The 110808-nt window shown below is 43.1% G+C and overlaps 3 protein-coding genes across 4 annotated transcripts in view; 1 reads left to right on the forward strand and 2 right to left on the reverse strand.

The window, feature by feature from the left end:
• Positions 1–1525, forward strand: part of LOC121875522 — a gene marked incomplete at its 5' end in the record, with an annotated part of 3526 nt that extends 2001 nt beyond the window's left edge. The window contains 1 exon segment of the mRNA XM_042380088.1: positions 10–1525. Coding sequence (XP_042236022.1) covers positions 10–81 — 72 coding nt within the window. The 3' untranslated portion in view covers positions 82–1525.
• Positions 1526–13714: 12189 nt separating this feature from the next.
• LOC121875526 (paramyosin, long form-like) lies at positions 13715–99935 on the reverse strand. 2 transcript variants are annotated; one of them, XM_042380095.1, is made up of 17 exons: positions 99663–99935; positions 59106–59162; positions 56611–56697; positions 53981–54147; positions 52602–52800; positions 51421–51546; positions 50893–51089; positions 48776–48908; positions 47311–47527; positions 46484–46611; positions 45853–45965; positions 22143–22338; positions 21724–21852; positions 19890–20054; positions 19541–19747; positions 17998–18198; positions 13715–16076 (listed from the first exon to the last, which is right to left on the reverse strand). In XM_042380095.1, exons 1-17 carry the CDS (start codon positions 99786–99788, stop codon positions 15879–15881), a joined length of 2646 nt encoding a protein of 881 aa, XP_042236029.1. In that variant the 5' UTR covers positions 99789–99935; the 3' UTR covers positions 13715–15878. The 2 variants fall into 2 exon arrangements, with proteins under 2 accessions (XP_042236029.1, XP_042236028.1); XM_042380094.1 differs by lacking the exon at positions 99663–99935 and adding an exon at positions 84315–84654.
• Positions 29306–31912, reverse strand: LOC121875527. Its single transcript, XM_042380096.1, has one exon. It carries the CDS (start codon positions 31683–31685, stop codon positions 30042–30044), a length of 1644 nt encoding a protein of 547 aa, XP_042236030.1. The 5' UTR covers positions 31686–31912; the 3' UTR covers positions 29306–30041.
• Positions 99936–110808: the final 10873 nt, after the last annotated feature.

A 110808-nucleotide genomic window follows, 5' to 3' on the forward strand; every position in this document is an offset into this window, starting at 1 on the left:
TATTTTCAGGAAAAAATGTTCCAAGATACACAAGCTGTCCTGCGCCAAGAACAACCCCAAAATTTCCCCTTGCTAGCATGAAGACTTGTTGAGCATATTGCCCTTCTTAAGAGGCTCAGCCTGTATCTTGGAGATAAGGGCCAGCCTATAGCTGGATCAGTGGCAGGCTTCAACTAGATTACTGCTAACTTACAACTAGATTAGTGTCAGGCTATAACTAGATTAGCGCCAGGCTACAACTGGATCAGTGCCGCGCTATAGCTAGATTAGTGCCAGGCTAAAACTGGATCAGTGTCAGGTTACAACTGGATCAGCGCCAGGTTTCAACTGGATCAGCGCCAGTCTACAACTGGATCAGTGCCAGGGAACAACTGGAGCAGTGCCAGGGTACAACTGGATCAGTGCCAGGGTACAACTGGATCAGTGCCAGGGTACAACTGGAGCAGTGCCAGGGTACAACTGGATCAGTGCCAGGCTACAACTGGATCAGCGCCAGGCTACAACTATATAATTACCAGTTAACATAATACTAGAGACTCCCCCAAGGCGTCGATATGTGGTGAACACTAGGCTCACCTCATTCTCTGGTGAAAGGAATGTTATGGAGGAGAAAGAGAACATATTCTATATGGCGATTTCCATTCTTGAATTGTATCACATTCTTCTTTGCACACACACACACACACACAGTTCACATTAAATATTAATACTGTACAGTAATTTAAATAAACTTATACAGTGTGTACTGTATATACAGTATATCAAACATTTCAGGAAAAATTGCCAAATAGTGATTTCTTAGAAATATATACGTACAGTATATACAGTATGTATTTCTTATGTATGCATGGGAACAATCATGTAAATAATCATAATATAAATTACTGTATAAATGAATAGAATCCATAATAATTATAGTAATATGTCCTAAGCTAAGCTAAGCGAAGCTAATCTAAGCTATTTTGAGGAGAGATGTGTATTGTCCAGATAACAAACTTTCATTTAAGAAACACTCACCTTGATAATATTTTGTCAATTTTTGGGGAAACAACTTTAAAGTTTTCGCTGTTTAGCAAATTAGTCCATTGCTCCGTCAGGTTTAATCAACCCATTAATACTAAAACGCAAGATATGTTCTTTTTGTGATGTAAATTTCAAGAAATTGAAAGCAAAATATCAAATTCTTTTTTTGTTATTACTGTATTAGAAGAAGTAGCAGTATTACAATAGTAATGTTAATAGTAGTAGTAATAATAATAGTAATACCTGCAGTAGTAGTAGTAGTAGTAGTAGTACAGTTCCTGTAGTAATAGCAGTAATAGTAGTACCTGTAGTAATAGCAGTAATAGTAGTACCTGTAGTAGTTTTTTTGTCATTACAATATCTTGGTAGCAATCTTTAAAACTCGAGAAGCAATCGTTCATAATCTTGGTACAGATCATGGGCAGAAACAGATCAAGTTTGTTCCATGGAAGTTTTCTTCTATAAGAGAGTGAAAAAAGTATACCTTGTTAAATGTATCTAAGAAAAGATATTATTATTATTATTATTATTATTATTATTATTATTATTATTATTATTATTATTATTATTATTATTATTATTATTATTATTATTATTATTATTACTGTATCATGTTTAATATTAATGTAGTTTTTCAAGTAACAGATAAGTGAAATCCATTCTATGTAAGATTTTGTTAGTTTACATTATATGAATCACCAGAAGAATCGCCACCCCAGCTAATTTCACCTGAAAATTAACCACCCTAATGCTATTTGGGGGATGTGGTTAGGTTAGGTTAGCATTAGGGTGGTTAATCTTAAGGTGAAATAAGCTGGGGTGAAGATTCTCCAGATGATCCATTTATTTTATCAGAAGAGCAGTATAAGTTGTCTCATTAGAGTTGTCAAAATCCGCTGTGTCACATTGTGTTGCACTAAATCATGAAGATACTTTTTGGAATGAGAACCATGGGAGAACACAAAGACACTATAAGTGATATCCCCGTTAGCCGGAACAATTGGTGCAGAACTCTAACGGGAATGAGACAACTCTCTCAAACCCATAAAAAATTACCCATCCCTGGAATTATTCTGGGTAAAGTTTCTTGGAATTTTCCGGAAATTGCACATTATTTCATCCTCAGAATTTGCTCCTATACCCGAGGGGAAATTTATTTTGGAGAGTTTCCTGAATTTTTTCAGAAATTTTCAGAATCACACATTATTCCCCCCGCCCCCCCGAATTTGTTCCCAGACCCGAGAAAAAAATTGGAGAGGGTTTTCAGATTTTTTCTAGGAATATTCCAAAAAATGCACCTGATTTTCAACCTCGGAAAATCGTTCCCAAACCCGGAATTTGGAGAAATTTTCCGGAAAAAATTCCAAGCAAATTTCAGTTCTGGCTATTGGAAAGTTCCAGCTAAGATATTACTGTATTAATAAGTTTAGGTCAATGTACTGTACACTGTTAATTCACAATACAGTATCTACATCTGAAATACGTTACTCATTCACTACACTATTTTAGGCCTCTAAAACGTAATTTACATACTGTACGAGTATACAGTCGTCAGTTTAAGGCCTTTTTGTACCTTTATAAAACATATCACTAAACTTCTACAGAAAATGAGCGATGTTATGAGATGCTGTACCACACGTTACACTAAAATGTGGTCATGTGGACGATCAGATTATCTTGATATTGTTTCACATAGTAAAACAATGTGAGGCAACTTGATAATGAACAATATAACAAGTTTTAATTAATAAGATTTCATTTTGGAAACTAAAGAGTATTGACCTAACCGAACTTAACCCATCCTAACCTAACCTAACCATATGTTGGTCAGTCAGGACCAACGACTAAAAAAAAAAGTTAACATTTCTTAATTATTAATGTCAATGTTGTTGTGTTATGTTTAGAAGCTTCAACTGCTAGGCTGACTCGCACTACTGAATATAAATGTTTAACATAATAGAGAGTAAAGTTTATCTCTCACGTCCAGATCTACTTGTAAATATATCGTATGTATAGGCTTAAGGGTAATGTACAGTCTCGGAAGAAGTCCTCCGTCACATCCACGAACACTGAGACTCGGTCATGAACCTGTGAATCTGAGACGTGACACATTTTTGGGTCTTACATTCACAGGTTCCTGAGTCTCAGTGTTCATGGATGAGCAGGAGGACTGACAAGACATTTTTCCGTGACTGTACATTGTTTCGGTTGCGTTTATTATCGCATTAGGTATAATTGGATACATGATCCCAGTTATTTCTTTGAAACTCCAGAGCTTCATGTGAACGAGTCACGAGGTTGGTAGGTGGGTTAGGGACCTGAAAGACACATGGAGGGGTGGGTTAGGGACCTGAAAGACACATGGAGGGGTGGGTTAGGGGCCTGAAAGACACATGGAGGGGTGGGTTAGGGACCTGAAAGACACATGGAGGGGTGGGTTAGGGGCCTGAAAAACCTATGAAGGGGGTGGAGTTGGGGACCCCTGAAAGACACATGGTGGGGGTTGGTTAGGGGACCTGAAAGACACGCCAGAGGGGTGGAGTTGAGGACCTGAAAAGACACATGGAGGGGGTGGAGTTAGGGGCCTGAAAGACACATGAAGGGGGTGGGTTAGGGACCTGAAAAGACACATGAAGGGGGTGGGTTAGGGACCTGAAAGACACATAATTGTTGGGGTTGGTTAGGGACTACAAGAAGAAGACACATGGAGGGGTGGTTTGGGGACCTGAAAGACACATGGAGGTGGTGGATTAGGGACCTGAAAGACACATGAAGGGGTGGGTTAGGGACCTGAAAAGACACATGGTGGGATTGGTTAGGGACCTGAAAGACACACACATGAGAGGGGGTGCAGGTTAGGGACCTGAAAGACACATGGTGGGGTTGGTTAGGGACCTGAAAGACACATGGAGGGGGGGGTGGATTAGGGACCTGAAAGACACATGAAGGGGTGGGTTAGGGACCTGAAAGACGCACATGGAGGGGGTGGGTTGGGACCTGAAAGACACATGGAGGGGTGGATTAGGGACCTGAAAGGCACATCAGCAAGGGTGGGTTAGGGACCTGAAAGACACATGGAGGGGTGGGTTAGGGACCTGAAAGACACATGTAGGGGTGGGTTTGGGACCTGAAAGACACATGAAGGGGTGGGTTAGGGGCCTGAAAGACACATGAAGGGGTGGGTTAGGGACCTGAAAGACACATGGAGGGGTTGAGGATGTTGTATGGAGTGGGCGAGGGAAGATAGTTAGTCATATGAGGTGGGAAGACAGGTTGGTGAGGAACTACTGAAATCACACAGAGCAGGAACTATATTTTAATGTGCATCTCCTCCTATTCTTCCTCCTCCTCTTCCTCCATTTGTTCCTCCTCCTCTTCTTCCTCCTCCTCTTCCTCTTCTTCCTCCTTCTCCCTTTCTTCTTCCCCCCTCCTCCCCGTCGTCATCTGCCTCCTCCTTGCTCGTCCTCTTCTTTCTCCATCCCGTTTTCAGGTGTCACTTGAAGCTCAAGGAGGATATTGTGTGGTTAGTCTGTTAGTCCGCCACAGGTCTCCGCTAGTTGCTTCACCAGGTCATATTCTCTGGCACTTTTTAAAGATTTGGACCCTGTAATTTGGATCTAATGGTGACCAAATTTTTGAGGAAAGAATAATTTTTCTCTTTTAATTTTTTCCATCATAATTTGTTCACGGCAAGACGTAGGGGGAGGTTAACTAGTGAACGGCCCACATCTTGTCTTTAACTCTTTAGTGGCCAGATGGTTGTCTAGGCTAAATGAAATACCTAAGGGCTATACTGTTCTCTAAAGGGTTAATAAGATGGAGATGCAAATGTACTATTAACTGATAGTGATGCAAGTATTACTATTAACTGATAGTGATGCAAGTATTACTATTTACTGATAGTGATGCAAGTATTACTATTAACTGATAGTGATGCAAGTATTACTATTAACTGATAGTGATGCTGAATGTTTTCTGTAACTGATGAGTGATGCAGAGTATTACTTATAGACTGATAGTGGTACCGTGTTACTGTTAACTGATGATGCCGTGTGTATTAACTTCAGTAGTGATGCAAGTATTGCTATTAGCGGTAGTAGAGAAGTATTACTTATTAACTGATAGTGATGCAAGTATTACTATTAACTGATAGTGATGCAAGTATTACTATTAACTGATAGTGATGCAAGTATTACTATTAACTGATAGTGATGCAAGTATTATTATTAACTGATAGTGATGCTAGTATTACTATTAACTGATAGTGATGCAAGTATTACTATTAACTGATAGTGATGCAAGTATTACTATTAACTGATAGTGATGCAAGTATTACTATTAACTGATAGTGATGCAAGTATTACTATTAACTGATAGTGATGGAAGTATTACTATTAACTGATAGTGATGTAAGTATTACTATAAACTGATAGTGATGTAAGTATTACTACTAACTAATAGTGATGTAAGTATAACTATTAACTGATAGTGATGCAGGTTTTATTAATTAAAGGTCTTATACTAATATGTTTATGATATAAGATTCATTAATTAGATACCTGACTTTTGTGTAAACTCGCTTTATTTTAATCGAGAACAAGTCAAAGGTTTGATCAGTTGAGCTCTGCAGTTTGTGAAGTGTACAAAAAATTCTAGTCTTTAACCTATAAGGAATATTATGTCTGTCGCGTGGAGAGAATAGATGTTGTCTAAGTGTCTTAAAATATTATTGTATAGTAATGTATACCATAATGAATAATATTGGTTGAATAGAATAGGTAGTACTGTACTTTAACAGGAAATATTTTCAATAATAATCTGGTACACTAAGTTTGGTCGTAAAGCCAATTAATTTGTCAAACTACTGTACATAGTTATCCTTCATAAAGCAATCCACAGTTTCCTAATGAAAATTTACACAAATTTACTCCAAAAGCTTAAATTGTAGAGTTATGAAAATTATCTACAGTATACGATTGTTGCTTTTGATATTTTGTTTAAATTTCCAAAATATCTTAGACTTTTAATTTCTTCCTTCTTTATTATTCTTTATTCCCTATTCCTTAATTTCCTTCCTTATCTCTTCTTTCCTTTTCTTCTCCTCCTCTTTATTTTTATTTTCCTCTTCATCTTTCATTTTCTCCTCCTCCTCCTCTTCTCCCTTCATTTTTCTTGTTCCTTTACTCTTCCTCCTCTTATACATGCATGACAGCCCGCGCTTCGCTGTGACATCTTTAGTGAGAGGCAATACGCTGGACTTACCCAAACTTCCAGTGATACATGCTCAAAGGGCTTGTGTTCAAAGTTTAATTCCCAACACTGATCAATACACCTTCATAATATTAATTAGTCTCAGTAAGTATGAAATTAAAATACTGTAGCTCTCACTCAGGTACGAGAGAGTTTGAATAGATAGGTAATTTTGTGGTCAGTGACATACTCTTGTTATCCTACCTCGGCAAAGTCCAACACCATACAACACACTCCAACGTTAAATCATTTTACATTGGCTTTCAGGTTTGACAAATAACTCACAGAACTGACAAAAACAGATTCTGGAAACTTTAACTAGGAATTAAGCTAATTTTAATCCCCCCGCCCTCACGACAACCATAGTGACGATAGTGATAGTGGTGATGACGTCTGCTGTAACACTGGCAATCGTGGTGACGTGTAAATGTCACCAGTTTGTTATATTAGGGATGAATGACGTAAGTGTCACCAGTTTGTTATATAAGGATGAATGACGTAAGTGTCACCAGTTTGTTATATAAGGATGAATGACGTAAGTGTCACCAGTTTGTTATATAAGGATGAATGACGTAGTGTCACCAGTTTGGTATATAAGGATGAATGACGTAAGTGTCACCAGTTTGTTATATAAGGATGAATGACGTAAGTGTCGCAGTTTGTTGCCTGGGATGAATGACGTAAATGTCACCAGTTTGTTATATATGATGAATTACATAAGGATGAATGACGTAAGTGTCACCAGTTTGTTATATAAGGAATGACGAAGTGTCACCAGTTGTTATATATGATAACGTAAATGTCACCAGTTTGTTATATAAGGATGAATGACGTAAGTGTCACCAGTTTGTTATATAAGGATGAATGACGTAAGTGTCACCAGTTTGTTATATAAGGATGAATGACGTAAGTGTCACCAGTTTGTTATATAAGGATGGATGTCGATTATATCCCAGAACCTCGACCGTTAAGCCACTCTCACAGTACATAGAGCAGCGAGGTATTCCTTTCGATTTTTTCTTGATTTTGAATAACTCTAGGATTTCTATATAACAATGTCGAGAAATTAATATTCTTTGCAGAAATTCAAAATATTAATTAGGTTACAAAAAATAGTACCTTCTATGATTCTATAAATATATAGTAACTAATCTAGTTGCTTTAGTTGTGATAGTGTACAGAGTTTTACAATAGTGATCCAGTTAACACCCGACTGGTAGAATGATGTATCAGGTCTTACAATGGTGCCCCAGTTAACACGTGACTGACAGTAACAGCTGACACTCCCAGCCAATTAATTATTAACTGTGTAACTAAACAAGTGTAACAAGGTCAACCTCGAGTCTTATGAAAAACTATAAATGATGTGATAACATTGTTTGTATGTGTACAATACAATTGGCTTAACACACCTTTCTTACTGTACCTAAATCCAACACGGATTAAACCTGTAAAATTTTACCAATATTAAAATCATATTAAAATTTTTGGTATTTCATTATAATATATTTTCACGTTTTTCTTAAGTGTTTTAAAAACTATGAAAATACCCTTTACTGGTGTCACTAGAGCAAGAATGGTCTATCACACTCTATGACGAAATAAAAAACGGAAGAAAAATCGGAGCAAGTAAATCGGCAAACCGTAATTGTTCCCTGTTAGACGTACCGGCATCTTACTGTTGGAGGTCCCAGCATCTTACTGTTGGAGGTCCCAGCATCTTACTGTTGGAGGTCCCAGCATCTTACTGTTGGAGGTCCCAGCATCTTACTGTTGCGGTCCCAGCATCTTACTGTTGGAGGTTCCAGCATCTTACTGTTGCGGTCCCAGCATCTTACTGTTGAGGTCCCAGCATCTTGCTGTTGAGGTCCCAGCATCTTACTGTTGGAGGTCCCAGCATCTTACTGTTGGAGGTCCCAGCATCTTACTGTTGAGGTCCCAGGCATCTTACTGTTGGAGGTCCCAGCATCTTACTGTTGGAGGTCCCAGCATCTTACTGTTGGAGGTCCCAGCATCTTACTGTTGAGGTCTCAGCATCTTACTGTTGGAGGTCCCAGCATCTTACTGTTGGAGGTCCCAGCATCTTACTGTTGGAGGTCCCAGCATCTTACTGTTGGAGGTCCCAGCATCTTACTGTTGGAGGTCCCAGCATCTTACTGTTGGAGGTCCCAGCATCTTACTGTTGGAGGTCCCAGCATCTTACTGTTGGAGGTCCCAGCATCTACTGTTGGAGGTCCCAGCATCTTACTGTTGGAGGTCCCAGCATCTTACTGTTGGAGGTCCCAGCATCTTACTGTTGGAGGTCCCAGCATCTTACTGTTGGAGGTCCCAGCATCTTACTGTTGGAGGTCCCAGCATCTTACTGTTGGAGGTTACTGTTGGGGTCCCAGCATTTTACTGTTGGAGGTCCCAGCATCTTACTGTTGGAGGTCCCAGCATCTTACTGTTGGAGGTCCCAGCATCTTACTGTTGGAGGTCCCAGCATCTTACTGTTGAGGTCCCAGCATCTTACTGTTGGAGGTCCCAGCATCTTACTGTTGGAGGTCCCAGCATCTTACTGTTGGAGGTCCCAGCATCTACTGTTGAGGTCCCAGCATCTTACTGTTGGAGGTCCCAGCATCTTACTGTTGGAGGTCCCAGCATTATGTTGGAGGTCCCGATCTCTGTTGAGTACCGGCATCTTACTGTTGGAGGTCCCAGCATCTACTGTTGGGTTGTGGGTGTTTGTGGGTGTTGTGTGTTTGTGGGTCCCAGCATCTTACTGTTGAGGTCCGATCTTGTTGGAGGTCCCAGCATCTTACTGTTGAGGTCCCAGCATCTACTGTTAGACGTACCGGCATCTTACTGTTGGAGGTCCCAGCATCTTACTGTTGGAGGTCCCAGCATCTTACTGTTGGAGGTCCCAGCATCTTACTGTTGGAGGTCCCAGCATCTTACTGTTGCGGTCCCAGCATCTTACTGTTGGAGGTTCCAGCATCTTACTGTTGCGGTCCCAGCATCTTACTGTTGAGGTCCCAGCATCTTGCTGTTGAGGTCCCAGCATCTTACTGTTGGAGGTCCCAGCATCTTACTGTTGGAGGTCCCAGCATCTTACTGTTGGAGGTCCCAGCATCTTACTGTTGGAGGTCCCAGCATCTTACTGTTGGAGGTCCCAGCATCTTACTGTTGGAGGTCCCAGCATCTTACTGTTGGAGGTCCCAGCATCTTACTGTTGGAGTCCCAGCATCTTACTGTTGGAGGTCCCAGCATCTTACTGTTGGAGGTCCCAGCATCTTACTGTTGGAGGTCCCAGCATCTTACTGTTGGAGGTCCCAGCATCTTACTGTTGGAGGTCCCAGCATCTTACTGTTGGTGTTGGAGGTCCCAGCATCTTACTGTTGGAGGTCCCAGCATCTTACTGCTGGAGGTCCCAGCACTTACTGTTGGAGGTCCCAGCATCTTACTGTTGGAGGTCCCAGCCCAGCATCTTACTGTTGGAGGTCCCAGCATCTACTGTTGGAGGTCCCAGCATCTTACTGTTGGAGGTCCCAGCATCTTACTGCTGGAGGTCCCAGCATCTTACTGTTGGAGGTCCCAGCATCTTACTGTTGGAGGTCCCAGCATCTTACTGTTGGAGGTCCCAGCATCTTACTGTTGAGGTCCAGCATCTTACTGTTGGAGGTCCCAGCATCTTACTGTTGGAGGTCCCAGCATCTTACTGTTGGAGGTCCCAGCATCTTACTGTTGGAGGTCCCAGCATCTTACTGTTGGAGGTCCCAGCATCTTAGGTCCCAGCATCTTACTGTTGGAGGTCCCAGCATCTTACTGTTGGAGGTCCCAGCATCTTACTGTTGAGGTCTCAGCATCTTACTGTTGGAGGTCCCAGCATCTTACTGTTGGAGGTCCCAGCATCTTACTGTTGGAGGTCCCAGCATCTTACTGTTGGAGGTCCCAGCATCTTACTGTTGGAGCGTCATTGTTCTTGGGGTAAAGTCACAATTGGTGTATCACTTTCTGTGTTGGATCCAGTGAGTCTAATTCTTTGAATGTTGCTACAGAAATATAAAGCTTTCGGGGTTCCCAAGTTAAGGTTCCTCATGACAACGTGGAAATGATTACTCCTATATTAGACAATCATAACACAGACTTGTAAACACACGCTACATTGCTAATAAGGTTTTTTGTTTTTTTACTTATTAATTCTTGTGGACGACTGATGAAGCTGTTTGACATTTTCAGAAGTAGTATCACAAAAAACAAACTTTAACTCGCAAAAACGGTAGTTCTAAAAGGGTGCAACAAACGAGACAAAAAAAATGGAAATGGTAAAAGGTAGACCAGTGTGCATGCGTGTGTGTGAAGGTACATAACAAACCCAATATTCAATAAGTCGACGCTGCATATTTTATTATTTTCTTGGCCAAGTCACGAATATCAATACTCGGGTCATGGGCGAGATATTGTACTAATGCCCCCACCACACTCATCCACCACACTCATCCACCACACTCTTCACTCTCACCCACCACACTCACCGACACTCATCCACCATTTTCACCCACCACTCTCACCCACCACACTCACCTATCACAACCACCACATTCACCCATTACACCTGCAAGACCCTATCATAACATCACTATAACTCTACCTGTGGTGTTGTAGGTTGGCTGGATAGCATGTTGTTGACTTTGAGATAAATGATCGTAACTCATTCTTGCAAAGGTCGTTTAATCCGAGGTGTGATTCAGGACTTGTTGGCTGGGTGTAGCGTACGGTAGTTATGGTGTGTATGGTAGTTATGATGTGCATGGTAGTTGCAGTATAGTGTGCATGGTGTGGACTGAGGGTCCTTGGAGGCAAGTGTCGTATCTACTTAGCCATCGCACCATTTTTCAGTTGTTAATGGTACTTAAAGTAACTTAGAGCTCTGTAGTACTTAAGTTCGTGGTATTAAGAGAGTTTATATGGTGGATAATGTGTGGTAGGGAGAGTTGAGAGAGCCAGCAGCAGATGGATGGCAGGAACCAGAGTGTGGACACCCAAGGCAAGATTCCCAATATTGGTGATTGACTGACCAACTTCCAGGGTCGGATGCTGGGGCTGTCCTCCTATGTGCTGCCATAAAGACTTAATATTATATTTGTTTTGTAGTTCTCCCTACTAGAATATGCTGACAGGCATTATGTAAAATTATGCCTAAACCAGTACATGGCATGATTATATCGTGAACTTACAAGACCCTGAGGTATTTAGAGAATTTCTTTGTGAAAGAGAAGATTTGGAAACCTGAGGCTGAATACGTGACGTGAACTTGTTAGATCACTGAGCTGTACAAACGAACAGTCAATGTGAGTAGAGTAGGAGAGGTGTAGCGAGGAAGACACTCGGGCGACACCTACCTGCCTCTCGCTGCTCTATACTTCTACACTTACTGGTAGTTCTTGGCTGCCTGTTCGTTATGAATCACGGAGATCTTAAAATGTGTTAATTAACCTTGACAAATAATACATACACTACCTGTGAAAGACGTAAGGAAATAGCAACAACATTTCAACGTTCGAACCAAAATGCTCAAAATTTGTTTTTTTTTTGTGTGTCAGAATGAAAAGTATATATAATAACATTTTGTCTTATTGGGTGAATTATTTGGTATTGCTATTGAGGAATGACTTACTCATATACAGTATATGCTTGAGACTTATTGAAAGTGCGCATTTCGTAGTACTTCGGCGATGAAGTATTGTGCTGTGCTAGTGTATAGTTTTGTGTAGTAACTGACAATGTATGATGTTATAGACTCGTTACAGGGAAGGAAACCGCCTTCTCAAAATCCCCCCAAGGCACCGGAGAAACCTAAGCCACCTAAACGATGTTGTCACAGGTTCATAAACGGGTTGCGAGCACTGTTCTTACGCCTTCGGGCTGCTGTGCTGGTCTTACTGGCAACCTTTGGTCTGCCCTTATTTTATATGTCTCTATACATGCTGCTGGGTCCTGGTCTAGCCACGCTGGCCGCCCGCTTTCACACAGCCTTCTGTATCGTCGCTGACAGTAACTTTCTCGAGGGAAAAAATAATTGCACGTGGAGCTCGTGTCGACAAGGCTGCACCGCCCATGAGATCTACGTCTGCTGGCACGTCCTTATACTTCTTCTTAACTCAACTCAACAGCAAATTTTCTTTAACCAATCATTTGAAGGAAATTTTATTGACAACTCAGAAGAAACTATTTCTTCCATACATTATCATGAACGAATTCAGAAATTTACAGAGGTAGCAAATGAGGTTGTGATTAGTGAGCAAACAGTGAATGATTCTATTGTTGACACGTCTATTGTAACTGAAGTAATTAAAGACAAACTAACAAGCAGAGAGAACTTTATTAACGAGATGCTGCTGATGAATGAATTAGTTCCTGGAGACTTGAAGACGCGCGAGTCAGCGTTAGTAAAGCTCCAGACTAACGTGGAGGGTTGTGGCTATAGGTCGTGTGAGGCGTGGTGGAGGCAATACGGTCGTGTGGGCACCACCTTCACCTGTTACCTCAGTGCTGACGGCCGCCTTGCTGTTTCCGACGTTGACTATACGTTTGTAACAGCACAGGTGGTGCTGGGAGTGCTGCCCCTGGTTCTCTCCATCGCCGCCTGCATCATCATGTACGTACTATACTGTCGCAAAGGATCTAAGGACCACACTTTCCGAATAACTCCTAACCCTGAATTGCTTAGGGCAAAATGGGAAGAAGCCAAAGTACAAATTCTCCTTCAAAGGGCAAAGGAACAAGAGAAAGCTCCGCCTACATTCGGTGCCTCGTTAGTGAAGAAAGTCGCCTCTATGAGATCGTCAGCACCGACTGAACTCGCCGCCGGGAGACAACAAGGTTGGAGTGAAGAAGATGTAACAAGTTCTCTGGCTAAAGAAGAGAAGAGAAGGATGGAACTGGCTGGCCGGTGGCGACGCATGGCTGTCCTGGCTGCCCATCACCCCTCTGTCTCGCCTGCCCGAAGATTTACTGAGGTCACCCTTAATAGCAAACAGGAGGCATTATAAGTCGTGTAGACATAAACACAAAACGTTGAATTACTTTTTATCATATTAACCCAACATTGGGAGAAGTTACTGCTAGCAAAGATTCCTAATTCCTAACAAAAACTTACCACAGAAAATAAAATATTTATCTAAAGACTTAATAGACCATTAATATATTTAACGCCCAACTGTCTGCCTCTAAAGAGCACGTACATAAACTATCAATTTTTGTTCTTACGTTTTTAAATTACATTTAATAAAGTGATATTTCCAGTGATGTGATTTTATATTGTTTTTCTTAGTCAAACTTTTGCAAAGCTTTAGGTTTTATGAGTATCTGAAAAAATTACATTGTTACATTCTCTTACGGATCAGTTCTGGATTACGTAGGGATTTCATTTTGATGTTAATGGAGCAATAAAACTATTAGGAAGACCAAGCTCTTTTATTGACTTTCTAATAATGGCGTTGATCCCGCAGGATCAACAATAGCGTTACAATACACAACAATACCACGAACCACCACATGCACAACTTATGTTCTGTGTACCCCAGGAAGAGTGTTACGTTCATTACAAGAGAAAGTCTTAAGAGCTGTCGGGAATACAGACACGTTGAAACACGTTATCTCCGTCTACTACAAGCTACACAGTGGTACCTACAGTTTATAGTAGTCTTCCAGATATGGGATTTTTAGGAATAAAAAATATTAAAATTGCAAGTCACCCTCCCATTATTTTATATTTAAGTATCACGATGTCATCTTTATACATGATATATTAGTGACTGTTAGCGTTGTACTGTAGGCCTACAGCTGAAAGATCGACTAGCGGAGGGTGAACAATGTAAACAGGGTAAGATGAGACGTCAGTCAGAACATAGGAAGAGAAAGGTATGAAGGGTGAAATTTATAATCTGATTTCATTTATAAATTCTGAGCACGAATCTTCAGGCAATGTTTGAATTCAACTTAAGAGTAATACATCGATAACACACGAATATTTTTTCCACATCACAGAGTCTCGGACCAAACGCTCATAAATAGCGTGAGAATCCTTTAAATCCAAACAAGAGATATAAGAGAAGTTTAGCTAGCTTTATCATGTGAGAACTTGGACTCTCTAATGCAGTATAGTGCAGCAGAGTCGTACACAAAGGAAAACATATTGTTTGTTCTATAACTGAAGTATGTTAATAATTATCTCACGAGTGGTGTTAGTAGGAGCATGAGAAGTTGAAGCAGTCACCCTTACAATGTGTGTGTGTGTGTTCAAGCTGCCCAAAGCCTCACTTCATTACTCGTCAAGTTGAATCTTTTAACAACACATCGATACACTGTACCCAATATTAGTCCGTTCTCCTGTAGGCTAAGATACCACGTTTTATTGTATAGTCAACTACTAAAGTTCGTTCACCTCTCTTCCTGAACCACGCAACCCGAGATTCAGGTTCGGGATCCCGAAGTAGTATACTGATACATTATTTTGACCATAAATGCTTCGGATTCATGAGTCTGAATCTCGGGTTTCGTGGTTCAGAAGGAGAGGCGATCGAACTTTAGAAGTTGACTGCACAGTAAGCTGACAGTAAGATTCAGTAGAGAGTGAGCGAGGGAGTGTCTGAACTTGTGGTATACCGCCGGGTGTTGTGGTTAGGGACTGTGGGCAAGACAGTGTATATCCCAGCCACACTACTCATCCGACACTGATAAACTTAACCCCGAAACCTAACACCAGTAATTCTTGAAATTCTTAGTATGGAATATAGATCAACTTGTTTATATTCACAACTAATTACATTTTACACACATGTTAAACTAGGGGGTGAGTCACTCCAACCTCCTGACAGTGGGCCAGAGGCGGGAGTGTGACCTTGGTCATAGTTCAGTGTCCGAGGCATCCCTGCCGTTTGCTACACTAGATCCAGAGTAATGTTCTCCTCGCAGTGTCTCACTTGCAAGGTAAGATACACAATACTTTATGTGGTTGTTTGTCGTTTGTTCCTTTCCCTTAACTACCGATTTGTTATTATCCTGACTCTAATGTAGCAAGTAATTCTGCATACCATATAAAAATCTCAACTGTTTTAAATGATTCCCATGTAGAATTTCATGGTATATAACAGTCAGTATGGGCGTGAACCTCCCCGACGAGACGCCCAAGTCATATAGGAGATCTATCATAAGTCAGAATAAACGCCCTAAACACAACATGTGGTCAGGCAGGACACACCTTCGCTGCACCCGACCTACTGCAGTGGACAGGCTTCCTAAGCAATAGTACTCACACTCTCTGGCGTATGACAAATCGTTTATTGTGTCCATTTTTTTTACAATCTAATCAGCACATTGTGATAGTAGGAAGAATTACAAACATTTTTCTGTTACAATATAATTGGGCGGATGTTCTAAAAATGATTCGTCTTACATTTGTTACGAGTTAGTATTAATTTTAACATATATAGATTCTTAGAATAACAATCTCTATGAATAGAGAGATTGAATATGTCTATCACGTTTAAGAAAATAGACAAGATAATATGTTATTATTGAAGTGGGTGTTTCGGGTGACTGAGTGAGGCGGGGGGAAGGGGCCTCTACTGCTGGGAGACAGTCTCCTTGACAATGACGGTCTCGCCACTGGGCAACTGCGTGGTTTGGCAGGTGACGAAGGTGCGGTGCTTAGCGCGGATCATGCTCAGGCTGCTCTCAGCTGTCTCTGCGCGCTCCTCAGCAGCCTCCAACTCTCGCTGGAACCTGCGCACGCGGGTCAGGTTGGTCGATGACACGGACTCCTGAAAAACGGCGATAATACAATACAGGTAAACATCCTATAACGGCAGATGTAAACATCCCTGTATAGAGAATTGTGTTTGTTTGTGCTACAGCTCTACAAGGAGTTGCGTCTGTGGTTGTGCTACAGCTCTACAAGGAGTTGTGTCTGTGGTTGTGCTACAGCTCTACAAGGAGTTGTGCTACAGCTCTACAAGGAGTTGCGTCTGTAGTTGTGCTACAGCTCTACAAGGAGTTGTGCTACAGCTCTACAAGGGGTTGTGTCTGTGGTTGTGTTACAGCTCTACAAGGAGTTGTGTCTGTGGTTGTGCTACAGCTCTACAAGGAGTTGTGTCTGTGGTTGTGCTACAGCTCTACAAGGAGTTGTGTCTGTGGTTGTGTTACAGCTCTACAAGGAGTTGTGTCTGTGGTTGTGTTACAGCTCTACAAGGAGTTGTGTCTGTTGTGCTGCTCTGTTGGTTGTGCTCTACAAGGAGTTGTGTCTGTAGTTGTGCTACAGCTCTACAAGGAGTTGCGTCTGTAGTTGTGCTACAGCTCTACAAGGAGTTGCGTCTGTGGTTGTGTACAGCTACAGCTCTACAGGAGTGTCTGTCTGTGGTTGTGCTACAGCTCTACAAGGAGTTGTGTCTGTAGTTGTGCTACAGCTCTACAAGGAGTTGTGTCTGTGGTGTGTGCTACAGCTCTACAAGGAGTTGCGTCTGTAGTTGTGCTACAGCTCTACAAGGAGTTGTGTCTGTGGTGTGTACAGCTCTACAAGGACTGTAGTTGTGCTCTACAAGGAGTTGCGTCTGTGGTTGTGCTACAGCTCTACAAGGAGTTGTGTCTGTGGTTGTGCTACAGCTCTACAAGGAGTTGTGTCTGTAGTTGTGCTACAGCTCTACAAGGAGTTGTGTCTGTGGTTGTGCTACAGCTCTACAAGGAGTTGCGTCTGTAGTTGTGCTACAGCTCTACAAGGAGTTGTGTCTGTAGTTGTGCTACAGCTCTACAAGGAGTTGCGTCTGTAGTTGTGCTACAGCTCTACAAGGAGTTGTGTCTGTGGTTGTGTTACAGCTCTACAAGGAGTTGTGTCTGTGGTTGTGCTACAGCTCTACAAGGAGTTGTGTCTGTAGTTGTGTTACAGCTCCACAAGGAGTTGTGTCTGTAGTTGTGTTACAGCTCTACAAGGAGTTGTGTCTGTGGTTGTGTTACAGCTCTACAAGGAGTTGTGTCTGTGGTTGTGCTACAGCTCTACAAGGAGTTGCGTCTGTAGTTGTGCTACAGCTCTACAAGGAGTTGTGTCTGTGGTTGTGTTACAGCTCTACAAGGAGTTGTGTCTGTGGTTGTGTTACAGTTCTACAAGGAGTTGTGTCTGTGGTTGTGTTACAGCTCTACAAGGAGTTGTGTCTGTGGTTGTGTTACAGTTCTACAAGGAGTTGTGTCTGTGGTTGTGTTACAGCTCTACAAGGAGTTGTGTCTGTGGTTGTGTTACAGCTCTACAAGGAGTTGTGTCTGTGGTTGTGTTACAGCTCTACAAGGAGTTGTGTCTGTGGTTGTGTTACAGCTCAACAAGGAGTTGTGTCTGTGGTTGTGTTACAGTTCTACAAGGAGTTGCGTATGTAGTTGTGCTACAGCTCTACAAGGAGTTGTGTCTGTGGTTGATAGACACTTGGAGAAAGATGTTTTAGAGACTGTGATACAGAGTTGCAGCATTAGGATATTTCAGAGGCTGTAATACACATGCAGCAATAGCATGTTTTGAAGGTTACGTTACAGCCAATCCAAAAAGACGCGTTCTGTATTGATTGGGTTGGGTTGGTCTTCCGATTAAGGATGTTTGAGGGAATTGTCCAGTACAGACGTTCAGGAGAATGTTTAGTGTGTGCTAACAAGTTAAAGTTTTAAATAAAGGTAAACAGTATTATTTTTCCAAACTGTGATACAAACCTGTTCATTGAGCTGGCGCTTGTAAACATTGATCTTCTCGTAAGTCTTGTCGAGTGTCTCCTGCAGTATCTGAATGTTCTTGTGGTCCTCTTCGCACTGCAGAACCAGCTCCTTCACATTACGCTCCTTCTTCCTCAGGCACTTGATGGTCTCCACGTGGCGGCGCTGCTCCTCATCCAGGGCCAGCTCCAAGTCGTGAACCTGATCAAAGATATGATTTAGTGTTGATTGATTATGTTAATGTAGAGTCGCTCAAAAACTCTGTCTTTACTGGGGTGGTCGATGAATTTCTGTAGGGTTGTCAGAATCCTTCCTTCCGTTGTCACATTGTCTCACACAAAATCGTAAAGATACTTTTTGGAGCGAGTTACCAGAGATTGTGTGTGCTTCCCTGAATGATAACTTCGTGTGAGAGTTTCCCTGAAATTGATTATGGTACTTACATCCCTGGCGACGCAACAGCTTAGGTCGTATGTTGGAGAGTGTCATATGAGGGCTTCTGTGAGTCAAGTACTATCTGGGAGTTTTGTGCTAACAGCACTACACAACATACACTGCGTCAACGCTATACAGCATACTCTGACTGTGTCAACGCTACATAACATACACTGCGTCAACGCTACACAACATACTCTGACTGTTTCAACGCTACATAAAATACTCTGCGTCAACGCATCATACTCTGACTGTGTCAACGCTACATAACATACTCTGCGTCAATGCTACACAACATACTCTGACTGTGTCAACGCTACATAACATACTCTGCGTCAACGCTACACAACATACTCTGACTGTCAACGCTACATAACATACTCTGCGTCAACGCATCATACTCTCTCAACGCTACATAACATACTCTGTGTGCTACATAACATACTCTGCGTCAACGCTACACATCATACTCTGACTGTGTCAACGCTACAACACATACACTGCGTCAACGCTACACAACATACTCTGACTGCATCAACGCTATGCAACATACTTTGAATGCATCAACGCTACATAACATACTCTGACTGCATCAACGCTATGCAACATACTTTGACTGCATCAACGCTACACAACATACAATGACTGCATCAACGCTACACAACATACTCTGCGTCAATGCTACACAACATACTCTGACTGCATCAACGCTACATAACATACTCAGACCGCGTCAACGCTACATAACATACACTGACTGCATCAACGCTACACAACATACAATGACTGCATCAACGCTACACAACATACACTGCGTCAACGCTACACTAGATACTCTGCGCCAACGCTACGCAACATACTCTGACCGCGTTAACGCTAAACAACATACTCTGTCTGCGTCAGCGCTACATAACATACTCTGCGTCAAGGCTACACAACATACCCTGATCTCGTCAAGGCTACACAGCATACCCTGACCTCGTCAAGGCTGCACAACATACCCTGACCTCAAGGCTGCACAACATACCCTGATCTCGTCAAGGCTACACAGCATACCCTGACCTCAAGGCTGCACAACATACCCTGACCTCAAGGCTGCACAACATACCCTGCCCTCCAGCTTGGACACCATCCTCTTGGTGCTGGCGAGGGAGTTGGCCTCGACGTTCTCAATGCGGATGGTGAGATTCTTGACCTCGACCTCGAGAGACTTCTTGATGGACTCGATCTTGACGTAACGCTCAGACTCCTCGTGCAGTAGTTCGATGGTTCGCTTCAGCTCAATGGTGGTCTTGCTCAGCCTCTCTTCGCTCAGCTGTGGACACAACCACACGTTTAGACAGTTGCTGACACAACCAAATATAAACCAACATACTCTAAGGTTTCTGGCAACATAACAATGCTATTTATTTGTTATATACATTATATATAATGAAACTAAGTCAGTTTATACTCACCCTAAATTCCTTGCTGACTTCATCGTAGTCCCCAGCGATGACACACAGTTCCTGCTCGAGCTTAGCCTTGGCGTTGCTGATGTTCACGTTGATGGTGGTCAAGTCCTTGAGGCGTGCGGACGCTTCCTCGTATTGCATCTCTACAGAGCGGCGACCTCGGATAGCCTGCAGGAAGTAACATTACAGTGAACTACACAACAGAGACCTGCAGGGTGTTGCCGCTCTATGAACTAGCATCATTAAGAAGAAATTGACTGATGCATCATTTGTGTAATGAGTCAAACCTTTGCTATTATTGTCAAGAGATGCCACTACATCACAAAAAGCTTAATAGAAACTAGTTATGATGACTGCCTTACAGTAAACATAGAAAGTGTCATTTCAAAAGCTATGAAAATAGTACTCGGCCTAAAAACTGAAATGGTCCCGACGAGCGGTGTGAGTACATGTGTCGCTTGTTGGAACTCACTAAATTGGTGTGGTGAGTGCAAAGAGCGTTTATGATGCACTAAGTTATGTATTCCTGCTTCTATATTATATATAGATTGAGAGTAATGTTTGCATAACCTGTACAATAAAGATCACTTCATTTATGACGACAGGTGTGATGAAAGTAATACTGTGGTTAATGACAGGTGTAGTCAAAGTAATACTGTGGTTAATGACAGGTGTACTGAAAGTAATACTGTGGTTTATGACAGGTGTAGTCAAAGTAATACTGTGGTTAATGACAGGTGTAGTCAAAGTAATACTGTGGTTAATGACAGGTGTAGTGAAAGTAATACTGTGGTTAATGACAGGTGTAGTGAAAGTAACACTGTGGTTAATGACAGGTGTAGTTAAAGTAATACTTTGGTTAATGACAGGTGTAGTCAAAGTAATACTGTGGTTAATGACAGGTGTAGTCAAAGTAATACTGTGGTTAATGACAGGTGTAGTTAAAGTAATACATAGGTGTAGTCCTGTACAAGTAAAGATGACACTTCTGTGGTTAATGACAGGTGTAGTCAAAGTAATACTGTGGTTAATGACAGGTGTAGTCAAGTAATACTGTGGTTAATGACAAAGTAATACTGTGGTTAATGACAGGTGTATGTAATACAGGTGTAGTCAAAGTAATACTGTGGTTAATGACAGGTGTACTGAAAGTAATACTGTGGTTAATGACAGGTGTAGTCAAAGTAATACTGTGGTTAATGACAGGTGTAGTCAAAGTAATACTGTGGTTAATGACAGGTGTAGTCAAAGTAATACTGTGGTTAATGACAGGTGTAGTAAAGTAATACTGTGGTTAATGACAGGTGTAGTCAAAGTAATACTGTGGTTAATGACATGTAGTCAAAGTAATACTGTGGTTAATGACAGTGAAAGTAAACTGTGGTTAATGACTGTGGTTAATGACAGGTGTAGTCAAAGTAATACTGTGGTTAATGACAGGTGTAGTCAAAGTAATACTGTGGTTAATGACAGGTGTAGTCAAAGTAATACTGTGGTTAATGACAGGTGTAGTCAAAGTAATACTGTGGTTAATGACAGGTGTAGTTAAAGTAATACTTTGGTTAATGACAGGTGTAGTCAAAGTAATACTGTGGTTAATGACAGGTGTAGTCAAAGTAATACTGTGGTTAATGACAGGTGTAGTCAAAGTAATACTGTGGTTAATGACAGGTGTAGTCAAAGTAATACTGTGGTTAATGACAGGTGTATTCAAAGTAGTACTGTGATTAATGTCAGGTGTGGTGAAGTATACAATGATTCACGACAGGTGTGATGAAAATAATACTGTAATTAACAACAGGTGTGGTTAGTGAAGCTAAAGATAATAAGAACTTACACCGTCGAGGTTGGCGCGGGCCTCCTCGTACTCTGCTGTAAGGCTCTGGAGGCGACGCTGGGCCACACCGTACTGGTCCAGGGTCTGCTGAAGTTGACGCTGCAGCTCGTCGTAGTGGGCTTGTAGTTCCTGCCAGGGAAGAAACCGCTTGTGTTAGTTACTTCCTTCTTCGCCCCTCTCTCTCATATTGCTATATGTACATACATTGTCAAAATCTCCTTTTGTCGCCATCTCTTTATCCACCTAACCTAACCATGTTTTCTTATGGGAATTACACCTTGCTGAAGGTGTATCCACGTTGTCTGACATCATAAGTTGACAGAGGAATGTTGAAGCTATGGACTGACAGAAAAAGGGAAATTGGGAAACCAGGTGATATAAGCCCTTGCTATTCTAAACGCCTCACTTATAAAATTTACCTGAAGGGAGATGCCCTGCCTCTTGACCGTCTTCTGGAGGTCAATGTTGGACTTGTTGGCTGTGTCGAGGGTCATCTCAAGCTCGGTAATAGTCACCTGCATCTTCTTCTTGATCTTGGTCACCTCGGACTTGAGGCGAGTCTCAGCCTCTACAACGCGGGCATTCAGGTTGTCTACCTCTATCGCCATCTGCTTACTGCGGGTGGAAGAGGAGGTCGGTTAGTATCCAACATCAGAAGGAAAGTAAAGTAACTTACTGTGTATGATACAAATATAGGGCGTCGGGACCTCGTAAGTGTTGGTCTGGGGAATGTCTTTGGAAGTTTCCTAAACCAAGTGAATTAAGTTAAAACAAACGAGACCAGACGATAATGACAACGAGAATATAACCTAACACAATCATTGGTGATCAAAGTAAAAGAAATAACAGTGGAACATAGATAAAGCAAAATATAATATCACATATAATCTGCAAATCTTATCCTTTTCCCAAAATACTTACGCGACACACGTCATCAATGTCTCGTGTTTCCGTCCCATAACCTAATCTGTCTTGCATCTGATCCAACAAGAACTTAATATATTATTCTTTACTAACGCCAACTCCCAAATATGCTGGCACTGTAAGACTCTGCAGCCGTTGGCATTCACTATAATAAATCAGAACAAAACTCTCTGCATTTATTTCCATTTCTCTTATTTTCTCTTAAAGTGTGTTCAACAACCGTCTAAGACCAATGGTGAAAAGAAGAAAAATCTCCCCCCAAAAAGACGTGACACAAGTTAGGGTATTTATGTCACAAATGAATGGCTGTGGACAACACCGGGACGTCCTCTTGCCAAGATCCTTATTGTTGATAAAGTCACTTGTGAAACACCTTTAAAACGATGCCAAAACCTATTTCCAGATTATTTAAATTATTTTTAATTCTTGTGAATTGTCGCTACAGTGTGTGTACTTGTATGTGATGGGTAAAATATGTAGTCGCTACATCCCTACACCTAATAATAATAATAATAATAATAATAATAATAATAATAATAATAATAATAATTAACGGTTTATTGAAAAAGTGCTGCAGCCCGAAGGCTGAAAATATACATTAGACAAAAGTTTTCATTACTGATAGGAGAAGGAACATGAATTGAACAAACAAATTATTATAGTTTACAGCTGATGGTCTGGGCTGGTCTGTGTGAGTGTGTGTGTGTGTAATAATAATAATAATAATAATTAACGGTTTATTGAAAGGTCTTGGCAGCCAGAAGGCTGAAAATATACAGTTACATATTTGGGGAATGGGTTACGAATTATGTGTGTGTGTGTGTGTGTGTGTGTGTGTGTGTGTGTGTGAAACTAGCATAGATCGGTAAAATAGTATAAATGTAAACATTAATAAGAAAGAAAGGGAGGGAGAGCAGGTTGTTCAGCAATGTGTAGTAATGGGAGGGTAAGAACAAGCTATGTTTAGAGAGTGCTTGTCACACTTGCCCTCGTGCCGTGCCGGCCAGGCTACTACCTCGCCATATCTTGGTGGACACAAATAGTCGTTGGGGCCACACCTCAATCACTGATATATTAGTATCCGCTAATGGAAGCAAACAACGCTTGACTCACGCCCAGATATATCATACCAGATAGGAACAAAGGAAGAGATGGAGTTTCGTAATTAATGGAACACGTGGTTGTTTTCACACTTAGAACATCCGCAGTAAGCGATGAGTTCTCATATGATGCTGTTGTTTGTGGGATGGTCGCTCTTCAGGCGCCGCCCACCCAACGAGCGACTACTGTACTGTACTGTAAAATCGACATTTGTTCTGCTGTGTAGTTAGAATTCTGACATCGTTTCTTTTCCAATTTAAAATCAAGTTTTCGTCTAAACGTGTGATTATTGTCACCTCGAGATCAAATATGTGGACCTTTTCGAACATGTTTTCTTGTTATATGAATCTCTGTATTAAAAGGTATCAATTTTATGAGAATCAATTTTCATCAAATGCCGTAAGAGACGACAACTATGACAGAGAATACATGAACGTAGTTAATTTTAAGATCACGTCGCATACGTTAAATTGTAGTAGACTTTGTGGCAGCCTCCTGATGCCTATGACTCCAACATACTCATCACCTCCCAAAGCTGGTGAGCTGTGGCAACTCGCACCTACTACCCGACGTTCCAGTATTCATAAGATCACGAATCTGTTCAAGTTAAAAAATAGTTGACAAATACTACTGTACTTATTTAAGCATCTGACGTCATTATCCCCACATCATTAACATAACACTGACATATGACGTTATTATCCCCCATACTGTTATCATAACACTGATATGTCGTCATTATCTCTATACCATTAACATAATACTGGTATATGACGCCACTAGCGCCCGTACCACCAATATAGCATCATTAACATATCAAGTCACTGTCGTCCATAACGTTAAGGTTGTCGTAAAGATTAATCACTAAAGCTCACATGGTCATCAAAGAATATTTCAGTCTAACGTAAGTACAGATATCGATCACAGAGACGAGTTTGATGTTTGTGTAAGCCACACCCCTCAACCTGGCGCCAAGACTTCACCTTCTCCCCCTTACATACATATATACATACATATATACATACATACATACAAACATACTGTATAGTAATAGAAATATATTCGTTAGTATGTCTTCTTGATCATGTTACACACACAGGTCAACACTCCCGTGAGTTTTGTTATTTATTTAGTTTATTAACAATACGAACTGTGCTCATACAGGCTGATCGGAAAGTCCCTGTGCACCTGTTATACCTACACTGTTATATACCTTGTTATACCTACACTGTTATATACCTTGTTATACCTACACTGTTATATACCTTGTTATACCTACACTGTTATATACCTTGTTATACTTACTGTAAATATTGGGAATAACATCCACTTCCAACATTTACTGTCAGTAGAACAAGGTAAATAACTATACTGCATTTGTTAATTATGACGGGTGTACGGACTCTTTGAACACCCTGTAGGTCAGTTGATACGTTCTTCCATTTACAGCATTATTTTTTGTCATCATTTCCCTAATAAAGAAATTATGATTTAGCGACCTTGTGGAAGTTAGAGACGGTGGTAAACGGACAGATGAGCCTCGGTTGTTTAGTTTAGCTTGTAAGGTGTGGCTGAGGAAACATGGAGGTTGACTTGTGTTATATCTGCACACGACGCTGTAGTGACGGGTGCTGGTCGCTTGTGAAGCGGCAAGGTCGCTTCTGTTGGATATTCCCTCATGGCACTGTGCCAAACGCTTTAATGGCACTTTACTGGTACTCCCTGGCACTACCACAAAAACGTGGCCTCCCACGTCTCAGAAATAACAGAGATGGTGTCGTGGCTGTAATATGTAACCCGAACATTTGTATTCTACTGAAGGCAGATGTATATAGGTGGTGGGGGGGGATTGGTTAACGAAAGAAATACGTTTTGGTCAGAAGAAATTAGGTCTTGAATGCTGAGTTTAGGTGAGTGTTGTAGACGAAGCTGATGGGCGGAAGGTTTGATATTGTTTGAGAATTGTTCTGACATGATGCTGAAGCTGAGAAGCCCTTATAGGAAAGTATACAGGTTTGTTTTTTTGTTTTTACAGGCAAGTGCTAGGTTTTGTTACTTGTATATTGAGTATGAGTAAGTTAGGTGTGTGTGTGTGTGTGTGTGTGTGTGTGTAAATCATGTGAGAATCAGAGGTGGGTATCCTAGGTAGGTGACAACGCAGTATAAGAACCACCACTATGGATGTCTTGAATGAGTATCCTGTACACCACGGTTAAGTGCCAAGAGAAGGTGCCACGGGTGGGTGAAACAGGTTTGGTTTGGTATAAGAAGGAGGAAGGTGAGAGGGAGTCATGTACACTGTGGCCCAGTCTGGTGTCTCTGGCCAGGCTTGTACCACACACACACACACACACACACTAGATCCAAAATAGAACTGTACCGGACACTTCCTCGCCCCCACACTGGCCAAACGCCATCTTGTCGTCTTCTAATAAAATAATATTAAGCATTTTACTTTTGTCTTCCATTGTCACTACAACTTAACAGTGAGTAAATTATATAGTTTATGATACCATGATAATACATCGCGTACATCTTATGAATATTTGATACATAATAAAAATGTTGTAGTTTATTCTTGTACCGGTGCTAGTTGCGGTCGCCCTCAACCCCTTTCTCCCCCTCCCGTTGGTTGCGCTAGTGGCGGTGTCTTTTTTGGTAGAAAGGAGGGGTGAAAGAAGATTAGAGGTGGGGGAAGGAAGTTATAGTTCGGAAATTGAAGAAATTTAGGAGGAGGTAAGAGAGGGAGGGCTGGAGGGCTGACCGCCTAGCTAAGCTAATAGTGTGTTAGGGTTGTATCATGGGTTAATTATTGTCTGTTGGTACAGGCACTAAACATCCTACCCTGTCCCATATATGGGTGTGTTGAGGGCCTTATTTCATATTCCGCCGACCCTACTGGCGGATGCTGGTCTAGGGAGGTTGTCTATTGCCTGGTTGTGCTAGTGACGGTGCTAGTAGTCCAGGCTCTCCCTCCGGTTGGATCGAATAAGTCTCACCTTCTTGGTTTACACAACACCATCACTGGTCTGGCCACTTTGTCAACCTTCACACACGACTACACCACTTATTGTTAACCCTGACCTTCCTGACTCTCCTTCACTGTTTACATTGTGCCAGGTGTTCCAAAGTGAACTAGCGACACAACACTGTACTTCAACGAGGTAATTTATTCATAAGTGTATTACTAATCGTAATGTACCGTGAGCAAGTCTTGTAGTTAATCTCTCGTATATTTCTTAAGGATATTTGCCGTATATTTTTAGAGCTCTTCTTCGTATTTTCAAAGAGTTATAAATACACATCAGGAAAAGAGAGAAAGATGTCGTGACTATCTGCTGAGTAGACCTTGAGGAGTGTTAACAGTTTAATATTTATGATGTGGATATGACGTTCACCTTTGTTTTGGTGATTTTGGGTTATAACCGTTCATCCTCGTGGACAGTAATTTACAGTTGTGGACGAAAAGAACTCGGTAGGCAGGGAGGGAGGTAGGGATGGGTAGGGTTGTAGGTGGAAAATAGGCAACGTCACATTGGGGTAGCGGTTAAAGGTGTCCTCAAACATTAAAAAAAAAACGTTTACGGGGTTTTTGTGTTTGTTTTAGTGTAATGAGTTAATTATAGTACATTGTTAGTGTAAGCTTCGCCTGCCTCATAATTAATTTGTGATGGGAAAAGAAAATCGCTTCCAAGTCTCCACCTAACTCTCCCTCAATAACCACAATATATATCTTGAACCTGATTTAGAACGAATGTTAACATGAAGTCGCCCATGAATTACATAAAATATAGACCAGTTAAGAACAGTGTTTTGGGATATTAGAAAACCCCGATAGTTTACCAGAGTCAACAGGGCAGTTAACCTCACCCTATAGAAACCTGCCCCAAGGTACAATCCGGGAGAAGTGTGTCCAGGGCAGATCTCTGTTCACCTGCCCTCTTGTTGGTCCTGTTTATCGTTCTTTTCTCTATAATGTATTTCGAGTAGTATATAATTTGATACGTAATAGGTAAATATTTATATTATAATTTGTTTTCTCTTTTTTTTTCTTCTTTACCTTGATCTTGAGATAATCGGTGGTTTGGTTAGGTTAGGTTATGATGTTTCCAGTCAGATGTTTGGGACTGTGTTTTATAATAACATTTTCTGAGAAGTAGAGACAATTAATTAGATGGAAATAAGAAACTGTGTACAAATAAGGATATGATTGACAGAGGAAGTGTTTGGGCCCCGAGTTGATGTCCACTTGTGTGTGAAGGGTACAGTGAGGTGAAGCGGGAGTAGTAAAGGGTAAAATGTGAAGGGTACAGTGAGGTGAAGTGGGAGTAGTAAAGGGTAAGATGTGAAGGGTACAGTGAGGTGAAGTGGGAGTAGTAAAGGGTAAGATGTGAAGGGTACAGTGAGGTGAAGTGGGAGTAGTAAAGGGTAAGATGTGAAGGGTACAGTGAGGTGAAGTGGGAGTAGTAAAGGGTAAGATGTGAAGGGTACAGTGAGATGAAGTGGGAGTAGTAAAGGGTAAGATGTGAAGGGTACAGTGAGGTGAAGTGGGAGTAGTAAAGGGTAAGATGTGAAGGGTACAGTGAGGTGAAGCGGGAGTCGTAAAGGGTAAGAGACCTGTGACTCACTTTCACTACAGGGAACCAACTTCTGTCCTCCACTGCATAAGAACAGGTATAGAGGCATAAAGGGTGTTGTGTAGTCATATAGAGTCTCTGTGGTGTCGTATAGAGGCATATAGAGTATTGGCGTTTGGGTTAACAAGCAAATGTGATGTAGCTCAGTAAATATTTCTATTGTGATTAACATTGTATTTATTTGTAGTGTGAGATATTTTGGGTGTATTTGTGTTTGAGTTTTTCGGGGTGTATTTGCGTTTGTTTTTGTGATTTTTCTTAGTGTATTTGTTTGTTTGATGGGTATTTTTATGGGGGTGTATTTGTGTTTGTCCGAGTGATTCATCCTCTCTACTTGACGTCACATTGCATCATTGCTGGGTCGGTGTTACCCGGTACAAAATACCTTGAATTCATAGGATTGACAATTTGCAGACTTTCAAAATATCGAAATTCCTTTGTCTTCTTTTTTTGTTTCTTCATTTTTGAAATTTGAGTTTGAGTGCGTAGATTGAGCCCAGGCTTCACCATCCTTGTTCATCTTCTGCGGAATAGCACTTACCCACATATTGTCTTACTCAGAAAAGAATATTAGAGATTATTGATATAAATCCACTTCATATATATACACAGCATTAGCTGGAGTCATCAACAACACAATAAGTTCACTAATAATAATCTTTTGTCTCGTATACTAGCATTGTATATAATGTTCTGATTATTTATATTTCATAAATGAATGTGTGGTGAGAAGAAAAATGTGATAGAGACAGAGAGATATATAATACTAAAGAGGAAATAACTTAACAGAGAGAAGATAAATGGTTGAGCTATAGACCAAGCGAGAGTGAGTGTAGCCCCACCTTTAGCCCGGGCGGGGCGGACACTTGAGGCTATCTTTACACACACCGTCACACAGGTTGTCTGAGTCATACACGGAATTCTGTTTTTTATGAATATTTATTTATATATCATTATAATTATTTTGATATCAATGTGAAACAGAAGAATACACAAGCAAATGCTAAAACATATGATATGCTGCATTGTATATAGTTGTTTGGTTTTTTTTGGAGATGGGGGGGTGATACTTAGAGTAAAAGGCAGTCCACACAAACATTATATGTCTACGATAATGCTGTTGGACCACAAGGATAATATTCTTAAACAATAGTGTCGTAAGAAGTATGATTAAATAATTCGAAAACTTCGTCGATTACTCGTATGAAGATAACACGGAGTTCGTTGTGGCTACACTGAGAGCGAGGGGGCACTTGAGTTCGTTCTGTCAACACTATACGATGTGTCCTTAAAGGGAGATCACATGGTCGTCTTCACTTCACACAATCCTCTTTACATATCACTGCTTGTTGTCAATTATTTCTCAGTTCACTTCATCTTTGGTCATATCATCGTTCACAGACTTCCGTATTGGGTTAAAAAAAAAATGGAAATCAAACTCATCCGGAGGGCATCTAGTTTAAGCTTTGGAGAAACGTGTGTTGAACAAACCCTGGAAGTTTTATGAGCTGCTCTGTAAGACCAACATTACATCTGAGGGGGGTCTTTCTCCTTCTCTTGATTCAATAAGGGCAAAGTAAGTGTTGTCAGGTTGTAATGAGGAGCAGGACGCCGTGGAGGAGTTCCTGACGTAGGCACTGTTGGTGGCGTGGACATCTAGTACCCGAGGAGAGCGTTTCTGGCGCGGGCACGGATAATGGCACATCTAACTCGGTTGCTGAGAGATGGATGCTGTTCGATAGGCTTCCTGGCCCTTAATTCACAGTAATCCTTGTGCGCGTTGGTGTTGATGCTGGATCGGGGCGCCTCCACCTCTGTGTCGATGTCGTAGCGACGTTGACAATTACCCCTGGTTGCCAGAGACTTAGCCATGAAGTCGATGTTCAATTCCGTACGGGAGGGAGGCACTAACAGCTCACAGTCGGCAGTGTCGGGACGAGGCTTAAACACGTTAACAAAACGAGCTCGGCTGTTGATCCTTCGTTGCTCACTAGTGCGAGTACCCAGTTCTCCTGCCTTGTTGAGGACGCGAGCATGAACGTCGGAGATGACTTCCTCGCGCATGAGTGACTCTCTGGGCCTTGTGGTCACTCTTTCACGACTTGGAAAGAGTATAGCTTGTTTGGGCCTTCTGCAACTTCTAAATTCTTCAATTTCATCTTCCTCGATCTCCCGAGCAATGGAGCGAGCACGAGACTGACTCCTGCGAGCAGCAATTTGTGCCTTCAACATGTCGAGTTCAACGTCGCGATCAGGGTTGTACAAGTGCTCCGCCGTCTGCTGCAGCTCCCTCATGCCGTCTACACGGTGACTGAGCCCAAGCACTTCATTGTCGAGACTGCGCAAGCTAGAGCGCAGTGTGTTCCTGGCACTGTCCATTTCTGTGAGATCATTTACACATTCCATCATATTTTTTATTTCCTCTTGACGGCGTATCCTATTTCGAAGAGTCAATTCATGTTCAGCGGGTTCGATTTCCCTAGGGTCCATGGGGGAGGAAGAGAAGGTATCAGCACGTTTGTTGATGCGCTTCATTTGTTCATATATATGATCAATAGTATCCTCGAATTTGTTGTCCAACATCTTCATCTTCTCCTGACGACTGGCCATCACCTGCTCGTGCTCCGTCCTGCTCTGGGCGAGTGTTCTCACTACACTGGCAAACTCGGAAGATAAATCGTCGAGGTAGCGCGGTTTTGGCGTGAGTTCCCTGTAGTCCACGACCTTGACGGGCGTTGGCGAGCGGTAGTTTGTGTCCTCAAACTCGGATGCCTTTTTGTGTAATTTACGATAGTCAACCACATACGATTTCTTGACTAGCTGAACCCACTTCCTTGTCATAGACCAATTGGTGTGTGTTCGTCTCAATACGTTGCTCACGCCTACTGCATCGTTTTGTCTGATCTGTGTGCGGATCTTTTCTCCCTTGTCGATGTATTTATCTATATCATTATTTTGATACCATTTGAACGGCTTATCAGAAGCATATTTTCTCATACATCTCTCCTCCATCAATGGCAGGTGGATGTCGTCCTTGTTCACTGGCAGTCCGTCATCCTTTGCGTCAAGGTAATCTATCATAGGCTGGTAACTATGTATTCCAAAACCAAAATTGTTGGCGTAAACAAACGTGGGAGGTTTTTTCCAAAATGATCCCGGTCGCCTCTTGCTTGCCTTGCGTTCTTTCTGCTCCAACTGGAATAGTTTCTCTGGTAAGGAATCAGACACACCCCCACCTTCTGCTGGTGTTACCTCAATAGCGGGCGGCTCTTCCGCGTTGTCTACCGCGTTGTCTTCCATCTTCCGTTGTTTTCGGTTAGTCGCAAAATTTGGGATACACTTTTATCCAATCAGGACCCGCGCGGGGTGAGCTTCCCTTCCTGTATTCTCAGCAGTGTTGGCTGCCTCGGGTGGGGTAAGTGGAGACCCGAGTTATTAGCTATCAGCACCGCCCACCGCCGCCCTCTGGACAGTGGTGTGTCCTGTTAGCTTATGATCCCAGGCACCGTGGACACTGGCAGTGGGTGGAGGAGCTTTGGCAGGGTGGAGGTGGTATCAGGCCTTCCCCACCTGAAGCATGTCAGGCGCCAGACCCCGGTGGGGGTAGTAATGCTACCCTCAACCAATCACAGCCATCTTCTCTCCCGCACGTATTGTGGGGTGGGAATAACCGGGAGCCTCCAACACCCTCCCAGTGTTCAGCGAAAATGTGGCTTCTTCAAGTATTGATTTCATTATCTCATGCTTTCCAATTAAAGCTCTCAGGTAGGTCTGCGACACTGCTTTACATGTGTGGCGGCAGTGAGTGATTTTTTAAGGTGAGGAATGAATTAAGATATAATGCGGCATATCCTCCCCCAACCCCTTCCCCACTTCACTGGTCAAGTTACATCACCTCTTCCCACCCAAGGCTCTCCTGCACCTGCTACAAGACTCAGCTCGGCCGGACGACGAACCTAATAAATAATTGAGCTGTTGATGAAACCGCGACCATCAACGATCACCAAATGTCCCTGAATTGTAGCAGTTTGTATATTATTATTATTTATTATTATTATTATTATTATTATTATTATTATTATTATTATTATTATTATTATTATTATTATTACTATTATTATTATTATTGCTGTTATTATAAGTGTTATTTTTATTGGGGACTTTTTAGATCCACCAAGGAATAGTAAAGCTAAATATAATTTTGACCAGACGAGGTTACTAACGAATCTGTCAGAAGGTAATAACAGCTATAGCCTTGTGAAGGCGATGATCTGGTTATGGTGTTGATAGTTTTGTTGTGTACAATATAATGCTGTAGTCACCGTCACACAATGCTGTAGCCACCGTAACATAGTGTGATAAATGTTATGGTGTGGTATAGTTGATCAGTTCCGTGACCCTACACTTACATCAGGTCACAGATGGAGTATTACATAAGGTCACAGATGGAGTATTACATCAGGTCACAGATGGAGTATTACATCAGGTCACAGATGGAGTATTACATAAGGTCACAGATGGAGTATTACATCAGGTCACAGATGGAGTATTACATCGGGTTACAGATGGAATATTACATCAGGTCACAGATGGAGTATTACATCAGGTCACAGATGGAGTATTACATCAGGTCACAGATGGAGTATTACATCAGGTCACAGATGGAGTATTACATCAGGTCACAGATGGAATATTACATCAGGTCACAGATGGAGTATTACATCAGGTCACAGATGGAGTATTACATCAGGTCACAGATGGAGTATTACATCTATACGTTCCCCAAATCTCACATAAGAACAATAAAAATAAACTTGCACAATTACTTAAACATAGAATAGCCATTGGGAGCGAGTATACAAGTTACTTTACAAATACTAAGTGTACAGTCACTTAACCATGGACGTAAAATATTGTCCTAAACACACATACTCGCTACCACACAGTTGATCCTTCATTTTCCGCCACTACGAGAGGTCAGTCACCCTTTGTGGACTATATTTTGTTTTTGTATCAGGTTCTTAAATAAGGTTTATGACGTTGTTATTACAGTATATACTCTTGAATCCAGGTTACAGCTTCTCTCTCTCTCTCTCTCTCTCTCTCTCTCTCTCTCTCTCTCTCTCTCTGTCGTATGGTACTTAACATACTTTTTTTTTAATATTCATAGACGTTGTATAGCAAAGTATTGTTTTGTTGAGCAGAAGTGTAGACTTTTGTACTATATACCCTTCTTCCTCTCCCAGTCCTCCACACCTCTTTCTCCTACCCCTTCCTCCTACCCCACCACCCTTCCTCCTCCCCCTTCCTTCTACCCCCACCACCCTTCCTCCTCCCCCTTCCTTCTACCCCCACCACCCTTCCTCCTCCCCCTTCCTTCTACCCCCCACCACCCTTCCTCTTCCCCTTCCTTCTACTCCCCCCACCACCCCTTCCTCCTCCTCCTTCTCACTCCCCCCCACCACCCTTCCTCCTTCCCTTCTACCCCACTACCCTCATCCTCCCCTTCCTTCTACCCCACCACCTTCCTCCTCCCCCTTCCTTCTACCCCCACCACCTTCCTCCTCCCCTTCCTTCTACTCCCCCACCACCCTTCCCTTCCTTCTACCCCCACCAATTCTTCCTCCTCCCCCTTCCTCTCACTCCCCACCACCCTTCCTCCCTCCCTTCCAGCTCCCCCCACCACCCTTCCTCCTCCCCCCTTCCTTTCTGCACTCCCCCACCAATTCTTCCTCCTCCCCCTCTTCTACCCCCACCAATTTCTTCCTCCTCTTCTACTCCCTCACCAATCTCTTCCTCCTCCCCTTCCTTCTACCCCCACCACCCTTCCTCCTCCTTCCTCTACCCCACCACCCTTCCTCCTTTTCCCTTCCTTCTACTCCCCCACCACCTCTTCCTCCCTCCTTCTACTCCCCTCACCACCCCTTCCTCCTCCCTTCCTTCTACCCTGCACCACCCTTCCTCCTCCCCCCTTCCTTTCTACCCCCACCACCCTTCCTCCTTCCCCTTCCTTTCACCCCCACCACCCTTCCTCCCTCCCCCTTCCTTCTAACACCCCCCACCAATTCTTCCTCCTCCCCTTCCTCCTTCTTCTAATTCCCCACCAATCTCTTCCTCTCCTCCCCCCTTCTTCTACCCACCATCACTGCTCTCCACACACCAAACACCACCTCCCACCCCCCTAGCCATGCGAGGTAGCTACTGCTGTAACTTTACACTAGTGAACCTGCCAAGGTGACCCCCCACCAACCCCCCCATGGCTATCTAGTTAACACCAGAACACACGCCCTTCCCCCTCCTCTCTCTGTGTTATCATAGGTTCTTTTATTTATAGCGATACATACATACATACATACATACATACATACATACATACATACATACATACATACATACATACATACGGTGTGCCGACATATGCTCACAAGACAAATCACAATTTACAAAAAGCAGTAAACAAATTATGTGGTAAAATTGTTACTATATGTTTTATAATCTTTATTGGCAAATTATAGTGTATAAAAATGTCACAATATATTAAAATCATAACTACTCCAGCAGGATGCAGTGCTGTATTGCTGTTAGGTTAGGTTAGGTTTGTCTACTGTTTTTTTTTTATAAATTGATTTGCAAAAAAAAAAAAGTTGTGAGCATTTGTGTTCTTTTCCATTAATATTGTATTTGTCTTTTGAGCAAATGTCATGGAACCACATACATACATACATATATATCGTGTACGTATTGTGACAACTGTGGTAGTGGTTGTGGTAAAAGTTTGGTATTGTGAGATTCCCCATGACGTCAGCTCTACCTTCAGAACAAGACCTTTGTTCTCAACCAATCTTGACAAAGTCGAATCTTGCTCCAACTATCCCTGAAGTCTTCCTCATATCTCGCTCTTTTTACCTGGGTCATGTCTATTTTCTCTCTCTCTCCCTCTCTCTCTCTCTCTGTTATTCTTTCTTGGTTCTCTGTGGTTCATACCTCACCCCCCTCCCCCCTCACCTCGACAACAGTATCTTGTGCCAAGTGTTTGAGAACCGCCCCCGCTCCACCACCACGCTCTTCCCCACAATTACCAGTGATAGAAAATAATCGACTAGTAAACAAAACAGTTAATGTCAAGATAATAATTGACTGTATATAAATGTATCGTATAATAGACTGACACACTGAGGGCCTCACACGTCGCTGCTCGCCACACTACCTTCATCACCTTCTTCACTACAAATGTAACTTTGAGTTTTGAATCACGATGCTCTATGTCACGTCTTGTGGAAAGCAATGATCATTACAGTTATTTTATGTTAAAAGAAAAAAAACGATCGACTGTGGTGGCAGCTTCAGCATGCTAGTATTTGCCGGCCTGGAGCTAATACACTCACTCACGCCTAATGTACAAAATAAAGAGGAATTTGGCAATGGTTGTTATCCTCAGCTAGTTCCGGCAAGTAGTTATGCCTTGGTGGATTATCCTGAGGCCTTGCAATGTGTGGTATGGCTGCCAAGTGCTTAAGGTCGTGTCATCAAAAAACATTAAAGAATAGCATAACTGTATGTGATATACATACGTTTAGCCTCACACACACACACACACACTTACACACACACACACACACACACACACACACACACACACACACGCCAAGTAAAGAAAGATAGACGAACATATACACCAAGAAGCTCATCTAATGTAATAAAGAACAAAACATGGCTGAGTCTGAAACGATCCTCAACTATAAACAACACCGGAAGCTTCAGAGGATTACACACCCCTCGGGTTAACGACCTTACCTGCCTCACCCAGTAGGCTCTGAGTACCTTGCTAGTAACCCAGGTCACCAGTGTGTAAAAATAATAATAATAATAATAATAATAATAATAATAATTAACGGTTTATTGAAAGAGCATGGCAGCTGGAAGGCTGAAAATATACAGTGTGTGTATGTGACTTTAATATTAAACCGAATAATAAACAATTCTTCACTACGATAATTCCAATACTCGCCATCTTGTACCCAATATTTGTTCCCTCAACCACACAAGTTAATGAGAGTTTATGGTTAAAACGGATTTAATTTTATGACCAGGAGGCAATACAACTTATCCCGCGGGGCTGCCTGAGCCGAGGTAGTGTGTGTGTGTTTATATTTGGAAGGTAAATGACGTCTTAAATGAAACAAAAATTTCCCTGTGTATGAAATATGTTTCTTAGGGCATAAAATCGTAAAGATAGTTTTTGGAGGTACACCTGTGATACTGAAAATTAGTAATGAGTTTTTTACGTTTTTTTTTTAAGATCTAAGTTAGATTTGGAGTAGTTTACTCTCTGTGTCTGGTGTGATCAAGGATTTTTTTTACCCCGAGGAAGACAGAGACCCAGCCCGGTCCGGTGAGGCTCCTTGGAGGAGTGGTGAGCCAACTTCCTCGTGGATTACCCACATAAGTTTCACTTTGTCCTCGGCTTCAGTAGATGATTACAATGGTTCTTATAATCTATTTAATGTATCTAATGTGAGTCAGTAATTTACTTCTATTCACTATTATTGTAACTTATTCGGTGCTAATACAGCGTGTGGTCTACAAGATATTTTTGTTAGGTTAGGTTATACTAAAGATATCTTTGTAGACCGCACGCTATAGTACACCAGCTATTTCATTTATCTTTCATATACGAGTATATAATGCAATATTATACGATGACAGCTTGCTGGTGTATACTTAGTATTGTTGCGAGTGCCGCGCACGCGTGTGTGTGTGTGTGTGTGTGTAGGTATAATCGCGAGAGTCCATACCAACCCAAATACCACGGTCGGTTGGTGTATCATTCCTGACGGTCTCAGAAAGTCAGTCGTTTTCAGAGAATATCGCCTTGTTGTGGTCCGCAGCTGTGTCCATTAACCACCAAACTCTGTAATTATTTTGGTAAGAGTTCACTTTTCTCTAAGATATATCCAGGTTTAAGATCTTCGTATATTATCTTACCACTTCTGTCTTATTCATTTGGGTGTACGGATAATATTCTTGTTTTTTTTTAAAGCCTTTCAAAGATCTAGGACGTTAGCGGTCTTCTTTTATTTTTGAATGAGAAATAAAAAATTTCTTTTTTTTTCTTGTATACACAAAGTGAAAGGCGACACCAAGGGAGAGACCCAGTTCCCGGGGCTACAATGGCAGCCAAGAAAGCATATAAACCGGGAAGACAAATTTGTTAGAAGGAATAGCATTTTACCTGTCCATAACACCGACACTGTTGCTTGCTTCTCGTAATCGCTGTCCATTGTCTGCACCTCGTTTCTCCCTACAACTGACCAACGAAGATCAGATAATAAGTGTTTAGATGCTTAACTCTTGATACATTTCGCGTAACAAAACACTTTACAAGATAACACAAGGAAGGTATACTTGAGACTCGCTTGTCAGGAATCAGTCAGCCGAGTGAGTCTTACAGTGTAGTGAAGGAGTCCTATAGCGAAGGAGTCTCATAGCGAAGGAGTCTCATAGCGAAGGAGTCTCATAGCGAAGGAGTCTCATAGCGAAGGAGTCTTATAGCGAAGGCGTGAATGACTGTGAACGTTAGGAAATAGTATACTGACACCAATATGTTATCCTTGGTTGATTCTTATTGGTGTAATTATTAACACAGCAGCAGACAGCAGGTCGTACAGCATTAACACAGCACAGACAGCAGGACGTACAGCATTAACACAGCAGCAGACAGCAGGTCGTACAGCATTAACACAGCACAGACAGCAGGACGTACAGCATTAACACAGCACAGACAGCAGGACGTACAGCATTAACACAGCACAGACAGCAGGACGTACAGCATTAACACAGCACAGACAGCAGGGACGTACAGCATTAACGCAGCACAGACAGCAGGACGTACAGCACACACAGCAGCAGCAGCAGACAGCAGCACAGACAGCAGGTCGTGCACACAGCACAGACAGCAACAGCATTAACACAGCAGCAGACAGCAGGACGTACAGCATTAACACAGCACAGGTCGCAGCACATAGCACAGACAGCAGGACGTACAGCACACACAACAGACGTACAGCAGGACGTACAGCATTAACACAGCACAGACAGCAGGACGTAACACAGCAGGACGTACAGCATTACACAGCACAGACAACTAGGACGTACAGCATTAACACAGCACAGACACAGCAGGACGTACAGCATTAACACAGCACAGACAGCAGGACGTACAGCATTAAACACACAGTACAGGACGAGCATAACACAGCACAGACAGCAGGACGTACAGCATTAACACAGCACAGACAGCAGGACGTACAGCATTAACACAGCACAGACAGCAGGACGTACAGCATTAACACAGCACAGACAGCAGGACGCCAGCATTAACACAGCACAGACGGGAGCACATTGCAGACACACAGCAGGACAACAGCAGGACGTACAGCACACACAGCACAGACAACTAGTCGTACAGCATTAACACAGCACAGACAGCAGGACGTACAGCATTAACACAGCACAGACAGCAGGACGTACAGCATTAACATAGCACAGACAGCAGGACATACAGCATTAACACAGCACAGACAGCAGGGCATACAGCATTAACACAGCACAGACAGCAAGTCGTACAGCATTAACACAGCACAGACAGCAGGACGTACAGCAAATCTACAGCATTAACACAGCACAGACAGCAGGTCGTACAGCATTAACACAGTACAGACAGCAGGACGTACAGCATTAACACAGCACAGACAGCAGGACGTACAGCATTAACACAGCACAGTTAACTTCTCTACAACCTTGTAAAAAATATAAATAATGTTTGGTTGTGGTGTGTTAAGTTTGGTTTATGAAGACTAGCTTTACTTCATAGTTTTTTCGTCTCCATTATCAAATACCTGGATCTAGGAACTGACATATGACCAGACGTCCTCCACTGGCAACTTGTCAACTTGTCATTCAGGTCAACCCATCATATAGTTTGTCAGTGACGTCATATAACTTGGCCAATCTGAGGTATTCTTGGTAATGACGTCATCGTGAATAATTAGAAATACCTCTCCTGACTGATTAACGCCATTCAGTAGTGAGAGACTAATGCAGAGACCCTTCGTGGGTGTGTGTGAGAGGTGGGAGACAAAGTCAAGGGATAGAATTACACAAAAGAGAGTGACGTCAGCTGTTTTACTTCGAAGATAAACGAGTTTGGTGAAAATCCTGGAGGTATGTGGTGTAGGTCACGTCACTTATACAGTTGGGTGGTGTAGGTCACGTCACTTATACAGTTGGGTGGTGTAGGTCACGTCACTTATACAGTTGGGTGGTGTAGGTCACGTCACTTATACAGTTGGGTGGTGTAGGTCACATCACTTATACAGTTGGTGGTGTGGAGGTCACGTCACTTATACAGTTGGGTGTAGGTCACGTCACTTATACAGTTGGGTGATGGGTCATCCGCTTATATACAGTTGGGTGGTGTGGGTCACGTCGCATATACGGTTGGGTGATGTGGGTCGTCACTTATACGGTTGGTGGTGTGGGTCACGTCATAAACGGTTGGGTGGTGTAAGGTCACGTCCTTATACAGTTGGGTGGTGTAGGTCATACATTTTATACAGTTGGGTGATGTAGGTCCGTCACTTATACAGTTAGGGTGGTGTAGGTCACGTCATTTTATACAGTTGGTGGTGTAGGTCGTCATTTATACCGGTTGAATTGGTGTAGGTCACGTCACTTATACCGGTTGGGTGGTGGGTCGTCATTTATACGAAGTTGAATTGGTGTAGGTCACGTCATTTATACAGTTGGGTGGTGTGAGTCGTCACTTATACAGTTGGGTGGTGTGGGGTCACGTCATTTATACAGTTGGGTGGTGTAGGTCACGTCCTTATACAGTTGGGTGGTGTGGGTCACGTCATTTATACAGTTATATGGTGTGGAGTCACGTCATTTTATACAGTTGGGTGGTGTAGGTCACGTCGCCGCCACAGTTGGGTGGTGTAGGTCACGTCACTTATACAGTTGGGTGGTGTAGGTCACGTCACTTATACAGTTGGGTGGTGTAGGTCACGTCACTTATACAGTTGGGTGGTGTAGGTCACGTCACTTATACAGTTGGGTGGTGTAGGTCACGTCACTTATACAGTTGGGTGGTGTAGGTTATGTCACTTATACAGTCATTTATACAGTTTGTTCTTAATTGCTGTGAGTTAATTTCTCATGGATAATAATAATAATAATAATAATAATAATAATTCCCGTCATAGAAGAACAATGTAAATAAGTTATATAATTTGTCGTGATAATTTCAATGGTTAGTGTGAGTCAGTGTTCCGGGTTACTGGTCAGCGTTAATTGAATCTTCTCCTACATAAAATAATATCCTGCAGTGTGAGAGGTAAACAGTGTGAGAGGTAAACAGTGTGAGAGGTAAACAGTGTGAGAGGTAAACAGTGTGAGAGGTAAACAGTGTGAGAGGTATCGGCTCTGTGGTATGATGTGCAACAGGTCAGATATAGACTAAACGTCCAAGACATAGTTGGCGTGAGTCCTGCTGGCTACCTCACACACCCATCCTCCCACTGTACTCTCTACATCTTGTACTCTCTACAGTCTGCCTTGTACTCTCTACAGTCTACCTTGTACTCTCTACACACTGTATTCCCCACTGTCTACCTTGTACTCTCTAATCTACATCTTGTACTCTCTATTTTATACCTTGTACTCTCTACTTTACATCTTGTACTCTATACTCTACATCTTGTACTCTCTACTCTACATCTTGTACTCTCTACTCTACATCTTGTACTCTCAACTTTACATCTTGTACTCTCTACTCTACTTTATATCTTGTACTCTCTACTTTACATCTTATACTCTCTACTCTACATCTTGTACTCTCAACTTTACATCTTGTACTCTATACTCTACATCTTGTACTCTCTACTCTACATCTTGTACTCTCTACTCTACATCTTGTACTCTCTACTTTACATCTTGTACTCTCTACTTTACATCTTGTACTCTCTACTCTACATCTTGTACTCTCAACTTTACATCTTGTACTCTCTACTTTACATCTTGTACTCTCTACTTTACATCTTGTACTCTCTACTTTACATCTTGTACTCTCTACTTTACATCTTGTATTCTCAACTTTACATCTTGTACTCTATACTCTACATCTTGTACTCTCTACTTTACATCTTGTACTCTCTACTTTACATCTTGTACTCTCTACTTTACATCTTGTATTCTCAACTTTACATCTTGTACTCTCTACTTTACATCTTGTACTCTCTACTTTACATCTTGTATTCTCAACTTTACATCTTGTACTCTCTACTCTACATCTTGTACTCTCTACTTTACATCTTGTACTCTCTACTTTACATCTTGTACTCTCAACTTTACATCTTGTACTCTCTACTCTACATCTTGTACTCTCTACTTTACATCTTGTACTCTCTACTTTACATCTTGTACTCTCTACTTTACATCTTGTACTCTCAACTTTACATCTTGTACTCTCTACTCTACATCTTGTACTCTCTACTTTACATCTTGTACTCTCAACTTTACATCTTGTACTCTCTACTTTACATCTTGTACTCTCTACTCTACATCTTGTACTCTCTACTCTACATCTTGTACTCTCAACTTTACATCTTGTACTCTCAGCTTTACATCTTGTACTCTCTAACTTTACATCTTCCTTGCTCTCTCTACATCTTGTACTCACAACTTTACATCATGCTCTCAACTTTACATCTGTACTCTCAACTTTACATCTTGTACTCTCTACTCTACATCTTGTACTCTCTACTCTACATCTTGTACTCTCTACTCTACATCTTGTACTCTCAACTTTACATCTTGTACTCTCTACTTTACATCTTGTACTCTCTACTCTACATCTTGTACTCTCTACTCTACATCTTGTACTCTCTACTCTACATCTTGTACTCTCAACTTTACATCTTGTACTCTCTACTTTACATCTTGTACTCTCAACTTTACATCTTGTACTCTCTACTTTACATCTTGTACTCTATACTCTACATCTTGTACTCTATACTCTACATCTTGTACTCTATACTCTGCATCTTGTACTCTATACTCTACATCTTGTACTCTGTACTCTGCACCTTGTACTCTATACTCTACATTTTGTACTCTATACTCTACATCTTGTACTCTATACTCTACATCTTGTACTCTATACTCTACATCTTGTACTCTATACTCTACATCTTGTACTCTATACTCTACATCTTGTACTCTATACTCTACATCTTGTACTCTATACTCCATCTTGTACTCTATACTCTACATCTTGTGCTCTGCCTCCATCATACTCATACTCTACATATACTCTATACTCTCTCTTGTACTCTATACTCTACATCTTGTACTCTATACTCTACATGTACTCTATACTCACATCTTGTACTCTATACTCTACATCTTGTACTCTACATCTTGTACTCCTTTCCTACACCTTATACTCTCTCTCTCTCCCATCTTGTACTCTATACTCTGCATCTTGTACTCTATACTCTGTCTTGCTCTATCTCCATCTTGTACTCTATGCTCCATCTTGTACTCCTTATACTCTACATCTTGTACTCTATACTCTACATCTTGTACTCTATACTCTACATCTTGTACTCTATACTCTACATCTTGTACTCTGTACTCTGCACCTTGTACTCTGTACTCTGCACCTTGTACTCTATACTCTCCATCTTGTACTCTATACTCTACATCTTGTACTCTATACTCTACATCTTGTACTCTATACTCTACATCTTGTACTCTATACTCTACATCTTGTACTCTGTACTCTACACCTTGTACTCTATACTCTACATCTTGTACTCTATACTCTACATCTTGTACTCAATACTCTACATCTTGTACTCTATACTCTACATCTTGTACTCTGTACTCTACACCTTGTACTCTGTACTCTACACCTTGTACTCTATACTCTACATCTTGTACTCTATACTCTACATCTTGTACTCTATACTCTACATCTTGTACTCTATACTCTACATCTTGTACTCTATACTCTACATCTTGTACTCTATACTCTACATCTTGTACTCTATACTCTACATCTTGTACTCTATACTCTACATCTTGTACTCTATACTCTACACCTTGTACTCTATACTCTACATCTTGTACTCTATACTCTACATCTTGTACTCTATACTCTACATCTTGTACTCTGTACTCTGCACCTTGTACTCTATACTCTCCATCTTGTACTCTATACTCTACATCTTGTACTCTATACTCTACATCTTGTACTCTATACTCTACATCTTGTACTCTATACTCTACATCTTGTACTCTATACTCTACATCTTGTACTCTGTACTCTACACCTTGTACTCTATACTCTACATCTTGTACTCTATACTCTACATCTTGTACTCTATACTCTACATCTTGTACTCTATACTCTACATCTTGTACTCTATACTCTACATCTTGTACTCTATACTCTACATCTTGTACTCTATACTCTACATCTTGTACTCTGTACTCTGCACCTTGTACTCTATACTCTACATCTTGTACTCTATACTCTACATCTTGTACTCTATACTCTACATCTTGTACTCTATACTCTACATCTTGTACTCTGTACTCTACACCTTGTACTCTATACTCTACATCTTGTACTCTATACTCTACATCTTGTACTCTATACTCTACATCTTGTACTCTATACTCTACATCTTGTACTCTATACTCTACATCTTGTACTCTATACTCTACATCTTGTACTCTATACTCTACATCTTGTACTCTATACTCTACATCTTGTACTCTGTACTCTACACCTTGTACTCTATACTTGTATGTGTAGTGTTTGAGGTTTAAAGATGAGGCAGTAACATTATAAACATTAACGTGTGTGTGTGTGAGTGTGTGTGTGAGTGTGTGTGTGTGCACAGCCATAATCCTCTCCATCTTTGGCTAACCATTAAGTAATATAAACTAGCTAAGTAAACACTATGGCGGGCCACAACAGAAGACCGGCAGTACAGTTGTTTAAGGAGATAAATTAACTGTGTCTTAATCTGACCAGTAGTTGTCACACCAATAGCTCCCTCCTTGCATTATAACCTAACCTAACCTATCCTGCCTTATTATAACCTAACCTAACCATCTCATAACCCAACCCAACCCAACCCAATCTCACCCAACCCAACCTCACCCAACCCAACCTCACATAACCCAACCTCACATAACCCAACCTCACATAACCCAACCTCACATAACCCAACCCAACCTCAACCCAACCCAACCTCACCTCCTCGGGTCACAAAAAGTTCAACTCATATTTATATAATTGTTTTAATGTTAGATTAATATATTTTTCATATAAATTATTTTTATTGTATTTTATGGGTTTGTTTAGTATAACTTTCACATTTTCATTTCAATAAGTACCAGGTAATACAGGTACCAGGTAATACAGGTACCTGGTAATACAGGTACCAGGTAATACAGGTACCAGGTAATACAGGTACCAGGTAATACAGGTACCAGGTAATACAGGTACCAGGTAATACAGGTACCAGGTAATGCAGGTACCAGGTAATGCAGGTACCAGGTAATACAGGTACCAGGTAATGCAGGTACCAGGTAATACAGGTACCAAGTAATACAGGTACCAAGTAATACAGGTACCAGGTAATACAGGTACCAAGTAATACAGGTACCAAGTAATACAGGTACCAGGTAATACAGGTACCAGGTAATACAGGTACCAGGTAATACAGGTACCAGGTAATACAGGTACCAGGTAATACAGGTACCAAGTAATACAGGTACCAAGTAATACAGGTACCAGGTAATACAGGTACCAAGTAATACAGGTACCAGGTAATACAGGTACCAGGTAATACAGATACCAGGTAATACAGGTACCAGGTAATACAGATACCAGGTAATACAGGTACCAAGTAATACAGGTACCAAGTAATACAGGTACCAGGTAATACAGGTACCAGGTAATACAGGTACCAGGTAATACAGGTACCAAGTAATACAGGTACCAGGTAATACAGGTACCAGGTAATACAGGTACCAGGTAATACAGGTACCAGGTAATACAGATACCAGGTAATACAGGTACCAGGTAATACAGGTACCAAGTAATACAGGTACCAGGTAATACAGGTACCAGGTAATACAGGTACCAGGTAATACAGGTACCAGGTAATACAGGTACCAGGTAATACAAGGACCTCGTAGTACAGTCACCAGGTAATACAGGTACCAGGTAATACAGGTACCAGGTAATACAGGTACCAGGTAATACAGGTACCAGGTAATACAGGTACCAGGTAATACAGGTACCAGGTAATACAGGTACCAGGTAATACAGGTACCAGGTAATCTCGTCACAAGTAACAACAGGTAGAGTAAGAGCAGTACTCACCGGACCGACTCGAGCTCCTCTTCGCGGATGTGTAGTCTCTTCTCAATCTCAACCCTGTAGCTCTGGTACTCGTTGCTAATCTTGATGAAGCGATGTTCTTCCTCCTTACGAGCCTGTGGGGGCAAGGGTCACCAATTAGTGTACTGGAGCATGACCCAGGTGAGGTTAGAATCAGATATGGTATGGACCAGGTGAGGTGTGGACCAGGTGAAGTATGGACAGGTGAAGTATGGACAGGTGAGGTAAGGACCAGGTGAAGGTCTATACGGAGGTAGTAATTCGTTTTTAATAATAATTTTAATTAGTGTGTTTGATGACCATAGGAAAGTAATGTTCATGACGCATTATAACTTGTTTTTGGTTTATAGTACTAGTTTTGGAAAATGTGATCATCCTCGATATACGAAGAACCTATTTACGAAATGGTTCCTTCTTGAATTAAACCCATTCGTACATGACGTATGACGTTTTCAAAGACATTATTATACGAGATTTATGAAGGACCTGTTTGTTTTTTGTTTTTTAGGAATGGAACCTTTTCGTTAGTCATTTGATGCTTTATTGATCCCCAAAAGGTTTATTTTGTCGTACTTTAGTCATATTATAAATTGGTGCAACATTAAGTACTTACAGAGTCAGATTCATGCAAGGCGTTGGCCAGTTCGTTCCTCTCGGCCTCCAAGCGACGGATCTCCAGTTCGAGGTCGTGCTTGATGCGGCCCAGGTCACCCACGGAAGCCTTGAGGTCACCATTCTCGGCTGGCGGAGGAATACAGTGTAATGACAAATTTGTTATCATGACACAGATACAGTGAAAGTTATATTTAACGGGATATATGGTGAGTAAATTCCGTTATATCGAGGGCCCATTAGATGTGAAGTCGTCATCTAACGGAATATATGGAGAGAGCAGTCCGTTATATTGAGGTTTCACTATAAAGTATATGAAATAGTTGCTGAAATAACCTTTGTAAGTAAAACAGTAAGCAATTAATAATCATTACTGGAAATAGATGTTATACAGGCTACAAACATTCAGACAGAGTTATACTGGGGGCAGGTGGGAGGGTGAGTAGTGTGGATAGATGTTTTCCAATGTAAAATTTAAAGAGCAAGTAGTGTCTACATGGCTGGTATACGTGATCGATAGACACGAAGGGCAATTATTAATAGTTCAAGGAGGACTGGTATACACTCGCATATAACACTAAGTCTGCTTAACGAAGGAAAAAAAAACTATTGTAGAGAAGAGAAAAAAATTTTGGAAGATGATTCATAAAGGTGTGACACGAGTCGAAAAGAATTTATATGTAGATTATGGTTTTGTACCTGTGAAACTGATGAGAATTTTACATCATTGTCTGTGGGCCTGAAGTTCAGTATAAGTCACCACGATAACTCGAGAGTCAACTTGTATAAGACTACAAATACTGAATTAAGAGAAAATGTTTATCTTACTGCTGATCTTCTTGTAGTCGATGGAGATCTTCTCGAAGACATCCTTGACGTGCTCCAGTTCGTTGGTCACCTTGTTGTACTCAGCCACACGCACCTTGAGGTCCTTGCTTGTCTGTTCGTACAGCATGTTGAGTTCCTCGTACTTCACCAACAGTGTCTTGTACTCACGGTCAACAGTCTCAAGTCGGGTCTTGCATTCACGGTGGTTTGCATTAGCCTGGTGACACAAACACACACTCAGTACAACACAATTCACACAACAATTTTCTTAAGTGTTACATTACAGTGGATGCTCTTACAAAATCTTACTTAAGTGTGAACGAAGGACTCTGTCGCACGAGCAGTTCTTGTCGCGCAAGAAAAAAAAACGCTCGTGTGTAAGAGGTCAAGTATCCATTAACATACAATCCAAATGAAACTTGTATATTACCGAATTCCTTTAGAGATTTAATAATTAACAAATGAATTATATACTCGGTGACCTCACTTTCAGAAATTCGCGCTATTCATAGGACATCGTCAATTGAAGCTCCTGATAAATTCTCTACAACTATATCTTAGAATTATGAATACAAAACCATTTAACGATTACAGGAATTATAAGTTATATATCTAATATATTCTATATATATGTGACATTATCTCATACGAAATATTATTGAAACTGTATTTTCCATATTTTCTCTAATTTTTTACTCGGTTTTATTTTTTTTCAAACTGTATAACAGGAAACTATACATTGTGATGAGGTTTTATAATTATTCGAATACTGAAAAACTTTTTATCATTTACATATTTTTGTCTAGAATCTTGTAACACATCTATCTTGCCTGACATTTACCTGTTTCATAATCACTATCACATCTGTTGATCCCAAACCCCTACCTATCATCCCCTAGTGGTCCCACCCCTACCTATCATCCCCTAGTGGTCCCACCCCTCCCTACCATCCCCTGGTCCCAAACCTCTACCTATCATCCCCTGGTCCCAAACCCCTACCTATCATCCCCTGGTGGTCCCAAACTCCTACCTATCATCCCCAAGTGGTCCCACCCCTACCCATCATCCCCTGGTGGTACCAGACCCTTACCTATCATCCCCTAGTGGTCCCAAACCCCTATCTATCATCCCCTGGTGGTCCATAACTCCTCCCTTCCATACCCTGGTCTCCAATCCGCTCATAACCTTCCTCCCCTGGTCTCCAGTCCTCTCCATAGCCTCCCTATGTCTCCACACCCCTCCCTCTCTTCCCCTCCAGTCTCCAATATAGTCTGTAGACCTCTCCTGTCTCCAGTTTCTCCTCCTTGATTTCCTCTCCCTGGCCTGTATGTTTTAGGTCTCCATCCTCCCTTTTTGATATTCTGTCCCTGATCTCCACTCTTTTGGAGTCTAGTCTCCTTTATCTGGTCTCCACTTCTTTGTTTCACCCCTCCTTAATCTCCATTCTGGTCTCCACTACACTTACCTTCTCCAAGTCGAGAATCATGATCTCAATCTCCTGTGAGAGCCGGCTCTTCTGCTTCTCGAGGGCGGAGACCTTCTGGCTGAGGCTGCTGCAGTGTTCCTCCAACTCGACGATCCTCACGTGCATCTTCTTCCTGTAATACAACAACGGCGGCGTTACCGGTCACGTGTAGACACTGTAGAGCACTGCGCCTGTTTTATGGGCCACAATGGGTGATAACGGGAAGTGTATGGGGCACAGTGGGTGATAACGGGAAGTGTATGGGGCACATTGGGTGATAACGGGAAGTGTATGGGGCACAGTGGGTGATAACGGGAAGTGTATGGGGCACAGTGGGTGATAACGGGAAGTGTATGGGGCACAGTGGGTGATAACGGGAGGCGTATGGGGCACCGTGGGTGATAACGGAAGATATGTAATACACAGCAGGTGTTAACGGCAGATATACGTGACACAGAGGGCGTGAAAGGAGTTGTAAAGGTGTACACTGAGAGTCAACCTTCGTTATAAAGAACACATCGGTGATTAATGGACTAGTGTCAATGAATAATAGAACACTTATGTCGTAACAATGTGCAAACAATGACCTGTAGAATGAATTCATTGCGTTGGATGAGCAAAGGAGTTATTATGATATAAAAAGTTAATGTCAAGGTTGTTATGTGGGGTGTATAGCCAATCCAAAAAGTATCGAGACCCCGGGGACCGATGTTATAGAAATCAAGCGATAACCTCAGAGGCGTTCATGTATCAGTTGGGTTGGGGTGTGTTAGTCTTCGTCTGATGTTTCATATTCTTTTGTACGTCTGGGGTCACTATACTTTTTGAACTGGCTGTAAAACGGGGATGTTACGTGGGGTGTACAAAATGGTTGCTGGGAAAATAAGGTTCAACAGGAAATTGTACGAATGCCCCAGAGACACGAGAGAGGTGTTCAAGGGATACGTAACTAGTTGGCCCAAATAGTAACTAACTATGGTAATTACTTTTTTAGGAAATAATCTGGGTATCTTAAGTTTGGTTTGGTCGTAAATAATGGCATTTTCTAAGAAAACCTCGTCAAATTCTCGAAAATTATATCTAGTATTGATTCACGTCTATCACAATAACTGGACGTGAACTACCACAGCTCGTCTTTGTAACTGGTTAATTCCTTGAAAATAATCACGCAGCACTTAACGCACGGTGGCGTGTAGAACTGCACAAACAGTGGAACTAGACACCTGTCACCATCATCCCCTGTTACGAGGACATTATTAGTTAAATAAGAGATAATTGCCATGAGTAAGCTCAAGTAAATAGCTCTCAAACGACACCGGCGCTCTTAACTGATTGTTGTTTACATTGATTTACCCGATATATAGTTAGGTGTTCGGTGCTACTTTACTGTACCTACTCTTTTCGTGGTTTTGTTTGTCATCGTCATCAACAGTTTACGAATATTTTATGTAAACAATAAATATCTTCGTATTTACTAGTAATATTAACTCCATGTGTACGGGGTCGCCACTGAGCTGAATGAAATCGTCTGGTGTTAGTCAAATAGAACATTAAAAGTGGCGTCCCTGTCCCCGTATTGAAGGGGTTAGTGGCGTCCCCGTAGTGAAGGGGTTAGTGGAGTCCCCGTATTGAAGGGGTTAGTGGCGTCCCCGTAGTGAAGGGGTTAGTGGCGTCCCCGTATTGAAGGGGTTAGTGGCGTCCCCGTAGTGAAGGGGTTAGTGGAGTCCCCGTAGTGAAGGGGTTAGTGGAGTCCCCGTAGTGAAGGGGTTAGTGGAGTCCCCGTAGTGAAGGGGTTAGTGGAGTCCCCGTAGTGAAGGGGTTAGTGGAGTCCCCCGTAGTGAAGGGGTTAGTGGAGTCCCCGTAGTGAAGGGGTTAGTGGAGTCCCCGTAAGTGGGTTAGTGGAGTCCCCGGAAGGGGTTAGTGGGTCCCCGTAGTGAAGGGGTTAGTGGCGTCCCCGTAGTGAAGGGGTTAGTGGAGTCCCCGTAGTGAAGGGGTTATTGGAGTCCCCGTAGTGAAGGGGTTAGTGGCGTCTCCGTAGTGAAGGGGTTAGTGGCGTCCCCGTAGTGAAGGAGTTAAACTAGTAGTTCCCTATGGTGATGGAGGCCTCCTTCACTTACTTGATCTCTTCAACTTCTTCCAGGTGAATGCGACACTCCATTTCGTATTTGCTCTTGTACTGTAGGGTAAGAGCTGACTCACTGCTCAACTTGCGTTCGATGTCAATGCGCAGCTCACACTCCTCTTCGTAGGACCTCTTGAGGGCATTGAGCTCGTTGTTGAGGGAGTGGATCTCGCTCTCCAGTTTACGGCGGCGCTGTGAAAACCATGCATATTAGCACACGAAAATGACAGACAAGTATAGGATACATGACTGTGCTGGGTCTTTGTATTGTAGCATAACTAATATTCACTCCACTTCCTAACTAATCCCAGTAATCTTACGTTCTTGTTTTATGTGATTTTTTCTTCCTATTCTTCTTCCTCCTTATCCCTTAACTCGTTTTTCTTTCCCCTCATCATTTTCCCAACCCTTGCATTCTTCCTCTTCTACTTTATTCTCTTATTCCTTCTCTGTCTCCATCACTCTCCTAATTGGCCTCCTCCTCCTCTCCCCTTATCTCCTACAATACTCCGCTACAACTCACCGCTTCCTCAACATCGAACCTCCTCCTGTACTCCTCGAGGGAGTTGCCGCTGGACTTGAGGGAGTAGTTCACTTCTTCAATCTTCACCTTCAGCTCCTGCACAGACTTGGTCAGTTCCACATTCTCCTGCAGAGGTCAAGTTCGTGTTAGACGCTGTTATAATAAGTTACAGCACAGTAGTGTTGGCATGGTGGGTGTTACTGTCACACCGTCTTATACACAAGGTGTGGGTGTTATACACAGGGGGGTGTTATACACAAGGTGTAGGAGTTATACACAAGGTGTGGGAGTTATACACAAGGTGTGGGAGTTATACACAAGGTGTGGGAGTTAAACACAAGGTGTGGGTGTTACACACAAGGTGTGGGTGTTACACACAATGTGTGAGTGTTATGCACAAGGCGAGGGTGTTACACACAAGATGTGGATGTTATACACAAGGTGTGGGAGTTATACACAAGGTGTGGGAGTTATACACAAGGTGTGGGAGTTAAACACAAGGTGTGGGTGTTACACACAAGGTGTGAGTGTTACACACAAGGTGTGAGTGTTACACACAATGTGTGAGTGTTATGCACAAGGCGAGGGTGTTACACACAAGATGTGGATGTTATACACAAGGTGTGGGTGTTATACACACAAGGTGTGGGTGTTATACACACAAGGTGTGGTTGTTATACACAAGTCGTGGGTTTTATGTCTACAAATGTTATGTATGACAAACATAAGACTTACACAGTTTTAAATTATAAAGTTTATTGCCAGATCAGAACAACAAATATGTAGTTGCCCGAACATCAATCATCAGTGACTCACAACAACACTACTGCCTGTCCTCATCATTCTCACCCATACATGAGGTGTACTGTACCCTCCTCCTCGCCACCTACCTTGCTCCACTACTCATCTTTGACGTGATATTTACCCACTCTCACGTACTGCTCAGCCTTCAACCATCAGTAGCCACACACAGAACTCACCTGCTGCACATCTCTCTTGTGTACACCAACCAAACCCTGAGAGTGTTAACTGCTTACTTACTTCTGCTTCCCACCACCAACTATTGTAGAGTTCATTGGCTACACACACACACACACACACACACACGCACGCACGCACACACACACACACACGCACGCACGCACACACACACACACACACACACACACACGCACACGCACCACACTGAGGCGCTGCTTGGAGGAAGTAATGTCGACGATGGTGCGGTTCAGTTCCTCAATCCTAATGTTCATTTCCTGGATGGTGATGTTGAGACTCTTGATGCTCTTGTGGTAACTGGCCGACTCTAGCGTCACTTTCTCCAGCTGTTCCGTCAGTTCGTAGGATTCCTGTTGGAACTTAGCCTTCTCCTTGTCCACCCTGTGAGACAACAACAAACCTTATTGACTCTACCTGCCTTTACCTGTCTCCTTCAACCATTAATCACTATCATCCCCAGACCAATCAAGCTCATTTGGAGGCTGGGTATTATTGACTATTAGTTATACATATAATTATAATAAGTACATTCATGATGCTTCAATATACTTTCACAGTCTTATTTAATGTTTACAAAACATTATTACTTTACTCTTCTGAATCTACTGATATACGAACTAGTCACCTGGCCTTCAAGTAGGAGCTAGTTATCTGGCCCTCAAGTGGAGCTAGCCACCTGGCAGCTAGACCTAGCCTCAAGTAGGAGATAGTTACCTGGCCTAAGCAGAAGTACCTGGCCTTCAAGTAGGAGCTAGTTATCTGGCCCTCAAGCAGGAGAGAGTTACCTGGCCCTCAAGTAGGAGATAGTTACCTGGCCCTCAAGTAGGAGCTAGCCACCTGGCAGGAGCTAGCCACCTAGCCCTCAAGTAGGAGATAGTTACCTGGCCCTCAAGTAGGAGATAGTTACCTGGCCCCTCAAGTAGGAGATAGTTACCTGGCCCCTCAAGTAAGAGATAGTTACCCGTCTTCAAGTAGGAGATAGTTACCTGGCCCTCAAGCAAGAGAGAGTTGGCCTGGCCCTCAAGTAGAGGATAGTTACCTGGCCTCAAGCTTTCCAGAGAGAGAGAGATAGTTAGCTGGCTCCCTCAAGTAGGAGATAGTTACCCGGCCCTCAAGTCGTAGATAGTTGAAGGTTCCTCAAGTAGGAGATAGTTACCTGGCCCTCAAGTAAGAGAGATAGTTACTCTGCCCTCAAGTAGGAGATAGTTACCTGGCCCTCAAGTAGGAGATAGTTACCTGGCCCTCAAGTAGGAGCTAGTCACCTGGCCCTCAAGTAAGAGCTAGTCACCTACTGTTGTCTTGAACCTATTGGGGTGGCAGCTAGTCACCTAAACCTGGTAAAGGCAGAGCTTCTCACTTGGTCTTAAGATTGGCCAATGAAACCTCGTCAAATCTTAGGGCCAGTGTATCCCAATTCAGGATCTTGGCCCTGGACCTGATGAGATAGATGTGTTACTCTGTTGGTTTAAATTTTGCGAGGCTCCAGGTGACCTTTTCATTCTGGGTATAATGAGGAATAAAGACTGACGTGTTTTGGATTGAATGAGTCACAAATACTCACTTGTATTTGGACTTTGTAAGAATGTCGATCTGGTCCTGGAAGTCCACGACGGCCTCCTGGTGTTTCTTCTTGAGCATGTGATGGGTCTGCTCGCTCTCCAGATGCACATCCTCCAACAGCTTACGCAACTTGGCCAGCTCCGCGTCCCGCTTCTTGTTGATCTCAACCTGTCGGCAACATTTCTTTAATTCAACTGAACTGCCTGAGAGGAGGGGGGGGGGGGTAGACTGATTGATTGTGGTAATAACATCCCTGGCGGCGCAACAGCTTAGGTCATATGCCACAGGCGAGGGGGAGGGAGAGGGCTAGATAAGTTTATATCTCTTTCTCTCGACTTTTCTCTCCAGTTTCAGTCGTTATGACAAGGTATACTGAGGGAGACGAAGGCCACCGGTTCCAAATGAGAGGTAACTATAGTCTTGTTGTTGATTCCCCTTACAAATATCCCATAGCAAAAACACTAAAGAAACACAACAGGGAATAATTTAATTTAGTTGTGCTTATTTCTGATGTTCCAATACAAAATATTTGTTTGACTTCAGTTTATTCGCACAAAAATAAATCCCAGCTTATCCAATACAACTTTTATATCCGAAGAAGTTATCTGTGTCTCATAAAAACTTGTTGTTCTCACGTCAACACAGGAGGAGTTACATGGTCATTACGTTGTCAAGGGAGAGAGAGAAGGCTTTCACTCCTTCCCTCCGTCCAGACGCAGACCACTAGTGTATAGGGCAACTCACCATTGATAACAAGATATGAACTAGGAAATAGATTAGATGTGAAACCTCCATCTAACGAGCTATATAGAGATGAAAGTTCTTTATATCAAGGATCCATTAGATGTGGAAACCCCCATCAAAAATACTATATACAGATTGAATTGAATTGAATTGTAACAGTTTATTTAGCCAGAAAAACACAGATACAGAGTGGATAATAATAACAATATTAACATGGCTGAGCCAGTTGACAACCTGAGCTCTCTTATAGGCACCTGATATATACTATACATTTATCTCAAGGAAGTATTATGTAACATTTAGTATCATCTGGAATAGTACAATAGCATGGTGGTAATAAGTACATCTCATAATGTTACCATGGTTATCACTTCAATATTTATTAATTTATATTTTATTTTATTTTTTTTTTTTTTACATAAATTACAGTGGAATTGAAAAACATAAGTAGAATGGGGGAGCAGTGCAACGGTTTTGATGGTACAATAAAAACAGGTACTGTAAATATAGTAGGTGTTACAAGAAATATTAATACTTAGGCAGATATTTTTTAAGAGTTGATTTAAAGGAAGGGAGCGTAGTCTTTGCTCGAATGGGTGGGGGTAAGTTGTTCCACACCTTCACACCGTGATATTTTATGGAGGTCTGGAACTGAGAGGAGCGCATAGGGGGCGGTCTTAGTAGCTCTGGGTGCCTCAAGTTGTATCTCTTATTATTCCGGAACCGGAAATAATTATTGTCAAGCAAGTGATTGATAGATTTGTAAACAAAGAGGGCACAGCAGTAGGTGTTAATATCTTCGAATTTTAAAATTTTCAATATAGCAAATTTCTAGTTTGTGTGATCTGTTTTTTTCACGTAGGTCATTGTCCATACAACTCTCTTTTATGCAGTAACCAGAGATTGTGTTTTTGAAGAGCCAGAGGCACTCCATAGTGTGTGACAGTGTATCAGGTGTTGGTAGACAAGATCATGATAGATTTCTTTCATTGCTGTGAGAGTGAGTGACTGACTGTCGAGTGTGATACATGATACCACACTGTTTATTGACTTTACTGTGAATGGCTTGTATGTGGTTTCTCCAGTTAAGTTTCTCATCAACAATAACTCCGAGGAATTTAGTATTTTGTTCGCGTTTGAGGACTGTACTACCAAGGTACAGGGGGTCCAAATCTGGGGGTAAGTTTTTCCTTCTGTGAAAGATCGTGTAGTGGGTTTTCTCAAGGTTTAAGGTCAGTTTATTACGTATTACCCAACTCCTGACTTTAGTTAATTCAGTGTTCATAGTTCTCATCAAGGAATGAAGGTCTGAGTTGCTGGCATAGAGATTACTATCAACTGCAAATAAGTTGTATTTTATGAGTGAGCTGGCTTGGACTATGTCGTTTATGTACAACAAAAACAGTACTGGACCGAGAATGGAACCTTGGGGGACTCCATACAAGATTGGCAAGGAATCAGATTGGTGATTATTATAGCAGACATACTGCATCCTGTTGGACAGATATGGTGAGTGCTGTAACAATTACCTTTAAAAAAACTAGTAATCTATATAGGAAGGTCAGTAGTAAGTAAGGTGTTAAGAAAATAGGTCAGTAGTGAGTTAAGGTGTTAAGAAAGTAGGTCAGTAGTGAGTTAAGGTGTTAAGAAAGTAGGTCAGTAGTGAGTTAAGGTGTTAAGAAAGTAGGTCAGTAGTGAGCAAGGTGTTAAGAAAATAGGTCAGTAGTGAGTTAAGGTGTTAAGAAAGTAGGTCAGCAGTAAGAAAAGTATTAGGAAAGTATGTCAACAGTGAATATAATTTGTTGTAGCGAACTTCAGACACAATTCATAAATAAAATAATCCTCATTCATGTAATCTGCCTCAATAAAGACACACTGAGTTCTTACCTGACCATCGGCGCCAGCTTCTACCTCTTCGATACGTTCAGAGAGTTGAATCACCTGAACACTGAGGTCAGCCTTCTCTCGTTCAACCTGTCGAGACGAAGAAGAATATAATAACTTGTATGTAAAATCAAACTAAACGACTGAAAGCTTAATCCTGAAATTATACTTTGATATCCGTAAATTATCCTACCACACCCTGTATCGTCACACCTTATACTGCCACACCCTGTATCGCCGCACCTTATACTGCCACACCCTGTATCACCACACCTTATCCTGCCACACCCTGTATCACCACACCTTATCCTGCCACACCCTGTATCGTCACACCTTATCCTGCCACACCCTGTATCACCACACCTTATCCTGCCACACCCTGTATCATCACACCTTATCCTTCCACACCCTGTAACACCACATCTTATCCTGCCACACCCTGTATCATCACACCTTATCCTTCCACACCCTGTATCACCACACTTTATCCTGCCACACCCTGTATCACCACACCTTATACTGCCACACCCTGTAACACCACACCTTATCCTGCCACACCCTATATCACCACACCTTATCCTGCCACACCCTGTATCACCACACCTTATCCTGCCACACCCTGTAACACTTGTGGTCTTTCTTAGCGTAAATTAATACTTCAAAACATTTCTCTAAATTTTCTGATTTGTTTCTTATCAACTGTACGACTTATTGGTGTCAGTACCAGCTGTAAGGCTTATTGGTGTCAGTACCAGCTGTAAGGCTTATTGGTGTCAGTACCAGCTGTTTATTATTGACGTTAGTGCCAGCTATGATTCCTTCAGAGGCCAGTGCCAGCTGTATCATACCAGCTATGAGGCCTATAATGGCTAGTGCTAACTGGTCCTTACCAGCTGTGAGGCTTGGTGCCAGCTGGCGACACCGGGTGCGCCCATAGCTCAAGATGGCTCCTCCGTCCTCAATCACGTCCACAGCTTTAACTTTGTGTCACCACCTCCATACACCATCTTACACCACCTGCCACCACCTTATACCATCTGCCACCACCACCTTACACTACCTGTCAACACCACCTGTCACCACCTGTCACCACCTACCACCACCACCTGTCACCACCTACCACCCACCACCTGTCACCACCTATCACCACCACCTGTCACCACCACACCCTGTACCACCACCTGTCACCACCTACCACCACTACCTGTCACCACCTCACCACCCACCTGTCACCACCTACCCTGCTCATCCACCACCACCACCTGTCACCTGTCACCACCCACCACCACCCACCTGTCACCACCTACCACCACCACCTGTCACCACCTGTCACCACCTACCACCTGTCACCACCTACCACCACCTGTCACCACCCACCACCACCACCACCACTTTACTTTACACCATCAACAACACATCACATTATGGTACATCAAACTCACTCGGTAGATTAACTTAACACTGTTTGTAAGGTTCACTATACCTGTATCATATTATGTTGTCTTGTTCCCTATTATCATACTAAATATATGGTGTGTGTGTGTGTGTGTGTGTGTGTGTGTGTGTGTGTGTGTGTGTGTGTGTGTGTGTGTGTGTGTGTGTGTGTGTGTGTGTGTGTGTGTGTGTGTGTGTGTGTGTGTGTGTGTGTGTGTGTGTGTGTGTGTGTGTGTGTGTGTGTGTGTGTGTGTGTGTGTGTGTGTGTGTTAGTAAAGACATCACAATGGACACAGGTATATGCACCAACAACAGCACATGAGACATACTTAAGACTCTTGGCTAACAACGGGGTCGTTTATGGAGCTGCAACGAGGTGTAGGAATGTGCTGGTGAGTGAGCGAGTTGTCTGGTGAGTGAGAGTTGTCTTGAGAGAGTTGTCTGGTGAGTGAGCGAGTTGTCGAGTTGTCTGGTGAGTGAGAGAGTTGTCTGGTGAGTGAGTGAGCGAGTTGTCTGGTGAGTGAGTCCGAGAGAGTTGTCTGTGAGTGAGAGAGAGTTGTCTGGTGAGTGAGGAGTTGTCTGTGAGTGAGCGAGTTGTCTGGTGAGTGAGAGAGTTGTCTGGTGAGTGAGCGAGTTGTCTGTGAGGAGCGAGTTGTCTGGTGAGTGAGCGAGTTGTCTGGTGAGTGAGCGAGTTGTCTGGTGAGTGAGCGAGTTGTCTGGTGAGTGAGAGAGTTGTCTGGTGAGTGAGCGAGTTGTCTGGTGAGTGAGAGTTGTCTGGTGAGGACAGCGACACATACCTTCACTGGGTGTTATTGAAAGAACGACCGTTGGCCTGAAGATTAGGCCGTCAAGATCTGCTCACATGATGATTGAACACCCTAACTTATCCTATCCTGCCCTGAGTACTAACAACAGTGACAGGTGGTTGAGTACTAACAACAGTGACAGGTGGTTGAGTACTAACAACAGTGACAGGTGGTTGAGTACTAACAACAGTGACAGGTGGTTGAGTACTAGCAACAGTGACAGGTGGCTGAGTACTAACAAACACTCGAAGTACTCACCCTCTGCCTGAGCTCCCTCTCGTACTCGATGTCTTCCATAAGCAGACGGATCTTGTCCTGCAAGTAGAGACTCCAAGGTTAGTCGTGACCCACAACACCAGGTAATAATAATAATTGTTATTATTATTATTTTTTTATTATTATAACAGTAATAATAATAATAATAATAATAATAATAATAATAATAATAATAATAATAATAATAATAATAATAACAATAATGTAACACTATTAATAATAATAATAATAATAATAATGTAATAATAGTAATAGTAACAATTGCAATAGTAAAAATAATATATATAATAATAAATTTTAATTACTCTAGTTATAATTATTATTCACGCTTCAACGCTTCTCCCGTTTACTCATATTCTGACCTTAGGGTCGTCGTTCGCGTCCAGGGCACACAGAGTTACCCAGCTGTGAATAGGTGCCTAATTTTGTAGTTGGGAAAGTGTAGGCAGTCGATTGCAGTGCTGGCCACGCTGCTTCATAGAGCACACAAAAAAGATGTATTCTATAGCGAGATGTATCCTTACTGGCCAATGCAGGTTTACGGGGCCTTTTTACTTATATACAAACCTGTTATTGTCAGTTCCAACCCTGTCTCAATTCTGCATGATTAACGAAAATTAATATAGTACTAATAATGATAACAAAATATGATAATGAATATAAGGAAATAGACAATGGAAGACCTGTGAGAGAAGACAGAGAAGCGTTGTATAATGGAAGATGGAGAGACCGGGCATAAAGAAGATAATGTATATATTAATGTTATCTCTGTCTCTACAATATATAACATAACACAATTAACCACATTATGATCCTCAGTTAACCTTAACCAACTATTTAATCAACGTTGAAAGAATGTGTCAATGAGTCACAGAGAAAGCACTTGCGGGCTCAAGCAACGGCCTCTTGCCAAGCTCCCCCCACCTGCCTCCTACCCTCCCACCCCCTCTCCTGGCTCATAACTCCACATTTAGCCCACCCCCAAACTACCACCATATCTAGTTCACCTTCACGTCTCTTCCATATCACATTTACTACTACATTTTAACCCCTCCATTTATCTTGTCTATTCCACCCCCGCCCCTTCTAGTTTACCATTCCACTTAGTGTACCGTCCCACATAGTGTACCGTCCCACCAAGTGTACCTAATATACGGTACAGACACACACTACTGTACTCCCATAACTAGGTCGCGCCTTTGTCTAGTACTGCTCCACCATTATCACTTTTAGTTCACACCATCACACCCAGTAGAGTTGTACACCATCACACCCAGTAGAGTTGTACACCATCACACCCAGTAGAGTTATACGCCATCACACCCAGTAGAGTTGTACACCATCACACCCAGTAGAGTTATACACCATCACACCCAGTAGAGTTGTACACCATCACACCCAGTAGAGTTGTACCTCATCACAACTAATCTTATAAAGATATAACCATGCAGCAGGAATGCGAAGTGTCACAACTTATTTTGGACTATTTACAAGCTGGGTTTTCCAATACAGAAATGATAAGACTTGTATATTTAGCTGTGAGATAAGGATGTGGTGTATATCTTCCACTTAAAGAGTTGTTACATGTATGTGGTTGGAAAATATTAGAATGATGAGGACTGTGATGATGAACTTCGACTATGTGGAACTTGTGTGGAGTAACGAGGATGGTATGATAGTAAATGGTCAGGTGTTGCGACTGGGTTTGAAAGGAGAGGGAATGATGGACTGGATTTGATTGTCACAATGACCATAGAATTGCTGGTAAAAATCTGGAAATAAACACATGCATAGTATATTCTCTGATATGGAAGGGGGGGGGAGGGGGTAATCAGGAAGAGAAGGAGTGAATAGTTTCAGAATGTGGCTTTGTGGTGCTTGATCCTGTCCGTGAGAATATTAGTAATTCGTATGAGAATTGACTTGGTTGTTGTAATGGTAAGAAGTAATTTAGAAGTAAAATGTGGAATAACTCGAGAAAAAAATTTCCCTGCAGTGTTAGACCTGTGGTGACTCCAGGAGAGCTTATTAGTTATATTAAGACGGAATATTAACAGAGATGATGGGAATGATAAGAATGTTATTCTTATTAAATCCATTGTTTAAAATTATCTTTGTTTGTAATAGAGAGTTAGTGTTTGTGTCGTGGGGGTTGAACGTGCCTGTCCACTGAGCTATGGAGTGTTGGTCTACTTTCATCGGGGTTATGATGTATCTGGGTGATCAGCTGGGAAACTTTACAGTGCTACTTTTTATCAATAATGGAACTTTTGCTGTTGGAGGCAATGGAAAGGAAATTAACAACGTGGAGTATGGAATAGTTGGAACAAGAACTGAACCTTGAAGAACTCCAGTACCGATGGAAAAAAAATTGAGAGATTTACCGGTCACAACTGTTCAACTCTGATGGTTTGAGAAGAATGAGATGCTTCACTGAATAATAAAGAATCCGTGAGACCCGGATATACAAATTTGGCAAAGGGAGTGAGATGAAAGATCTTGTTAGAAGCTTTTGATACGCCACAAGGTTAACGAGATGAGATTTGCCAAAGCTGTCATGAGCACAGTCAAGCTTATGAGTTAGGAAGGTTGGCAGATGGGTAGTGGTGAGAAAACATACGACATAAGGGTCGGGGAGAAATTGGTATTTTGTATAATTTTGAGTATTGATTTATCTATAAGTGATGACTGAATTGGGTGAAGACTGACGTGGGTGATGACTAATGGGTGATTAATTGGTGATGACTGAGTTGGGTGATGACTGACGTGGGTGATGACTGACGTGGGTGATGACTAATGGGTGATGACTGATTGGGGGTGACTGAGTTGTGTGAAGACTGACGTGGATGACTAATGGGTGATGACTGAGTTGGGTGGTGACTGATGTGGGTGATCAGACTAAGTTGGGTGATGACTGATTGGTGACGACTGAGTAAGGTGAAGACTGACGTGGGTGATGACTGCTGGTTGATGACTAATGGGTGATGACTGATAGGTGATCACTGACGTGGGTGATGACTGAGTTGGGTGAAGACTGACGTGGGTGATGACTGAGTTGGGTGAAAACTAACGTGGGTGATGCCTAATGGGTGATGACTGACGTGGTTGATGACTGATGGGTGATGACTGATTGGTGATGACTGAGTTGGGTGAAGGCTGATGTGGATGATGACTGGTGGGTGATAACTAATGGGTGATGGGTGATGACTGATTGGTGATGACTGAGTTGGGTGAAGTCTGACGTGGATGATGACTGGTGGGTGATAACTAATGGGTGATGGGTGATGACTGATTGGTGATGACTGAGTTGGGTGAAGACTGATGTGGTTGATGACTAATGGGTGATGACTGATGGATGATGACTAATTAGTGATGACTGAGTTGGATGAAGACTGATGTGGATGATGACTGGTGGGTGATAACTAATGGGTGATGGGTGATGACTGATTGGTGATGACTGAGTTGGGTGAAGACTGATGTGGGTGATGACTGAGTTGGGTGATGACTGACGTTGGTGATGACAGACACATACACACACACACACACACATACGGAGAAATAATTCATATCCTGAACTGTTTACATGACATTTTACTGTTTATATGACATTTCTGTTGTTTACATGACACTTTTACTGTTTACATGACTTCTGTTGTTTACATGACACTTCTACTGTTTAAATGAGGGAACACAACAGTGGTTCACCCTCCCCTATGTGTAGTTCACGATACAGTAATTGAGGTTCAGCCTCAACTACTGACAGCCCAATATGGGCGCTGCGGTTACAGTACACAGAAGATTAAGCTCTCGGCACACAAGGATGCACTGTGGTTGGTACTGCACTTGACCACACACTTTCCCCCCAAAAGTAAAATTTGGTACCGGTACTCCTCCTCAGCTGGGTGGAGTGAGGCTGCCCCGGGTTCGAAGCAGACTACCCAGTATTCCATTAAAACTGCTTCATCTCGACTCTCAAATTTTTTAATTCGTCCCACTTGACATTTTGTTCAGTTCCAGAGTAATTTCCCATCACATTTATGCAGTTGTGGAATGCGTCTGTGTCTGTCTGTGCATATAGGAGAGTAAACATACCCTGAACAAGACTATTAAGAGCAACGGAGGGGAGGATCTTACACAGGCCACCGGCTTCCTGCCCCCAACTTGGTCATCACAAGTTGCGGTGGTGTTAGGTAAACAAGGCAGATATATATAATCTTTATATATATCCTAACATAGGTTTTTTAACCTCCTTGACTATATTGTGTTCGTAAAGGAAATCTACCACGAGGGATCTGATTTACCATTATGAGTACAGGAAAGACAACTCCCGGAATGGCAATACCGAACCCTTGCGTTTATTTTAGGTCAAGAACGTGTTGGCTGCCTGCCCTGCTCTGCCCGGCCCTCCCCATCTGCCCACGCATACACAAACGCGCGTGCGCACACACACACACACACACACACACACACACACACACACACACATAAAACTGTGATTTAGGTTTGAGAGAGAGAGAAAGAGGGAGATTCCATCTAGTCTACATTAATATTAACAGCAACTTCCTTAGCCAAAAGTAAAGTTGTTTTTTATAGTCGTGGCAGCGTAAAATCATGTCATCCACAAAGACAACTCCAACAGAAAAGGAGATCCTTTAATACATATTTATTAACACTATCTGATTGGCATCTAAACGTGTTAAAAACATGTGTGATGTCTAGCCAGAGGTGCAAGACGACAGAAATAAACACATCACTGTATCTATAAAACAAATGCAGCTCCCTGACTCTCCTTAGAACAGAGCGTCAAATCCATCTGACCAATGTGATTAAGGCTGATAAATTATATTGTATATTTACTGGAAGCACAGAACAATACTGACATAATATGATGCATAATGAGGACTACTGAACGAGTTTTAGAACGGTGTACTGTTACTCTGCACACGACGAATTCCTGATTATTATATCCTGACACAGTCGGACACATGTGATGGTGGTTGTGTGAGTGTATGATTGTGTGAATATCCAGACTAATCATCAGCGCCAACATAGTCATTCGTCTCCCCATTTAGCTTCCCTGAACCTCGCCGTGTCTTGTTACACATTCTTATGAAGACAAACTAAGCATCACATCTAAATTTATGTATAATGATTATATTGACACATAAGCACCAGTGGATGATACAACAGCAGGATTGCCATGATGAGACTGGGTGTGATCACGAGTGTGTGAGGTTGAGGTGTGGGCGGTGTAGTCAAAGAGGAAGGGAAGCAGTATGTGGTTGGTGCGGGAGGAGACGACATTGAGGAGGCCGGCGCCACCTTCCACTCATTAGGACACGCTCCAAGAATAATAGTGAAGCTCTTTCCTGGAGTTATCCGGGTGACTGGTAGATGCACGGGGGCGGTAGAGTAACCAGTGAGCGGGATTCCCTCAAAAAGTACATTATCGTTTGCTTATAGTCCTCTAGTATATAATATTACAAGCCCCGTGACAATGACGAATTGTTTAAGTTAACCTTCTGCGTTCAACAGTTAGGTTTGGTTATATCATGAAAGAAGTGGGGAAAGTATATGGTTAATAAAGTGTTACTGAATGAGAGGTTGGTTCCCAGGCTCCGTGTATTCCCCAAGTGTCCTACACCAGGGCGGCATCTCTTCCCTTCCATTCATTCCTGTCGTACACCAAGGTGTGAAAACACGTTCGTGTGAAATGAGCCTTATACCCTTGCCCAGCCTTGAGTCCTTTTAGCCGAGTCACTGTTATCATTCTATCTCAGTATAAAGACCAAATACCTAACAGGGATGCAGTACGTGTTTCTTGCTACAGCGATCATTTGTGTTGTCTTCTGTAATTACCGTAGATATTTGTGTAAACATCCGGACTATATTTGGGTTTTATATCGTAGACGAGAAGAAAAAAGTTTTAACACAAAATCTCCAAAGACGTTTTAGATGCAAATTTCCTCTTTTATTTTTCATTCAATAAAAGAATTTAGATGTTGGTGTCATAACAGGAAGTAATTTCGAGTTTCTCATAAAATATAGCCAAAGTTAAGGAAATATTAGGGGAGATAGTCTACTGCGTCTCTTAGCAAAGGAACCCACAGTGAGACCTCCATTTAATGGACGTCTCCACATAATCCATGAGCTGGGAGTTGGGGGGGGTTTCACATCTAACAGACCCTCGATATAACGAATTTCCTCCTGTATATAGTTTGTTAGATGAGGGTTTCACATTTAGCATAACCTCGATATAAGGGAATTCCATCTCTATTTAGTATTTTAGTCCGTTAAATAGCGGTGTCACTCTATACATATATTACGCCGGCCTGGATAACACGCTCTAATAAGTCTCAAACTATATATTATGTTCATGTCTATTATATAAAGCTAAAAGAAAACCATTAATCTCCTCAATGATTATTTCTGTGTTGTGGTAAGTGTAGGTCCAGCGCTCAGACCAGACACAACAGATGCCGCCGTAGACCTCTTACTTTTATTCTCGGCTTCAGAGTAAATGTTTCCCACCTCGTTAATATAGCTGTGTTACCGGTGTTGTCAGTGTGTTACTGGTGCCGTCTGTGTGTTACTGGTGCCGTCTGTGTGTTACTGGTGCAATCTGTGTGGTATAGTTGCCAACTGTATGGTATTAGTGCCATCTAAATGGCACAAATGCCAGCCGATAAGTGTTAGTGCCATTATACAGGTAACAGGTGTATGACACTGGTCCCAGCAGTATGCTACAGATGAGCTGTGAGGTATTGGTGCCATCTATGTAACAGAGGGATCAGCTGTGTGGATGGTGGTAGTGACGATGTTTGAGGTAGTGGTGGTGGTGGGTTAGGTTAGGTTACCCATTTATATCACAGGAACAATAATTACTCGCTTTAGCTTCAAAGGCCCTTCTGATATTGTCAAAAATGACGATCAACAACAGAATATCCATCATGTCTGGAGTTATGTTGAGTCCATATTTAGATCACCCGTAACAGCAGTGTGTCAAGTCACTCTTGAGGCCAACCAGACCTTCAGTGTCAAACGCCGGCGGTCTGTACAGGGTGGCCTTATACACACCATATTAATACATATACTGTTACCAGGTGCTGAATGAAAATAAAAAAACTCGTTGAGTTTCCATCGACAGAAATGGACCACAGAATGTAAGGGATTTCTTCAGGAGCTGTATTAATGGTCATGAAATAAAGACGCTTTTGAAAATGTATTTATACAAGTAAAGTTACATGTACTCCTGACCTCACCAGACACTGTAGCGACATACACAGAGGACTCAAAGTACTGTACAAGAGTAACCTCCCCAGGCCAGTCCCTCCCCAGGTAACTCTTCAGTGTTCTTCATATTTTCCTTCACCACAAAAGTTACCATAGGAGAAATCTTCATAATCTTCAACATTTTGGGAATTCGTAAATACAGTATGTCCGATTAGCCGAGGCGGACCAGCTGATTGAATTGAATTGTAACAGTTTATTTAGCCAGAAAAATACAGATACAGAGTAGATAATAATAACAATATTAACATGGCTGAGCCAGTTGAGAACCTGAGCTCTCTTTTAGGCACCTGATATATACTATACATTTATCTCAAGGAAGTATTATGTAACATTTAGTATCATCTGGAATAGTACAATAGCATGGTGGTAATAAGTACATCTCATAATGTTACCATGGTTATCACTTCAATATTTATTTATTTTATTATTTATTTTTATTTTATTTTATTATTTTTTATTTATTTATACATACATATACACATACCCATACATATATACACATATATATATATATATATATATATATATATACACACACATACACACATATATATATATATATATATATATATATATATATATATATATATAAATTAGAGTGGAATTTAAAAACATAAATATAATGGGGGAGCAGTACAACCTGGGTTGTGCAGTAATAAGGTTGAACAAGAGGACAGAGCTTTCAGGATTATGTCTAGTTGGCAATTATGTTTATTGCAATGGTAATTACTGATGTCACCCCCGACCACCACACTCCGATAATATATATATATATATATATATATATATATATATATATATATATATATATATATATATATATATATATATATATTTATATATATATATATATATTTATATATATTGCATCGAATAAATCTTTTTAAAAAAAATAAACTGCTTCTTATATAAGGAGAGAACGACTGGTTGAATACTAATAATATTATTGTTATTAACATTAGTGATAGCGACAATAACAATACAGTAAACATCACCTGAGTTGATAAAATCCCTGCCCTCGAACCATCACCATAGCAAAGTAAACTCGTATCTAAATAGTGGCTTTATTACTTTAAATTAATGTAGTCACCTCTGGAGACCATTTCACATCATCGTTTTCCTTAACCTTAAAAAAGCTTCATGTTATCATTGCGCAAACCGTTACCATGGCAACACTGCGTATTATGTCGCAATTTGCACCAAACGTGTATCATATGGACCCTGTCACATTTGGATCAAACTTGCCAAATTTAGTGCAAGTCCGCAGACCCATCCTTAGAGTTATTAACTGAGAGACAAACAAACAGAGCCGCCGACAGTTATGGGCAGGGTAATAATAACGACGATACTGGTAATGATAATAACAGAGCTGAGATCATGAAGGCATCCATCACACTAACAGGACCACGAAGTTCGTCTGTGTGAGGTTGAGTTGACTAGTTTGGCACGATGCTTCCTGGGCTTATTTGGGGTGTGGTCTGGCACTGTCATATTAAACTCTCTCTCTCTCTCTCTCTCTCTCTCTTTATGTATGTATGCATGTATGTATGTATGTATGTATGTATGTATGTATGTATGATGGTTACTATAGAAGCATGTTTATGTATCTGTGTGTGTGTGTGTTTTGTATACGTTTGCCACCTGTATTATTCGTGTTTGTGTATATGTGTCTTTAAAGAAAATTAAGAATGAATTTATTATATTTTTCATTTTTGCCTCAATAACACATTGTATGAGTTACTAAGTGGACGGCTCGCCCCACCAACACAGTCAAGGGACTTCCTGGTGTGCAGTGTGTCGTCATCACTCTATAAATGACGTCGCCCTAAAGTTATATTTTCACCAGCGTATAATAATAACGTCATTGTGTACATACTACTTTTTTAATACGTTTAAGCATTCAATATTTATTCATGGACGATAAGGAACTTGTTTCTCAATATTACTGTGACTTTTAAAATAAGTAAAACATTAAAATGTACTAAACAAGTATTTTTGTATTCGTTAAAATTGTATTTCTAATTTACCTGGCAGCCAACACATCTAGTAGCAGCCATAACCCGTGACCTGTGTACCATGATCTAGTAGCAGCCATAACCCGTGACCTGTGTACCATGATCTAGTACCTTTACAGGTCTTAATGGGTGAGAGGGAAGTAGTCTCCCCCCCCCCAATATTTATATCTGAAGATCATACAATAAAGTCAACAAATACTAAGCATCATTCCTAAACCTTCAGGCACATTAAATAAACAAAAACACGATTTCACTCTTAGGTGTTTGAAGCCAATGAAAATTCGGTAACTTAACACACCGTCAAAATCCTTCTTCTTGTTAATGATAGATCAGTTAATAAAAGGAGAATATTTGTGTGCCTCAGTATAATTTCCACCTATTGTGCTGTGTTCTCCTATAATAACTATGCAGTTAATACAATGAAATGCATTAGTGTAGTTGGTCGGGAGAGTTGGCCGGGAGGTGTTTTGTGAGGCGGTGAGGAGGGAGCCAAATAGGGCGAGCCAGCGGGCCACGCTCACCCCAGATAAACACAACGTAACAACAGCTGCATCCACCGGCCCTTGGCTCCCTGACTACCTCACCCACACCTTCATATAGGGTATGTCACCTCCTGGGCTCCACTGTGGACAAGACTACCACAAAATCTGAGACAAGTGATACATGAAGCCTACCCTCACTAATCAGGGACACAGTAGCTATGTATCTTCCCTGATATAAGAGACACATGGACCCACAATCCCCCTGTGAAGGAACTCACTTAACCCGACTTTAATCTATCTCAGAAGAAAAAAAATCACATGTGACTCCCGCTCCTTGGTTTAAGGGATAAAACTGATACACATGACTCTCCCTGTAGAGTACACATATGACTCACTCCAACGGGATGAGGAACACATATGGCTCTCACGCCCCCGGGATAAGTGACACACGACACTCATTTCCCCAGGAGTGGTGACTTATGGTCCTCTCGCCTCTACTACATGAACACACGCGGCCCATATATCCTGGGACAAAGAACTAAAATAAATCCCCCAAATATGAGAGGTTAGCTAGGGGCAGTAGTGAAGGGGTGGGAGGTGGGGGTAGTAGTGAGGGGGTGAGTGGGGTAGTAGTTGAGGGGGGAGTGAGGTGTGGGTAGTAGTGGGAGGTGAGGGGGGGGTGAGGTGGGGGTAGTAGGAGGGGCTGAGGGGGGTGTAGTGAGGGGGTGAGTGGGGGGTGGTGGGGGGTGGGGTGGGGTGTGGTTAGGGGTGAGGTGTGGGTAGTAGTGAGGGGGTGAGGTGGGGGTAGTAGTGAGGGGGTGTGAGGTAGGGGTAGTAGTGAGGGGTGAGGTGGGGTAGTAGTGAGGGGGTGAGGTAGGGGTAGTGGTGAGGGGGTGAGGTGGGGGTGTGTGAGTGGTGAGGGTAGGGGGGTAGTGAGGGTGAGGTGGGGTAGTAGTGAGGGGTGGGTGGGGTAGTGGTGGGGAAGGTGAGGTGGGGGGTAGTAGTGAGGGGTGAGGTAGGGGTAGTAGTGAGGGGGTGAGGTGTGTGAGTGAGGGGGTGAGGTAGGGGTAGTAGTGAGGGGGTGAGGTGGGGTGGTGGTGAGGGGGGTGGGGTAGGGGGTGTGTGGGGGGGAGTAGGGGTAGTAGTGAGGGGTGAGGTGGGGCAGTAGTGAGGGGTGAGGTGGGGGGTAGTGAGGGGGTGAGGTGGGGCAGTGAGTGAGGGGGTGAGGTGGGTAGTAGTGAGGGGTGGGTGTGGGCAGTAGAGAGGGTGAGGTGGGGAGGTGTGAGTGAGGGGGTGAGGTGGGGGTAGTAGTGAGGGGTGAGGTGGGGGGTAGTAGTGAGGGGGTGAGGTGTGGGCAGTAGTGAGGGGGTGAGGTGGGGGTAGTAGTGAGGGTGAGGTGGGGAGTGAGTGAGGGTGAGGTGGGGGAGTGGCAGTAGTGAGGGGGTGAGGTAGGGGGTGGTAGGTGAGGGGTGAGGTGTGGGCAGTAGTGAGGGGTGTGGTGGGGGGTAGTAGTGAGGGGGTGAGGTGGAGGTGGTAGTGAGGGGGTGGTGGGGTGTGTAGTGAGGGTGAGGTGGGGTGTGAGTGAGGGTGAGGTGGGGGGTAGTAGTGAGGGTGAGGTAGGGGTAGTAGTGAGGGGGTGAGTGGGGGTAGTAGTGAGGGTGAGGTAGGGAGTGGTGAGGGGGTGGGGTGGGGGGTAGTAGTGAGGGGGTGAGGTGGGGGTAGTAGTGAGGGGGTGAGGTGTGGGCAGTGGTGAGGGGTGAGGTGGGGGTGTTAGTAGAGGGGGTGAGGTGTGGGCAGTAGTGAGGGGGGTGAGGTGGGGGTAGTAGTGAGTGGGTGAGGTAGGGGGTGTGGTGAGGGGGGTGAGGTGGGGGTAGTAGTGAGGGGTGAGGTGGGGATAGTAGTAGGGGTGAGGTAGGGGTAGTGGTGAGGGGTGAGGTAGGGGTGTGGGAGGGTGAGGTGGGGGTAGTAGTGAGGGGTGAGGTAGGGGGAGTAGTGAGGGGTGAGGTAGGGGGTGGTAGTGAGGGGTGAGGTGGGGGTAGTAGTGGGGGTGAGGTAGGGGTGGTGAGGGGGTGAGGGTAGGGATGTGGTGAGGGGGTGAGGTGGGGGTAGTAGTGAGGGGGTGAGGTGGGGTAGTAGTGAGGGGTGAGGTGGGGTGTAGTGAGTGAGGGGTGAGGTAGGGGTAGTAGTGAGGGGTGAGGTGTGGGTAGCAGTGGGGGTGAGGTAGGGGGTAGTAGTGAGGGGGTGGGGTAGGGGTAGTAGTGACGGGGGTGAGGTAGGGTAGTGAGAGTGGCAGGGGTGGGGTGTGGGTGTGTGAGGGGGGTGAGGTGGGGGTAGTAGTGAAGGGGTGAGGGTAGGGGTGTGGTGAGGGGGTGAGGTGTGGGTAGTAGTGAGAAGGGGTGTGAGGTAGGGGTGGTAGTGAGGGGGTGAGGTGGGGGGTAGTAGTGAGGGGGGGTGGGGTGGGGTAGTAGTGAAGGGGTGAGGTAGGGGTAGTAGTGAGGGGGTGAGGTAGGGGTGGTAGTGAGGGGGTAGGTAGGGTGAGTAGTGAGGGGTGGGGTGGGGTGTAGTAGTGACGGGGTGAGGTGTGGGTAGTAGTGACGGGGTGAGGTAGGGGGTAGTAGTGGAAGGGGTGAGGTGGGGATAGTGAGTGAGGGGTGAGGTGTGGGTGTGGTGACGGGGTGAGGTGTGGGTTGTGAGGGGGTGGTGGGGTGTGGTGAGGGGGTGAGGTAGGGGTAGTAGTGAGGGGGTGAGGTAGGGGTAGTAGTGAGGGGGTGAGGTGGGGGTAGTAGTGAGGGGGTGAGGTAGGGGTAGTAGTGAGGGGGTGAGGTAGGGGTAGTAGTGAGGGGGTGAGGTAGGGGTAGTAGTGAGGGGGTGAGGTAGGGGTATGTGGTATCTTTACTGGCAGCGGTGTTCTTGTCTCAGCTGTGAGGAAAGCAGTAACACAAACAGTCGTCGTAAAAAGTCCACTTTGCTCCATCTAAATTTAATGTACTTTCTTTTTATCCATCTGTTCTCTTACTTTTCATCTTTACTTTTGCTTATTTTGGTCTTCCTGTTATTTCCTAATGGTGTTTTCTTTACTTTTGTTCCCTCTCTTACTTCCATTTTCTGGCCTTTATCGTTTTGTGTATTTTATTCCCTTCTGTTCTTTGTCTCTTCAGTCCTCCTCCTTACTCTCTGTCTGCGTCTCCCAGCAGTGTTTGGCAGCTGAGAGGTGTGATGCTGCGCCAAGGTCTGGTTCCTCTGGGTGTCACCAACGTCCCCCTCCCCCTCCCCCTCCCCGAGTAATGTCTCTCCTGGCTCTCTTGTAAAGTTAGTGAAGGTCGTCTCAAATTTTTGTGGGTGACAATAATCATATACTCCTGATATTGTAGTCGTTTTCGTTTACATTATAGAAAGTACCATTAGGAAACCTTGCTATAATGGGATTTTGTCAGCAGTTCAGGCCAAAGTGGGGTTTTTTTTCCCGAAAGTTGTTGTTTCATCAATCGGTAACTGCCACAATAGACTTAAATAATACAAATAGGAATTTCTACAACGTAAGCTAGCTAGGTGGCTGACCATTGTATTACCACTTCATTATTCTATTTCACCTTAATCCAAACAAACTAGACTACAGTACTTAAAGAAACGAGATTAGATAAGTATGCGGGTTGAAACGGGAGTTACAAAGACCATCTGAGGAAGCTGAATACCTCATCAACGCCTTACCACAAGAGACGCGGCTATAATAACGATACAGACATTGAAGGGGTTACAAGGGATTGATATGTCATGAGGAGGCGACACCACCACTCACACCACATAACAGCATTACCATAGGTCATAGTTTTAACTTGTTTAAGACACGTCCACACAACAACCTGAGACGAACTAACTTGTTGCAGCGCCTGGTAGATGGATACAACAGGTCACTTAAGAAGGTGTTCGGGTGTTGTTTTATGTGAAGACAAGATGAGCGCCGAGTAGATCAAGTTATCGTGTTCCATTACCAAGCTCTAAGTGTATGTTATAAAGCTATTTGCCTTCTCGTTATTGTTTCGACAAATATCATAGAAAATAATGAAGTTCTTGAAATACTGATGTAGAATCTTCAAGAAAACGCTCAGTAACCTATCATAATAACTTGTGATATTTTGGTCCATTCTGATATTTCTTATCAAAATACATATTTTTTTTTACCTTACTTGCGTGATTACAAGAGCAGCTGCCATAATAGTATATAATTTATTAAGTTTGATCATAAAGAGATTCACTCATTGCATCTTCTTTCGTTTATGAAATTCCCTTTGCTTCACCGTACACTCACTGATCTTCAACACTCCAAGGTCTTAAGTCAAATGGATTTCTGTTCTAAGGGGCCCTAGTCCGACTGGGCCCCAACTTAACCTAGCAATTAGGGTTGAGGACCGATTAGGACTTGAAGTCATCAGTCGGAGCTACAATCATAATGGTTAACCTGAGGTAGGGAAGGACAGCAGATGTATACTGTACCAAGACAGTGATCAACACTATGTACTGTATACTGTACCAAGACAGTGATCGACACTATGTACTGTATACTGTACCAAGACAGTGATCGACACTATGTACTGTATACTGTACCAAGACAGTGATCGACACTATGTACTGTATACTGTACCAAGACAGTGATCAACACTATGTACTGTATACTGTACCAAGACAGTGATCGACACTATGTATACTGTACCAAGACAGTGATCAACACTATGTACTGTATACTGTACCAAGACAGTGATCAACACTATGTACTGTATACTGTACCAAGACAGTGATCGACACTATGTACTGTATACTGTACCAAGACAGTGATCGACACTATGTACTGTATACTGTACCAAGACAGTGATCGACACTATGTACTGTATACTGTACCAAGATAGTGATCGACACTATGTACTGTATACTGTACCAAGACAGTGATCGACACTATGTACTGTATACTGTACCAAGACAGTGATCGACACTATGTACTGTATACTGTACCAAGACAGTGATCGACACTATGTACTGTATACTGTACCAAGACAGTGATCGACACTATGTATACTGTACCAAGACAGTGATCAACACTATGTATACCGTACCAAGACAGTGATCGACACTATGTATACTGTACCGAGACAGTGATCAATACTATGTATACTGTACCAAGACATTGATCAACACTATGTATACTGTACCAAGACAGTGATCAACACTATGTATACTGTACCAAGACAGTGATCAACACTATGTATACTGTACCAAGACAGTGATCAACACTAAGTATAATGTACCAAGACAGTGATCAACACTAAGTATACTACCCAGGACAATGACTTCCACAACGTACCGTACGTAAGGCCACACTATTTACTGTACCCAGAACAGTGATCGTGGAAGACAAGAAGAAAGGTCAATCTATAAGAATACAAACGTCCTGGGCCTTACCCGGACAAGACCGACAAGAGAATGTGGCGTTAAGTTGTGTAGATATCTGCCGGTAGCCTGTGAGCTGCCCACCTGCGCCCACACGCTTGCCGATAATCCCAGGATCCCTGACTTAGGTTATCAAAGGTAGCCGCGACGTTGTACGAACGTTGTTGGGCTTCGGACACAACACTCACCGCAGGTCGGACACGTAAATTAGGGAACCACAAGTATCAACAAACGGGAGCCATGGTGGGCCAGCCAGCATGATACGAAGTAAACCTTTACACAAGGGAGTAATTAGGGACTATGGCAGGCAGGGCAGTTAAAAGTGGTGACAAAACTGTAACTCGGGTTATGAGCTAACGCCATTAACCATCAGGTGCAGTCGGGAACAAAAGTTCCCTCTCAGTGGTGAAACTGAGCCACGGGAATGAGTCGCCGAACTGACTTACCCTGACTGTGTTATGTACAGTCACGGTCAACGGTCCTGTATCTCCATGAATCCCGAGATTCAGACTCTTGAACCCGAAGCAGTAGACAGTGATGCATTATTCTGTCCGCTGATGCTTCGGATTCACGGTTCTGAATCTCTGGGGTTCGTGGAGCTGCAGAAGAGGCGACGGGACTTTTGATTGGTTGTACTTCCCATACAACTTCATATGTAAAATTGTTGGAATAATGTTCGACTTGTTTATACCCTGAAACTATATGTAAGTTGAAGATGACCTATGATGGCGTTGTCTTTAAGCCTAAATTTAATCATCTTACCTCACCTACACGTGGATGTGACAATAACAAAAGCACTATTTTTTGATGATGTGATTAAGTAACGGGGGTACACAGGACAGTGTTCTCTGAGGGGTAATGTATCCGACACGTGACATACTCCAGCGAGACTTGACTTATGTACCGTGGATATCAAACACGAAAAAACGTAATTAAATTGTATTAAAAAAATTATATATGAGCCTTGACTTGATGGTAGACGGGACGACATAACAGAGAAGGAATTTCCTGAAACAACAAGTGCTAGGAACAAAGTGTGTGAATGATGGTGAAGTTCAACTATGTGGAACTTGTTCCAAGTACTGTAGCTGAAGCCTTAGACGAGACAACAGTAAAGAGGAGCAAGAAAACATAGAGAAGTTAAGAGTAAATTCAGAGGGACTTTTTCATATAAGAGGTGAGATAAAAGGTGGGCTACCGTCAGGTCCTGGGGTTTGTCTGGGTCCAACTGGCAAAAGCAGACAACACTATAGACGGGTATAAGATCTGGGTAACTTGGCTTCATCTCGGACGGTGGTGACTGTTGCAAGATCAGGTGGAGTTGCTGTAGTGTTGGTTTCATATGACTCGGCCAATCAGCACTCGGAATACCCGTATTAGCGTGGATTTGATTTTGGTAGAGCTTCCAGATATATATTTTTAATGGAATATCACACACACACACACACACAGACACACTGAACTAACAAACACTTGTAAATATCACTGTAGCACTAAAGCCAACAGCAGTGTGTGGCGATGATAAAAAGTTTAGACACAACTACACCCCGAGACAACTCCCTGTTGTCAGGTGATGTATAAACCAGGTCACGTTAGGTAAGAGAGTGGTGACCCCCCAGCTGCCACACCCTGGGGTAGTGACCCCAGCTACCACACCCTGGGGTAGTGACCCCCATATGCTACACCCTGGGGTAGTGACCCCCAGCTACCACACCCTGGGGTAGTGACCCACCTCGCCCACAGCCAACTGGACAAAAGGCCTCCAGGAAGTGTTGGCTCTGTTGTCCGCCGTCAGTAAATACTCTGGGGTCCACCGCCCTTGTTGTAGTTGATGTCAATATTGTCGTAAAGTATTTATAGTAGAGCAGCACGTTAAGGAGTTAGACTTGTTTCATATAGCGGGCAGCTGTACAGACCTTACACCGTCCTCACAAGCTTCAGCAAAATTCAACAGACAAAAATCTAACATCACTCAACTAAATAAGACACAATAGTTTATACTCTTCCCTAGCTGGGCCGAGATCATTTGTTTACGTATATGTTGCCATTTTTAGCAGGATGAAGCAAATTATTATCAGTATAAATCCGTGAAATTTTTTAGTCATCCTTAAATGTGTCTCAGAGTGACCGTGTTAGGTACTCGTGTTATCGCCCCCAACCCTCCCACCACCACCACCACCACCACCTTGTACTATTGGTTATCCTGTAGTGTAGTTGGACCGTATTAACGCCAGGACACACGCACAGGTGAAGGTAGGTGTGCTTTGTTTACAACTGTGTCACACCAGTCACTGACCCACACCAGTCACTGCCTCCCTCGTCAAGTACTATCAGCCTCTCATCTGTCACCTGGCGAGCGAGCGAGACTTACCAATGGCCAATCAATCACTTCCATTTAGAATCTTCAGAATTACTTGCATTTCATTCACCAATCACAAGGCAGTTCTCTTAATATCCACTACATTTATATGAGAAAACTTAACCTAACCTAACCCCACCTAACCTAACCTAACCTAACCTAACCTAACCTAACCTAACCTAACCTAACCTTCCTCGGTGAATGAGCCTGCCTGGACCATACGTCTATAAATGGTCAATGAGATGTCTTGTTTACTAATGTTAATGGTTCTTAATGATCCTCTGCCTCGCCCCATTGATCGACTGAACCTAATATTAACTTATAATAGAGAGGAATGAACCGAGTGTTGTAAATAATAACAGCGGCGTTATTATTATTATTATTATTATTATTATTATTATTATTATTATTATTATTATTATTATTATTATTATTATTATTATTATTATTATCGTCATTATTATTATTATTATTATTATTATTATTATTATTATTATTATTATTATTATTATTATTATTATTATTATTATTATTATTATTATTATTATTATTATTATTATTATTATTATTATTATTATTATTATTATTATTATTATTATCGTTTTCGTCATTATTACTGTCACTATCAAAATTATTACTATAACTACTACTATTCTTTTTTTGGGGGGGAGGAGGGGACAGACAACTACCACCTTTGGCCAAAAAGCTGCCCACGCTCACTACTCCAACACGCAAAAGCAAGAAGAAAGAAGGTAATTTTAGTAGTTTGTTCTGGTACATAAACACTACCTGACGCACAGAAAACTAACAACATAAAATTACCTGAAACACACGGAAGCCATTGAGGTCTGACATAACATTATCAAGACACGATAAGAAAAACATCATTTAATTTACCTAACCTAACGTAACCTAACCTAACCTTTTGATATTTGCCGCTGAGACAAAGTGAAGCAATGAATGATGTTGAAGACGAGGGAAGAGTGAGGCTAGAGAAGGGGTGAGGCTAGAGAAAGGGTGAGGCTAGCAGGGGAGGGTGAGGCTAGAGAAAGGGTGAGGCTAGCAGGGGAGGGTGAGGCTAGAAAGGGTGAGGCTAGCAGGGAGGTGAGGCTAGCAGGAAGGTGAGGCTAGCAGGGGAGGGTGAGGCTGGCAGGGGAGGTAAGGCTGGCAGGGGAGGGTGAGGCTAGCAGGGGGAGGGTGAGGTTAGCAGGGGAGGGTGAGGCTGGCAGGGGAGGGTGAGGCTGGCAGGGGAGGTGAGGCTGGCAGGGGAGGGTGAGGTTAGCAGGGGAGGGTAGGCTGGCAGGGGAGGTGGGGCTAGCAGGGGAGGGTGAGGCTGGCAGGGGGGAGGGTGAGGCTGGCAGGGGAGGTGAGGCAAGTACGGGGAGGTGAGGCTAGCAGGGGAGGGTAAGGCTGGCAGGGGAGGGTGTGGCTGGTAGGGAGAGTGAGGGGCAAGTACACGGGGAGGTGAGGCTAGCAGGGGAGGGTGGGAGTTGCTTGGGGGGAGGGTAAGGCTGGCAGGGGAGGGTGAGGGCTAGCAGGGGAGGGTAGGGTTAACAGGGGAGGTAAGGCTGGCAGGGAGGGGTGAGGCTAGCAGGAGGTGAGGCTGGCAGGGGAGGGTGAGAGCTGGCAGGGGAGGTGAGGGTGGCAGGGAGGTGAGGCTGGCAGGGTGGGTTGAGGCTGGCAAGGGGGGTGAGACTGGCAGGAGGGGGTGAGACTGGCAGGGTAGGTTGACACTGGCAGGGGGGAGAGTTGGGTATGGGGCAGGGTGAGGTGCGCGGGTGCCACGTAAGGGTGCCGGTATGCCGTGCGAGGTGCCAGACGAGAGAGCCACCTCTCTGTCACTGACGTCAGTGACCCAGCTTAGACGCAATGTGACCGAGGGAGGCCACCTGCAGGAAAGCGGCGCCCCCTGGCCCCAGGCCTAGTGTAGTTAACCTACTGTACGGCGCCCCATCCTCCTTCTACAAGTGTGTTAGATGTCTGCTGACTCATGTCTCAATATGTCAGTAGAATGAGTCAAATTTGGTATGAGCGTCAGGGATGATTATGGTAGAACTGTAACAGGATAATTACAACTCAAGTAGACGAGAACTCTTATTATTCTCATAACCAACCTAACCTAACCATCATCTTCGTAATCAGACCTTGGACTGATCAAGTTCTCTGTCTGTATCTTGCGCGGTAAACACCTGAGAGGTCTCACAATACTGCAATGACTTGTTTGTAAAAAATAAAATGTCTTATCAAGCCACTTGATGACATAAAATTGTGTTCAACATGTGGGACTTCTGGGCTAAGGCATCCATCTGTCCCACTCAACTCTGAGACGTGCCAAGAGTTCGGGTAAAAATGGTCGGGATGTTGTCATGTGTTCCATCTGTTTATTTCAGTCTATGATCAGTTCACTAGGTAATCGTCATCGTCCAGTGATTGTTTATAAATGAGATAACAAAAACTAATATAATGAAAACCCCAAACACAATTAGGTTTTACTATTATTCGGTATCTAGTCGAGTGTTCCAGTGTTCATCTTAGTATTCCTGCTGTCCCATATTGACCTAACGTGACATCTGTGTGTGTGTGTGTGTGTGTGTGTTTAACATCCTCCGGCTAGATGGATAAATACAAGGGATTTGACTACCCTTCACCTCAGATCAAAAGAGTGTGCCAGGGAGCGGGAACTGTCTGTGTTATTGTCGAAAATAGTTTGGATATATCACTGTAACTATCAATTATAATCGTTCTTAACCATGTAGGGTGGTTCCGGTACATTTAAGTCTTATAAAACACAGAGGCATTCTAGTTTGGTTCACGAGACTATATTATTTGGATAAAAATAGAGTAGGATTAATAAACTCAGTGATAGATATTGATTTATTTTATTTTTTTTATAAACAGCTCACAAAAGATCTGTTAAAGTGACAGTAAAGAAGTTAATGTGACAGTTGTGGGCGCGAGATTGTGTCGGTAGTGACAACGGATAATCCACGTTGCATCACCTTTTGGTAACGAAAGAGCCATCGTCCTCAACACACTACTGAACAAACCATACCAGTATATATCTCGCCTATAAACTACAAACATTAAATTTTCAATCTGCATGTACGCCTGGACTACTTGAAGACATATACTCCAGGACTATTTCACGACATTTACACCAGGACCTTATAAAGAAATTTACCGCAGGACTACCCATAGGTATATACAGCAAGATTATTCTACGAAATATACCACGAGGCTAATCTTCAATTTATGTACCACGAGGCCACTCTACGCCACAGATGCTAGAAAGTATTTATATACTGTACAACCTACAAGGCATTTCTCCATGACTCAGAAGTAGAAAGCAACACTGCGACTCAGTAGACCAATCAGCGTTCTTAACCCCTTATGTAATCATTCTCTTTGCTGAATAAAATCATCTTGCGCTGGCCAAGTAAAATATTAAAAGTGGGGTCCCTGTAGTGTAGGTGTCAATCCAGAATTTTTAGTGAAAAACCAAGAATCAGTTTACGGTATTTAGTCCCGCAATATTTATTTATTTTATTTATTTATATTTTTTTTTTTGCTTTTAACTTCACTCGGATTTCATGAAACTTTAGAAACCCACTTATTTTACCTGATGATTAAACACCTGAATGCTAACCTAACCAAACATATTTTAACTTAATCTGACCGAACACAATCGAACCTAACATAACGTAACGTAACATAACACAGCCTAACCTAATCTAACATGACCTAACCAAAAATAAAGCTAACATAACAACATAACATAATAACACAACCTAGCCTAACCTAACCTAACCTAACCTAACCTAACCATAAGCACTATTTTACGTTCGGGTGATTAATCATTAGATGGAATAAGTTGGTACTCCAAATCATTCTAAGATCCAGTGATTCATTGCCTGAAGAGCTCTCAGTCAGGTCAGTTACCACAGTATCTCCCACGGGTGTCATAGCACTGTACTCCCACCATAAAAAGTCCCGTTAGTCCACCCTCCCATCCATGAGTCTCAGGGTTCAAAGATTCACAGGTTCATGAGTCTCGGGGTTCATAGAGTCACTGGTTCATGAGTCTCAGGGTTCACAGGTTCATGAGTCTCGGGGTTCATAGAGTCACTGGTTCATGAGTCTCAGGGTTCAAAGATTCACTGGTTCATGAGTCTCGGGGTTCATAGAGTCACTGGTTCATGAGTCTCAGGGTTCATAGATTCACTGGTTCATGAGTCTCAGGGTTCATAGATTCACTGGTTCATGAGTCTCAGGGTTCATAGATTCACTGGTTCATGAGTCTCAGGGTTCATAGATTCACTGGTTCATGAGTCTCAGGGTTCAAAGATTCACTGATTCATGAGTCTCAGGGTTCATAGATTCACTGGTTCATTAGTCTCAGGGTTCATAGATTCACTGGTTCATGAGTCTCAGGGTTCATAGATTCACTGGTTCATGAGTCTCAGGGTTCATAGATTCACTGGTTCATGAGTCTCAGGGTTCATAGATTCACTGGTTCATGAGTCTCAGGGTTCATAGATTCACTGGTTCATGAGTCTCAGGGTTCATAGATTCACTGGTTCATGAGTCTCAGGGTTCATAGATTCACTGGTTTAGTTTTGATATGATTACGTAATTTCTCTCATTGTAATTGACCTTGGTTATAGGTATTTAAATTAGGGTGAAATGTTGGGACACTAATTGACCTCAGCTCTGCAGTTGTAATCTGTTTGATCTCATCGGTAATAACTTATTACACAACGTGTAGGTGGAGGGAATATTCCAGGTAGTTTCCTCATTATAATGTAACTTGGTTAATTGGTCCTTGATGGTGAATGAGATGTGTCACAGTTGTTATGTTTCTCCCATAAGTGACTCACACAACACTAGTCAACCATACGCTTCAAAATCAAGTAATGGCTGGTCTCATAACCTAACCTAACGTATCCATAAATATTGACATTTTCGTAGGAACAATATTGGTGTAGACTACGTTTATAAGAGTATATCACGTCACTCACGACTACTATATAGTTCATGTAGGAATGAACTCCACAAGGCATCATATATTGCGGTCATGTCAGTCTTCGGATATTGTATTAAAATTTGTCCCTCTTGTTATAGTCCTTATTGAGTTATCATCACATTATCCCGTCACCAAGTGTTATTTCAGCGACTGATAACTGTGTTACCACCTGGTACTGATGGTCTACTGTCCACTGTCAGTATCATTCATCTGCAGTGTGTTGGTTATGTATTGTAAGGCTTTATATAGTGTCTTAAATGATTCATATAACTATATCACCTGTTGTATTCTGTCTTGCTTTGTTATTTGGGATGCAGTAGTGTTATGTACACAATTTATCAGCGATAGTTTTTCTATTTTACACAGAATTATTGTTGTCTGTGTTGTCACTTTAATCATTATTGTTACTTCTAATATTATAATTATGACTACAACAACTTGTCTTACAGAGGCGGGTTAACTTGTCACTGTATGTGTCAATAATTGTGAGCAAGTGTTTGGGTGTTTTCTGGTGTGTTTAGGCGTCATGAGACTACTGTATTTCTCTTTCTCTCCAGCTCATATTACTCAAGAGGTGTTCAGAAGAATCCAAACTTGGTTATATCGTTGCCCTGAACACTTCAAAGACAAAGTATATCTCGTGTGGGTTTTATCATAGCGCCAATTCATCTTGCATTTCTCTGTCAGAGCCTCGTTTGAACTAACAATTCTTCTAATATGTATTAGATTACGTGTAATGTCTGTCTGTTTGTCCGAAAGCCAAACAAGGTGGCCCTAATTTTTGGGTTCTATACAAATGCATTAATTGACAGATGCCTCTGCTATTTAACTTTAAAACTGCTGCATATAACGCGAGTCTTTCCTGAGAACTAGAAGGTTGCTGTCAAGATTAATACCAACATGACCCCTGGCAACAGGAAGAAGCAGCTCTGAAAACCAAGGCGCCATCTTTTGTTTATGTTGGTAACTTTACGGGCTATTTAGGTGTTGGAGGCAAGGAAGAGCAGGTGGCTGGGGAGAGTGAGGTGCGGCCGCGTTCCGGCGCCCCTCGCCCGGGATATCACAGTGTTGGCACCTCGAGCCCCACACCCCCGTCTGCAGTAAAATATTTGTAAATAAAAAATTACAGATTATATAATAGGAAGTGCACCATGACACGCAGCCTTAGTTTGAAGGTATAGCTAAATCTGTGCAAATATTTGTATAATAGTCCACACACACACACACAGCCAACGAGGCGAGTCAGACTGTAATGAAGAAATGGGGAGCATACAGTCGTCGAGGCCTTACGAGGTGACGTGTGCCAGGCAACCTCCATCACCTAGGCTTCTACCCTATCTCCACCACCTAGGCCCCCACCCCATTTCCACCACATAGTCTCCCACCCCATCTCCACCACCTAGGGTCCCATTGTCGGCACTTTTAAACAGGGCATAATTTTCCTTCCGTGAATTAATAATCCTTCAAGAGGGTCGTGTATATACCTTCTAATAGTTTGGAGAAGATATTATAGCCAGTGTGGAGACTATTACTTCATATATCTGTAGGGTTGAAAGTCACATCTATCACAACCTATTAACCAATTAATTAACGTTATTTTCTTTATTCAGTTCGGTAGTGGGGCTTCCTGCTTGAATTTTACAATGACTTTAGAGTACAATTATCAGATATTGCCCAGCCATTACATTAGCTGTTTATAAGTTAAGAGGGAAACTCTTAACTTTGAATCAATTATTTAGACAAATTTTTAGACCTGAAACTGATGTTAGAATTTATACCTGAATTCATTGTAATCCAATGAGGAAATACTTGTTACATTCTCGGCCTTCACTTTACCTGCAGGGAACTGAGCGAGATTCCTGACTTATAGTTTTTGCTTACTGTACGTCTCTAATTGTCTTAATTCACGATACATAACAAATAAAATAGAATTAAGAGTGGTGGTGAAAGAACTCAGTAGTTATATGTAACAACATTTACTTCCATTTGATCTCTGTCTTCTTTTATTTAATGGTATGGACCCCCAAATCACAATAAGTAGTGGTACACTATTTATCTCTGGTGTGTAATTCTATAATTATGTATTCACTGTCGAGACACTTGTACTGTGTATGTATACGTAAATATACGCTCAACAAAAGTGGACAAAATACAATTATATTCGCAAAATAACAAATCTGCAGCTGATACATATATCCCACCCAAAATATCCTCCACTAGGCTGGCCCCTTCCACGCCCTTTGTTGAGGCGGACAAGTTGTCATAGCGACGCGACGCGACGCTTGGCTGGCTGCCCGACGCTACACGTGGGAATCATTCCGCATCACCAATTTTCTCATGAAGCTCTTACGTTCATTATAGACTTATATCGTTAACAGATTCTTTTGAACGTTTGTTATCCACATATTCGTTTACTTATCAATTGTGCCGGATCCTATACGGCCCTAATCTTGATATTTTATGATTTTTCTACCAAACCTGAGCTTAGATTAATTCATCATCTTGGTTATACGTATGATATTGAATCCAGACTGTATATGAGGTGAAGGATTAGGGTGAGAGAAAGGCGATTGGACGTACCTCCAGACGCGATACATTACTGATGTCTGTGATGTACTCGATAGTAACATTGCTTTCATCGGGAGCTGTTCCAGTTCTGTAGGAATAAGTCTTGGAAGCTACTTTCTTGGAGCTGGAGCAGACCATTTGAGTGGAAGAGCTGGAAGACATCTTAGAAATTTTGCTTGAGGATGAGACAACCGCCTTGGAAGCCATATTTGCGGTTTTCGGAGGAAACTCAGATCAGACACACACACACACACTATGAACAAGCCAGATGGCGCCGGGGGTTCTACGAGACACGAAGCGGCCACACACACACCGTCTGCTAGCTCCGCCTGGCCAGAACTCCAAAGAGACTGAACCCCAAAGATAGTTGTTCATGCCTTAAATTCTCCTTCAGATGTCGCTAGTGTCCGTAGCTCAAGTTACTAAAGAAAGCGGGCCACCTACACCATTTATAGCCATGACACCCGAGTTTTCCCGAGCCCACCCGAATGACTACGAACGAAAACGGGAACAAATTCGCTTTTTCTCGTTTAATGGTCAGTTGAAATAACAATGCCCATAGCAGCAGCAGTGAACAGGCGTGTGCCCCTACGGCCACAGGTGCCGTCACAGTTTGCCTTAAGTGTTACTACTGCTGATCAAGAGTCTTAGGTCTCATATATCTCATTAGCTATGTTGTTCTGAAAAGTAAGGGGGACTGAAGCAGAAATAGTCGTCGTTAGTAGAGTGTTTATCAGGGTACTGTCGCTCGTAGGCCCCGCCCCCAGCCTCTCATGCCACACACATTCACACTTTAGCTCAGCAGTGCAAAAAATAGATCGTGGACAAAATGAAGACCCACGAAGACAGTTTCCCACACCAACAATAGCCTGTGGTGTTTTGTTCCTTGGTAAGAGCGGTAATGTGGTGAGTCAGCGGTGACCAGTATACCCACAACGGTGAGTCAGCGGTGACCAGTATACCCATAACGGTGAGTCATCGCTGACCATTACACCCTTAACGGTGAGTCATCGCTGACCAGTATACCCATAACGGTGAGTCATCGCTGACCAGTATACCCATAACGGTGAGTCATCGCTGACCATTACACCCTTAACGGTGAGTCATCGCTGACCAGTATACCCATAACGGTGAGTCATCGCTGACCAGTATACCCATAACGGTTGAGTCATCGCTGACCAGTATACCCATAACGGTGATCATCGCTGACCATTACACCCTTAACGGTGAGTCATCGCTGACCAGTATACCCATAACGGTGAGTCATCGCTGACCAGTATACCCATAACGGTGAGTCATCGCTGACCAGTATACCATAACGGTGAGTCATCGCGACCATTACACCTTAACGGTGAGTCATCGCTGACCAGTATACCCATAACGGTGAGTCATCGCTGACCATTACACCCTTAACGGTGAGTCATCGCTGACCAGTATACCCATAACGGTGAGTCATCGCTGACCAGTATACCCATAACGGTTGAGTCATCGCTGACCAGTATACCCATAACGGTGAGTCATCGCTGACCATTACACCCTTAACGGTGAGTCATCGCTGACCAGTATACCCATAACGGTGAGTCATCGCTGACCAGTATACCCATAACGAGTCATCGCTGACCAGTAGTATACCAGTATACCCATAACGGTGAGTCATCGCTGACCAGTATACATAACGGTGAGAGTCGCTGACCAGTATACCCAACGGTGAGTCATCGCTGACCAGTATACCCATAACGGTGAGTCATCGCGACCAGTACCCATAACGGAGTCATCGCTGACCAGTATACCCATAACGGTGAGTCATCGCGCCAGTATACCCATAACGGTGAGTCATCGCTGACCAGTATACCCTTAACGGTGAGTCATCGCTGACCAGTATACCCACATAACGGTGAGTCATCGCTGACCAGTATACCCATAACGGTGAGTCATCGCTGAACAGTATACTCATAACGGTGAGTCATCGCTGACCAGTATACTCATAACGGTGAGTCATCGCGTGCGCATAACGGTCATCGCTGACCAGTATACTATAACGGTGAGTCATCGCTGACCAGTATACCCATAACGGTGAGTCATCGCTGACCAGTATACCCATAACGGTGAGTCATCGCTGACCAGTATACCCATAACGGTGAGTCATCGCTGACCAGTATACCCATAACGGTGAGTCAGCGGTGACCAGTATGCCCATAACCGTGAGTCATCGCTGACCATTATAACCATCTCATTATCTATAACATACATATTATAAACTATCTACGTTCACCTAACTGTGAGACGTTAGCATCATGATGTGTTACAAGGACAGAAGGGCAGAAAGGGTACTGTTATTGCCAAGATGACGTGGTGGTGGTGGTGGTGGAAGCGGTGGTGGTGGTGGTGAGCGGTGGTGCTGTAGTGGTGGTGGTGGTGGGAGCGGTGGTGGTGGTGGAAGCGGTGGTGGTGGTGGTGGTAGCGTCATAGTTGTTATTTCTGGCTGTCATGTGAAGCAGCCAACAGTCTCACCAGGTGACTCGAGTCTCATTACAACAGAACGTTGCCATACTGCTGCCACCATCACCACCACCATAATAACTACCACCATCACCACCATAATAACTATCACCATCACCACCATAATGACTATCACCAGCATCACCATAATAACTATCACCATCACCACCATAATGACTATCACCATCATCACCATAATAACTACCACCATCACCACCATAATAACTACCTCCATCATCACCATAAGAACTAAGACCATCACCACCATAATAACTACCTCCATCATCACCATAATGACTATCACCATCACCACCATAATGACTATCACGATCACCACCATAATAACTACCACCATCACCACCATAATAACTACCACCATCACCACCATAATAACTACCTCCATCATCACCATAATAACTATCACCATCACCACCATAATGACTATCACCACCACCACCATAATGACTATCACCATCACCACCATAATAACTACCACCATCATCACCACAATAACTACCACCATCACCACCATAATAATCATCACCATAATAACTACCACCATCACCACCATAATATCTTCCACCATCACCACCACAATAACTACCACCATCACCACCATAATAATCATCACCATAATAACTACCACCATCACCACCATAATTAACTTCATCACCATAATAACTAGCACCATCACCACCATAATAACTACCACCATCATCACCATAATAACTACCACCATCACCACCGTAATAACTACCACCATCATCACCATAATAACTACCACCATCATCACCATAATAACTACCACCACCATCACCACCATAATAACTACCACCATCATCACCATAATAATCACCACCACCATCATCACCATAATAACTACCACCATCATCACCACCATAATAATCATCACCATAATAACTACCACCATCACCACCATAATAATTCCATCAACATAATAACTACCACCATCTCCACCATAATAACTACCACCATCATCACCATAATAACTACCACCATCATCACCATAATAACTACCACCATCACCACCATATAGACTATCACCACCACCACCATAATGACTATTACCATCACCATCATAATGACTACCACCATCATCACCATAATAACTACCACCATCACCACCATAATAACTTCCATCACCATAATAACTACCACCATCACCACCATAATGACTATCACCATCACCACCATAATGACTATCACCATCACCACCATAATAACTACCACCATCACCACCATAATAACTACCACCATCATCACCATAATAACTACCACCATCACCACCGTAATAATCATCACCATCACCACCATACGATTACCACCATCATCACCATAATAACTACCATCACCACAATAACTAACACCATCATCACCATAATAACTACCACCACCATCACCACCATAATAACTACCACCATCATCACCATAATAACTACCACCACCATCATCACCATAATAATCTACCACCATCATCACCACCATAATAATCATCACCATAACTAACTACCACCATCACCACCATAATAATACCAATCTCCACCATAAATTGTCTACCACCATCACCACCCACAACTACCACCATCACCAATAATCACCACCATCTCCACCATAATAACCACCACCATCACCATAATAACCACCATCTCCACCTCCACCATAATAATTCACACCACCATCACCACCATAATAACTACCACCCACCATCCACCATAATAAACCACCACCATCACCACCATAATAACTACCACCATCACCACCATAATAACTACCACCATCACCATAATAACCACCACCATCACCACCATAATAACCACCACCATCACCACCATAATAACTACCACCATCACCATAATAACCACCACCATCACCACCATAATAACTACCACCATCACCACCATAACTATCCTCGTAATTAAGGATTTATGAGAATATTTCAAGAAATGTGAGACCAGTTAATTATCAGTCTAAGTTTGGGCCGGGGAATACCTGACTATTTTCCCTCAATTTAATTTTCTTTTGTTTCTCTGGTCAAAAGATTCACCTCAGTATTTATATAAACATGTCATGTCGTGAAGGTACATTTGCTAGCAAAAGTCCTCCCACAAACTTGTTACACAGGGCTGCAGGAGAACTTTTGCTGGTAACTTTACATAACGTAACCTGTAAATACCACCTAGAAAACGACTTGTTTTTCCTACTTTTCTTGTTAAAATCCAATTACTGTATAAGCATTAAAGTGTTACAAAGTATTCATCTACTTTGGGGTAATACTATGAGTTGTATCATTGAGAATAATTTGGGAAGAGTGTGTGTGTGTGTGTGTGTGTGTGTGTGTGTGTGTGTGTGTGTCCTATATTTCTCCCATCAGTAAGACAGTAGTCATTGTATACAGGTGATAAATCCTGGCAATGGTTCAGGCGCTTGGCTTCAGGTATAAAATCAGTGCTGGTGTTATGAGGTGGGTTTTGTTTTAGTGTCGTATTGAATAATGTATCAGCCGGGTTTGTTCTGTTTCATGAGTGAGTCACTGTTTTTTTGAGCCAATGTTTTTATTAGTAAAAGAGACGCATATTTATTTACAAAAGTGAATATCATCAAAGAAAGTCATATTGTTCTTCTAGTTTACAGAAATGCCAATTTCTGCATCTGACTGCATGGAAGGAATTTCCATGTGTATGACACTGTCAACGTACAGGCAAGAATAATTTCCGGCGTGCGGTCCGCCAACACCCAGGGAATGGGTCGTGCATACATTACTGTAATACTCTGAAACCCAACTTTGTCGCAGAATACAACTTGAGCCTTAAACATCTTGACACCCAAACCTTACTGTATTACTTCACTTTCACATAAAGCTCTTCTTTAAAGGTGGAGTACATAACCTTTCAAAATATGTACTTTGTTTTCCATTTTCAAATGTCAATGTTACCGCAAGCGGTACTGAATTATGATGACATATAAACAAACGTTATGTTAGGCTGTAACTCATGTCATGTATATTGGGTGTGCCTGCCCGTATACAGTATATAGTGTTGAGATGGAAGCAGATGAGAGACTCCGAGTAAGTTGAGGTGTTGGGTGGTGTAAGGGGAGGTTGTTTGCGTATAATACGCCTGACGCAACGAGTTTGAATTGCTGGCTTGACCACGTGATGCCCAGCAAGGCACCGCCAGCCTCACTGTAGCTATCCCCATCACAGCACCAACACCTAACCTGTTTCTCCTGAAGACTTTCAACACGTAAGTTTAATTTGTATTTATTGTGTACACAGGTAGACTGTGTCCATTGCATCGTTTATCATTGTGACAACATAAAAATATGGCAAATTAAGTACTCCTTGTAAGTGTTAAGATTAAACTAATTACATAGCTATGATTGTTATGTAAATATATATTGGATTAGACATTTATGTGATTGCCTATGTATGATTTATTTGAAATACTAAAATGAATTGTATTCAACAGGTTTGACCGAATTATTATGTTCGAGTTTAACGTGACGAGTCTAATTACACCCTTTAACCGCCCGGATGGCGGTTACAGTCAGATCCCCATTGCTTAATAATATCAGCCACATGTAAATATATCTGCTCTACAAAATCACTGTGTTAATTTGGCACTGTTGGCGTGAGTGTATATTTCCCTCGTAAGTGTTGGCAGTTGTTCATGCAGGAGGTGTGGTGACGATACTCCACACTCACCCTCTCATGCTCTTCCCTGGCCTTATAGTCTATAACACCTTCCTGCACCTTGGAATTTTATCATATCAAATTTTGTAAAGGAAGAGGAATTATTCAGTGAGGTATTGTAAATATTCAAACACCTGCAAATGATAATGGTGTAATGCAGGTGCAACTGCAGCGTCACTTCCTCAGCCAGAAAGAAAGGTGAAACATTACTGCCAACCCTCCAGCCATAAGTAGTGCTTGAATACTATATCACTTCCCATATACAGTCTGGGATATGTCTATACAATTACTACGCCTTGTATAATACATGAGGGTGTAGCAACAATGTCACATACTAGTTACTCATCCACAGTTGCCGTCAACCTACAGGTGAGAACACACCAGCCTTGTTTCTTGGCTTTGTCAATGTTCTCATGTATTACGCTGATTTTTTTTTACATCTCTCTACAGAAGCGATACATTTTTGAGCCGTATTAAACCTAACCATCATTTTGGTAACAGCTTTTGTTTTAATGTGAAAGCCAAGCAAAGTTGAGCGAATACATAATAATGTATTCAATCTGGGCTCTGAAAGAACAAGGTTACATTTCTCAAGTTTTAACGTCTGTAGTCACGTGTCTTGCATAAACCCTCATAGACCTTAGCGTTAAAACTCAATAATGCATTAAAATATCAACACTAATTGTGACGAGTACACAAAACTGACTAATCTAGTTTTCACGAGTCAAGTTCTTAGCTGTTGAAGCTTAGTTGTGCTATATACTATTAAATTTTATCATTCCCACACTGATGTATTAATATTTAATGGGATAACAACTTCTACTACTTAATAACTAGGCCCCTTTACATTATGATGTAAAAAAAAAAAATGCGGGTGCAGTAAATATATGAAACAGGACTCCAAGAGTAAAAATTATGATTTGTGGTAAAGGTCTCAAGAAAAATTATGGTATATGAATTTATTACTCACAGCCAAGTAAAAGCAAACTTACTTTCTCTGTACATAAGTAAAGTTGAGTGACAATGATCGAATGTTTTTAAAACACAAATTGATGGATCACATGAAGAGCTGTCAAAGACTATTATAAGAAAGACAGGAAAGCAAGGCTAAAACCGATGGGCACATAGCATATAGTTGGCCGCGGGATCAACAGATGGCGTTAGTGTGCAAGGCGTGGGTGTCATCATCACCCGTGTGCTGTATGCACTTTCACAAAAACAGATCACCCTGAGCTTGTGTTTCACGTTTTCAAGTTGTTATATATCATTGATCATATAGAATACATTGTGTGATATTGTATGTGTATGTGTGTACACATTAAGAACGTCACGGCAAAGCCGTCAAGGTAATGAATATTACCTTGACGTCTTTGCCGTGACGTTCTTAATGTGCGCACAAACACACACACACACATATATATATATATATATATATATATATATATATATATATATATATATATATATATATATATATATATATATATATATATATATATATATATATACACACATATACAATATCATACAGTAAATTCTATATGATGTTATTATAGCAACGATAAAACGTGAAACATAGCTCACTAAGCTGGTTACCATGGGAACAGTGTTTTAGTTAGCCGCGTTGCCAACAGAGAGCGTTGATTGGAGCTCAGTGGCTCACGTTTTTTTTTTTTAGAGGTAAAGTCAGATGCTCTCCCGTCTTTCATATTATAGTCTTTGGCTGCGGTGCTGAAACTACAGGTGGACGACACTTTGGGGTCCTAACCTTTATCAAATCCATTAACACAAACCGTCTAAAAATAACAAGAAGTAGAACGGAGAGCTAAAGTGGATCATTTTCTACTGCTTTTAATCGCATTTACAAATATAAATTTCTTGTTCGTATTTTTAGAGTTTTTTTTCTTTATCGAAATTTAAAGAACACTGAGGCGTTGCGGACAGTGAACGAGCCCGCTATGGCTGCGAAATTATGTTTTCCATTGTCCCATAATCCCATAACCTTGCTCAAGGCTCGAGAATGGTGTGGGGACAGAAACCCGCCGATCATATTATCCTTCTAAAATTCTAGTGTTGTCCTGGTGGGTAGAATATTAAAAATACGCTCTTGGGAGCTAGTCTGAGGGTCCCTCACATCAGCGGCCAATCAGCGTAGCCTCGAGATGCCGCCAGCCAATGAGCGTCTAGTGTGAGCCTCCGACATGTAGTTTAATGTTTACGTACCTTGAGCAGTAGTTCTGTTCGCTCCTGGTGTATTTTGTGCTTAATATTCGTGAATAATGAGTTCCCCGGATATTGATAACCAGTCTCTATATTCATGGAAACGTAAGAAGAATGTGGGGAGCTGGTTTGTTGTGACAGCAAAGAAAAAAGGAATAGAGGTGAACTTATAGTAGTTGTAAAACTGAACCACTGTGTTGTGGCCTGCGTGTGCTTGTGCCTAATTTAGTAATGTAGGCATGGAGAAGGTTATGGTTATTTCCGACAAGTTTTGGGCTATAAGAGACTTTAACCAGTAAAACGACTGTTTGTCCAAGCTGAGTTCAAATGAGGTGAAACGCAGTCTCGCGTCATGGATAGTATGACACTTTCCATCGTCACCAACCCTCCCTCACAAGGGGACGAGTACCAGCAGACATTGTAAGTGTTAACAGAAGTTGTTATTTAATATTAATAGTAATATTCATGTTATAATACGTTTTAAGTTCGAGCCATTTGTGTTTATTTCTGCAAATGTGACCGTATTTTTACTTGCAAAGTAATGATTTGTTTATTAAAATCCAACAGTATTTGGTGTTCCTTCTTTTCATGTTGAAAAACTTTGACGCTCGATTTCTCACGTAAAAAAAAAAGTGTATCACCGCTTTAACGCTTCGCCTCATACATCAAATGGTGGCAATGTGTTGGCTAACGTTTGTTTATTTATAGCATAGAGGAAACGAAATAGCCAGTCCTGAAGTAACTAATCTAAGGAAACTTAACAAAACCCGAAATCGTTAGTTTACGTTGTGTTTGATAGGGCTTTGTCTCTTGCTGAGTACAGTACAGTGCAGTATAGTACAGTACAGTTTACATCGATTCAGCATGTATATAGAAAGTGCAAGTATAGAATGTGTAACTTTGTGCAGGTATACAAACAATCGTAAACAGTACGGTAAGTCGATTCGACCAAAGGTAACTTAACAAAGATCTTATATACTTAATTCCGATTAGGTCCTTTACTCTGGGCACTCCGTGCTCTTCCATTAATAGCATTGGATGATAAAGTTCATAACAAAGTATCAAAGAACAGATGAACCGACTGAACAACTTGTAAACTGATACTTGGTGACATAATAAACACCCTGGAAGACTCATCAGCAGCAATAAATAGTTTGTGGTTAAATTTAACTCGTAGAACAATGCATTTAACTATCCTAGACTTCCTCAACAGAACATTAATTGGTTAGTAATACATTGAGTCAATAAAAAAATATAAAATATTGTAATACGTGACAAGAAACGTATGCCGCCGTGTGTAAATCTCGTTCCAGTTTTGTCTGTCTAACAAATTGGTGTAATTGAAATCCCGCATCTTACGTCCAAAGACTTTGTCAGATGAGATAAATAACGTATTGTGAAAGTGAAACTCAAGAGTGTAAGATATAAACTTAGTTAGAATTCAATATCGAGGAATAAACACAAAAACAAGTAACCAACTGAATGCTTTATTTTGAGAAAAATCTTTGTGGGGCATTTGCCCTGAACCAAATTCCAATATTCATATGTTACAGTGTGAAGAGGAGGCTTTAATCCGGTATGAATGTCGTTGTACAAGCAGTCACAGAGGGGGAACACTCATATGAACAAATTACAAAGACAACAGCACCATTCAAGGCGGATAATAAGGATGTTACGGCTCTTGCTCGTAGGTATCACCTTGCAAGATTGCGGATTGTATAGTAGATCACATGTAAGAAAATCGACTCTTCAGTAACAAACAGTACAGTGGGAATTTGTAAATGGGAGGTCAGCTACTGCATCATTAATGGTAAATAATAAGATCTAGATATACTGTTATGGAGCCTTCATAGTAACCATATTAATGATATCCTCGGAGGGTAGTGTGTTCTGTACGCCGTGTTTATATACGTTCTCTGTAATGCCTTGCCTGCCCAGTCCTTTAAAGAAAACGGAGACTTAACTCTTTTGGTAACGCAGACTGGTGAAAAAATAACCTACCGCTTAGAACAGACTTATTTGACTTGACAATTGTGTTGAGATATAAGTATGTATACCATAACTATTAATATATACTGTATAAGGCTGTACAGTATATACAATACACAGTACCTGGGGTGTAAAGATACAAGGTTTAACGTGTTATTAAGGTATATTAAGATAATTTGCTATATACAATGTCAGACAATATTAACATAATTAGCTTTACATAAACCTGGCATTACATGTTATCATTACATATCGGTGACAGTTAATTTGCATATAGCCTGGAGTGGGGGTACGGGGCGGGGCAAGGCAAGGCAGGGCAGGGCAGGGCAGGGCAGGGACGCACAAGGACGTCTACAGTCGGTCCCAACCTACAGCCGCCAACACCAAGAATTTTAGAGGAAAATTACTATCTTTAAATACATAGCGAGTGTACCTCATCATGGTGAGGCGAGAGTGAGGCCTGGCCAGGTGCCGCCTCACACCACGGCTAAAACCGTCCTCACGCAACTAGCTATATTGGTGGAGGTGCTCCCTGTTTTCCTACACCCGTCCACCCACCCACCCGACCCCACCTCCCCACCCCACCCCAACCCCACCCACCCACCCACCCCCACCTACCCACCCACCCCCCCCACCACCCACCCATCCCACCTGCCCACCCACCCACCCCACCCCTTCTCCAACCCTGTCACTCACCCGCCCAACCATCCATCTTCCTATCAATCCTATCACCCACCACAGCTAACCTTCCTATCCACCCTTCAACTTTATCATCCATCCACTTATCCTCCCACTAACCTTTCCCTCCAGGATCTCAACAGCCCACTCATCCACAAGCTCCGCTAGCCCACCCCGTTTTCCAACTAATCGCCCCTTCTGGTGATCTAACGTATCTAACTCACCCGACCCACCGAACCCGCTGCCAAACTGCTCATAATCCACCAAGTCAGCTAGTAGGAAGTGCAATACCCCGTTATTTACTGTCTGAAGGAACGGCATCGACATCTGCCAGGTGAATAAGTCCTTAGAAAAAGTTGATGCAGACCTTAGTTAAGATAGTTTACTAACCCCTTGTGTACGGGGTCGTCCTCTTCTGCCGAATATAATCGTCTCGTGTTAGCAGAACTTTACATTAAAAATGGTCATCCTCGTAGTGAAGAGGTTAAGTCACTTGTATAATAAACTACCCCGAGGAACAGCTAAAAGGCTGTTATTGTTATTTTATTATTATTATTAATTTACCTTAATATCTGTACTAAACAACATAAGAGCAGTACGATAATATCTAGTGAAGGCAAACAATGGTAGGAGGTAAGAAGTGACGAGGATGGACCACGGAAGTCATAACCCGTCTGGCTCACACTGATAGCTTAATTGATCACCACAATGGAAGTAACGCTCACTTGTACCCCGCCTCACCCTCCTCCCCCTTTCCTGCACACTTGTAAGAAAGGTTAGGGGGATATTTGACACTATTACTATCCGAGTTAGGAATCTTTATTACCGTCGTCCATACAATGTATAAATAATGGAAGCAATGTGAAGAATAACTAACTAGATTTATTCAGTATTGTTTTAGGTAAATATAAAAGATTGTTTTTTGTAGATACCAGCTATAAGTTTTCTAACCTGATGGGTCGTGAAAAAACGGTCAATTGAACATCAACATAAATAGTTTTGTCAACACTTGAACACAATAGTGGGACTACAGTCTCGCCCATACCACCGATTGTGTAGCGATTGTAGTAATTTTCTTCTGCGATTTTTTCCAGACAGTTGTGTGAAGAACGTTGTCTTTTTGTGCTGAAGATGGGAGGAATATATAATGCACAAGTAAAATATGTTGTGGTGTTGATAGTTTTAGTATCATGACAAATTCCGCTAACGCGCAAGCTTTCGCCGTTTAGAACTACAGGAATTATGTCACTTTATGTAGGAAGGCCGGGTCAGTTGCCCCAATTTACTGTATGAAGAAGGAATTTCGATGATCTACACTTGAATATAAAATAGAAAATGAAACGTAAATATTTGGAAGTTAAAAGAACCTTGAATAATAAAGTTATGGCTTGAATATAAATGATGATTCAAATGTGCACAGCAATAGTCCGCAGTCAAGAGTTGGTCGCTGGTGATGTCTGTTTCTAAAGTTTTGATTTACATTCTCGTTGACGCCTGAACACTGACAACCCCCCGTCGGCCCAACACCTCCACAACACACACACACACTGTCGGACATTTTCGGAAGGACTTGTAACTGTAAGTAAGAAAAGTGTCCACAAAATAGCGACTTATTCAAAAGAGAAATAATTGAAGAGTAATTTATTGTCACTGTGTCTGAAACAACCGCGGTAGTGAGACGCAAGATTGCTAATAGTCAGTTATCAAAGGAACCACCGATTATTATGTTTCATACAATTATTTCCATAATATTTGGGTATAATAGTAGTAGTAGTAGTAGTAGTAGTGTTATAGTAGTAAAAATTGACAAAACTCTTGAAAAATTAACTTCCAAAAAATAGCTATACCCGGTAGGTATTTTTCAGCCTCTGACCGTGATTATTTCTCATTTTGTAACATTATTTACTCTTACTGCCCAATCAATCCACTTGGTATTATATATTATTCTGTTATATATAGTTTTTTGAACTTAAAAACCTTGCATACATAATGTTACAGGTATCCAGGTTTTATTCCAGGATTCCTCAAATGTAGTTGTTTACATGTACTTACTTTTTGTTTTAATATAGAATACTATAAACCTTTAAAAATATTAGAGAAGGAAGGAGAAGAGAGGAAAATGAAGAGAGTTTTGTGGCATTGAACAACCAAGTGAATGTGTGTGTGTGTGTACTCGAGGCTGCCCGTTCCTCTTGCCTTTATAGTCTTTGCGAGTATTTATTTTTAACGGGGATGTGACGAACAGTTGAATGTTGATAAACCAGGAAGTCTGAGGCAATTTAACATTCTTCGCCTTGACTGAGACGCCTTATATAGGAATGTAACATAATTTCCTTGTGGGGGACGGAGTGAGTGTAGAAAAGCAAATTTAGATGGTGGGGTGAGGGGGAATGAGTGGGTGAGGGGAGTGGGTAGGTGGGTGGGGAGGGGTGGGTGGGGAGGGAGTAGGTAGGTGGGTGAGGGGAGGCGAGTGGGGTGAGAGGAACTGTGAGGTGGGGTGAGGGTAGTGGGATAAGGGGAGTGGGGTGAAGGGGAGGTAGATGAAGGAGGGAGTGATGGGGGACCAGGGGTGAAGGGAGGGGTGAGGGGGAGGTGAGAGGAGCAGGCGTGGGTGGAGAAGGCGCAAGAAACAGTTTGGACGCTTGCCACTCATAATAACTGGTAGTCACCCTCCAGGGGACCAACCTTTGGGCTTTGGTACAGAATTCACTTGTAGATTCTTCCAGCCCTATCACCAAGTGTACATGAGTTTTGGCTTCGAAAGAGATATAGCTGGTGTTGGTTTCAAGATGGGCAGGTGGTGTTGGTCTCGAGATGGACAGATGGTGCTGGTCTCGAGATGGACAGGTGGTGTTGGTCTCGAGATGGACAGGTGGTGGTCTCGAGATGGACAGATGGTGTAGGTCTCGAGATGGGCAGGTGGTGTTGGTATTGAGATGTACAGGTGGTGTTGGCTTCGAGATGGACAGATGGTGTAGGTCTCGAGATGGGCAGGTGGTGTAGGTCCGAGATGGACAGGTGGTGTAGGTCTCGAGATAGACAGGTGGTGCAGGTCTCGAGATGGATAGGTGGTGTTGCCTTCGAGATGGACAGGTAGTGCAGGTTTCGAGATGGACAGGTGATGTTGGTCTCGAGATGGATAGGTGGTAGGGTCTCTAGATGGACAGGTGATGTAGGTCTCTAGATGGACAGGTGGTTTTGATCTCGAGAGAGACAGGTGGTGTTGGCTTCGAGAAAGGCAGGTGATGGCCTCGAATTAGATAGTGCCGGCCTCGAGTTAGATAGTGCTGGCCTCGAATTAGATAGTGCTGGCCTCGAGTTAGATAATACTGGCCTCGAATTAGATAGTGCCGGCCTCGAGTTGGATAGTGCTGGCCTTGAATTAGATAGAGCTGGCCTCGAGTTAGTGCTAGAATCAGGAAAGGCGGTGCTAATCTCGAGATACTTGCAGGCAATTGCCGAACAGAATGGGTTTTGTCACCAGGAGAGTTCAGTATATGCTTGATGCTGGTCAGGTCTTGCTGGCTCTGTTCTTGAAAGTATCTTGCTGCTCCTAAGACTTTTATCGTATTATTGGGAACTCCTGTATTGCTTCCTTGGTCCACTCACTCACGCGTGCTTCATCCTGCAGTTGTAACTCCCTTGTCACTCACACAGTGATTCCTTCTGCAGTTTTAACTCTTGTCACTCATTCACATTTGCTTCATTCTGCAGTTGTAATTCTCTTGCTACTCATTCTGAGACACTTTTGAAACTATCTCCTCGTCACTCTCTCATGTCACTTTCCTCCCTGTTCTAAGTCCCGTCACTTTCTCTTAAGTCACTTTCCTCCTCAGCTGTACTTTTCCTCGTCACTTCCCAGTTATTTTCCTCCCTTTTTTTGTACTTGACTTCAGCAAGTAAAGCTCGACAGTATTCCCGGTCCCTGCAGCATTACCTGTGATAGACCTTACTCACCCCTCAGTAAATTATCACATATTGTTTAGGTGAAATTTCTTAGCATTTCAAGTCTTGTTAGATCTGTTCCTTAGTGGCGGGAATTTATTATTTTCATTTTTTGGTTCAAATATAAAAGAGGGAGTAGGAACAGTTCCGTGATAACGTTGATTGAACAAGGCGGAGCGCGGCGCGGCATTTTGTCGCCCTCGCAGCCGAGTTTCTTTAATAAGCGGTTCGCGCGTCACATGACACTACCGATAAGGCGCGCGAATCTGCAACAAAACAGTTTAAGGGTAACATATACTTGCACTGTACTTGTACCCCTCGAGTGCAGAGCTCTGAGCATAAGAAGTGAGGGAGGAGGAGGTGAACTCCGGAGACTTGTTACCAGACTTGTAGGAAGTCTTGGTGACCGAGACGGTCGAATGTCCGGTGGAGTGGGCAGGCATCCTGGCTTAGTTATAGGGTCACCTACGAGGGAACACAAACAACAATTCGTTCACACCTTCACGGTAGTCGGGGCGACGGGAGCGTTCGTGTGCGAGCCGTGGAGGTGGGCTGTGCACTGGAGGGCCGTCGGTAGGGCACTGGGGCGCGGCACTATACCTCACTGGCACTATGGGCGGCAGGGCGGCTCCGCGCCACCCACCGCCACCACCTGGATTAGTCTACCACCACCCACTCTTCTTTTGGTTCCGTTCACTGTTGGCGATATCTCATGACACCTTAAAGGAATATTTTTCTATAAAGATCACTGTGAGGCATAACACTAAACTTGGTGGAGGACAACACCCCGTGTAGTGTGTGTGTGTCACGTTACTAATATATTATCCCTCTATGGTGTACAGAGGTTGTGGACGAAGTATAATGGTTCAGGTTGATGACAGAGAGACACTGGTGTTTACCCTACAGCTTCTCTCTCGCTCATGGAAACATCCAGCATTCTAATTATTTCATCTTGGTAAGTTATCCTCGTCTCTTAATCAAAAAATAAATAAATAAATAAAAATCTTACGTCGAGGTAATATGACACTACTTCATAATGGCAGATAAATAGATGAAGTGAACAAAATTTGCTGCTGCATTATTAAGGTGCCTCCCTCCTTCCTCAGTGACGTCATCATGTGTAGCGGTAGGCAGGGTGTTGATGAGAAACATTTGAGCAAACTTAAAGTAAAAGTTGGCAGCTACAGTTTACCATTAGAATTGTTATACATATTGGGTGATAAGGGCTGTCGTAGACTGAAAGAATGATGAGTTAAATGTCGGAGTGTATGGAGGAGGGATGATGAATGTGTGGTGAGAGAGAACTGATGTCCAGGAAGCCAAAGATAAGGTATATACAGAGTAGTTGTTAACCCGACCGACATTATATACGCATGGAACTTAATGTGTAGATGGAAGAAAAAGAAGAAAGAAAATTAGAAGTAACATAAATGGTGTTCTTGAGAGCAGTAACATGTGGGGTTAACAGGATGTGGAGAACATAGTTGTCTAGAAATAATACATGGACGAGAAGAAGAGTTGGTTAGGTTGAGTTAGGATGTAGTCTGGTGGAATGGTTGAGAGATGACATGAAGGAAGGGAATATACTCTGCTGGAATGGTTGAAGGTGATCTATAGTAATATTAATGATGTTAATAATAAATCAAATATATAATAATGATAATGATGATGATGTGGTGACTGTTTATTCTAACCCAAATCGTCACCAATAATATTCTCAAGAAACTTAGGCTAAATTAAGGATTTGTTCACGTTTAAGGAATATATTTCCAATCCGCAATTGACATAAACCCGAGGCCAAGTTTTCCTCTGTATAAAATGCCCTAATGCGTTGTTTCCCGGTTTAGGTATAGTTTATTACACACACCACCGTAAAACACCTCACGTAACGGGGAACTCTTGCAGGAATAAACAGAGAATATCAACAATTATGATAATATTAGTACTTGTAGCGCTTCATTCTTAACACATCGCAAATTATATGATACAAATTCTCCAAAACAATCTGTATGCATTCTAAAGTTTATTCTGATGAGCGAAAACAGTATTCAAAACGGCCGTAAACTTATGACATCCACCAGAGGAAGTGCAGCTGGTCCTTGTAAACAAACACACGTGGGATGCTGCTGGGTAAATAATTTAGGGATGCATACAACACCTGCCAGTCAAACCTAACCTAACCTAGCTGTACTTCACCATAAATGAGATTAGTGTGGTAAAATTAGGTTAAGTTAGGTAAGGTTAGGTTACGATAGGTTAGGTTAGTGTTGGATACCGTACGTTCCTATGTTAGGTTACGTTACTTTAGGTTACAGGTTAGGTAAGGTCGGTTCGTGTTGAATACTGTACGTTCCTTAGTTATTAATTAACTTGAGGTTTGCGTAACAATAATATTGATAATTTTATTTTATTCATGATTCGTAACATCAATATAATAGCATAACGGTAATTGTTATATTTAGATATAAACTATTCATTAAAATTGGAGGAATATTGCATCTGTGTTTCTTCCTCTTACAAAGTTTTATGGATTAAAATAAGTTTAGTGGATGGATGGCAAATTTCAGTGACACACACACACACACACACACACACACACACACACACACACACACACAGGTAGGAAGATCCCCCATCCGCCTCAAGGGTGAGCTCACCACTAACTTGGCTCACTATGGATAAAGATGGTAATTTATTTACGGAAAGACACGACCGTGTGTTTTGAAGCGCTGTCGGGATTGCGTCAAGTCAAGGTGGCACTAATGCGAGAAACATAGTTATATCTTTACATAGAGGAGAAGGATCATTATGTCAACACGGCTGTCTACCTGCATCACTGATAAACAACATCGAGGTGTTATAATTTACACCTTTATCCTTCACCTCAAATATTGTATAAGAATATATTATGAACATATAAACAACACTGAGGAATAAACTTGTAATAACTCATAATATCATTAACTTGTATCCCTTAATTTCCTTAAAAAAAAACGCTGAAAATTATTGTAGTGATAAATGAAAGAACCACAACTGAACAGGTGGAGGCAAGTGTTGATGTTGATGGACCAGTAGAGTGGCCGGGCCCGTGTTTACCCACCTCATAACCACTCACCTCACCTCACCCTTTCTATCTAGTTTTAATACACTTCTTACAGAGCTTCAAAGTTACTTCATGGACCCCAAATATAATGGTTGCCCCTCGTGTAACGAGGATGGCCGGCCCAAGGGCCACCTAGGTGTGAATTTGTTTAAGGTGTAGAAGCTGTCGCCAGCACAACAACCACACCCTAAGTTAACGAGCTGCATGACCGTGTCAAGGAATAGTCCGAGAAGACCGGGCAACTCGCCAACTGCACTGGCTAACCATTACCCTGAATACGATCCGCAAATCGATTAACATCCAGGTTCCCAATTGCTGCTGGGTAGACAGAGGCAAATGGCTTAAAGAAACTTGCCCATAGTTTCACCGTAAATATGTCCTGTATAACAGCATATGAGTTATGAACTGAATTGTATTACCAGACATGAAAACGGTACTTCTTCTTAACATTTATGCTCTTTCATTGAGAGGTTACTGTGGTACTGTACTCAATGTCAGTGTTTATATTGACCAGAACACAGTATTTTTTTTTTCCTTTTTGTAAAATAAAGCGGTAAAATCAGGTACGGTGTTAGGGGGAGGTTAGGGAATGGGTTAGGGAGGGGTGAAGTTAGTGGGAGGATAAGTTAGGGGGAGTTGGTGAGGTTAGGGGAGGAGTGGGCACTAGGTATTCGGTAATGTAGTGGGAGTGAATGAGGCAGGAGGCAGCGTGGGCAAGGGAAGAGGCAGTGGGTGAGGTTAGGCTGGTGTGGACCAGGCAAGAGGCAGTGTGGGCCAGGCAGCAGGCAGTTTGGACCAGGCAGGAAGTAGTGTGGGCCAAGCAGGAGGTAATGTGGGCCAGGCAAGGGGCAATGTGGGCCAGGCAGGGGGCAATGTGGGCTAGGGAAGAGGCAGTGAGGTTAGGCTGGCATTGGTGAGTCAGAATGGAAGAGAGGTGGGAGGGAATGGGTGAGACAGGAGGGTGGTGGTAGCGGCGGCAGGGATGATGGTGAGCCAACTTAGCCTACCCATATAAAGTGCAGCAGGGTACAAGTTCAGTTTTTACCCTCAAGAGATTTATATTTCTCACAGCCTCTACCGTCCGTAGTTCACACTGGCCGGCCACGTGGGTCTCACACTACAGCAGCGTCATACTACAACTCATCTAAAAACTACTATTATGTGACGTTGAAGAAATTAGAAGGAAATAGAGTTGTATGAGCCAAAAATATATTTGTGTTAAAGTGACTCTTTTTGCCAACCCTGGATACTTACAGACTAAATGTTTATTTGTTTAAGATTAACTTTCATTATTTGTTGGAGGATTTTGTGTGTGTAACTTTCTCTTTGATAAAGTTAATATATTGTTACATGTTCTTCACCTGCGAGTCAGTCATTATAGGTGTTACCTGGTAAATGCTGTATTTGAGGCAATGAAGAGTTTTGACTAATTATTTAATATTTGAAGACAATCGTTCCTCTGTCACTATAAGGTTATCATTATATCTTCACTGTAATGAATTACTAGTTGTATTAATATTGTAATGTTGTTAAACTTCGCTGTTTGTCCGTCTGTCCAGGTCTAGATTTACCGCCTCCCAGCTGTGCCTTACAGTCGTCACACTTGGTATGTGGGTGTTGCAGTATTTCCATGCGGACCTTCCTTAATTTCCTTAACTAAAGCTCCAAATGTCCTTAATCTTCTTGAAGTTTCCTCAGGAATTTTGAGGTGAAACATATTATTGTCCTGTGTAGTTATATGCGTGAAGTTGCTGTTAATAACTCTATGACTATAAGGACTAATTATATTAATGGTTAAATCTTGTACTTATTTGTCGAGTATCAGTAAATGTACAGTTTACTTCTATATCTAGTACACAACACGGAAACAAGGAACACACACACCCTTACTTCCTGTTCTGACACCACTAAGGAAGCAAGAGGCAGACTGCTAATGCTTTTATAAATACTCGTTACCTTTCCTTCCTCTTGTGAGTGTCTGTACCTCGTGGAGTCAGACATTTCTTAGTATTTATCAGAAACATAAACAAAACTTAAACAACACATGAAAATTTCCTTTGGACCTGACTTATGACTCACCATATATATATATATATATATATATATATATATATATATATATATATATATATAATTACACCAAATTTGAGACAAACATCTGGACACTTATTCTTCATATTACTATCGGTTATCACAGGAGTCATCTTCACAAACATCAACGGAATAGCAAACAACAATATACTATACAAACATGCAGGTTCTTATGCCAGGCGGTCACCCATCCCAGCACAAACCAGGTCCATTCTTGCTTAACATTCGGTTGATACTTAGTGAACTCGGCTTTCTCCAGTCTATAAAATGTGATGTATTAAAAAAAGTTTTCCGTTACTCCTACCTACCTACCCGCCGTTGTTAGGTTATGAGGTGGTGTTGTGGTGGACGGCAATGTGACAACCTTAATTGTTTGTGGCAGTTTGTTAAGATAATGATGACGATAGTTGATGCACTGCCAAGGTGTGTGGTGAAGCGTTATGACGAGTGGTTATGGCGGGGGGCGATAGTGATGACAGGGCTCAGGTTAGGTAATGTAGGTATGTAGGAAGAGGAAGGGCGGGGAGGGAAGAAGAGGTTGGAGTGTTGTGTGAGGGTGGTAGAGGCAGTGTGTGTGAGGAAGGGCGAGGGAGAGTTGAGGGAGGGAGGGAGGGAGGAGGCGCGGGGTGGGTGGCAGGGGAGATATTCACGGGGCGTGGCTCACTCCAGGAAACTCTGAGCCCATGTTTATCCCAACAAAAACGAACCCCCTAACTCCCGTTCCATTATGCTGATTCTTAAGAGAATTTAGTCATTGCAACGTGTACGGTACAGTTATTAGGAAATAAAAACTCATATATTAATCAGTCTTGGCGGTAAGCGGTAATGAATTTATAAAGGAAGATGAATCATGAACAGTGATTCATATCAAGATATTTTGGTCGTCAGCAACGGCGGTGAGTTTGATGCTGCTTCACGCCCCAACCTCACCCACCTGGCGCCGCGCACCCACCCTGCCTTCACCCACACCACTGCCCTCTCATACCCCTACTTCCCCCATCCTGCCTTAGCTTACCCCAGCTTTACCCCCACACCCTGCTTCCTCACAACCCCCTGCTTCCCCACACCCCCCCTACACCTGCCCCCCCACACCCCTGCCCCCCACACCTGCCCCCCACACCGTCTCCCTACACCCCCCTACACCCCCCTACACCCTGCCCCCACACCCCCCTGCCCCCATGCCCCCACACCCCTGCCCCCACACCCCCTGCCCCCAACCCTGTCCCCACACACCCCTGCCCCACACACCCCCCGTCCCCCACACCCCTGCCCCCACACCCTGCCCCCCACACACCCCTGCCCCCACAACCTGCCCCCCACACCCCTGCTCCCCCCACACCCCTGCCCCCACACCCCTGCCCTCACACCCCTTCCCCCACACCCCCCAAACCCCTGCCCTACACCTCTCCCCCCACACCCCCCTACTCCCCACACCCCTGCTCCCCACACCCACACCCTCTGCTCCCCCCACACCCCTGCCCTGCCTACCCCTGCCTCCCCACACCCCCTGCCTCCCCACACCCCTGCCTCCCCCACACCCCTGCTCTCCTGCCCCCACAGCTCTGCCCCCACACCCCTGCCCCCACACCCCCCACACCCCCCACACCCCTTCCCCACACCTTCCCCCCTGCCCCCCACACCCCCACACCCCATTCCCTGCCCCCACACCCCCCCCTGCCCCCCCACACCCCTGCCCCCCCACACCCTGCCTCCCCACACCCCTGCCCCCCACACCCCTGCCTCCCCACAACCCCTGCCCCCCACACCCCTGCCCCCCCACACCCTCTGCCCCCACACCCCTGCCCCCACACCCCCTGCCCCCCACACCCCCTGCCCCCACACCCCTGCCCCTACACCTCCCACACCCCTGCCCCACCCCCACACCCTGCCCCCACAACCCCCTGCCCCCACACCCCTGCCCCCACACCCCCCCACACCGCCCACCCCCTGCCAACCCCCGTCCCCCACACCCTGCCCCCACACCCCTGCCCCCCACACCCCTTCCCTGCCCCCATTCCCCACACCCCCCCACACCCCCTGCCCCCCACACCCCCTGCCCCCACACCCCTGCCCCCACACCTCTGCCCCCCACACCCCCTGCCCTGCCCACACCCCCCCTGCCTCCCCACACCCCTGCCTCTACACCCCTGCCTCCCCCCTGCCTCCAGCACCCCACTCCCCACACCCCTGCTCCCCCACACCTCCCTGCCCCCACACCCCTTCCCCCACACCCCTTCCCCCCACACCCCTGGCCCCCACACCCTGCCTGCCCACAACCCCTGCCCACACCCCCCACACCCTGCCCCACCCACACTGCCCTGCTTCACACCCCTGCCCTGCCCACACCCCCCCTGTGCCTCCCCACACCCCTGCCCTCCCCACACCCCCTGCCTCCCCACACCCCCCTGCCCCACACCTCTGTCTCCCCACCCCTGGGCCCCCCCCCCCACAACCCCTGCCCCCCCCACACCCCGCCCCTCCAACCCCTGCCCCCACACCCCAGCCCCCACACCCCCTCACCCCCACACACCCCTGCCCCCCACACCCTGCCCCCCACACCCCCTGCCCCCACACCCCTGCCCCCTCACACCCCTGTCCCTCACACCCCTGCTCCCCACACCTACATCCTGCCCCCCACATCCCTGGCCCCTGACACCCCTTCCCTACACCCTGCCCCCCCCTACACCCCTGCCCACCCATACACACCCCCTGCCCCCCACACACACTTCTGCCCACCCACACACACCCCTGCCCACCCACACACACCCCCCCCCTCTGACCCACACACACACCTCCCTCCCCACACTCCACCCCTTCCCCCACACACACCCACCCTGCCCACCCACATACACCCCACACACCTGCCCTCCCCCTCACACACCACCTGCCCTCCCTGCACACACACACACTCACCTGCCCTCCCCACATACACCTCTCTGCCCCCACACACACTGACCTGTCCTCCCCATACCCACTCACACCTGCCTCCCCACACTCTCACTCGCCTGCCCTCCGCCACACACACACCACCAGCCCTCCCCACACACACACACTTTCCCTACCCCAAACACATTCCACCCTGCCCTTCCCCACACACACACCACCTGCCCTCCCCCCACACACACACCTCCACCCGCCTCCCCACACACACCCACCTGCCCTCCCCCCCACACACCTCCACCCTGCCCTACCCCACACTCACCACCTGCTCCCACCCCACACACTCACACCTGCCCCCTCCCCACACACACACTCCACCTGCCCTCCCCCACACACACCCCACCTTGCCCTCCCCACACACCTGCACCTGCCTCCCACACACACCACCCTGCCCTCCCCCACACACTCAGTACCCACTGCTCCCTCCCCCACACACCTCACCTGCCCTCCCCACACACACCCACCTGCCCTCCCCACACCACAGCACTCACCTGCCCCCCCCCACACACACACTCACCTGCCCTCCCCCACACACACACACACACCACCTGCCCCCCCACACACACACACACCACCTGCCCTCCCCACACACACACACACTCACCTGCCTCCCCACACACACACCTGGCCCTTGCCCTCCCCACACACACACCACTTGCCTCCCCACACACACACACTCACCTGCCCTCCCCCACACACACTCACCTGCCCTCCCTCCACCTCTGCCTGCCAGAATAAAGTAGTTTAAGTGCGGGAATGCATTGAACGGGTTATGGAGTCTACGTTTGTTAGAGGCGGTTGAGGCCAAATTTATTTTTTGTGAATATTTCGTTTGTTTGTTTTCAGTTTTAGTCTGCAACTACAAAGAAAGTTAGTCCCATTGTTCCACCTGTCGAGGACACTTTTAGGTTTCAGGTGTGCTCCACTACCCGAGGCTGCAGTATAGCAACTTCTATAGAGGCCAATACCTGAGGATGGTGTTGGGGGAATAATTATCACAGCCTGTCACTGAAGTCTGTCATGGCAGGTCTGCATATATTACATGTTGTTGATTTCGTAAGATTAACTTTAGAAATACTTGCATAGATTGGCGAGCAGTTTAGTGTTCAATGATCCACCCTTTTTAGACAGGAATATGAATCACGACACATCTTGCTAAAGGCAAGTATCATCACACACACTTTAATTTTATCAGCAGCATTATCTACTGGGAATAACCGCTTGCTTACATGTATAGTGTAAGGTGTGTGATGAGGTAGTACTTGTGTGTGTGTACCTTTAGTGGTAGTTGGCAGCCCATACCAGTAATTAGTGTGAAACAAAAATGGACAAATATTACTCCCTCACCAGATGAATGGGGCAGACAAAAAGGCCTCAGACGTTTAGAGTTTTTCATGTCCGAGTTCCCAAGGTCTCTCTCCTTTGTAGCTGCCGCGTCATCGTGCACAGTTCTGTCAGTTCACTGTTATGTTTATTATTGTATTTTTTGTTCACCACTCCTCGGGTTACTAGCTGTCTGTTGTTGTTTACTTTGAACTTTGTATTATCACATTAAGTATTTTGGTGTGGCTCAAAATATGATAATATATATTTATTTTAGAACAATACTAGTAATGGAACGTTTATGGAGACTTACGGTAGACTAAATGTTGAGATGTAAAATAATGTCTGGCCTCGGGGCCTGGAACACCCTCCTTGGTGTAATGTCAGCCACTGGACTGTACATTGCTGCCTTATTCCATTCCCGGGCGTCGCGCTGAGAGAGGTAGTGTAGTGTAGTGTACTGTACATTAACGTTCTATCACCTGTTTTTATGTACAGTATTATACATTTACAGACGTAGGTGTACTCTCACAAGTTCCCACTAACACACATGCATGCTTCAAGACGAACATTGCAGAAAAAAAACACCTAATGGTTGCCCCTCGTGTAACGAGGATGGCCGGTCCAAAGGCCACCTTGGCGTGAATTTGTTTAAGGTGTAGAAGTTGTCGCCAACACAACAACCACACCCCAAGTTAACGAGTTGCATGATCCAGTGTCAAGGAATAGTCCGAGAAGACCGGACAACTCTCCAACTGCACTACACCATTACCTGGAATACTCATCTGCAAATCGATTAACATCCAGGTCCCCACTACTGCTGGGTAGACAGAGGCAAATGGTGCAAAGAAACCTGACCATAGCTTCACCCTGCCTGAGGATCGAAGTCGGGTCCGCTCGCTTGCCAGGCGAGAATGCTGACCATTACACCACAGGTAGCCGGAAGCACAATCACACACACCGACTATAATACACTGACGTGAATATACAGATTTTGCCCTTGTGGATTAAAGAAACTCTAGCGGATAAGTTATTTTGTAGATGTCCGACCTGTTTATGATTATGTGTGTGTGTGTAAGTTAATATGCTTTGTGTGTTGTGTGTGTTTAAGTGTTAGTGTGTGTGTGTGTGTCTGTGTGCAGGTTAATATGTGTGTATGTGTGTGTGTCTGTAAGTTAATATATGTGTGTGTGTGAGAGAGGCAGCACCAGTGTGAGTTTACTACAGGTATGTTGTGAAACCTGGAGAGTAACACAACGCCAGACACCTTGATAAGGAGACAGTAGTATGTGGTCCAGGAACGGTTGACGTGTCATAAATATACACACATCCAGGCCTCTGTTGGCAGTGAGAGTCGCTGGGGAGGTTCTAACCCCAAGCAACACATACTCCACAGATCTGGTAGTAGCAGCTACCATGCCTGTGTCTAGCTGCCGCCACAGGCGCTACCACCACCTCCTCTTCACACTTGCCATTGTCTTCTCTGCTTTTAACGTATATCAAGAAACACAATGAAATTAATGTGTGTGTGTGTGTGTGTGTGTGTGTGTGTGTGTGTGTGTGTGTGTGTGTGTGTGTGTGTGTGTGTGTGTGTGTGTGTGTGTGTGTGTGTGTGTGTGTGTGTGTGTGTGTGTGTGTGTGTGTGATAAAAATAATAAATATTAGTAATTAACGGTTTATTGAAGAGCTATGTAGTGAAGGCTGAAAAATATACAGTTATTATTTTGGGGAAATGGCTCTAATTACAAATAATATACAAGTAAATATAAGTGACACAAATAAGATATATAATAACTAGATGGGAAAAGCTCAAACCACAGTCTCATTTCAAATATAGTGACAGTGCAAGGAGTAGTGTTTACTGGGAGTGAATACACTGTCTATTACAAGTTACTGATAATTTCATGGTTGTGGGACTGGGCTGTTCTATAGTGATCAGTTCGTGACGTATGGGCTGGATGTGGTTGGTGTCGAACAGCAATTTCGGACTAGGGATCTCAGGTGGT

Source organism: Homarus americanus, unplaced genomic scaffold (genome assembly GCF_018991925.1).
Source record: "Homarus americanus isolate GMGI-L3 unplaced genomic scaffold, GMGI_Hamer_2.0 scaffold44579, whole genome shotgun sequence".
Lineage (NCBI taxonomy): Eukaryota > Metazoa > Arthropoda > Malacostraca > Decapoda > Nephropidae > Homarus > Homarus americanus.

Excerpts from the sequence above, each read along its gene's own strand:
- LOC121875527 (XM_042380096.1), bottom strand. The coding sequence starts at position 31,685 with ATGGAAGACAACGCGGTAGACAACGCGGAAGAGCCGCCCGCTATTGAG.
- LOC121875526 (XM_042380094.1), bottom strand. The coding sequence starts at position 84,509 with ATGGCTTCCAAGGCGGTTGTCTCATCCTCAAGCAAAATTTCTAAGATG. Across the intron at positions 56,698-59,105 it reads AGAGGGAGCTCAGGCAGAGG|GTTGAACGAGAGAAGGCTGA; the intron begins GTGAGTACTTCG and ends TCGTCTCGACAG. Across the intron at positions 22,339-45,852 it reads GAGGAGCTCGAGTCGGTCCG|TAAGCAGATGGCGATAGAGG; the intron begins GTGAGTACTGCT and ends TTCCACCCGCAG.